Raw genomic sequence first — 144,179 nt, forward strand, 5'->3', positions numbered from 1 at the left:
TTGGTCCCCTACCCTGAAGCTACCAGCGCCACTGTAAGAGTTAGACATGCTGATGACCCACATAGACTATTCGAAATTAGTGTGAATCGTGCAATAGGAGGGAGAACGTTCAGTTATGCTGCACCGAGACTCTTTAACGACCTTCCACTCGATGTCAAGAATAGCAATAATGTGGCAGCTTTCAAGAAAAACCTGAAGACTTATCTTTTTAGAAAGTGTTATAATAGTGACCTGAAAACTATTAAGCCTGAATACAAATGCTAGCGAAATAACTGATAACGATACAGAGCAAAATATTAACTGGAAAGAAATTATTTTTTCACACACCAAGGCCCGCCTGAACAGACAGACCTTTGGTGTCTGATGGAGGGCGAGAAATAAACCCGTAAATTAAAGTAAGTAAACATGCACTAAGTAAAACCTATGTACACGATTCCGACAATTACAAATGAATAGCAGAGAGGAAAAATATCCAGAACATATTAGTGGTATTAAACTTCGATCTAGCGAGATTGCATCAATAATAATTCGGTCTCTATCGAGCAATGGGAAGAAACGGGACAGGGATAAAATTCTTCGGGACTTGGTAAAAGAAAGACCAACACGGGAAGACCGGAAAGACCAGTTTTGTAATTAAATGGACAACACTTTACAGGTGATTACAGTGTCCCCAATTGGAACTCAAACCACACAGCTACAGTTATACACCATCCTTTTGTCAATTGAAAACTTAAAAGCCACATCTGGAAACAATCTCATTGATTATGGGAATTACCACCACACGCTAAAATTGCTATTTTTGGGAAATTCCTTATTCTGGTCTTCCTTTTCCGAGGAAATGGAAGACCAGTTTGAACAGTGTAAATTATAAGTATTTTAGGTATTGTGGCCTGTTAGGGGGACTCGTGTTGTGTTTCTTGATGGTTTGAATCAATTTTTTTTAACTTTTATTTAAAATAACAAAATACAATATTTACATTAGTGTTGTTTTGAAGTAGATGTAGTGATATTTGCTAGTGAACTTGATATGATTTAGCACTACATTGCTAGTCATAGAGAAATTGACTCCTCTAAAGAAGTTACTGATTTATCTACCAGTAACCAATCATTTCCTTTGGACAATCATAAACAGATAGGTGGAGGACACCCTCCCGCCAGTGCATATCAAGTCACTGATCCAGAAAACGCTTTGAGTTTTGGGGAATATTTGCAAATTGTAAATAGCTGTTTACTCACTGAGAATTCAGATAAGATCTCTAAAAGTCGGGCTATAAAACCAAAAGGGGGTGAGATTTTTGTTTTTGATACAAGAGTAATTGGTGAAGATTGGAAATGTGATGATTATCACTGGATACAACATGGTGTAAAATTGATACCTAAAAAAGATCCTGTTTTCCAAAAAAAATATTTTGTTACAAGGACTGGGGCTGGTAAAAATGAATATTCATCCAAATTCAAAAAAGTTGTGTATTTACCCAAGATTTCAAATTTAATGCATTTCGTCATTGTTCACTATTTAGGCAATGAAAACACATCTGTCCCTTTGGCTCATGGAAATTCAAAAGACAAGTCTAATCATTTCATTCGAAGAGCTCCTTCTACTTTGAAGGAAATTAGAAAAAGAAGTTCAGATTAAAGCACCTGCTGAAGCTTATCGTGCCCAGGTCACTAAAAATGTTTCTGGTTTAGATCAAGGTGTACTGAATGCTCGAAATAAGGAGCAATGTAGAAATATAAAAGAGAAAAAATGAAGATAGGAGAAAAAGATTAAGTAGAGATGATATTGGCAATGTGATAGAGTTGGCTTATGGTATTCCAAACTTCACTCTATCAGTAACGGTTTATCCAGAATTGATCTTGATGTTGGGTGACACAGATATATTTAAAGAAGTTAATAAACTCTTACAGTGTAGAAGTGTTCGACCTAGAATTAACTTTCACTATGATACTACTTATGAGATTGGTGATTTTTGTGTTTGTTCTTTCATGTAAGCATGTTGCTTTTCAAGAGGAGCTTTCCATTCCGATAGCATTTTTGATCCATGGTCGTAGATATCAATCTTGTCATGAACTTTTTTTTTTTAAACTTTGAAGAAAAAGATTCCTGCACTCAGCAAGCCAAACAATAGATTTGCCTTTGTTACTGATTGTGAAATTGGTGTCACTAATGGAGTTGAAAAAGAATTACCTAATGCCAAAGTTTTGTATTGTTGGAACCACATTAAAAATTATATTTCATATCTGAAGAATAAATTCACAGGTGTTCCACCTGATAATATTGCATTTTATGTTCAAGAGGCTGAAGACTTGCTAAATGCTCAAACAAGGGAGGATTTTGATACAATGTATGAAGATAAATCCAAAAATTGGTCAAAAGATATCTATGAGTACTTTGAGAATTGTGTCAAAAATGCTATCACAGACTATGCAGGAAGGTGGATTGTTGAGGAATTTGATCTTCATGGCCTTTTTTCTGGTATAACAAACAACGTTGCTGAGTCTTTGAATAGATTGCTGAAGGATGTAATTAAAAATGTTAAAAGACCAGCAGATTGTACCATGCTTTCATTTTGGCACCTTCAAAAGTATTATCATTTGGAAATTTGTCGTGGTAAAGCAAATATTGGCAGTTATCGCCTGAAAAAAGAATTGTCATCTTCTGATTGATAGAGATGAAATTCCAAAGTATGATGTTTTATCTCCAGATGAGATTGTAAAACACCTTTATGATCCAAATTATTTTCCTGAAAAAGTTGATAGTATTATTAATTGTGATAAACAGGTTGATATTAATGATGATAAAGATAAATCTCCGGACCAGAATAGAGCAAATTTGGATTGCATAGTTAATGATGACGTTGGCCATTTAGAAGCAGATGGTAACAAAGAGAATGAACAGTGTTTGTCATAGACGTTTGCCTCAGAAGTCTTTGGCTAAAACAGTTATTCAAAATAAGGGTATATTTCATGTGCCTGATGCTGGTTGCTTTGTAGTTCAGGGTGTTAGAAGAGATAAATATACAGTAACTATTACTCCTAAGGAATCTTGCAACTGTCCTTCATCGTCTGAATGTTATCAAATCATAGCAGTAAAAATGAGTTTAGGTCTTCAAGCAAAATATGATAAAAAAAAAAAAAATCTGACTGCTCTGTCTAGAAAATCAAGAAAGCGAAATGACAAAAAAAATCTGGTTGCAAGGCTCCTAGAATTAATGAGTTTACACCTGCTCCTGATTCATTTATTATGAACGAAACTTTGAATGAAACTTTGAATGAAACTTTGCATAACAATTCTGTTTTGACATCTACTCCAAACCAAACTCCAAATTCACAATGAAGAAAATTAAATGGAATTCCTCAATTGTCCCAAACTCCAAAGAAATCTATTCTAAAAACTCCTTCAAAAAATGAACCCGTAGGAGATAATTCCATTTTGGCATCTACTCCAAAACAAACTCCCAAAAAAATAAGAAAGTTAGAAAAAAACCCATTCAAAAACTCCAGGTAAATCAGTTGAGTTTAAATCATTGACAGAAACACCAACAGAATCTCAAAATTCAACTGATATTTATGCCACTGTTCTAAATGGTGAAAAGTTAGATAGTGACTGCATGACACTAACAAATGCTGTTATGCAAACACAATATGAATACATTAATGGTTTTCAGTTAACAACTCTTACACCTGTGTTTAGAGATCCAAAGTCAGTAAATAATGTTGAAAATCCTTTGGACGTGGACACTATTGGCAAAATTGATAAAGAAAAGCTAAAATGGTTTTATTTAAATCCTTTTGAATCTCGCAGTGCACCTTGCACCAACCGTGTGTCACACGATCGTACATAGTTCATTTTGTGCTTGTATCTTCGCTCTCCCCTCGCACTAAAAAGAACCTGAAAAATCATGTCTGCTTTTTTCCTCTGTAACAGTGTCAGTGTTTGAACATGAAAATTCTTGTTTCTTTGAGATTTTGTATATAAAGGAGAGTGTTCTTTAATAAACTAACTCAGTTGCTTTCACACTGCCTTTGAGTTCACAACCTTCTCTCGGCACCGTCGCAACCTACTAGCCAAATTCATCATGATGGGGATAATCATTGGGTTGCATCATGTTCCCAGAAAATGGGTAAGAATGAGAAGATATTGTTATTGGATAGTTTGGCATCAAAAAATTCTCTAAATCATTCACTTTCTATGCAGCTTGGGAAACTCTATGGTTATGACAAGGACTCAATTTCAATTGCTATTCCAAATTTGCAAAAACAGAAGGGATCAGTTGATTGTGGGGTTTTTGCAGTTGCTTATTTGGTGGAATTTTGTGAGGGTGGTCTTGATTGTTTATTTAAAGGCAAGTCAATAAATTGGGAATTTGATCAAAATTCTTTAAGACAACATTTGGTGGAATGCTTACAAAAACAAAAATTTAGGCCTTTCCCAAAAATACATAAAAAGTTGTGTGAGGATTTGTGTATTTTCTCAGCCAAAATTGAACTATTTTGTTGCTCATTACCTGAATGTTTTGATATGTTAAGTTGTACAAGATGTTTGACATGGTTTCATTATAGATGCAAGAATATTGAAAACACTGATGATATTGATTTGGCTGGTTGGGTATGTAGTGATACATGTAACAAAAAGAGGAAAAGAAAAACTAAAAAGGTACTTGATTTCTAATTGCTAGTTTTGCATTTACTAAGATTAAAGTTCCACTTCTTATCTTAAACCTGTCGTGCGGTGTCAGACAGGTACTAAATGAAACAAAAATTGTAACTTCTTATCTATAACTTGTCATGCTGTGTCAGACAAGGGTCAAGATAAGAAGCTGATCTGTCATGATAATTTGTGTAAACATTGAAGTTCTTATCTTCATCCTGTCATGCGGTGTCAGACAGGAGCGAAGTTAAGAAGTGTTAACCACCATTATACATTGAGTAAACATTTTTAGGTAAAAAACAATTTCTTATCTTTTTCTTGTCATGCGGTGTCTGGCAGGAGTTGAGTTAAGATTTTGATTTTGCTATGTTATGTCTAGGACTATCCATGTTATTTTGCAATGCTATGGATGTCTAATGTAAATCTGTATGTATATATTATGTATATCATAATGTATATATTCTCTACATATTTATATGTACTAAATATGTTAACTTATTATTACATGAATAAACTGATATAATTATAAGTATATAGTTTAAATATATGATTGTTTGAAAAAAGATTTTAGAAATTTACAAAAGTGTTAGTTTTATAAATGTCATACTTACGTATATCATAATTATTATGAAGAATCCCAGCAACCATTTCCCTTCAAACTCATCTAATATGCCAATTGCCAATCGCCAATCTAAACCAACATAAAAGCACAAACACATAGTCCACATCAAGTAAAACCCATTTAACTACAAAACTGGTCTTCCCGAACACCAGGACCACAAGTATAGTAGGTAGTTCTACCTCCAGTACTTTTCTTGAATACCAGACTTATCTGTTTTACATTTTGAATCTGCTCCAGGCAAAAATTTCTTGGAATCAAAGCATTTAATATTTCGTCTTCATCATTGTGTACATTGCATTTCATTATTTTAGGTTTCAATTTTCATCGTTCCGATGTCGACAACCATGGTTTGAATCTTGTTTACTGCTTCATCGATTTCTGATCTTTTAGTGTTAAGAATTGGTATATCCTTAAATCCATTTTCAACCTCATTTTCCTGTCAATAATTGTAGTTGATGCCTTAGCTGATTTAATTACTAGTTTCCTTTTCCCTAACTTTGTCAGGGTGTGTCATTTTCGATTTTTGGAGCCCATCGCCCATTAGAGGGAAATGTTAACTTGATTGATTCCACATTCTTCTGCAGAGAAATGAGGTCTCTCTTCTTAAGTTCTCTCTCCATTTTTGGCACATTATTCGTAGCCATATTGGCTTCATCTACACACACACACAAACACTGATTTCGGCGATCCTTGTGCCGGACTCTGTCTCCAGATGTACTGTAGTCACCTGACCCCAAAACAAACGTTTGTTTATTGTATTTAACTCTGTAATTGTTGATTTTAAGTTGATATAGAAAGTTAATTTTACTAAATTAATACACTTGTAAATAGTAGATAACTTTGTCTATCGACTCGTGACCAACCGTTTATGCAGGCAGAAATCACTGATGTGTATATATATATATATATATATATATATATATATATATATATATATGATATATATATATATATATATATATATATATATATATGAATATATATATATATATATATATATATATATATATATATATATATATATATATATATATTCACACCTTTAAGAATAAAAGAAGTAAAATTTAAAGTCTTTACAGAGACTGAAGCTAAAATTAACACGTAATAATGTTAACTATAATCTTAAACTATAATTTGCAAGTAACTATATGAACCATTTTATATGCACTTATATAATAATGCAAACAATTTATATGTAGGAATAAAATTTAAGAAAACTTCATCACATTCCAAGCTATTTAACATCTACTTCAAGCAATATGTTAAATAACAAGTTTCTCATTAATTAAATAATGAAGGTTCTGTTGCAGTTTTATTATAATTGGTATATTTAATTTTTTTCTTTTCAGGGCAGTATGTTTTTGTCACAGGATACTGGATGTCCTTTAGCATTTGCCGCCCAGAACAAGATGGACCCTTGCTGGATGGACGAGTGTTATGATCTAGAAGATCACTGGGTAACTGGTCATGGTTAAAACCATTTCAAAGAGCCGTCCTCCAAGTGCGCAATTTACTTCGTGAAGGTAAAGTCCAAATAATAATCATCTAAAAACTACAGTTAGTGTTATCGGAAACCATGCAGTACTAGGTGCCATTTTTTTTAATTTTTTTAAATGCTCATTGGAGGTCACAATGAACTGTATTATCATTGTTTTATGAATTAACTGTAAATGCAGAAGAAATAGAAGTTTGTTTTGGGATCAGGTGATTGTATCTGCGCAGTCAGAGTCCGGCAAATACCAAGTAGGCTACCAGTTATTCTCCCTTAATGTTCGCTAAAGTGTTCACTTATTGACGGTTCAATTCTTTAGTTTTTCTCCATTTTTTAAATATTCATCATGAATATTTTTTTCTTAATTTCCCTCCGGAGATCCACACAAAAGGCAACTTTCCTTTATTTTTATTTTTGACTTCTGTCCCTCCACGAGATTTAAAAATTGCCATCAACAAAATTTTGCAAGAACAAAACATGCATGATGATACGTCTGCCCTCAACGAAGTAATAATAACAATTATATCTAGAGGGGCACTCAGTAGAGCGCAGACCTCCGCATCGGCAGCTTATTTCTTGACCTTTGACATTAACAAGTAATTGTAGTGCATTTTCATACACTTAAATATGAACCAAGTTTGAAGTCTGTGACAACAGTGTCCAAACTTAGGAAGTTTTGCTCGTCCGTGAACTTGGCCTTTTACCTTCCAAATTTGAATAATTTCCAGCTCTACATAAGTTTAAAATCCCTGCAAGTTTCATTACTTTACGATTAAATTTGTGGCTGGATGGTTGATACCGGAATTTGACCTTGGCCATGGACTCGACCTTGACCTTCGACCCTAACATGTATTAATTGGCATGGATTTTCATACACTCAAATATGAACCATGTTTGAAGTCTCTTGAGACGACGATGTCCAAACCTATGGCTGATTCCGTGAATTGGACATTTTGCTTGACTGTGACCTTGACATTGGACCTTTACCTTTCAAAATTTAATAATTTCCAGCTTTTTACATAATGGTTAATCCCTGCAAGTTTCATTACTTTACAATTAGAATTGTGGCCAGGAAGGTGGTAACTAACAAACACACAAACGGGGTACAACATAACCTTCCTCCAACTTCGTTGGCAGAGGTAATAAGGCTGACCATTATATAAGGATATGCAAAAAGGAATTTGCTATATGTACTGAATATGGTGTTGATGGGTATGTTGCATGTGTAAGCGTACGTAGAAGAATGGGTTAAGTAAGCCAGGATGTTCAGATAACTAAATATTAAGAGGTTTCAGCTAGTTGAATTCTCCTGCATGAATTCAATGCAAACAGTGTGGATAAAGTGTGTGAATTCCTTGCGCAAATAAGTGAGATTTTAAGTATTAGAATAACTAGATGATAGTAGTATGGATGGAAATCTTAATAATACAATGAATGGTAGTGACATGTTAGAGGTAAACAGAGTATGTGAAGATCCAGTCAATCGAAGACCTTGTTCACGACTATAAAACGTATTTTCAGCGAAGCAAAAAATCTATTTTTGGGTGAGATAGCCATGACGTCCTGATGGAAGGTTCCTTCAGCAGCTTCCTAGGGTATATTTAACTACAGTAGATATTCCCAGAGAATTAAACTAAAGGTTTCACAGAATTCTAACTTCTGGCGCGAGTACTCATAAGGTTTCCCTTTAGGATATCGTATACTAACTGGGGACGTATGCTTGACACGCCACATAGCTATCTGCACCCCACATAGCGTTTATGCTTCGAGGGGATAGAGTGGCAATTATGGGAGGAGCCATTCCAAAACTTCTCCTCCTACACTACTGTTATGGTACCTAGCGATGTAGACAAACGGCCGCCATATTGGCCGACGTCACATCCGTCCGCGCCAAATCCATTCCACCCGGCGTATCTGCCAGCCTCCAAGATACAATAAGAAAGGGAGAGGCTTGACAGGTCAGAATAGAGAGTTTCGGGCGGGTCCATCAGGACGTCATGGCTATCTCACCCAAAAATAGATTTTTCGCTTCGCTCAATATCCGTTTTTGGGGCTCAAGCCATGACGTGCTGATGGAAGTGTACCAGGGAATTAGTGTATCATGGATTTTTTCCCCAATTCAATAGTGCCTTTGACTTCCAAACAATATTCCTTTGGTCTAATGACCATAGAGACCGTGACATCTCCGTTACATGTCACTCCCAATGGCATAAGCTATTACATGGCTTCCTGCCCCCCTGGCAGGGAAGTCCTAATTGGACGTAGGAAGATTTTGAAGTCACCTTGGGAAGAAGACTCAGCCTTGGACGAGGGACTTGACGGTCTCATAGACATGTCCTGAGAGATAAGTACTTTTTGTAGGAACAAAAATATCACATTTCTTAGGTGAGTATCTCCACTAGGAGCAGTTTAATAAGATGAATTATAATGCTGATAAAATTAGGATAATTAAAACACTAAAACAATAGTATATTTGGTTATAGTAGGGCAAAATAAGATTCATTTGATAGCGAAATTTCAATTTATTTGGAAGAATTTCGCAATAAAATGAAATAAGATAACAACTTATTTAGCATAAAAATATTTGGATACAGACATAGGCTGGAGATTGTCGAAGACGAAGGTGTGAAATCTGAAAAGAAGATCTTGCCACAACACACGTAAGTTCCGGTGGAACTGGATAGTCTTTGAAATCTGAAATACACTTCATGTCCAATGAACATGTGGCACACGTGTACGAGTCTATGTCATTTCACCTTAATAAGGAAACAGTCTCTAGTGACACTGAGTGGCACTTAAAACACTATGTATCACACAAGGGTCAACACAGGCACCCGTTGAGTTAGTGTCCCGAATAACTCGCTGTCCTTCACAGTGTTAAGCAGCAGGTTTTAGTACACAACCTGCAGCTACCACAAAACGCATGAGTTCTTGCACCTGCTTCGCATAGTGTTTGAAGAACACTTTCGAGGATTTCCAGCCTGTGAAGGATCGGAGGCTCTCGAAATCCATACTTTGGAAAAAGTTAAGGGAAGAGGCGACTTTTCTAGGATCATGACCAGCGGGTGTACTGTCAGGATCCGCTCTGCAAATAAAATAGGTAATCTTCGCCCGTAATTGTTTGAGTGACAAATCACTTCCTGACGTTTCGCCTTTAAAGAGTTGTCCTCCGCCCAAGTCTGAAGTTCTATGAAGATAGACCTTAAGTGTCTCTACTGGGCATAGAGCGACATCTTCCTTCAGTGGGCAGATTCTCCAAGGGCCCCACCTCTTGGTTGGGAACTCATTCTTTGCCAGAAACGTTGGGTTAGGGAAGAGGGTAAGTTCCCCTGTCTCGGCGAACTGTATCTGGCCCTCCTCTCTAGATAAGGCCACTATTTCGCTGACCCGCGCTCCCGAAGCGAGAGCGAAAAGGAAAATAACTTTTTGGGTCAGGTCTTTCAGAGGGCAAGATTCATTGTCCAGGCTAGAGGCAAAATGAAGCACTTTGTCGAGAGACCAGGAGATAGGTCTCGGTGGAGGTGCAGGACGGAGTCTAGTAAATGCTTTTGGAATTTTGTTAAATATTTCATTGGACAGATCATCCTGGAAGGTATAGAGTAATGGTCTTGTCAAGGCCGATTTACAAGTGGAAATTGTTGGCTGCTAGGCCTTGTCCATGAAGGTGAATGAAGAAGGACATACAAAAATCCATAGAGATTTCCGAAGGATTCTTTTCCTTGACAAAGGACACCCACTTCTTCCAGGAAGACTCGTATTGCCTTCTGGTAGACTCTTTGTATTCCTCTAGGAAGTCTAAGCACCTCTTTGATATTCCAAATCTTTTCTTCACAGCTAGTGAGAGAAAATCATGAGATGAAGGTCTCGGGTTTTCCTTAATGAAGCGCAGACAGTCGACTTCTGGACCTGTTGGGAGAGAACTGGGTCCGGCAGGGGGATTAGCTTGGGCTTCAGTTCTAGGATGAGAGGGAACCAATTGCTCCTCGGCCATTTGGGAGTCACTAGGGTTGCCGTTCCCTTGAAGGTTCTCAGCTTGGTGAGGACTTTTAGCAGAAGGTTGGTTGGAGGGAACAGGTAAATCTTGGTCCACCTGTTCCAGTCCAGGGACATGGCGTCCACCGCTTCCGCCTTGGGGTCCTCGTATGGGGCCACATAAAGAGGAAGTTGGTTGTTGTCGCTCGTCGCGAAGAGGTCGATTTGCAGTTCCAGGACCTGATGGGAGATGAAGGAGAATGATCTTGCGTCTAGAGATCATTCAGACTGTATTGGGCTTGTCCGTGATAGAGCGTCCGCCGTCACGTTGCGGAATTCTTGTAAGTGAACTGCCGAGAGGTGCCATATTTTCCTGTCCGCAAGGCGGAAGATGGGTAATAGCACCCGGTTGAGATGGGGCGATCGTGAGCCCTGACGGTTGAGACATCTAACCACCACAGCACTGTCCAGGGTGAGGCGGATGTGGATCGAGGGACGAGGGGACAGTTTCTTCAAGGTGAGAAGAACCGCCATGGCCAAGAAGATGTTGATGTGAAACTTCTTGAATAGGGGAGACCATGTTCCTTGAACCTGTCGTTGGTGGGAGTGACCCCCCCACCCTTCCAGTAAGGCATCCGTGTGGATGGTGATCGACGGGGGTGGTGGTTGTAGAGGAACGGATCTTCTTAGGTTCTTTGTCTCCGACCAGGGTTTTAAGAGTAAACGAAGCCTGGTTGATAGGGGCCTCTTGAGATCTCTTCGAGCGATGGATGCATTTCGTCTCCAGACTCCCGATGCATCCTTTAGCTGTGCTTTTAGCACTGGGTCTGTCACTGAGGTGAACTGCAGGGAGCAGAGTACTCGTTCCTGTTGTTGTCTTGAGATCCATTTGGATTTTAGAAGTCTCTTGACAGATCCCGCTATTTCCTTCCTTTTCTTCAGAGCGGGGGAAAGATGGTGTGACTGAAGATTCCAGTGGATTCCCAACCACTGAAACTTCTGAGCTGGAGACAGTAGAGACTTTTTGGTGTTGATTTTGAAACCCAGATGTTCCAGGAGCTGGGTCACCTTTTTGGAGGCACGCAAACATTCTTCCGGCGATGTCGCCCAGATCAGCCAATCGTCCAGGTAGGCCATCACCTGGACGTCTTGAAGACGTAGTTGTTGGACCATCGTGTCTGCGAGCTTCGTGAAGATTCTTGGGGCCACGTTGAGGCCGAAGGGCACGGCCCTGAAGGCGTATTGTCTTCTTTGAAGCATGAATCCTAGGTAGGAGGAAGCTTGATGATTCATTGGAATGTGCCAGTAGGCACGTTTAAGCCTTGTGAGGCAGTAGGGCCCTTATATGTTGAAGGGTCAGCATCTTGAACTTGTTGTTCACAATGAACTTGTTGAGGGGGGATATGTCCAGAATGACACTGAGTTTGTCTGAGTCTTTCTTGGGAATGCAGAATAGCCTTCCCTGGAACCTGATGGACTTTACCCTCTTGATCACCTTCTTGTTCAAGAGTTCTCGAACATATTCTTCCAGAAAGGGGGTTGATTGTTGGAAGGAATGATGAGGACTGGTGGAGGTGATATCCAGCTCCAGTCCAGTCCTTTCTTGACGATGCTGTGGGCCCAAGGTTCAAAGATCCAGCGATCCAGAAAGTGGCGGAGTCTTCCTCCCACCGGAAGCACTTCATTGCTTCTGGTTTCCCGAGGGCTTACCACCTCGGCCGCCTGCTCCTCTTCCTCCTTTCCCTCTGGAAGGACGTCGAAAGGAGTCTCTGCCGGAGCCTCTACTCTTGGGGCGAAAGGTAGTGGTCTGCCTTTCGTAGGCTGGGGTGAAAACTAGTGATTGGGACACCACCGGCTGCGAGACCAATTGAAAGGTCTGTTGTGGCTGAGCCACTAATTGAGGAGTAGCGGGAGCCGGAAACTGGCGTTTAGCCTGACGATGTTGGGGGCGTGACTTGTCGGATTTCTTCTTAGGCTGGGGGCCCTCATCCTGAGAAGACTTCCTTTTGCGCAACAAGCCCCACTTATTGAGAAAGTTCCTATTCTCGGTGGAGGCTCTGTCCACAATCTCTTTCACCAGATCCATGGGAAAGAGATATTTGCCCCAAATGTTCGAGGAGATCAGTTTCCAGGGTTCGTGTCCAACGGTTGCGTCCGCAAACACGAACTCTCTACATGCCCTCCGAGCCTTGATGAAGCTATATAGGTCCTTCAACAAGTTGGCGAGGTGGGTTTTCGCGAGGACCATGTAGACGGTGGGGACCCGAGTATCGGAGGACATTGTCTCAAGGACCACCTGAAGAGACAGAAAGGCAGCCAGCCTCTCTTTGGTGTCCAATTCCCGACGGAGGAGGTAATCCGTGAGCTTGGGAAGGTCCTCTTTGAACTGACGTCCGGCGACGTCAGGTTCCAGCTTCCCAACCGAGAAAGTTAGCTGGATGTCCTTCCAGCTCTTACCGTCCGGGGGTAGGGCGAGGGAGAGAGGCCTACATTCCTCCAATGTAGGGCAGGATTTGTTCTCCTCCACCGCCTTTAACACAGCGGTCAAGGCCTTTTCAGCAAAGGGGAAGACCATGGTGGGGGAAGCAAAAAATGACGGGTGTTTCTTGCTTAGGGCTGGCACCTTTGAATTGGTGTAGCCCCTGCTCTTGAGGCAGTTGGCCAGCAGAGCCTGAGCCTTGGAGTGCTCTAGCATGATTACCTCCTTCGGCTCGGTCTCCTCCTTGGAGGATGGCTCAGACTTCAGACGGACGAAGCAGTCCGGATAGGCCTCAAAGCTAGGGTAGAATTCCACCTCTTCAAGGGGAACGGCACCTAGCTTAGCGTTAATCACGATACGTCCAGTGGTGATAGGCATATATTTTGCATGCCACCAGGGGTTTGTCACCGAGCACTCGGGGAGATCCTTGACGGAAATCTCCTTGGGCGCCTTTTTCAAGCCCAGTATCTCCTTCTTGATGACCGCCTGCCCCTGGCGGAGCTTTTCATCCAGGAATGCCATCAAGACCTGGAAGGTATCCTGGGAACTTGCTGGGGCGGGTACTGGAGTGGCCGATGTGGAAGGAATTGGCTCCGAGGTCGCAACGGAAGCCACAGAGGGTGTATGGGCAATCTCGCCCTCAGAATCCGGGGACTCCACAAGGTCCTCTTCTTACTCCTGACCCCCTTCCATGAGGGTCCTCTAGGTGTCGTCGGAGACCTCCAACATCCTCTAGGTGTCGTCGGAGACCTCCAACATCCTCTCCACCTCGTCGAGGTGGCACTGAGTAAGGGCGGCTGAGACATCTAGCTCGACCGTTAGTTGGACGCACAGGATCTCGTCCTTGTGGATGACGGCATCCGCAGATGCTTTGGGGAAGAGCATAGCTCTCATCCTCTCGCTTGGGAAATAGGGCCCTGTGGCGTTCTTTTGAAACCCACGCACCCACTTGCACAGGGTCTCTCGGGCCTTGTCCCTAACCTCCGTAGACGGAGGGTTGTCAAACGCCTCATCCAGCAGTTTCTTGCACACGGTGCAGACCTGCGGGTCCCAATAGCGAAGGTCCCCTTTCAAGGTGGAACAGCCGGCGTGGGATCGGCATGCCCGGTGACCATAAAAGTCTGGGCGACGAACGCTGCAGAAGGCGCTCTCACACTTCACATACTCCTCCTGTAAAAGAAAGAGGCTATGAGTACTTGAAAGTCAATACGAGAGTGACTTAATTTAATATTAGATTAGAACTGTTTAATTATTTATAATATAAGATTCCATGTATAAGCTTAGGATAGTTAAGCTAGAAAGGAAGGTAGGGAAGACACATACTCGTGCATCCCGCCCAGTCCATTGCCGTGACCTCTCAACGTAACTAATTCCAGAGGGCTGAGTATGCCCTGGGAGGAAGAGGAACACCCGTGGGGGATGAGCCAAGCTTAGTCTTCCTACAGAGAATCAGGGAAGATGGGAGGGAAAAACTGAGTTCATTCAATTAATTGAGAAGGAGGGGTATGCGAAACCCTCTCCTATAGGATAGGTCCCGGCAAAAGACTGCACATGGATGCACAGAATATGCTGGAAGATTATTTTCTGTACAACTATACACAATAGTTTTCAGTTTACGGTATCACAATACCATAAGAGTATTGGCTACTATCCATAGCTGCACAATAATCCCTGCCGGCACCAGGCCAGCAGGAGTAAGAAGTGACTGTCCACTATAATGTACCTGAGTGTCGCCGGCGGATCTCCATCAGGAAGTAACCCTTCTAAGCCAGCAGTCTAAGTGGCAAGGTAAAAGGGTGACGCTATAAGGTGATGGCAGATCGCCGGCATGCCGGCGGTTCCGACAGCCGGCAGCGGTATACCAACAGGATACTGACCTGACAATGGTACTGGTAGTGGATGGGCACCGGCGAGCCGGCGGCCCTCCCCCCCTCGGCGGCCAGTCGGCAGTGATATGCCGACACTGTCTGCATTCAATGAGACAGGTAGGAAGTCGGAGTTACCGCCGGCAGGCGCCGGGAGAGAGGGATGGCAGTGGATCAGCACTGACAGAGAGAGAAAAAGATTGGGAGGGGAAGGAGGGAAAGGGTAACTCAGTACCCAAACCCTTTCACCTCTGGAAGGAGTGTTCAAATGAAAGAAGGTGTGAAGCCTTTCATCCGGCGGCAAGGGGCTGCCGGTGGCGGCCCAAGAGAGGGCCGCGGAACACTCAAGAGGGGAAGGTCCTCCGCCGGCAGACCAACCAGCAATGGCAACCCCATAGATCAACTATAAGAGGGAAGCGTAGCAGAACGGACTAGCCGACGAGGGGACCGAGCCGGACCTACAGGTCGCCGGCACACGGCGGGAATGTAGGCCGGCGGAGAGGGGTGTGATGGCAGGCCAACACAAAGGGATAGAGTGGGGAGGGGGAGAGGGGCCCAAGAGGAAGGGGATCCAGGAGGGGGCGAAGTCCCCTACTGCATACCCCATAGAAGGGGATTCTGCTCAGGGCTAGCCTGTCTAGGCCGGAAGAGTACATTCTCCAGCCTAGGGTAGGATAGCCCAGAGTAGGTACAGCACTAGTGTCCTTTCCTGAACTATAATGAAGCAGAATCCCCATGGCTGCCTAACCTAGGCTAGGAGAACCAGTCTCCCAGGCTAGGTAAAGCATGGGAAGGACAAGTCGCTAGGCCACAGGGAGGAGGGCTCGTAACCCAACCAAGTGTGGACTAGGGGGCAGGGCTAAGCCCTCCCCCTTTGTTCTCCAAAGGACCAGAAGGGGAGTACATTCCCCTAAAGGAGGGATGGAGGCGAACGACTGATACTCTGAGGGTCTGTCCCAAACTCAAAGTGCACATCTATGGCCAGGAGAAGGGGCAGAAGGGTCCTAGCCTAATCTATACGACAGTATCGAGGATAGGGAGGCTAGGGTGTAGCCTAGGCTACCTCAGAGGGAGGAGATTGCCTAGATAGGTAACCTGGGGGGGGAATGAGGAAGCATATAAGAGCCCTAGCATAGGTTAGGTGCCAGGGAGACGACTACCAAAATCGAAACCCCTATAGACTTCCCCGAAGGCGAAAAATCATGTATGCAATCACTGAAACTTGTATGTATAATGCCTGAATCTTCATTTCACTCATAACACTAGGAACACTATCATATCATGCAAAAAGTAAACATGAACACTTAGGCATCTTGCCTAGGGGCTAGGCCAGCAGGCTAGCTTAGGGTTCGGCTAACATGATCGCCGAAGGCGAATACTAACAGCATAATATAACTAATTCCTAGCAATGAAGACTAACTAATATAATGATTAGTTAAGGGACCGGGAACGTTGCTCTGGCTAACTAAATAAAGCATGCTAGGCGAGCAACAGCGTCTCAACATGACGCCTCCGGTGAAGGCACAGCTACGCCACAAAACGCAAGATTTAAGGAAAAGTAATCGTTACTTTACAGCTGAAGATTATTTAAACAATACAAGAATATGGTACTCAACTTTCCAGAAGAAGGCGAGGCCGAAGATTGCGACATGATGCAGAAAATAAGCGAAAACTGGGAAAACACAACTCCTAGGATGGGCTACAGAAGTGGAATGGATTTGGCGCGGACGGATGTGATGTCGGCCAATATGGCGGCCGTTTTACATCGCTAGGTACTATAACAGTAGCGTAGGAGGAGAAGTTTTGGAATGGCTCCTCCCATAATTGCCACTCTACCCCCTCGAAGCGTAAACGCAATGTGGGGTGCAGATAGCTATGTGGCGTGTCAAGCATACGTCCCCTGTTAGTATACGATATCCTAAAAGGAAACCTTATGGGTACTCGTGCCAGAAGTTAGAATTCTGTGAAACCTTTAGTTTAATTCTCTGGGAATATCTACTGTAGTCAAATATACCCTAAGAAGCTGCTGAAGGAACCTTCCATCAGCACGTCATGGCTTGAGCCCAAAAACTTGGTCTATTGAATGATTGTGTAGGAGGATTTGGCTTAGTAAGGGGTAAGGAATGGGGAGATTTATTTTTAATCTTAATTGTAACATTTAAGTTTTGGTTTGGTTTACTAAATCTCTCAGAGAGGGAGTGCCAGCGAACGAAAGAGGAGGTTAATGTTTGTGTAGCGAATAAAAGTTGAAATAATTAAGTTTTTTTTCATACTTAAGGATGGTAGCGAGACTTGAGCGTTATGATTTTTTTATAGGGGAAGAATGTTATTTCTGAATGATTTGATTTATTACTTATTCTTGAAAGGGTTCTTATCAGTATTATTGGTTAATGATACATCAATTTCTAGCGAAACTGGAATTCGCTATAAGATGGAATAGTGCTGATGAATCGATTGTTTGACTGATGGAGGACGGGACATAACTTATTTTATCATCATCAGCCGTAACTAGTTCACTAAATTAAAGGATAAAGGCCTCGTACATGTCCTTACACTCCCGTCTGTTTATGGTATTATTACTTGCTAAGCTACAACCCTAGTTGGAAAAATAGGATGTTATAAGGCCAAGGGCTCCAACAGGGAAATAGCCCAGTGAGGAAAGTAAATAAACTACAAAAGAAGTTTAAGAACAATAACAACCTCAAAATAAATTTTATTTTATAAACTGAGGAAAAGAAATAGAATAGTGTGCCTGAATGTACCCCCTCAAGCAAGAGCATTGTACCCTAAGAAAATAGAAGACCAAGGTACAGAGGCTATGGCATTACCCAAGACTAGAGAACAATGGTTTGATTTTGGAGTGTCTCTCCTAAAAGAGTTGCTTCCCATAGCTAAAGAGTCTTCAACTCTTACCAAGAGGAAAGTAGCCGCTGAACAACTACAGAGGAGTAGTTAACCCCCTTGAACGGAGAATTGTTTGGTAATTTTAATGTTGTTAGGTGTATGAGGACAAAGGAGAAGGTGTAAAGAATAGGCCAGGCTATTCGGTGTATGTATAGTCAAAAGAAAAATGAGCCGTAACCAGGGAGAGGGATCCAGTGTAGTAGTGTCTGGCCAGTCAAAGGAACCAATAACACTCTAGTGGTAGTATCTCAATGGGTGGCTACAAATTTCTCAGGTCATTATCCATCGTCTTCTCTTCCTTCCCCTGCTGCTTTTGCAATCCCTAAGGGCCGCTTTTGTTATTCTCAATGTCCATTTATTATCTATCATATTCATTACGCTCATGTCCTTCCCCTGTCCATTTTTTTCTTAAATATTGTTAAAATATCCTTGTTACTCTTTTTCTGTCTTAGTATTATTCCCATCATTATTCTTTCCGTTGCTTTTTATGAGTTTTAACTAGCTTATGTTCAAAGGTTAAAGGAAGGTTCCAAGTTTCTAATGCGTAAATTTAATCTGATTGGACCATCACATTGAATACTTTTCGTTTTAGAGAAAGTTTTCGTTTGCCAAGAACGCTCCATCCAATGCCTAGCTTCTTTTAATTTCGGTCTCATGTCTTGGGGAAGCAGTTACTGCTGTCCCAAGTACGAATAACCATTAACAATCTAGAAGTTCGTTGATAACCTTTATTGTTTTCTCAGCATTTTCATTTAATATTGGTTTTACTCTTATTCATTTGCAGTCCTACATTTCTACTTCCTCTTTTCAAATCTTCTATCATCTTTTGCCATTCTTCCTATGATTCACAAAATTAAACTGTCATCTATGTGGAGAATCTATTTTTGTTGGGGCCGTTGGTCCAGATAAGTCTCCCTACAACAAGTAGCAAAGATCAACAGCGGAGGATAGGAGCACTAACACTAGAGGGCACAGAACCCTGGCAATAACTTTAGTGATGCATTTCATGAACCTTCACTCTTTATAGGAAAGAGTTCTCTGTCCAGAGACCTAAAAACTTGCTGCATGAATAAGTAATCAATTGACAGTCTACCTTGGCTTTGTCATTCTAAGGCCATCTGCACTCTTAGGCTCTATTTCGAACCCGTCCTAGTGACCCCAGCGACATGTTGGACAGGCATTTACACTACAGTAATATAGACAAAGGCAATGGATAGGAGCAGTGATGTATTGAAGTGAAATTAAATAGGGATCTTCACCCTCAAATCACTAAGTTAAAGAAGCAAACACTCGCTTTTACCAACATACCTATACCTACAATAGGTTACTCTCTTCAACATCTTGGGTACAACTAACCCATACTGAATTATTGGTTTGTTTAATGCAGAATCTTCAAATAAAGGGGTTTAAGATACCAATGTTTGCAATCTATTCTAATTTCTTTATTATAGTAGAGGAAAACCAAAGTAAATCAATAACTTAAAATGGCAAAATTAGTAAATTAAATGTTAAATACAATTTAAAAACATAAATGAACACTAAAAATAATAACCGTCAAACAGAATGAATGAAATTAAGATTTTATGGCAAATAATATTGTCTTAATCTAAGTAGTAGGCTACTGTGAGGAAGAGGCTCCGTCCTTCTTGTCCCTGTTATGGACTAAATAGCCTTACAGCACTGTATGAGACTAATTGATAAGAGTTGTGTATACAGTATGTAAATCCTACCATTTCTCTCGCCAGACAGTTGCCCAAGAGTCACAGTGACTTTTTAGAAGATGAAGAATAGACGACCCAGAGTGATAATGAGATAATGCGACTACACATTAGACCTGTTCGCATGCAAGGGCTCTCATCTGTTGGTGCTTATACTACTGATCACAAGTACTACTCTTATTGCACCCCATGTAACACACTCTTCGGATCTTGAGGTGACACCTGTCCATCTGCTGGGGTGAGATCTCTAGATTGTAAGTGGTTCCTCCCTATTTAGCTCAAATTCTTTTGTCAATAATCTCCCCATTGTTAGTGCTCATTCATCTGTTCCTGTGTATGTGTGCACACTCCTGTGGAATCTCTCTCATTTGATGTTTAATCATGAGTGATCTTTGGTATAAACGCATTCTGCTGTTCACCCTGCGTGCTCTCCTGTTCAAGCCAATTCTCAAATTAGTATGTGCTCACCAGCACGCTTGCACACTGTGCTTGTGCTCGACAGTTAAGAAATATTCATCAGTCCCTGGGACTCCATATGTTCCTGTGTACGTGCTATGGTGCACACGTGCCCTACACATGGGCCTTAGCACGCAAACGTAATAAAGTAGCAAACATTTGTCTGGTTGTGCAAAAACACACTTCCATCACCACGGTCGAACCTTTATAGAACTTCCTCACACAGTCATCCTTGAATGTCGATCAAACCAAGTTCTCTTCAGTCCATAGCCTTTCCCGACGTGAACATGCTAACCCTTCAGAGGTAACAATGTCTGCTTTGTCTCCTTGAGGCTGGCAAGAGAGCCCTCTTCCAGGAAGAATTTCTAGAGTACCACTCCCTCTCTACCGATGGGTGAGGAGTCATTAGGCACGATAGGAAGGTTAACAGTCTGGGGAAACCAACCGGAGGGCCAAATAAGGGAAGGAAAATTTCTATTGAAGTTTTTTAGTACTCCACAGTGATAAAAACCTGCTTTGGAATTTCCTTAAATCAGAATTGAGGTGTCAGGAGGTAACCAATATCCTGGTCAGCTGCTTTTGTGTCTTATGAAAACGCTATCTGAAACTTGACTAAAGAAGCTTGCCCCAGGACAAAACCTTTCGTTACAGCTTGGGGAAGGTCAAGAAATACCATCCACTCATGATATTGCCATGTCATTGACCAGGTTATCAACCCTCCTCTCCAACAGAGGGGTAAGACCCAGAGCTCATGTCAGAGGCATAAGCCTGTCCATGCCATTCAGAAAGAACTATTATGTGATGCAGGTGCTTCAAGTGGGCGTTTGGAAGTGTTGGAATATGTTAATATCCCACTAGCAAAACATAATGCACAGGTCCCTAGATATGTTTACTCTAGAACCTGTGGTAGCTGCTCAGCAAGTGAACTAGCTACCTAAGCTCCTCACAGAACTATTAGCCGACGTTCAAGGGCAGAGGTTAAGGTGTTAGTCTGTCATGAATGTAAAGGAATGACGGGCAGTTTCTTTCTTTCATTTTCCCCTCTCTTAGGGAACAGCATCCGAATACCCCGTTGGCTGGAAATCTTACTGCTGGTAAACTCCATGTTGCTCCTGGCTAGGATATATATGCAGTATTTTTCGTGTTACGATCCTAATCTCCTTCTGAAGGGGAGTTGGGATGTCTGTGTACTCTTGGTGCATATTTTTGGAAACCTATTGGTTATACATGGCCCATGAAATGTGAATTGCATTCTTACTTTTGATTCACTAATGCACAGGCCATCTACTCATTGGCATGATCGAGCCACAGTTTCACAAGGTGTTAGAATGCTCATCCCTTACGCCTTTTGTTTGGATGTAGTGATCCCAGGTCAAAATTTCAGCTAGTTGAAAGGACTTCCGCCAATCGCAGTGTGAGTTATTTACTTAAAGCGCTAAGATTTTTATTCGATTAGGAACAAATGACAAATTTGTAAGCAATTTGTATTTTTCCATACTTTACCCACCATCACCTACCCTTGGAAGTCCTGTCTGCAATCAAAGTGGTGTGAGTTAGGGGGAGCCATGGTTGATACTTCTCGTTATCACCGGTAACCATCGGTACAGTTGTTGACACCTTGTTAAAGTTTTTACAGCTGTGTGTCAGCTTGCACCGTTTTCTTCTATGTCAAGAACTTCAGGCTTGTATAGTTCGGAAAAATACATTTGTTCCGTAACTGGAAAACAAACCACGCTATTTATTAGGGGTTATACTTTCGGCGGAGCTGAAATGACGAGCCATTAAAATTTAGCGAGGGTTAACTACCCACACCGATAGTTAGCGTGGGTAGCTAGCTACCACTCCCGTTCACACACCTGTGATTTAGTCACTTTACTTTTGGCTCGGATGGAGAGCGGTTGTTTCCTCTCTCCCTCCTCGCCTATTCTGGACTGCCATTAATTTTTGTCTTTTAACTCACTTTTTCTTATACATGTATATATATGAAAACATTCTTGATGTTTATGTATATATATGTTTATAGAAATGTGATAAGTTTCCTTTTCAGTGTTTGTGCTGTGTGTGATATATATACGACAACGACACTTGTGTAGATTAGCAAGGCCAGCACAGTTCCACTTCATGGGGAACGACCTCTCCCTCTCTAGTCCATCGGTCTTCCCGTCGTCATATAACCATTAACTCGACCGCCGCAGGGGAATAGTTATTGCCTGGACCCTCTTCATTCAACTATTGTCTTTGCAATTTTCCCTTTTCCTATGGGAAACATGGATTTCTGAGCGAAGGGAATGTAGCCTCTCAGAGATTGACTATGGTCTTTCTCTTCTCGAGGTCGTTCACCTTTACAACAACAGTGTACTATTGGGGAAGCTCCTTTCCCGTGCGCGAGTTAGGTTGCTCTCCCGATTGTTTGTCTCAATTATTTTTAGTGAAATTATAATTGTAATTTTAACTTTTCAGCTTTTCTCCATGGGGAACACTTCCCTTCGGAGGATCAGTGGTTCTCACTATTAGTAATATTCTTAGCTGATTTAAATAATTGAATTCTGTTTTTATTACAGTTACTCCGCTCCCCCCTTCTCCCGTGGATGTCGACTGGGGAAGGAAGGGCACAATACTTATTTTAATATTGTTCCCTCGTGGTTCCTCTTCGGAGTTCCTCCCTAGGGAATTTCTGTTAAATAATTAGTTTAATTTTTTCCAGTTAACTTATGCAGTTTTTCTTCGTTCGATTAAGAGTGCCGACGAAGCAGAGCTGTTTTGTTCATGCCTGGGGAATCTGCTGTCACTGCCGTCCCTCAGAGGATGTCGTCATCGGTGTCATCTCTTCTCTTAGAAGTACTCCCGTGACAACATGACCAGAACGTCAGATCATCTTGAATGCTAAAGGAGGTTTGCCTCCAGGGATAGGACAACTTCTCTTCTGAGGGAAAGTTTCCTCCCCAGGTGTGAGGTTGTTTCTCCCTTACGAGGGAGAACTTCGCACATCTTGATAAATTCAACTCTCCAACTGCAAAGTAACCACGATACCCAACGATCCTGCACAAGTCTCCACTCGGGAACGGACGATCCAGATCATCCGTTACTGTACCCAGGGTAAGGTATGAGACTTTACCTAAAGAAAAGGGCAACAGCCCATCTGGGTCCCTTCTCTTGTCATCAGCACTGGGAGAGATTAGAGGAGGATCACCGAAACATCATCTCAACGTGACAACTCAGTGTCAGGGGCATAGCTATGCCCTGGTCCTTCTTAGCAGATTACTGTGATGCAGGTTTTACAAGAAAGGATGTGAATGCTCTAGGTGACTTTTACAACCTTTCTCCTGCAAGACGTGACCCACAGGAACTCTATACGATCTCTATCGGTCCGGTGTTGGCTACACAACAGCTGGTTGTATACCTCAAGCTCCTTATTGGACAAGTAGCAGAAGGTTGAGGGCACTGTTACCCGGTTTTATTCTGCGTGATTGAAAAGATTTGACTGGCTCTTATCCTTTTCTTCGTCCTACCCTCTCGTGGGGAAAGCAGCATCCTGGGTTCTCTGCATAAGCTGACCTCAAACCACTGCAGGTAAACCATGCTCCCTTGCGTACCTAGTATTAAGCTAATACTGTTGCGTCCCCATACCCTAGCTAGGTGGTATTGGGAAAGTCTTGGTTACATCAGGTTTTTCCTACATAGACTCGCAATAACTTTACCTAGACTGTCACACTTCTGCATGTCTCAACACACACCTTGCGTAGGCCACGTACCTTGCGTAGCGAGGTTTTAGCGAGGGCAGGGACAACTTATTTTTGAGTACTAACATACTCAGATAAGGAGCCCCCAGGCCAAGCCAAAAGCCAGATTGGCAGGGACGTCCACCCCTCCTAATGGGTGAGTCACCCCTAATAAATAGCGTGGTTTGAATTCCAGTTACGGAACAAATGACAAATTCGTAGATAATTTGTATTTTTCCTAACTATACAAACCTTAGCTATTTATACAAACTTGCCCGCCATCCCTATCCCCCTTGAAGTCCTACCTCTAAGCAAAGTGACTAAATCACAGGTGTGTGAATGGGAGTGGTAGCAAGCTACCCCCGCTAACTAGCGGTGTGGGTAGTTAACCCTCACTAAATTTTAATGGCTCATCATTTCAGCTCCGCCAAAAGTATAACCCCTAATAAATAGCTAAGGTTTGTATAGTTAAGAAAAATACAAATTATCTACGAATGTGTCATATTAATTCAAAATTTGACATTTTTCCTTACTACAAGCCTGAGTTCTTATACTGTATTAACAATCTCAGTCACCCTACAAGCCCTAGGTGAAGGTCAAAGTGGGTATGCAGTAACCCAACAGGGGAGGTGCGGGGGCTTCCCTGCTACCCGTTAGTAACTACAGATACTTCTTTATAAATTTTAACAGCCAAGTTCCAGCTTTGCTGAAATCATATTCCTATTAAAGGACTCAGATTTGTATAGCTAGGAAAAATACAAATTACTTATAAAATCTTTAATTTTCTTTTGAAATTAAGTATTACAAAGTAATGAAGCAAACATTACTTTGGTTGGGATAAAGTTACCCCCTAAAACCTGTATATTACTATATGCCTTAGAATCAAACACTTGTCAGACATAGCATTTTCCATCATACTTACATGGTAATTACATTTTTTGTTTGAATGTATACCACTAAAGTACAGTATTTTACAATTAATCTATGCATATTTACTAAATTCATAAATATACATAAAAAGATTTATTGTAATGGTTTGACATTGAGACCCATAGGATAGCATAAAACATCATAATGTATACAGTTTATTTCACTTTTACATTTAAGATGTGTAATGTTGGAACAGACGTATGACGAACCTATGTAAACGGGTAATACAGTACTATAGTTGTTAGTAATAGTAGTAGTATTAGTTATAACCATAGTCAGTAGTAGTACAAATAAAACAATAGTTGGCCAACCATATTATTAATAATGCAGACTTCTCAAATCCAATACTGTACTGTATTTAGTAATGTACCCTGTAGTATTGGTATCAGATGATGTAATAGTAGTATTGATAAAAGCTATTATTAAATTATTAGTACCGATAGTTGTAGTACAGTAATAATTGCTATAAAAAAGTTAGTAGTATAAAAATAATTGTTATGACATCTGATGAAGTTAGGGGCAAAGTAATTTCTGTTCATTTATATCTTGTTAATTACTTTTTCTAAATTTCATACATTTCAGGTTTCATTGAGGGCCTTTCCAACCAGACTGTTCTGCTCCCTTCCATTCAGACATAAAAAAGCTTGCCACTTCAGAGAGAGAGGGAAATTAATTAGATTACGGTTTTACTCTGCTGTATCTTCTCTTGAATCAAAATAGCCATGCTTTAGGATATTCAAATAAGTTGAGGTAAGTTTTGCATTTGTTCTAAGACTTCCTTAGATATTCACTAAGACTACTTATTTTCAGTTTCCATGTTTTTATAAACAATTACAGTACAGTACTAGTTGTTCCTACAAGTTTTATAAACCATCGTCCTTTAAGTATGGAATACGTCCTGCTCTAGCAGGATGGAAGTTGAATTGCATTACAAGCAGTTAAGAGAGGTGGGAGCAAAGGAGAGGATCCCTGTTCCTCCCCCTCCTGTCAAAATCTCTCCACTTAAGTTTTTGGCCACGAGTACGTACGTACTGTTGCGCCCTTAATCAAACTTTTCATTTACATTTTTCTTTCAGGATGTAAATACTGGCTGTTGATTGTTTTTGATGTGAAGCAAGGCACTCTTACATGTGAGAATGAACTTTACATCCAGTTTTTGTAAACTGACTGTACAGGTAGATCCTCTGTGGTTCTTGTTAGGGGCATGTTTGTTCGCAATCATTCCAATGTAACGAGTGTAGGTTGTGGCCTCCTAGGCAGTGTCGGATGTATGCTTTAAGGGGGAGGAAAAGCGCTTTGCTCCTTCCTAATTGGCTAGATATTGAAGGTTGGAGTGTGTATGCACCAGACAACCTTAACTGCAAATGGATTAAAATCCATTGTGCCTGGTAGCTGCTCAAGTAGTAAAGTAGCATGCCTAGATCCCTTTTGGGACAGTAAGCATCAAGTCTACGGTAAAGAATGGATGTAAGTCTGGAATGAAGGCTGCATGACTGGCTCTTCTTCTCCATTGTTTCTCCCCCTCTTAAGCCCAGTACACACGATTAAAGGTGCGCGGATTAAATGGATGCGTTGAAAAATTACTTTTTCAACACTAAGCTGCTCCACCAACGTGTTGATGGGCCATCCCAATTTTTGTGTGACTGTGTCTGCTCTGCTCAGTGTTGCCTCATCGTTCAAATGGGAGGACGTTTGCTCGGCTCTCCTGCGCTAATGGCTAACTCGCTATCTCCCATTGAGTGGACAAGGACCAACACTTCATCTTATTTTAATGTTAATTTCAGTCATAATAATAGTAATGCTTTTAATAATAATTTAATTTAGTTTGATATCAATTTTAATAACAATTTTATCAATTTTAATAATAATGGTAGAGTAAATCATCGGCATACATCCTCTCTCAATGAAAGGTGAACTGCAACTAAGCAGCTAGGGTGCAAAAACAAGTAAAGTGTTGCTGTACAGTTTGGTCGTTGGTAATTTTTTCCAACACCACAAATGCACTATGAGGCTGATAAATGAATCATAGTATGTACTGGGCTTTAGTGATGAAGTGCCCAAAGCATTGCATGCTGGTTCTAACTTGATGCTAGTAAACTACACTGATGAGCTTCATTCTTTACAATCTAGAGAAGTTCTCCCCCATCCTCCCTAGACAAGCAGGAGGATAGTGGAATATGTACCAACCCAATGATAATCATACACCAGGTACTGTATATTCCAGACCACTATTCCCTCCTTTGACCTTGTACCAATCTTCCTAGACATGTCAGGCTCAATCAGCTTCTTCATCCCAATGTTAGATAGATGGACTAGGTATATAGATTGACATTTCCTGGGAAGCAAAAGAACCAACCAGTTTGGTTATGGGGAGACTTTCGATCCACCAAGCAGATTCTACCTACTTAATTGATTTGTAGGCTAAACTTCCCTCTGCAAATACTACCCTCAGTCCTAAGCCAAAAGGTCATAAGTGATGATATTTTTACAGATTTGGAGGGAAGGCAGGGCTTCTCACTCTCACCTGTCACTTAACTACTCTCTAAAAGATTCAAAGGCTGTCAAGCTCACACTAAAAGCATATTCCTCTACTTAAGGGACTCTGTGGTCTGTATGGCTAGTTCTCGTTTAGTGTGAATACGTTTTTTCCCATTTGAAACTCCATCGAACAATCAATGGTTTAATCTTTCAAGAAAAGTTATTTTTTTTGCAATTAGCAAGTGTAAACAAAGAATATCTTTGAAAACAGGAAAATTGAAGAGGAATTTATCACCTGTCGAGTTTTTAGAAGAAAATTTACAGTCTTAATATTATGATATTATGAATTTTTTTAGATATTAATAATTCAACAGGCGGATTCTAAATCATACTGAAAAAAAATTACCAAATTTGTATCAATTTAGTCCAGTTTTGATCTAGTTACCATGATTGATTTTGTCATTCATTATGTAAGATGAAATTTTCTTTTATGGAATTTCCAGTTATTTTATTATTAGATTGACATCATTTTATTCAAAGAATATTTTGGCAGTCTAGTTACATGTGGCTTAGTACCAGGTTGTATGTCCCAAATCCCATATCACTCATAGTTAATAATGTACAGGTTAGACTATTTAAAATAGTTTGTTTGGTTGCCAGTTTGTTATTGGTTAGATTTTCATTGCCCTTTTATACTAATTAGCCTGGTTCTTGGCTAGCTGCCAACGCAAGAGATCGTGTCACAAGAAATGTGTAGCAATCTTTTTGAGCTCAGGCCATATCGTCCTGATGGAGGCTGACATTGCCGGACGTCAGTTCGGAGAAGACCTCCCTAAGTTGTCGGACTTCCACCTGCGCAGGGAGCAGGAAACGAAGGAAAGACTTGCCGACTCGATGTCTCTTCAGACTGGACTGGAGACAATGGCAAGCGTCGCTTCGCTCAGAATCCTTTTAATAGTACAGAACAGCCTAGGTAACTATAGAAAATAATTTCTAAATGTTGATGCAGCAAGCCTTTACTAGAAGGGGGTTTATTCTGATCTAACTAGCCCCGTTCTTAACCCTATCCTGACTCCTTTAATGGAAAAAGGTGTCTCCATTCGAGAATCAAATATTTTTTGTTTACGTAAGATACTAATACTGCTAAATCCTTGCATTCTCATATCCCTAGCCAGTCTTTTAGGCAAGTAGATTACGGGACAGAAGATAGTAGTTACTCTGAATCCTAATATCTTCCCCCACTCTCCAAATCAAACTTTCTCAAGCAGCCTAGTAAGTCACAGATGGCTTTGTTGCATATCGGACTATGTAGGTAAAAGAAATTAGACTATTCAATTAAAATACAAATAGATTGAAAGGATCAAGCATAAAAGAAACTTGCTCTCTGTTTAAGGGAAAGTCAGAGAGGTTTAGTCTGGTTTCTTAGATGGAATGATGAAATGCTACTCCAGCTTACGTCTTTGTTATAGGCTAAAAAGTTCCATTTCATTAGACATGAGCTTATAAAGAATTTAACACCTAGCTACTTAAGTTGAATATTTTCAATTTAGTGTAATATTTCAAGCATAACCAACCCCTTTCAAACCCTAGCCTAACTCCTTTAGTGATCACCAGTGATCATAGTGCACCATTCAGTAAGGGTTGTAATGATACACGGCACTTCCCAGGCTAGAGATCCTCTTGTGGAGCCTAGATTCTTTATACACTGCAGATACTCTTGCTCAGAAATCCTTGCATAGCTGCTTTTTTAGACACCCAGAAATTGTGAGGCAAAAAACCGAAATGGTAGTCCAGATCTTCATCTCCCTCCTCGATGTAGTTAGTGATGATAAAATATTATGGTGTTGGCATGGAAAATTAAGATTCCCAAGGGGAAATAAATTTTAAATTAATCTGTTAAAGGTTCAAGAAATTTTTCAATTATGTTGTGCGATGTTCACTTGCATGCTAGGGCTCCATCTCGGATTTTTTCTTTTAGTGATACAAAGTAAGTGTAGGATTAATTATCACACTTTCTCAAGTATTAATTGAATACACATTAGTTCCAGCATGTAAATGTAGACAATCGGAAAAGTTTAGCTGGTCTTTAACCCTTTTACCCCCAGGCTATTTGGAACTTTCCAACCCTTAACCCCCAGGTGTTTTTTTTTTTTAAACACATTTTGCAATATATATTTTTTAAATTGCTCTAACAGCGTTAATTTTTGTCATAGAGAGGTCAGGTTGGTCTCATTCTTTTGGAAAATGCATGAATTTTCTCGTAAAGTTATCAAAAATATGCAAAAAAAAATGTAAATAGCAGTTTTTTGCAAGGACATACCAGTACATCCATGGAGGTAAAGGGATGAGTTTTGTGAAACTTACCAGTACGTCCATTGGGGGTAAAAGGATTAAAATAGGTTATTTGAAATACGATAATGAAATTTAGATTTCAAGATTAACTAATTAATGATTATAGTTTATTATAAATACTTTGATGATTTCTTTAAAACTTTTGGATGTATGTAGTTTGTTATTTGTGATTAAATTAAAACATGACAAATTCCGAGATAATTTGTATTTTTCCTAACCATACAAACCTTAGCTTTTTACATTGGGTTTACTTTCGGCGTAGCTAAAATTGACGAGCCAATAGATTTTAACGAGGGTTAACTACCCCCGCGCTAGTTAGCGGGGGGGGGGGGGGGGGGGGGTAGCTTGCTACCCCTCCCCCCCACACACACTGGTGATTTGCTTCACTTCACTTAGAGGTAGGACTTGACTTGGGGGGACAGGGCTGGTGGGCAAATATGTGTAAATAGCTAAGGTTTGTATGGTTAGGAAAAATACAAATTATCTCCGAATTTGTCATTTGTTCCGTAACCGAAATACAAACCACGCTATTTACATTGGGTGACTTACCCCTTAGGAAGGGTGGAAAGTTCCCAGCCGTACTGACTTTGGCTTTACCCGGGGACTCCGACTCCAAGTGAGTAGCACTCGAGAAAAGGAGTCCCTGCACCTCACAAGTGACTCCAAGTGAGTAGCACTCGAGAAAAGGAGTCCCTGCACCTCACAAGTTCTTTGCTCCGCAAGGAGCGTGTGGCCTACATAAGTTGTGTGTGGAGGAAAGAGCGTGACTCGTCCTATGAAGTTGACCTCGAGTCCTTTAGATAGGAATCCAGGATAGGACGTTCCCAATACCACCTCGTCAGGGTATGGGGGACGCGACAGTATTAAGCTTAATACTAGGAGCACAAGGAAGCATGGTTTACCTGCAGAGGTTGAGGTCAGCTATGCGGAGACCAGGATGCTGCTTCCCCAAGAGAGGGGAGGATGAAGAAAGAAGTAAGGGCCAGACATACTCTTTCATTCACGCAGATTAAAACCGGGTAACAACGCCCTCAACCTACTACTACCTGTTCATAAAGGAGCCTGAGGTTAGACCAGCTGTTGTGCAGCCACCACAGGGCCGATAGAAAAAGTATCGAGGCTCCTGTGGGTCACGTCCTGCAGGTAGTGGGCTGTGAAGGTCGTCTGACGCTCCCAGACCCCAGCTTGAAGCACCTGCGTCACAGAGAAGTTTCTCTTGAAGGCCAGGGACGTAGCGATGCCCCTGACGTCGTGAGCCCTAGGGCGACGTAACGGAGGGGGGTCCGGATTCAAGGCGTGATGGATAACCCTTCGAATCCAAGCCGAGATAGTGTTCTTGGTGACCCTCCTCTTCGTCCTGCCTGTGCTAACAAACAATGCTTGCACCTGAGGACGAACTGCTGCTGTTCTCTTCAAGTAACACCTTAGACTCCTCACTGGGCATAATAGCAGCTGGTCTGGGTCGCTTGTTACAGAACGGAGACTCGCGACCCTGAAAGAGTCGAACCGTGGGTCCGGCGCTCCAGGGTTCTGAGTCTTGGCAACAAACTCAGGGACGAACCTGAACGTTACCTCCCCCCATCCCCTTGAATGGGCGACGTCGTACGAGAGACCATGAATTTCACTAATTCGTTTGGCAGAGGCCAACGCAAGCAGGAAAGCCGTCTTCCAAGACAGGTGGCGATCAAAGGCCTGGCGTAATGGTTCGAAGGGAGGTTTCTTAAGAGCCCTGAGAACCCGAACCACGTTCCATGGAGGAGGTCTCACTTCCGACTGAGGGCAGGTAAGCTCATAGCTACGTATGAGTAAAGAGAGTTCCAGCGTGGAAAAAATGTCCACTCCTTTCAGCCTAAAAGCCAAGCTCAAGGCTGAGCGATAGCCTTTCACCGCTGAGACCGAAAGGCGCATTTCCTCCCGCAAATAAACGAGAAACTCCGCTATTGCTGGAATAGTGGCATCGAGTGGAGAGATACCCCTCCCACGACACCAACCACAGAAGACTACCAACTTCGCCTGGTAGACTCCCTCAGAGGACTTTCGCAGGTGCCGAGACATTCTCTCTGCAACCTGTTGCGAAGAGCCTCTCTCCGTGAGGAGACGCTGGACAGTCTCCAGGTGTGAAGCCGAAGCGAGGCTACGGCTTTGTGGAAGATGTTGCAATGTGGCTGTCTGAGTAGCTCGTGTCGTGGAGGAAGTTCTCTCGGGAGCTCCGTCAGGAGCTGCAGAAGGTCCGGGAACCATTCCGCGTGATACCATAGCGGAGCTATCAGAGTCATCGACAGGTTGACCGATAGTCTGGTCCTGTTGAGCACCCTTCTCATCAGACAGAACGGTGGAAAGGCGTACACGTCGATGTTATCCCACCGTTGCTGGAAAGCATCTTGCCAGAGTGCCTTGGGGTCCGGGACTGGGGAGCAGTACAGGGGTAGCTTGAAATTCAAAGCTGTCGCGAACAGATCCACCGTCAGGGAACCCCACAAAGTCAGGACTTTATTGGCTATCTGAGGATCCAAAGACCACTCGGTACTCACTTATCTGCGAAGCCCTGCTCAGACTGTCGGCGAGCATATTCCTCTTGCCAGGAATGAAGCGAGCTGATAGTGTTATCGAGTGGACTTCGGTCCACCTCAGAATCTTTACTGCAAGATGGGATAGCTGAAGTAAAAAAGTACCTCCCTGCTTGTTGATATAAGCCATTACCGTGGTGTTGTCGCTCATCACCACCACAGAGTGACCCGCCAGGGTCCGTTGGAACTGTTGAAGAGCCAGGAATACGGCCTTCATTTCTAGCAGGTTGTTGTGCAGGTCCTTTTCTGATTCTGACCAAAGGCCTGAGGTCCTCTGGTTTAGAATGTGAGCCCCCCACCCTTCTTTTGACGCGTCCGAAAACAGTGTCAATTCCGGGGGGAGGACGAGAAGATCCACTCCCTTTCGCAGTTTCTTGTTGACCAGCCACCACCGCAGGTCCGCCTGTTCCGAGGGTCCTATCGGGACCAAAAAGTCCGGGAATCGGATCCTTGATTCCACCGGGACTTGAGCCGCCACTGCAGGGATCTCATCCTGAGACGGCCGTTTGGAACCAGACGAGCCAGGGAGGCCAGGTGACCTAAGAGACGCAACCACGATTGGGCAGGAAGCTCTTCCCGCCTGAGGAAGGGTTCCGCCACCCTCCTCAGCCTTGCTATCCTGTCGTCTGATGGAAAGGCTTTGTGGAGATTGGTGTCTAACAACATGCCTAGATAAACCAGTCGTTGGGACGGCTGCAGAGAGGACTTCTCGAGGTTTACCATGATTCCCAGATCTTGGCAAAGTCCCAGAAGCCTGTCTCGGTGTCGAAGAAGGGTCGACTCCAAGTGCTAGGATCAGCCAGTCGTCCTGATATCGGAGGAGACGGATGCCGTTCCTATGCGCCCAAGACGAAATCAGGGTGAACACTCTGGTGAACACCTGAGGTGCTGTGGAGAGACCGAAGCACAGCACCTTGAACTGGTAGGTCTTGCTGTGTAGGCTGAATCTCAAGTACCTCCTGGAAGACGGATGGATTGGGATCTGGAAGTACGCGTCCTTCAGATCCAGTGTGCACATGAAGTCTTGTGGTCTCACCGCAAGTCCAACCGTGTCCGCTGTCTCCATGCTGAACGGAGTTTGCTTGACAAACTTGTTCAGAGCTGAGAGGTCGATGACAGGTCTCCAGCCTCCAGACGCCTTCTTTACAAGAAAGAGTCGACTGAAGAAGCCTGGGGAGCCGTCGACGACCTCCTGGAGCGCATCGTTCTTGAGCATGGTCTCGACTTCTGCCCGAAGGGCTAGCCCCTTTGCCAATCCCATGGCATAGGAGCTCAGCGACACTGGATTCGCTGTCAGGGGAGGTTGAGATGTCGTGAATGGGACGCGATACCCTTGGCCGATCACGGAGACCGTCCAAGCATCGGCCCCATGTTGCTGCCACCTGTGCACGCAACTTTGAAGGCATCCCCCCACAGGTGGACACGCGGGGGGACTGCCACTCCTAGCGTTTGCGGCCGCCTCCTCTAGGAGTCTTGCCTCCCCTGGAGGACTTACCACCCCTCTTGTCCTAGCCAGGAAAGGGCTGGGGCTTAGACACCACTTTCTTAGCTGCCGGCGCCTGCTTTGGTGTCTTGCGAGGTTGCTGCTGGTGTTGCTGCGGAGCTGGAGGCTTTTAGGGCCGAGATACAAGGGCCCTTTGGAGGGGGGAGTCCTGGCTAGACTTCCTCCACCTCTGAGCTGTTCGTTCCATATCTTGGGGCTCAAACAAATTTCCCCCAAGGAGGGAGGCGTGTCTGAGCCTGCAGACATCCACGGCGGGGACCTTCGGATGGAACTTCTCGGTCACCGCATCACGGCGCTTCAGCACCGAGTTGGCCCACAGGTTGGTAACCTGATGTGCCAGGAACTCGATGGAGCGAGTGCCCGAGAGGAGAAAGGTCTCCAGGGCCTTCCTATTGCTCTCCTTAGACAGATCCTTGGAGCGCAATAGGATGCCCAGAGAGCCTAGCCAGACATCCAGCCACGAAGTGGCCTGCATGGCACACTTCGCGACCTTCTCGTGGCTCAGAATCTCCGACGCTGAGAACGTCACCTGCCGGGCGGAGAGCTTCTCAAGAGGAACTCCCCTAGTAAGCTCTTCCACCGAATGGTGGAGTGGAAGAGCGAGGCTAGACTCCCCCATGATCTCGAAATACCTCCTCTGCTGGAGACTAGGAGGTGGGAGGAGTTTGTTCCCGGCAGAGGAACGACTGGAGGAGGCGAGAACTGCGAGCTGAGCGTTGGCCCTGGCTCTGGCACTCTTCACCCCCTGGGACCAGGGCAGAGCCACGCTGGCCTTTGGGGGCTTCTGAGTTCCATAAACCTGGTCCAGGACCGTGTCCTTGCCTTCACGCGGGGCGATCACAGGGTCCATGAACCCGTTGAGCTGTCTCATCAGGCCCAAGACCTGCCAGAAGGCATGCTCAGACTCCTGCTGCTCTCCTCCCTGCAGACTGGCAGCTAAGTCTCCTGTCCCTGGAAGCTCTTCCTGGGGAGACGCGTGGACGTTCTCCCGGGGTGCGGCTGGTTCCTGACAAATTCGTGAAGACGACTTCAGAATCGTCTTGGAGTCCTTGGGTTCCCTCCTGGGCGGGATACACGACTCCAGCAAAGAGGTCTGGTAGGCACCTTCCACGCGAGACGATTCTCCTCCACGAGGAGATGACTCCCCCTTTTGGTGCCGAGGGGGAGACTGCCGCTCGGCAGTCTCCCCTTCGGCTGGACTCTCCTGGGGACGGAAAGGCCTCGTCCTCGGGAGAAGGAGAAAACGACTGCGAAGGGGACGAAGCCTTCCTGACGGACCTCTTAGGAACCAACTTCTCCCTGGGAGAAGACACCACGAAGTCCACTCCTCTCCTCTTCAGCGGGGGCGAGGCCGTCGTTGGCTTGATTCCTAGATCGGCGAGTGCCGGCTTCATAGCCTTCACTAACGCCCGCATCAGAGGACCAAACCAAGACTGCTGAGACACGGACACAGAGTCCGGAATTGGGATCGGGCGATCCTTCGGAGTGGACACTACTGGACCTGCCTGCAAAAAAGAATGGGAAGAAAGTTGCCTTGACCTCTCCGATGGTCCTTCCTTGTCCTGCAAAAGAGACCTGCGCTTAGGCGGAGGCTATCCCGACTGCGACCTGACGACACGCGTCCCTGCTGCTGCCGCGAGCTGCGGAACCCGACGCGAACGGGGGTCGTGGTTTCGCTCGCGCGTTGGCGATACTAAAGAGTCGCGCGCGAGGGGCTGTTGGAGCGCGGGCGCGCAATCGCACAAAGACAAACGAGCGCGGGCGAGCTGGCGAGTGAGCGCATTGGCGAGTGAACGCGCTGGCGCGTGGGCGAACAAGAGCGCTCGGGAGACCGCTGCGGGCCAGGGGATCTAGCAGGGGAACGATGGTGTCCTGGAGACCTGTGACGCGTGGGCGAGCGATGGCGAGTCGGCGATCAATGGCACGTTGGCGAACGCTGGCGCGCAGGCGAGCGATAGCGCGTTGGCACGCGTAGGCGAGCGATGGCGCGTACAACGCGTAGGCAAGCGATGGCGCGTAGAACGCGCAGGCGAGCGACCACGCGTAGGCGAGCTGATCGCAGGAGACCTATATCTCTCCAGATCCGCTGGGCGCTGACGCGTAGGAGAGCGCTTGCGCGCAGGCGATGGATCACGCGGGCGGTCTGGAGATCGCCGGTGCTCAGGGGATCGCTGACGCGCTGGAGACCCTGGCGAGCAGGAGAACGTTGACGCGTCTGAGATTGCTGGCGTGCTGGGGATCGCTGGCGAGCAGGAAGACGACGCGTCTGAGATTGCTGGCGTGCTGGGGATCGCTGGCGAGCAGGAAGACGACACGTGGAAGCCTGTGCAGGAGCTGTCGGCGCGACGTGCAAAGGCGAACGCTCATGAATGGGCTCAGGAATAGGAGGCGCGTGGGAGTACAGGAACTCTGGATGTACGCGCAGGAGACCGTGCGCGTTGCTGCGCTGGAGAAAGCTGACGAGCAGGATCGTGAGGGCGAGGAGAAGTAGAGTCCTTGCCCATGTCCCGAACCGGAGTTCTAGGGCGGGTGTCAGGAACTGGATGCGCAGGTGCGCGGTGACGGGCAGGAGATCTAGTGCGCTCAGGAGACCGTTGGCGCGCTGGGCGCGCAGCAGGAACAGGAGGATGTTCGTTGTCCACAGGAGAGTGCTGGCGAACAGTGGGGCGTTGATCATCAGGAGAGTGCTGGCGAACAGGAGAGCGCTGGCGATCAGGAGAGCGCTGGTGCGCTACTACGCGTGAACGCGCAGAAGGGCTCGCAGGGGAACCCTGACGCGCAAGGGAAGCACCCACACCGTGGGCGACATACCTTTGCCCCGAAGGGACCGGTGCCCGTCGGCTGACGAGGTCAGAAGACTGCTGGCCATCTGCACAGGTAGTGGAAGGTCTGGAAGGCGTGAGAGAACGTGAACGATCCCCGGAGAGGTCTAAGGACGTGGCTGCTCCCGGCGAGGAGAGTCCCCATCGGAGGACGGAGGTGGTGAAGACTCGAAAAGGCGCCTCTTAGCACCCTTATAGGGAGACGGGAGGCCCTTGCGGCGAAGCGGACGATGAGCCTTACGGCGAAGGCGGCCACGAGGGAGGTCGTCAGGATCATCAGTCCTCCGAAGAGGAGTCTCAGTCAGAGCACTCCCCCGAGGGGGAGGCTTAGCCGCAGGAGAGCCCGTGGGACCCCCTTCCCCCTTCGAAGGATGTACGGAAGGGGGAGGAGAGCCTTCAGCAACGTCTTCAACATCAGGAGCCGCAGAGGTTTGACCAGACCCGTCGGAAGCCTCTGCCACCACAACGTCGACGATAGACAGAGGGCCTCCCTCTGCTATCACCGGCGACTGCTTAACAGCGGCCCCCAACTGAATAAGGTCAAACAGGGCTTCCTTGGAGGGCAGGCCCTTGAGCCCCAAGGAAGCCCAAAGCTGAAAAAGATCATCATTAGACATAGGATCAACATTATCAAAATCCTCCCCCGGAGGAGGAGGGGGAGCCGCCGCGCTATGGGAGGCGACGCCCTCTCCTACACCCCAAGGTCGGGAAACAGAACTAGGGCCTGCGCTCCCACTCGGCGGCCTCTCACTAGGAGCCGGACGAGGGGGAGTTTCGGAGGAGGTTTGGGCGGCGGAAGAAGAGTCCCGAGAGCCTTCCTCCTTCAAGGCAACCCCAGAAGGAGAACGGTCTCTCTTGGACTTCTTACGCCAGCAGGCAAACCTCTCCCACTGGGAGGCAGACCACTCCCTACACTCACTACATGTATTTTCCCTATCACACCGTCGGCCTCGACACTGCGGGCAAAGGGTGTGAGGATCGGTATCCACCGCAGACATGAAGGTACCGCAAGGGCGACCGGCGATCCCAGGGCACTTGCGCATGATGAACACCAAAGGGCGAGGCCAACAGCAAAGAAAAGATTAAGGCTGTCAATAACGAGGACGATAGACAGACACGTCTGCACATCGTCCGAGCCAAAAGTGAAGTGAAGCAAATCACCGGTGTGTGTGGGGGGTTCCCCTACCCCCCGCTAACTAGCGCGGGGGTAGTTAAGCCTCGTTAAAATCTATTGGCTCGTCAATTTCAGCTACGCCGAAAGTAAACCCAATGTAAATAGCGTGGTTTGTATTTCGGTTACGGAACAATATAAATTTTGCGTAATTTTATGTATTCAACGGCTAATTTACAGCGACCGATTACTTAAGGTTAGGTCCAGATTATTAGTTCTAGAAATTTTTTATTCCCTGATATGAAAACAGGGAGTCTGATTAATATAAAATTCACTTCAGACTCACACTACATGGCATCTGAACATCTAGTGTAGGAAGGTATTATTTTTCTAACAAATGAAATTCAAGTTAAATGTTTATTTAAAGCTAACACTTGCCATGACTAAATATATAATTTGCAACTTGGTTTTTTGTTTTACTGTATATTTATTTTAATGGAATTTAATGATTTGCTAAAATTGTTGCTGTTGTCCATAGGAATTTTTTTTATCATAATCCACATTATTTTGGTCTCTTATTGGTGTGTTTTTTACTTTGTGAATCTTGTGAGGAGGCTTAAGATTTACAATCCTCCTCTGGAAGTGTTACATGATCAGCTTAAAAGTTGAAAACCTCAAACGTTTAGTTCTCGTTCAGACTGACAAGCCAGTGGCCGTTAGTCTTTAGTATTTCCACCTCTTAACGGGTTCATTTCATGATGGTCGGCGGCCATTAGGATTCTGCTCCAGAAGGCTTTATGCCAAAATGTCAATTAAATTAGTAGAACTTACAGGTCCATAATGGCATTTCTCAAATTCTATTGATATGGAAAGTTTTTTTCCTCTTTATTGACTTGGGGTAAGACTTACCAGTTCAGTATGTGTTCCTTGGTAAAGGGAGTTTGTCTTTGGCCTTCAATTAACAGGAATTAATGAGTTTGTTAGAGGAAATTATTGGTAGGCTGTATCTTGGTGTAACACGTTTTTTCAGGGTTGAGAATATATTCAGGCACTTTACTTTTAGAAGTTTGAAGTTTTCTTTTTAAAGATCTTGGATACAACTTTTCTTTTACCTTTAATATATTGATATCAGATTGAAGTGTTGATAGGCTACACGTTATTTCTTGTAATGAGATTTTGATTATGGAATTTTTATTTTCACGCTGCCTTATTTCAGAAACATAAATATAGACGGTTAGGTCATCTCCTAAAAAACATTTTGTTTCTAATTAAATTGTTCAGTGACAAGGTCACTCGGCAACTCGGCTTCAAGTTTGAAGGACAAAGGTTTCGATTCTTAAAGTGTTCAAAGGTAAAGGTGTCTAGTTTAAGTTCCAGTAAAATCATAATACATTCGCACCAGAAGCTGTATTAGTCCATCCTGTCTCTCAGGTGTTGGAATGCGTCTTCCATTGCTGCGGCTACCTATGGAACTGGAGAGCAATACCCCCGAAGTTTGACATTAAGATGAGTGTCAAAGATGGCCAGGGTAGGGGAACCCCACAAAGTCAAGAGACTGAGCCTCTTGAAGTAAAGACCATTCTGAATAGACTGTCGTCCCTAGTTGGCTCGGATTGTCAACTATCACATTCCTTTTTTCCTGGAATTATGTCTACAAATTTTTGGGCTCGGTAGTGTATTCACACTGCAAGATGGCATAACAAAAAGGGATACAGATCCTCCTCACTTAATGATGAAAGTCGCTAATGTACTGTGGAAGTTATCGTGCATGAACACCACAGAGTGACCTTTGGGTGTCTCTGAAGAGTGGAGTAACACTAGATACACCACTTCATCTCTAGGTAATTGATATGGCAGGTCTTGTCTTCCTGTAAACATATCCCTGAAATTTGATCAATTGCGCACAATGCCTACTGGTAACTTGGGTGCTTAGGCAATTTCCAAGACCATCAACTCATTGTATGAGACTTATGATCTTTAAAAAATGAGGTCAATAATACAGAGGCCAGAACCTTTAAAGGGGTTACACCAGGATTGCTGGTAGTAGCTTCAGGAGTGGGATCTGGGGAGTTGTCAATGATGATCAGTTGACGTAGAATGACACAGCCAAGTTCCTATTTAGGGAAAACTGCAGAAGTTTTCACTCTTTCTGCCTCATCTTTTTGCTCTTGTCTATAGTTAGGATGATGAAAACATAACAGAGACTGATTGGAGGGAGTTTTAGTCACTTCGTAAAGGATTCTCTTTTTTTCATAGAACTGAGACTGAACAACAGAGGACTCTGTCCAAGCTAGACACCTTTGAGGAAAAAAGATTTATTAGGTGAATCCCACCTAGAATGCCTTTATCTAGGGGCTGTATAATCAAGGTGGAGATTTAGGTCCCTTCCTTAGGGGAAGGTTGAAATCTTGGTCATGTTCATTGTCATCCAAGTTAAGGAAATTAATGGCATCGCTGCATTTCTAATGTTTTTGTTAACTAAAAAAAAAAAATTTTTGCTACTCCTTCAGTAGCTTGAGGTTTTGAGAGGTATTAGATAAGTTTGGATTATTAGCTGTCTGTACAAACCTAGGAAGAGTGTTTGTAGTTAATGTATTCAACCTAGACAAGGGGTTATTCAAGTCTAAAAGAGTTGAGGTTTATGAAATAGGGGGTTTGTGGCTTCCAACAGAAGTTGGAATTGTAGCACTTTTGGTAGATTCATCAGTGCGACTATGCACTTGGATGACAGTAATTTCAGGACGTGCATCAGTAGGAGTGCGCACAGAGATAGCGGCATGTTAAGGTTGCACTGCCAGCACAACTATGCGCAGGGTGTGCAGTGCATTCCCTGACGACAGTGAGCAGGCAAGTTTATATGTGGAGCAGAATTGTTGGTAGAAGTTGTATTTACTTTTTTCTTCTGAAAGGATTGCCAAGGAGGAGAATCCACGCTAACGTGAGTCGGCAAAAAGTTTGAAATGGAATCCATTATGGACATAACTGTGGATGTTTGGATACTGCCAGAAAAGTTAAGTGGTGTTTTCTTGGGTGAGCCAAGAGGATTTTGCCATGGAAAATATTGTATTGTGGACTTTCCACAATCTAAGGTGTTCTTGGTTGGGAACTTGAAGATGTTTTTATTACTTTGATTGGCGAATCCTTCAAATGAGAGAAGTCCCAATGGTTAGCAAAATCTGAAATAAAGGTGTGATGCTCACCCCTGAGCAAGCTTCATGAGATTGTGATCTATTAAGGTGAGCATAGTCTAGGACTAGGATACCTAGTCTCGGGTTAAGGTTGTACTAAGGCCAAAGCCAAAGGATCAGTATCATTAGAAATTATTTCTAGTTCATTATGCCCCATGGTTAAGACATAAATAAAGGTTTCAATAATCTGAAAATTATGGCATTCATTCTCTTACAAAGTTACAAGGAGCACCAGTAAAGGATGATTGGAGTGGGAGAGATCGTGCATCACATAAAGAGGCTTCCGCTTCTTGCCCTTGTGAGAGAAAGTAGAGGGGGATCTATCCCTCTTGGCTATCTTCCTGCGACAAGTACCATACATCTCTCACTGGAAGAGCAGCCACTCTCTACAAAAATCACATGGTGAAGAAAAATATTACCCCTTACCACATTTTGGGTACAGTATTACCAATGTAGATCTACCTCTACCTGGCTCATGAAAGATCCACCAGAGTGCCCTTCAAGGCCAGGACAGGATAGCATGCTACCTGAAAAACCACTTGTACCACAATATGCACACTGCAAAAGAAAAGGGCGTTCTGCAGCAGAGTTTGGAGTTATGATCGTAGTGTGGGAGAACAGTCCAAGACGACGACCACAAGATCGGCAGCTTGTGCTTGCCCAGTTCGAAGATACACCTGGTAACAATATTTAGTTGCCAGTTTGACTTTTTTTTTTTTCTCCAGGTCATCGAAAAGCAATTTTGAAGTAAACCCATTTAAATGACAGAGTTCATATCTGCGTGTGAAAGAACAACTTAAAATTTGAATGTAAAAAAAAATATTTTTTTAGGAATTTTTTTTTTTTTTTAGGAAAATATTTATGAACCTGTTGCATTATTACCAGCTTAATTTATTTTGCATTCATGTTTGTTCTCATGAGAACAAAGGTAAGTTTATTTACATACAGTATATTATAAACAGTTATTGTGTCTTTATGAGAAACACCAAAAATTAGCTTGTGAAAGTAAAGATAAAGAAAAACTGGTTTTTGCCAGCTGATAAAATAAATTAGTGAAAAAGAAAGCTTTACCAATAACATTTCAAAGAAATTATGGTAAAATGCATACTTGTTCTTGGCGAGAAACCAGGGTTAATTTACTAGGAAAGGTAAAAGAGAAATTAACCATGTCCTGTATTCATGTAGAATATGATAAGTATAAGGGAGACTTTGATCAAATTTTCTCATTATATCCTGGAAAAAATGGCATCAACCCATTTGGCATTTCATAGTTGAAGCAACATTTAGTTGACTATGAAGGTCAAGATCATTCCAGGTACAAAAATTTTTAACACGCTTGTTAGGAAGGTCAAGAAGAGGGAGATTCAAAGGGGTAGATATTCCTATCTTATGGAATCTAATATTCCAGCACTCTGTTGATAAATGCTACAAATTCCATTGATTACTAGGTATGTGCTCTGTCTCTTGCCAAAGCATTTCTTGGAAGAAAGATTAAAGAGAATATACGAAAAGGCAAACTACTTATTTTGTGATTGTATTAAAAAGCCACATCTTCAAACCATTGTGTTCAAAAGCCACATCCTTGAAACATTCCTTGTTTTGACGTCATACCAATGAAGTATAAAAAGAAAATGACTATTGTGAAAATGGTAAAGGTTTAGGAATTAATGTTGCCTATGAAAAGGACTGAGATTTTTATTATCTAATTACATCAAGTAAAAAATATTGATAATTTAATATAAAAGCAACAATGTTACATTGAAAATTTATTAATTCTAGAACAAAAAAGTTACGGTTAATTTTGAATTTTTTAGGAAAAATTTTCACACTACTGTGAAACATACATCTGCAAATCTACAGTGATCTGGAGATACAAATGGAGATTTCACACACTAGGGTTTTAAGATTTAATTAATTAAGTTATTAAAGAGAAAACCACTGAATATTTCACAATTTCTATAAAAAAATTAAATGAAACATTTTATGAACTAAAAGAGTTGTCCACAAAATCTTAATACCTGCCAACAAAATTAATTTCATCAAAGTGCTGTATAAAAAAAAAACGGATTTTGAGCGAAGCAAAAAATTTATTTTTGGGTGAGATCACTATGTCGTCCTGATGGGAGTTCCCTAAGGTAGCTTCCAAAGGGATATATTATACTACAGTGATATTCCCAGAGAATTAACCTTCAGGTTCCAGAATTCTAACTCCTGGAGTGAATATCCTTAAAACTCAAGGATATCGCATAATATCAGAGTACGCATTCTTGACACGCCACATAGCAATCCGCACCCCTAATAGCGTTTACGCTTTGAGGGGGACGTGGCAAAAGAATAGAAGAAGGGCCGTAACAAGGTTAATCCCATTCCTGTACTACTATTGACCATCACCCTAGTGCCATTCCCAAGATAGCGGACATTCCTTGTTGCATTGAGCATGGTGCTACAGATACAGTACGTCAGGGAGGGAACTGTGAAGATTTTTTTCTTTTAAGAAAGAAGGGTGGATCCATCAGGACGACATGGCGATCTCACCCAAAAATAGATTTTTCGCTTCGCTCAAAATCCATTTTTTGAGCTCAAGCCATTTCGTCCTGATGGAAGTATACCAGAGGATTAATGTATCTGGATTTTCATCCGTGCCTTAACCTTGGGACAACATTTCTATGATCATTTGGATCAATCGAGACAAATGACGTTATCATTATCCGTCATTATCACTAATCATCTCCGATGTTAATGCTTCCTGCCCCCTACAGGGAAGAGTCATTCTAGACAGTAGAAAAAGGCGATCTCAAGGTAAGCATATATTGTATGGACTAACATAAGAATACACCAGATAAACAAACCGTCTCGTAGTTTGTGAAAATTACCAAATACTTAACAGTGTTTCTTAAATCCATTGTTTGTGAACATACAAATATATAAAAGTACATACTCTGGACTTTTAATCATACAGTTGTCGGGCAAATTAGGACGCCATTACATTCTAATAGACGTTTATTAGTAAATAAAACGAATGTAGCATGATAACGGAACTATACATATAACCTGTACAGAGATTATCTTACTTTCTTGGAAAGCAAGAAATGATAAGTGCCACTCTCAGATTGAAGAAAATTCATAAAACAAATTCTCTTCATAATTCCTGTACTGGTTACTTTTATCGGCACTGTGTACTACGTACACCGGCACTAGTGCTATCTGTATAATTCCACACCTGGGATTTTGAAAACAGAGCTAGTGTCACCATGGTAACACTTAATCAAAGGAGGTCACATCCTAAGAGGGATGACCCCTTCTCCCGTTAACTGACAGTCCCAGTCAATTAGCTGTTCATCGTAGAATTAGACGGCGTGTTAAATACTCTACTCGACGTCACCACATACTGCTTCAGATCATGGACTTGCTTAGCATAGTGTTTGTAGAACACTGGATGATTCTCACCCAGTATATGTGCGAGGACATTTGAAGTCCCAAACCATTGACTGTTTATAACAGTAATTAGGGGGAAGGTTTTAATACACTACCTGCCGCCACTACATAGTGTTTCAGTTCATGTACCTGTTTCGCATAGTGTTTGTAAAACACTCTGGATGATTTCCATCAAGTGTATGAACGAAGACGCTCAAAGTCCATATACTGAAAGAAGTTTAGTGATGAAGCAATCTTTCTCGGATCATGACCTGCGGGAGTACTGTCAGGATCCACTCTACTAATAAAGTAGGTGAGCTTCGCCCTCAGTTGTTTTAGGGATAAGTTTGATCCAGAGGTTTCTCCTTTAAAGAGCTGTCCTCCCCTGAAGTCTGAAGTTCTACGAAGATAGACCTTTAGAAACTCTACCGGACATAGAGAGACATCTTCCTTCAGAGGGCAGATTCTCCAGGGACCCCACCTTTTAGTGGGTAGCTCATTCTTAGCGAGAAAGGATGGATCAGGGAAGAGATTCAGTTCTCCTGTTTCTGAGAACTGAATGTGGCCCTCATCCCTAGAAAGGGCCACTATTTCACTAACTCTAGCCCCTGAGGCTATAGCAAACAGAAATATAACCTTTTGAGTTAGATCCTTCAGCGAACAATCTTCATTGTTCAAGGATGAGGCATAATGTAGGACCTTGTGCAAAGACCAAGAGATGGACTTTGGTGGTGCAGCAGGCCTAAGCCTCGCACATGCCTTCGGGATCTTATTAAAAATCTCATTCGCCAAGTCTACTTGAAAGGCATATAGAAGAGGTCTAGTCAAGGCTGAATTGCACGTAGTTATCGTGTTGGCCGCCAAACCCTGGTTATGAAGATGGATAAAGAAGGACATGCAGAAGTTCATTGAAATCTCTCTCGGTCCTTTTGCTTTTACGAAAGCAATCCACTTTTTTCCAAGATGACTCGTATTGTCTTCTAGTTGACTTAGACTTGTATTCTTCTAAGAATTCTATATTGCCTTTTGAAATCCCAAATCTTTTCTTAACCGCTAGGGTAAGAAAATCATCTTTTCTTAACCGCTAGGGTAAGAAAATCATGCAATGAAGGGTTTGGGTTCTCTGTAATAAATTGAAGGCAATTAATCTCTGAACCTTCCGGAGTTGTCCCGGGTTCAGAATTAAGGACAGCCTCAGCCTCTGTTCCTTCCTCAAGGAGGATAGATTGCTCTTGGGCTACCTGGGAGCCAACAGAGCTACTCCCACCTGGAAGGATCACGGTATGTTGAGGACTCTCAGCAGGTGATTGGACGGGATGAACTGGAAATCCTAAGTCTATCCCTTCCATTTCAGAGACATGATGTCTATCATTTAAATTAGAGGATCCTCATATGGGGCTACATATCAAGGTAGTTCCTTGACGGCGCTCGTAATGAAGAGGTCGGATTGCAGTTCGGGGACTTGTTCCCATCTGGTAGAGAATAGGTCTGCGTCCGTGGACCATTCTAACTCTATCGGCCTGAGTAGAGCATCTACTGTCACATTGCGGATCGGTTGCATGTGAACTGCTGACAGGTGACATCCCTTTAAGTAAGGGATGGCTAACTACACCTAGAATGTATGAGACGTTCCTTAGCATCGTCAATTGCAGCGTCTCGTTATCGCTTCGGAGTCCCAGATCAGCCATAGACAATCTGATCTGCTTGGAGAGAGTTTCCCTACTCATGACTGGACCAACATGGTCTTGGGATTTTCGGGCTTTGACCTTTGTTAGGGGAAGCAATTAAGGAAGGACCGCTATCGGTCTTTTTAGGCGTCTTCGAGCGTTTGATGCTTGTTTTCTCCAGGCTCCCAGCGCATCTTGCAGCAGTGCTCTTAGCACAGGGCCTGCCTCTATTGCAAACTGGAGAGAGATCAGGGTCAGGGTTCCTCCCTGTTCTCGGTTTGGGAATCTGACTGATTACCGGTCTCTCTTGACAGACCTTGCCATCTCCTTTTACCTTCTCAAAGGAAAGGAGACTTGGAGTGACAACAGGCTTCAATGGCTTTTCAGTCATTGAAACCTTTGAGCCGGAGAGAATCGAGACTAGTTGAAGTTTATCTTTCATCCACGATGTTCCGGGGACCGGATCATTTCTTCAGATGTTCATAGATCAGCCACCTTGGGCGCTGCCCACCCCAGCCTCTTGTCCAGGAACATTGTTGCCTGAACATTACTTAGGCTTACATATTGCATGACTGTGTCTGCCAATTTTATGAAGGCAGCTAGGACTCTGTCTAGTCTGACGAGTATCTTTCCTAGGAAGTGCGTTACTTTGTGTAACTTGAATTCTAGATAGGAGGGGAAAGGGTGATTGACTGGAAGTTGCCGATAGACGACTTTCAGGTCTGCCGAACACCCTTTTTTGCAGCGGGATCCTTATGTTCAGGAGGATAAACATCCTGAACTCTGTTTTATTTGGACTTGTTGAGTGGCGATAAGTCCTGAATGACTCTGAATTTTCTTGAGTCCTTCTCGTAAACACACAACGGCCTTCCCTGGAATTCGGTGGGCTAAAGTTTTCTTACCACCTGTATGCTCTAGAGCTCTCAGGTAAACTCCTCCAGGAGGGTTTTGGATTATCGGAGGAGTTGAGGAAATGGTGGTAGAGACATCACCTCTCATCTTAGTCCCATCTTGATTAGGCCATGGACCCAAGGATCGAAGGTCCAGTGATCCTAAAGGAATCTCCCTCCTACTAGAAGCATTTCTATGCTTCGACTGATCAGTAGGAATATCTTTTCAACCATCTGTCTGTGACAGCTCGGTCACTACAACTGTGGATTGTTGTTGAACCGCTCGAAATGGATTTCCAGACCTCTCCATCTTCCTTTTAGGTTGGGGACCCACAACCTTAGAAGATTCTCTTTTTGAAAGGATGCCCCACTTTTGGAGAAGTCCTACTTTCTCCGTGGAGGCGTTCTTAATCACTTTCTTGACTACCTCGTCTGGAAAGAGGTCTTTACCCCAGATGTTGGAAGATATTAGCTTTCTTGTATCGTGTTTCGCTGTTGCGTTAGATAACACAAACTCCCTACATGTTCTTCTAGCCTTTATAAAGGCATAAAGGTATTTTACCAAAGTAGCCATATGTATTTTGGCTAAGACCTTGAGCATGTCTGGGGTATCTTGATGAGCCGAACAGAACTCTATGTAGATTTGTAGAGATAAGGAGGCTGCAAGTCTCTCCTTTGTTTCTTGTTCATCCTGTAAGAGAAACTCAGATAATTTTGGAAGATTTTCCTTAAATTTTCGACTGGCGACATCCGCCTCAAGTCTTCCTACTGAAAAGGTGAAATGGGCCTCCTTCCAGTTCTTCTCCAGTCTAGGAAATCCTAGTGACAGAGGCTCGCACTTCTTGAGTGTAGGACACGGTTTACCTGTCTCTACTGCCTCAGTGACATATTTGAAAGCCTTCTCTGTAAAGGGGAATGAAATTGAAACAGGAGCAAGAAAGGAAGAGTGCTTGTTACCTGGTGTGGATACCTTCGACACCAAGTAACCCGCCTTTTCTATGCTGCTTGATAGGATAGCCTGTGCTTTATCATTGTCGAGACTCATAACCTCCTTTGATTCCGTTCCTTTTCCTGATGTTGGTTCATCCTTCAGTCTAATGAAACAGTTCGGGAAAGCGTCAAAGCTTGGCCAGAACTGGATTTTGTCCAAAGGAACAGCACCCATCTTCTCCGAGATGTAGAGTTTGCCATTTAAAATCGGCATTAGCTACGCAAACCTCCAGGGATTGGTTTTGGAGCATGTCGGAAGGTCTTGATCTACGAGTCGTTTGTACGACCCTTTAGGAGCGACAAGTGGAGCTTTACCAAGCTCTACCTTGCATTTCGCTTCCTGCTTTGTGCTCTGTTTGCACAAATTTTCTACTAGATTCTTGACTTGGGCCCATAACTGGTTCATTCCATCTAAAACAGGGATAGAAGGCGGAGATATTGATGTCGTTTGCTCATGAGCCTGTTGGGACGGAGACAATTCCAACCCGACATTCTCCCCTTCTTCCCGTGGGCGCTTTATGCCCTCCTTCCCGAAGGTTATCTGGCCATCGGGAAATGTACCTCGTGTCTGGGGTACCACTATTTCCTTACTCGCTGTTGGAAATAGTAACCTACACATCTTGTCATTAGGCAGGTAAGGTCCTGGAGAGATTTTCTGAAAGCCTCTCACCCAGTTGCGTAGTTTGAAACGAGCTGCATCCCTAGTCTCTACCGACTTGGGATTCTTGAAACCTTCGGACAATAGGGCCCAACATACTTTGCAGGCCTGCGGGTTCCAATACTGCAGGTGTTCGAAAATAATATTGCAGGGGGCATGAAACCTGCATGCATTATGTCCGTAAAAACACTTACTCTTAGTTTTGCAGAAGACTGCAACACATGACATCTGATGTTCCTCCTGTAAAGAAAGGAAAACAAAATGAGTATACGATTGATTATCTCACTGATAACCAATATATCAAAGGTCATATCTTAACAGAATAGCTTAGGATAGCAAGCTATAAAGGTATAGTAGGAGACACATACTTGTGTATCCCTTGCAAGCAAATGCTGGTAACTCCCCTCAGTATTAAATGATAGCAATTTCCTTTTTGAAGGAATTCCAACTGAAAAAGGGGGTTTTCTAACCCCTAGGGGTAGGGAAGTGTATACTTCACTGTCCCTTTCATACTAAATACTGTGGGGTACGGAAGACTGATTTCTCAATCAGCTTAACGAAGAAACACTATTCCTTCAATGTAAGAGCGGCTGCAGCATAGGCTCGCATGAGGATACCCAAGATATGCTAGAAATAGTTGCTGTATAATCATACTGTAGTTTTCTATTTGCAGTATGCACTACAGTGATGCCTCAGGATACGAAATTAATCCGTTCAGGATGCGGTTTCGTATCCTGATATTTTCGTATCCTGAGTCGCGTTTTACATGTAAATAGCCTAATCCGTTCCAAGCCTTATAAAAAGTCACCTTTTCTTTCATAAACACGCTAAACTGTAGTAATAAACATGCATTGCAGCCATTTCTATCATTCAATAATTAACACAACCGTTAAAAACAGCCTAATCCATTCCAGAAACCACTATGAGATTATTCAATAATGTACAGTACGTAGTTATAGCCAAGTTATCCCCCCCAAGCCCAAAGAAAACGGTCCGTTTTCTTTACTACGGTACGATACTGTATAAAAGTTACGGTACTGTATGTACGTAAAGCATTTAGATCAGTGAAGGTGTATTGTTACTGTACCTGTACGTACACCTAAATTAATGATTGATACTGTACCTGTACACTCTGAAAAAAAGGTTACAGTTAATTAGTGTAACAAAAAAGTTGAAACTTACCTTTTGATTGAGACGATGTCCGATAGCGAAGTCGCGGCAGAGGAGGATGGCATAAGGCAGAAAACGTAACAAGTGACAGACTACGTACAGTAATTTACACACTTAACACATTAACACTTAAACTTTACAAAATAAAAAAAATGGCAGAAATAATTAACACTTAACATTACGTATGGAAAACTATAAAATGAAAGAAAAAATTACTTTAACACTTAACGGTAACATAAAACTTAAAATTGAATTTTTTTTTTTTTGCCTTTTTATAACTTTACGTTTTTCTTATTTTCTAAATCTCTTCTACTTCTTCATCACTTTCTTTTTTCTGTTTCTTTTCTTTACTTTCACCTTCTACTTCTTCATCTCTTTCTTTTTTCTGTTTCTTTTCTTTACTTTCACCTTCGTCTTGGCCTACCAATACCGCTGGCCTCTTTAATAAGAAACTATCCATTGAAGCTTGTTTCTGCCTACTTTTCAACACATTTCTAAAATGCGTTAGGCAAACGTCATTGCAGTGTTGAAGCGCACGGTTGGTATAAACTTTTTCTGGATGTTCCTTTTCGACGTAGTCTGCCATTTTATGGAAACATGCAAGAATTTCCTTAATGTCTGCCGTTTTCAAAGGTGCAACATCCTCCTCATCACCGCTAGAGAACTGCTCTTGAACATCACTCACTTGCATCGTCTCCAACTCCTTCAAGTCGTCCGTCGTCAACTCCTCGTGGTGCTCCTCGATAAGTTCATCGATATCTTCCGCGCTAACTTCCAGCCCCATGGACGTACCAAGATGTACGATGTCAGCCACCTCAGACTGTTGAATTGGTTTAGGATCGTCAACGATCTCGGCTTCTCCTCCAGGCTTCCCGAACCCCTCGAAGTCTCGTGCAGAGACAGCATCGGGCCACAGCTTCCTCCAAGATGAGTTTAGGGTACGCCTCGAAACTTCCTGCCAAGCGAGATCGATGAGTTTGAGGCATATCATGATGTTGAAGTGATCTTTCCAAAATTCACGCAGAGTGAGGTTTGTACTCTCTGTGACTTGGAAACATCTCTTGAAGAGATGCTTCGTGTACAATTTTTTAAAATTAGAAATAACTTGCTGGTCCATGGGCTGGAGGAGAGGGGTGGTGTTAGGCGGTAGATACAGGACCTTTATGAAGGAATACTCGGCCAGAAGATATTCCTCGAGGCCAGGAGGGTGAGCTGGAGCATTGTCCAACACCAGCAGACATTTCATAGGGAGGCGGTTTTCTTCCAAATATTTTCGGACAGTCGGACCGAAGCAGACATTCACCCAATCAATGAACAGTTGCCTCGTTACCCAGGCTTTTGCATTCGCCTTCCACATCACGGGAAGGTTCTCCTTAATAACTTTGTGGGCTTTGAAGGCTCGGGGATTTTCTGAATGGTACACCAGCAGGGGCTTTATCTTGCAGTCCCCACTGGCGTTTGCACAAAAAGCAAGGGTAAGCCTGTCCTTCATAGGCTTATGTCCGGGTAGCCTCTTCTCCTCCGCCGTGATGAATGTCCGACGAGGCATTTTCTTCCAGAAAAGCCCAGTTTCGTCGCAATTGAAAACTTGCTGCGAAGTGTAGCCTTCCTGCAGAGTCAACTCCTCGAACGTTTTAACAAAGGCTTCGGCAGCCTTCGTGTCCGAGCTGGCTGCCTCCCCATGCCGTACCACTGAATGGATGCCAGTCCTTTTCTTGAACTTCTCAAACCACCCACGAGAAGCCTTAAACTCTGGGGGTTCCTGCTGGGATGTTCCTTCTCCTGCTCCTTCTTCGGCCTGAGCACGCACGAGATCACCGAAAATGGCGGAGGCCTTCTGGCAAATTGTAGTCTCAGTGATGGTGTCTCCTGAGATCTCTTTGTCCTTGATCCACACAAGAAGCAGCCTCTCCATCTCGTCATGCACGTGCGTTCTCTTGTTGGAGAAAATAGTGACGCCCTTAGAAGGTGTTGCTGCTTTGATGGCCGCCTTCTGCTTCAGGATGGTGCCTATCGTAGACGGATTCCGGCCATATTCCTTGGCGATCGCACTTAAACGCATGCCAGACTCGTACTTTTTAACAATTTCAAGTTTCGTCTCCATCGAGAGCATCGTCGTCTTCTTCTTTCCTTCGGCAACATTCTTGGGACCCATGGCTTCAGTAATACGTAATATAATACACTACGTAACGTTATATACAGTCTATGTATAGTAAACACTAATACAGTACAGTGCACAGTAACGAAAGTTTATTAACGATAACACGTGGCGTACGAATGTACTGTATATTAACACAAAGTCAAACAAGCGAAAGCACACAACACAATGTCTGTTAACGATACCGCGGTCGGAACAAAAAGAGAGAGAGAGATGAACGCCCGTGCGTAGGCAAGCTGGGATGGTTGCCGACCAATAGGAAAGCAGGATCTTATGGCGTCAGCTAGCGTCTGAGTAGGGAGATAACCAATGGGTGAGCGGGAGGCTGTAAGTGAGTCTACCCAAGTTCAAAGTCTGGCGGCGCGCGCTTTTTAAAATTACTCTCGGCGAAGAGTTGGGATCTCGTAAGGTTTTCGTATCCTGAAATTTTATCCGTATCCTGGGGCATAAAAATCTTCGAATCACTTCGCATCCTGAATTTTTCGTAAGCAGAAACTTTCGTATCCAGAGGTATCACTGTATATTGCAATATACTGGCTACTGTATAATTATATATAGCATGATCCAGCCAATGTGTTGCCTTTCTGGTAAGCAACTGACTGTACGGTCCAGCTGGCATGATGCCAACTGGACTGGGGCAAGGAAAGACATATATTTGTATATATCCCACCCAACTTATTTGCTGTGACCCCCCTTACAAAATTAAAACATAGTTTCCTAATCATGGAGACTCGAGGATAAGGGCTCTGCCCTTTAAGGGTTAGGAGTGTAACCTCCAGTCCTTAAAATTTTAATATTGCAGGGTAATCTGAAGATTGATTTCTAATCAGAATATTGAAGAATTGAATTCTTTCAATATGAGATTGGGTTCCACAAATATTTGGGTAGGATTTTCAAATATATTGGAAAACACTACTAGTATAAAATATACAGAAGCTTTCTATTTGCAGTATATCCTATACTGCAAAAATACTAACTACCTGTCTGAACATATACTGTAGTTCAGCCAGCATGTCGTCGGCATAGCTTGCTAATGCTAGCACATCTAACCTGCTAGCTAAAAGAAAGAGATAGCATGGAGAACAGGCTACCTAATACTGTATAAATATACAGTAAAAGGGATTTAAAAGTACCTTCTCCAGAAGGAAGGGTCAAATGGAAGGGGAGAATATAAAATTCAAGCTTCCATCCAGCTACAGTACTGTCGCCGGCAAGGATCTGTCTAAACCTTGCCGGCCGGCAACGCTAGCCAGTACTGCTGGCCGGCCGTATCAGTACAGTCGGCGTGCTGCCGGTTGAGTAGGCACCATTCTGTGCCGGCCTGGTAGGCAGCACTCCGGCAGTAGCCACTGTTACTAGCAGTTCAAGAAAGAACTGAAGAACCTTTGTAAACAGAAGGGACTTCCTACTTACCGCCAACATGGGCCGGCAGTGCCCTGGTTGCCTGCCAGCAGTCACCATGATTGCCGGTCGGCAGCAGCCATGACTGCCGGCCGGCAACTAATATGGCCAGCAGCTCACAGCTGTCATTACTGCCGGCCGACAGATGTTAAGACCGCCAGCCGGCAGCTGTCAACTGTAAGAGGGGGAGTCTGGTCGATTACGGTTGCCGGGATTCGCAAACATAAAGGGATAGAAGGGAAGGGAAAAGAGGGTCCTGTGAAAGGTGCAGCAGGAGCCGGCTGTAGCCTGTCCTGCCCCACCTAACAAACTCCGTTCCTGTATTAGAACTATCCCATGTGGCTAAAGAATTCTATTCCTTAGCCTAGGGTTAGATTAATACGATTAAGAGGTTGGTAGCACCCTTGCCACCACCTCTAATGGTAAGGAAACGGGATTGTAGTGCTAGTGTCCCCTAAGCATTAGAAGAATTCTATTCCTCAGCCTAGGGTCCACTAACACGACTAGTCTGCTAGGTCACAGGAAGAAGGGTCATATTGTACAGACCCTTCAGGAGTGGCCTAGGGAGGTCTAGCCTCCTATGTCGGTAGCCTAACATAGCAAAAGAATTCTATTCATCTTGCCAGGTAGCTACCGACCACAGACTAAATACTCTGAGATTCTGGCCAAAACCCCAAAAACCTGCATCTGCGGTTACAATGGAAGGGCAGAAAAAATCGTAGGATAGTCATGCCTGAATTAAGAATTCGAGGCCGACCCACTAAGGTTGTAGCCTGAGGCTATACTCAGAGGGAAGAGGGATTACCCTTAAATCTCCCTTTTTTGAGAGGTGTAAAGTTTCATTCAATTTAAAGAGATACCCATCTCTGCATAATTGAAATCACCATACACAAGGGTAACCGGGGAATGTCTAAACGTATAATAACACGCCTAGGTTAGGTCACCTAGGCGAGACGAGATCTCGGTTACCTCACTCTCCGAGACTCTAACTATACGATCGACATGGAAAGGAAAAATATGCACAATGTAAATATCTTTACAAGAATATATTGCCTAAATAGCTAACATAATTAAATAATTAATTAATGATATATGATGCTATTAAAAAAACCGGGAAGTCGCTCTGCTGACTAAATAACATGCCCAACGAACGACAGCGCTCATAGCGCCTCCAGTACAGGCTAGCTCTAAACACAATAAATTACTCAAATTTCACTGTGAAAAGGGAGCTAAAAGTTATTCATTGTAACAACCCAATACTCAACTTTCCAAAGGCGAAAGAAGTTGGAGAATGCATAATAAAATCCTTGAAAATCAATCCAAAAGTTAGATCAACAGGGAAAACCACCACTGAGCGAAATCGCTACAAAATTAGGAATGTCCGCCATCTTGGGAATGGCACTGGGGTGGTGGTCAATAGTAGTACGGGAACGAGGGTAACCTTGTTACGGTCCCCCTTCTATTTTTTTGCCACGTCCCCTTTGAAGCGTAAACGCTATTAGGGGGGCAGATTGCTATGTGACGTGTCAAGAATGCGTCCTCTGATATTATGCGATATCCTTGAGAAAATTTTAAGGATATTCGCTCCAGGAGTTAGAATTCTGGAACCTGAAGGTTAATTCTCTGGGAATATCACTGTAGTATAATATATCCCTTTGGAAGATACCTTAGGAACTTCCATCAGGACGACATGGCTTGAGCCCCAAAAAATATATATATATACAATACCATTTTTTAAACTTTAAATTTCTATAAAAAAAATATAGATAATTCTACGACCATATTCTTCTGCATTTTTAGGAGCTTATTTCCACACCTTTCTGTAAAATATATACAATAAAATAATGCTACATTCATTTATAAAAAAATATAATTTCAATAACCAGAGTGGGGTTATACAGTATATATATATAATAAAACAAAGGTATCCAACCCTCAAACAGTAATCACATTATATAATATTTCAAGTCTGCCAAAGGAAACTATGATTAAAGTCTGCTGCCAGGCTATACCTAAATCAATATTTATAGTGGATGCGTATAATTACTGTATAACAAGGGTTACCAAAAGACACTTGTACATTGGAAGTAACATTAGCCTACATAAAATTTCCAACAATGAAGGGAAAACTATGATTGAAATTCTGTGCAATCAATAAATAGCATGGCCTTTGATACCATACCTTACTTTGCAACAATGAACGGACTGTCGGTTCAGGCATCCTCCCCTCCCATTGACCGACGACGAAGCAAAACATTGCATTTGTCTGCGGTACATGATGTTTGCTTTTGCTTTATACCTCGCTTAGTTTGCAATGACAGTTTGCAGTACAAAGCCAAATATTTTACCATTATTTTCCTTCCTTACGTTATTTTTTTAGGTTCATGATATTCAAGAGGGTTTTTTTCTTTAAAAAATTCATCTATTTTTATTTGTTTGCATAACATTTGTAGGTAAAAAACAGCATATAAAAAAGTTCTATAAAGTTTTTTCAACGCTCGTTTCACTTCAACTCTTATTTCGTATAATTTTTCAAGATAGGGGATATTTTTTTCAAGGTAATACTAATCATCTACCTTTAATCTGTGTGACCAAAGAACCAGGTAGATATTACGCAAACTAAGAGAAGTATAAAGCCAAAATGAACATCATGTACCGGGGATAAATGCAATGTTTTGCTTTGTCGTCAGTCAATGGGAGGGGAGGATGACTGATCCAACAGCCAATCAGCGACGAGCTTTCAAACGGTGGTTCAGCTCCAGTTGCCAGCTAGGATGAAATAGATTTTAATAGTAGGACCTACAAGCGTGGCATGAATGATGCTTTCAAAGATTACTACTGGCAGGACCAAGACCAAAGTAAGGAATATAGAAAAGAAAGAGATGTGTTCATACTGTAGCAAAATGGGACATGGACACTCTCCAGGTAATGTGAGGAAAAGAGAGAGTGCTGGCTATGGGCACACATGAAAACAATATAGCAAGAAGCATCACTTTTGAAAATGTGTGCAGAGGTAAAAACCAAGCAAAATTGGGTACAGGATCGATAGTCTGACAAGTATTAGGGTGCTATGTTTGATTCCCTCTCCACAGTTGCTGCCTTTAGTCATAACCCTTGAACATAAAGTCTACAACCAGCTCTCAGGTAGGTAGGTGAAACTTGGCTCCGCGCCTCAACCATTTGTCCACCTTGGAATGACTGCCCTCCACAAAACCTATAAAAGCCTAAGCTTTAATCTCGCTTCAGAACCAAGCAAAGTCGTCATACCCTGTAAAGCTGACACTGGCTGCTAAAGTTGCTTAGCGAGCATCAGTCGTCCATCGACTCTGCTTGATGAAGAATTACCTCATCCCTGTCACAGGAACACTTAGACAAGCTGCTCCAAGAATCTGAATGCGTAATCATGAGCGAAATTGAAAATGGGCGTATGGATCTTTGATGAAGTTGGGATAGGATTATAGCTCTTACAAAAAACACTTGCTCAAAGACAGAAGTCTTCTGCCGTCTATTAGGTTGGAAAATAATGGTAGATATCAGTCACTTCAAACACAGTGCTGAATCCATTCTGCTTTGCCTCGGTGGAGGGAGTTGTGGCCAATGCCTTTGACAAGGGTTGATACAGTACTTATGTCTTAGGATGTAAAAACCTTATCTCTGTATACCATAAAACACTTCGTTGTTTAGGAATCAGCCTGTTGATGATATATATCCAACACTTGGCTCGGAAACTTGAAGGAGAAAACCTTGCAATACAAATTTCACATGACCCATGTACCTGGTGAGAAACATCGTGCTGCTGGCATTATCTCCCATCACCCAACTGGCAAGGGTCGTAATCCCAAGATGCACCTACGGGATGATAGACATGCCATTTCACAGAAAGATACCTCGGAAACCAACCTTCCCTTACATATGGCATGCCTTTCTTTTCAACTTTCGCTGCATTGAGGCACAGCAAGTTTATGTCTAAGACACTGCTCACCTGGCTGCAGCCTCTTCCCTGATTTCTCTGCATATGGTAAACAGGAACAGGGTTCATATAGCAACAAGCAGTGATGCGAACATGTCCAGTTTAGTAAATATTACCATTAAAGTGGGCATGCCAGAATTGTGGCATGAACTACCTGAACCTCTACAAGAATATCATTAATTCCACGACCACCTACACAGTACTCAGTGGACAGAGTAACAATCTTCAAAGACCATGTGGTGATATCACCTTCACTCAGCCAAGACTGTTTGACTGCTTTACATGCTGCCCACACATGCCTGCCCACAAAGACGTATCATCGATGACCACAAAAACCATGTCTATTTTTTGTCCTAGAATTGCCCCTGCAGTCACTGCTTTTAGGATCAGCTGCAACCATTGCAATCGTATGGCAACATCTCTGCCCCGTGCACCACTTGACCCCCATTGACCCCATATGTCCATTCCAGTCTCTATTCTCAGATTTTTTCCATTACAAAAGGAGTGAACTACCAAGTCATCGACAGATACTCCAACTGACCCATTATTGAATGCACATTGGGAGGTTCCACTGGGCTCATTGATAGCCTACGCAAATCAATCGTTCCATAGGGCGTAGTTGATGAATTTTCATTTGATTCACGTAACTTCTTGAAAAATTGGGGTGTGCACTCTCATCTCTTAGCTGATGCCTCCCCCCCCCCCACACATCAATTGCATGCCGAGATTGGAGTAAAGATAAAAAGGCTCATTACTATACAAACACATGACTATATGGCGACCGAGACTCAACTCCTACCAGCAATCGATATTACAATAAAGAAACTGTCCATACAAAGATACCAAACTCTCTCCAGCTCTGTGTTTTTGGGAGGTCTGTCAAGGATTTCATTCCAAACCCCCCACATCAATTAAGAGCACCGGTCTGAACATACAAGATGACTACCACCTCTCTTAGTTGCCAACAAAACCTAAAATGGAACCAACGTGCACAAATAATAGAAATCAGTCAATATGACCAGTATGTGTTGCGAATTTGATGGCTCGGGTAAAGTAACATTTCGAAACAGGAATCTACCCGTGTAACTACAGAGACCATGGCTTATTCATTGATGATGACATTCGGAATTGGGTCTAGCCCACCTGTTCGCCTCTGATGTCCCCCAAGACAACCTCACATCTAACTCGAAGTCCTCTTTCATCACAAAAGACGCCTGCAATACTTACGATTCCTCAGTCGCCAAGTATTGACCCTTTACAGTTCAATGAGGCCCTGCCGCCAAACAGTCTCCCTGCTGCAATCGCCAGTATCTGATGAGTTTGTCAATTTGCCCATTCGTCCTGCCCGGGCCACAAATGGGAATGCGCAAGTCTTGGTGTATTCTCAACCTCCTCTTCCACCAGATGACGGATTTGTTCAGCCTCCTCAGACGCAACTGGACAACAGGACTTCTGACAGCACCACCAGGCATGGTGCGCAAACAAAACAGTGACCTGTGGGACAAAATAAACCTCTTTTGTTTGCCCCTGAAGCCTAATGGGATAATCCCCCCCCCCCACAAGACAGCATACATAGTGTTATTTTCAGAAACATTTTTTACTATCTAGTGCTCAGTGACTATTTTACCAAAAACTGAAAAACATATGTGAACACATTATCCTTCTATAAGTCAGTTATTGTTATTCCTATGTGCATGGCTACTTAGAAATCTAGCAAAAAGACTTGAGGTAGAGAATAATTTTCACGTACTGTAGTATTATATGATAATGAATTTTGTTTCAGATAGCCTCATCATTTGTGACTTACAAATAAATGTGATCATAGTTAAGTGCAATTAAAAAAGTGTTATTAAAAACTCACAACCTGCTATATTTTTGGACTTTTTTTTTTAATAAATGAAAAGGAGTAAAGTAGCAATCTTCTCTGGCATATCTATCACTGCGACAATTTGTACACAAAATTATTAAACAAAATTTTTTTTAATTGTTTGTCTATCTATCATTTATGATTTTTCATGCACCTGACAGCCAGGTAGGTGAAATGCACACCAGGAAATTCATCTACTCATCTATTCATATTGAGCAGGCCTTCACCTGTCGGTAAACTTGAAAGCATAGACATGAAATGTCAGTTTGCACTCCATACCCAACTCTTTTCAAAACTCTAAATAGAATTCAAATATTACTGTGATACATATATAGTTATGGAAATGCCAAAATATGTTATTTTCCTTAGTAAAATAAATTTTTGAATATACTTACCCGATGATCATATAGCTGCATCCCTGCTGCCCGACAGAAAAAACCTACGGGCGGAATACGCCAGCGATCGCTATACAGGTGGGGGTGTACATCAACAGCGCCATCTGTCAAGTAGGTACTCAAGTACTCGATGTCAACAAAGAACCAATTTTCTCCTCTGTCCCACTGGTTCTCTATTGGGGAGGAAGGGTGGGTCCTTTAATTTATGATCATCAGGTAAGTATATTCAAAAATTTATTTTACTAAGGAAAATAAAATTTTTCAATATCAAACTTACCCGATGATCATATAGCTGATTCACACCCAGGGGGGTGGGTAGAGACCAGCATTACAAGTTGACATTATGAGCTAAGTATTCCGTATTTCATTTTAGCAGTTATTCAAAATAACAAGCATAAAATAAATAAGTACCTGGTAAGGAAGACGACTTGAACAATTACTCTGCCTTTTTAAGTACGTCTTCCTTACTGAGCCTCGCGATCCTCATAGAATGCTGAGCGACTCCTAGGAGCTGAAGTATGAAGGGTTGCAACCCATACTAAAGGTCCTCATCAAAACCTCTAATCTAGGCGCTTCTCAAGAAATGATTTTGACCACCCGCCAAATCAAGTAGGAGGCGAAAGGCTTCTTAGCCTTCCGGACAACCCAAAAATATTTCAAGAGAAAGATTAAAAAGGTTCTGGAATTAGGGAATTGTAGTGGTGGAGCCCCCACCACTACTGCACTCGTTGCTACGAATGGTCCCAGAGTGTAGCAGTTCTCGTAAAGAGACTGGACATTCTTAAGATAAAAGACGCGAACACTGATTTGCTTTTCCAATAGGTTGCGTCGAATATATTTTGCAGAGGTCTATTTTGTTTAAAGGCCACGGAAGTTGTGACAGCTCTAACTTCGTGTGTCCTTACCTTCAGCCAAGCTTGGTCTTCCTCATTCAGAAGGGAATGAGCTTCTCGTATTAACAGTCTGATAAAATAGGATAAAGAATTCTCTGACATAGGCAAAGATGGATTCTTAACTGAACACCATAAAGCTTCAGACGGGCCTCGTAAAGGTTTTAAAATAGAACTTAAGAGCTCTTACAGGACATAATACTCTTTCTAGTTCATTTCCAACCATACGATAAGTTTGGAATATCGAACGATATTGGTCAAGGCCGAGAAGGCAGCTCGTGTTTGGCTAGAAAACCAAGATGTAGAACATGTAGCCGTTTCGGATGAGAATCCGATGTTCTTGCTGAAGGCATGAATCTCACTGACTCTTTTAGCTGTGGTTAAGCATATCAGAAAAAGAGTCTTAAAGGTGAGATCTTTCAGGGAGGCTGATTGAAGTGGTTCGAACCTGTCTGACATAAGGAATCTTAGAACCACGTCTAAATTCCAACCAGGTGTAACCAAGCGACGCTCCTTCGTGGTCTCAAAAGACTTAAGGAGGTCCTGTAGATCTTTATTGTTGGAAAGATCTAAGCCTCTGTGACGGAAGACTGATGCCAACATGCTTCTGTAACCCTTGATAGTGGGAGCTGAAAGAGATCGCTCTTTCCTCAGATATAAGAGGAAGTCAGCTATTTGAGTTACAGAGGTACTGGTCGAGGATACGGATACTGACTTGCACCAGTTTCGGAAGATTTCCCACTTCGATTGGTAGACTCTAAGGGTGGATGTTCTCCTTGCTCTAGCAATCGCTCTGGTTGCCTCCTTCGAAAAACCTCTAGTTCTCGAGAGTCTTTCGATATTCTGAAGGCAGTCAGACGAAGAGCGTGGAGGCCTTGGAGTACCTTCTTTACGCGTGGCAGACGTAGCAGGTCCACCCTTAGGGGAAGTGTTCTGGGAACGTCTACTAGCCATCGAAGTACCTCGGTAAGTTATTCTCTCGCGGGCCAGAGGGAAGCAACTAGCGTCAACTTTGTCCCTTCGTGAGAGGCGAACTTCTGCAGTACCTTGTTGACAATCTAGAACGGAGGGAATGCATATAGATCTAGATGAGACCAATCTAGTAGAAAGGCATCTATAAGAACTACTGCTGGGTCCGGGATAGGTGAGCAAAGTATTGAGAGCCTCTTGGACATCGAGGTTGCGAAGAGATCTATGGTTGGCTGGCCCCAGGTGACCCAAAGTCTCTTGCATACATCCTTGTGGAGGGTCCAATATGTTGGAATTATTGTCCCTTCCTACTGAGACAATCTGCTAAGACATTCAAGTTGCCTTGGATGAAACTCGTTACTAGTGAAAAGTCTAGACCTGTTGAACAGGAGAGGAGGTCACTTGCGAACTCGTACCATGTCAGAGAGTAGGTCCCTCCTTGCTAGGAGATGTACATCAAAGCAGGGAGTTGACCGTGTTCACCTCCACCACTTTGCCTTGAAGGAGAGACCTGAAGCTTTTCCAGGTCAGACGTACTGCCAGAAGCTTCTTGCAGTTGAAATGCATTGTCCTTTGACTCGAGTTCCATAATCCCGAGCATTCCCTACCGCCTAAGGTCGCACCCCAGCCTACGTCCGATGCGTCTGAGAAGAGAACATGGTTGGGAGTCTGAACAGTCAGGGGAAGACCCTTTCAAAGGTTGATAAAGTCCTTTCATCAAGTCAGACCAGACTTATCTTTCCGGAAACCGGGATCGAGACCGCTTCTAGTGTCTTGTCCTTTTCCAGTGAAGAGCTAGATGATACCGAAGAGGACGGAGGTGTAGTCTTCCAAGTGACACCAATTGAACCACGGATGACAGTGTCCTAACCAGACTCATCCACAGCCTGACAGGGCCGTGTTCCTTCTTCAGCATCTTCTGGATGGATAGCAGGGCTGGGGGTTGATCGTCTTGTTCAGCCATGTCCTCCTCAGAGGGTTCCTCATCCGAAACTGATGAGGAAACGGCAACGGAGTGGGCAACGTCTGACTCGCTGAATCCGGTCGCACTGGTGGATGCGTGACGGAGCCGGACACAAGATCATGGTACTGCTGCACAGTCTGTGAACTGTCAACCATGGGGACGCGAGGAAGTACAGCGACAACCCGAAACTGTCTAGACTGTCTGGGTTGTGCAGACAACCCCCTACCGGGTGCTGAGGTTGCCGCACTGCGTCACAACAAGTCACCTCTGCTGGTTGTTGAACGTCTTCCTAGTGACACACTGAACGTCCACAACCACCTCCGAGAGTCGCTTAACGTCAACGTGCGACTGGCAACCCACACTGGGTCGCACCGGTGGAGGAACCATCTCAACTGGCGGACGTGAGTAGGATACCTCAGCGTCAACAGGGCGTACAACCAACCGGTAGGAAGGTTGTTGGCTAGAAGGTTCTTCTCCGTAAAAAATCCTCTATCAAGGACTAAGCTTGGACTGCATGTCTTGCAACAAAGCCCATTAGGGTCTATGGGAGCAGGTGTGGCAACAGACGGGGTTAGCGACTGAAGCGGAACCATTTACCATCCCTGGAACATGTCCGAGAAAAGCTAGGTTATCTCAGTGAGGGTTTCACTGGTGCATAAGCAGCAGACCAGAAGGCAACATTATGTAACTGCTTGACAGTCTGTGAACTGTCAAAAACTGAACTGTCAACCACAACAGGTGCGTGAGGACATACAGCACTGGTGCATTAGTAGCAGACCAGAAGGCAACGTCATGTAACTGCTTGACAGTCTGTGAGCTGGCAACAACCAAAGCTGTGTGGGGAAGCCTCAACTCCTGACTGACTAGTCTGCTGCGGGCGAGTGGCGGTAACCACAGTGGGTTGCGGAGGCTGACACACCGTGTCAAAACACGGCAGCTTGTGGTAGCTCACGCACGGCAACGGAGTGCTCCGTGTGTCTGTGGGAGTCAGCATGCGTCTGGCAGGGTCGACTGCGCATGGGTGGAGGAGCTCTCACAACAAGAGTGTGGGAGCAGGCAGCCATGCTGGGCGCACAACCGTGGCAGGCTGTAGGCCAACGGGTGCATCGTCAACCTTCTCCGCAGTCGGAGTGTGGGAGCAGGCAACAACCAAAGCGGAGTGGTGGTGCGTGGTGGGGACTGCCGTGGGTTGCGGAAACTAACGCATCGCGTCAAAACACGGCAGCTTGACTCCACCTTCCCACTGCTGATGCGGTAGCTCACGCATGTTAACGGAGGGAGCCGCACGTCGGCTAACGTTAACATGCGTCTGGCAGGGTCGATCCCGCATCGGAGGTGGAGCTCTCCGCAGCCGGAGTGTGGGAGCAGGCAGCCTCAGCGTGAGCTGGGCGCACAACCGTGGCAGGTTGTAGGCTAACGAGAGCAGTGTAAACCTTCTCCGCACGAAACTCCTGCATAACCGCAGCTAACTGAGTCTGCATAGACTGCAGTAAAGACCACTAGGGTCTACAAAAGAAGGCAACAAACGGAGCTACTGTCCGTTGTGACTGAGGGTCTAAAACAGCTGGTGCGGCAACAGACGGAGTTACTGCCTGTTGCGGTACCACCTTGCCTCTCTTGGGAGGTGTGCAGTCCTCGGATGACTGCAGCGAGTCCGAACTGACCCAGTGGCTACACCTAGGCCGTTGGACCTGCGCGGAAGGGACCGACTTGCACTTAAAAAGCTGCAAGATTTGGTCCATGGTTTCTACGAGAAACCTCTTCCGCAGACGAGGAATAAATGGGCTCTCTCGTCTTTGTGTGGGTGGGGTGATCACGTCGGCAACGTGTGTAGATACACCCGAAACCACGGAGGGAAACGTCTGTTCGTCGATCAAGGCCTGTGGAACCCATAAGTCGTTCGACATTACTTCTCCCCTGGGCTTGGGAGCTTGTAAGAGGTCCCGGACTAGGTGAACAACTGGCACGAACAGACGAACCCTCGAACGCAACACTGTAACACTTTGCGCATATCACTTTATCACTTTTGATTTTCTGTTTGCACTTATTTCACTGAAATCGAAACTTTAACTGATTTCTACCTGAAACACGCAATCCTATCATTCATTAAAAGGTAGTAATTGCGAAAACAGTTTTACAATGCAACAGAAAAACATAATTAAAGATAAAGAATTCAGTGGCTGGAAAAGAGACTAAACACTAGATCAAATAAACTACGTTTAAAATCTCTCACCGCATAAAGCCTGGGAACAAGAATAAAACTCTAGAAACGTTTTACCTTCTTCCCCTACAGCGACTAGGGAGAAGAGTAAAAAACGAGAACAACGTTACCCGCTTGAACGAAACGTTTATTCTCCTCTCTCTCCCTCCGTCTCTATCTCTCTCTCTCTTCTCTCTTGACTTAGAACCTGAGAGAAGAGCCCAATGATATATCGTTAAAACATATTATTTGCTAAAGGAAAAAACTGAAAGGTTTCCCAAATAAAAAGTTCCTTTATTTAGAATTTAAACCATATAAGCTAAGAAAGAATGAACGAAACGCTAGAATCGGTTTACTCTTACTGCAACGTGAAACCGTGAAATACTCTCTCTCTATCGTAACGATAGAGCGCATGTTGAACGTTCTGAACGTCAACAACTGCGGAGACTAAACTAAACGTTAGTTCACCTTTGAAAACAGTACGAGACTATCAAAGAAATTCTTTCATAAAACATTAAAATTAAAAAAGTATTAAATTCTTAAAAGGTAAATACGATATGACGGGCTCAATGTTAATTAACTTCGGTTCCAAGTAAGGACCGCCTACTATTAGGAAAGGTCGCATATAAACAAACATAAAAATTAATTTTTATAAGTTTATAATAAATGGAAAGTTAATCGAAGAGGCCTATAAAGGCGGAGAGATATAAAATAAATAGATCTATAACTTGTTAAGCAAAATTACCAAAAACCTAAACACACTTCCGTCTAAGGGAAGGGTCGGCCATTTAAAAGTGAAAGAGATTCCATACTCTCTTCGTCACCAACACTTCCGTCTAAGGGAAGGGTCGGCCATTTAAAAGTGAAAGAGAGTCCATACTCTCTTCGTCACCATAATTAAATCTATCCAAAACGAGTTCAAGTTTTGAAATGAAGATAAAACCCCTGCATAGCGAAAGCTCAAAACTGGAATAATGTACTTCACCAAATCGTTGTGAAAACAAATCCAGTTAGGGACGGCGTATTTAGTAGGTCTTGCCTGTGGCACGACAGAGGGAAAATTGGTTCTTTGTTGACATCGAGTACTTGAGTACCTACTTGACAGATGGCGCTGTTGATGTACACCCCCACCTGTATAGCGATCGCTGGCGTATTCCGCCCGTAGGTTTTTTCTGTCGGGCAGCAGGGATGCAGCTATATGATCATCGGGTAAGTTTGATATTGAAAAGTAAGTCTTTCTTACAAGTCTCTGACTGATAATTTAACCAAAGGACAGGCAACAAAGAGAGCATGTTTAGAAGCAGCATCAGACATGGAATTTGTAACAACTTGTTTTGTACTAGTTACAACCGTTGAGCATAATTTTGTTTATGAAAAGGATGACCTAACCAAGAGGTATGGCATCAGTGACAGGATTAAAAAAAAACTTTGAGTTCCCAAGAAATACAAAGAGTACGACAATAATCTTCAAAGAATAAGAAACTGAAGCCAAAGAGATGACAAATGAACTATGAAAATACTGTATCAGCCTGGTCACTTTAATTTAAAAAATAAGCCATATTATAGAGTACATTGGAACCTTTCTCTTGAGCGAGTAAAACTTGGTACAATGAAAATTGCAAGAAACATTAACGAAATAAATATCCAGGAGTTGGTTAAAACTTGATTTTTATATATATTTTTTTGCTCAGGTTTTTTTCACAAGTACAAAAATAAAACATTCACCATTACAGCTGTTTTTGTTTCACTTTTCTTCAAACATGCACAACGTTTTTGTTTTAAGGCCAGTTTTAAAGTACTGTATGTAAGTATATATAATTGGAAAGAGGGCCCATTTTTTCATGGCCTAAAAATACAAACCATTCCAAAAATTTTATAATACTTAGGGTAAGAAAAAAAGTTTAGAAATACAGCTGAGTCAGCTATTTTATATATAATTAATAATAAAAAAAAAGTGACATGCCCAGAAAATGCAACTGGGCCAACAATAAAAATGACACGCCCCCAAAAAAGGGATTTTGACGTAGGAAAAATCTATTTCTGGGCGGGAGACCCGTGCCGCCCAGTGAAATGCTCCTTAAGCACCATTTCTAAGGTATATAACTGCTATATATTACCAGAGAAAAAATTGCATGGGAATGCCAGGTTGAACCCCGCTCGCTCACCTGTATAAGGTGTGGATATAATACTGGGGCATGATAAATCACAACCAGAGGCCTCGCACCATTTAGATATCTCCTGTCAAAATCCCCGAACAGCGAGGTGCCGTTCAACATCGTACTACTACTAGCCAACCCACGCCAGTGACGTCACTCCTTATAGCACCCCAGATTAGGGCCCAATTAGGGAGGGACGGGTGGGTTCACTGGGCGGCACGGGTCTCCCGCCCAGAAATAGATTTTTCCTACGTCAAAATCCCTTTTCTGGGCTCCGACCCGTGCCGCCCAGTGAAATCGTACCAGAGAATGGGGACCCAATATGGCTAACTACCTGAAGGGAATAACACAAAATTAATATAGCTGATGAATTTTAATATAAAAAAAAGAGGGATATGGAAACCCGCAAAATAGATCAACACGTAAATGACAGAGACAATTAGACATGAAACATAATCAAAAGGACACCCGAAGGGAAAGTCAACAGGTATGAATAATGTTAATACAGCTTGGTAAGCAAAATGCAGTAAAGCATACAATCATAGATATAAATAATTAACATAACAAGGAAGATCAGCTCGGGGGTTTCAAAAACAATTGAAATCAAAATAATTCGTGGAATCGATCAATTGAATAATAAATAATACATCATGGTAAACAAAACAGGTAGGAACAACAGGTAAGCCAGGCAGGAGGGAGGGAAAGAGGACAGAGCAAGACGACGTGATTAGGACTCAGTACCCTCGGGAGGAACTACATTCCCCGCAGCTACTGTGGCAAATCTAAGAGCTTCTAAAGTTTTTAGGTAGTGGCGCTTGAAAACTTTAGGGGACTTCCAACCCGTATATTTTGAGAGCTCATCAAATTTCATATGGTGGAAAAAATTAATTGAGGTAGCCACAGCTCGAATATCATGGACATGAGGGAATGATTCAGGATTAGCTTGTTTAATAAAATAAAGAATTTGTTGCCTGATTCCCTTAAGGGTAATAGTCTCCTCCGTGCTCTCTAATAAATAAGGGCCCTGCGGTTGTAGTGGAAGTTCTACTTAAGTAGGATTTCAGGGTGGTAACTGGACACAGGGACGGATCCCTAGGAAGTGGAACAATCTTCCAGGGGGACCACCTGTTCTGGGGATACTCATTTTTAGCCAGGAACACTTTGTTAGGGGAGAGAAGGACCTCACCTGAAGAGAGAAACTCTATATGACCTGGGTCATTAGATAAAGCTGACAATTCCGAGATTCTGGAGCCAGAGGCGAGGCTCAAAAGGAAAAGCGACTTTCTTAATAATGCCATATAGTTACAGGATTCATTTGGAGTGTCAGAGGCCAGCTTAAGAACATCGTTTAAAAACCAGGAAACTGCGCTAGGGCGAGTGGAAGGTTTTAGTCTGGCACAAGCTCTCGGAATGGATGAGAAATATGAATCCGTTAAATCAATGTCAAAACCAATATGGAAGATCTTTTTCAAGGCTGACTTAATTTTAGTAATGGTACTGGCTGCCAGACCTGATTCGAAGAGTCCGGAAGAATGTCACAGTTAGGTTCATTGTCATTTTCTCAACTTGGGAATCTTTCAAGAACTTAGCTAATTTCTTGACAGCTGAGTCATATTGTCGGAGAGTAGATTCCCTTTTGTCAGATTCTAGGAAAATGGTATTCGAAGGATCGATGCTCGCACCTCGTTGGGCTGCGAACTTCATGAAGTCCATAAAGTTAGGGCATTCAGAATCCTTGAGGAAACGAACACATTGCGAGTTTGTACTGTCTGTGTGAGCACCGGATTGGGAATCCGCCGGGGTCTGAGACCTAGCTCTAGCAACAAGGGGAACCAATTGCTCTTGGGCCAGTTGGGGACTACGAGAGCCTGAGGGTCCAGGTTGGGGGCTACGTAACAATCCAGTTTGTGATTGGATTCCGTCGCAAACAGATCCACCTGGAGACCCGGGACTTGAGATGGTATCCACTGGAAAGATCGATTGTCCAGTGACCATTCCGACTCTAGCGGAGTCGTCCGGGAAAGGGAGTCCGCTACCACATTCCGGACTCCTTCTAGATGGACTGCTGACAGGTGCCACTTGTGCATTGCCGCCATGGAGAAAATCTGCAACATGACGTGGTTTATTTGGGCTGATCTGGAGACTCCTCTGTTGAGGCAGTGAACTAAGACTGCACTGTCGAGAACCAGTCTGATATGGAGATTCCTGGTTGGATTGAGACGTTTTAAAGTGAGGAAGACTGCCATGGCCTCGAGGACGTTGATGTGCATGTATCGGAAGACTGATGACCATAACCCTTGGACTTTCTTGTGTTTGGAGTAACCTCCCCACCCTGTTAAGGAGGCATCTGTGTGGACGACGAGTCCTGGGACCGGATGTTGTAAGGGAACCGACTTGGAGAGATTCTTGACCTTCGTCCAAGGCTGTAGACTTTTCTTCAGGATTGGAGGAAGGCGGGCACGTCTGTCGCGGCGTTTTGCGGTTGCTCTGGATCTCCACACTCTGTTTATGTCCTTGAGTTTGGACCACAGGACGATGTCTGTCACGGAGGCGAACTGCAAGGAACCTAGGATCCTCTCTTGGTTCCTTCTGGAGGTCAACTTCTCCCTGAGAAATTGTCTCGTCTTCCTCGCAATCTCCTTCCTTTTGGCTTTGGGGAGGCACAGCGTATAGGAGCATAGGTCCCATTGTAGACCCAGCCATTGAAACTTGGTCTCCGGGACCAGGCGGGATTTTCCGAAGTTGACTTGGAATCCCAGTTGTTGAAGGAAGGTGAGGACTTTGGTCGTTGCTACACGGCAATTCTGGGCATTGTCTGACCAGATTAGCCAATCGTCTAGATAGGCCACTACCTGTATCCCCTGAGTGCGAAGCTCTTGAATGACTGCCTCTGCTAGCTTGGTGAAGATTCTGGGTGCCACGTTGAGCCCGAACGGCATCACTTTGAATGCACAGGCTTGTTTGCCTTGCTTGAAGCCCAGAAAAGGACGAAAATGCCTTGCTATTGGAACGTGATAGTAGGCATCGGTAAGATCGATGGAGGTGGTGACGGCCCCACAGGGAAGTAAGGTTCGCACCTGCGAGACGGTAAGCATACGGAATTTGTCGCAACGAATGAAGGAATTTAAACGAGACAGGTCCAGGATTACCCTTCGTTTGTCTGAGCCTTTCTTTGGCACGCTGAACAAGCGTCCTTGAAATCTTAAGCGACGTATGCTTTGGATCGCGTTCTTTTGTAGCAGATCTGTCATGAAGGAACATAGATTTTCTGTTGGCAGTTGGTAAAAGCTGTTCGGTGGAGGAGGTCCCTGTATCCAGCTCCACCCTAGGCCTTTGGAGATAATGCTGGAAGCCCAGTCGCTGAACTTCCAACGGTCTCGAAAAAGGTACAGTCTCCCTCCTACCTGCGTTGTCTCACTGGGTGGAGGATGATTTGCCTCCTCTGCTTCCACGGGAAGACTTGCCCCGGTGGTAATCCCTTCCGGTACCTTGGGCACAAAAGGCACCCCTGGCACCCCTGTGACGCTGGTAGCCACGGAAGGAGCTCTGAGCCTCATAAATGGGGTTAAAGGCGGGGGAGAGGGAAGTCGAGGTGATTTGAGACTGAGGAACCAGGATGTATTGCTCTTGCTGCTGGCCCTTTGATGTAGCAGGCTGGGGGCCTTGGGGAGCCGGTTGAACTGAGACCGGTTGAACCCTGAATTGGGAAGAGTGGAAAGGCCTCAATCTCTTCCTACCTCGGATTGGGGTACCAGTAGGCTCATATCTCCTCTTTGGAACGAGGCCTCATCTAACTTTGAGGCTTTGGTTGGCCCTAGCTGCCTCACTAAGGACCGAGTTAACCAAATCCTCAGGGAAAAGAGCCGGGCCCCAGACTGGAGCTTTGATGAGCCTATTAGGCTCGTGCCTAATGGTGGCTTCGGAGAGGACGTGTCGTCGACAACGGGTCCTGGCGCTTGCAAAATCATAGGCGTCAGCCATGAAGTTTTGCAGTAACGACTTAGTGAGGGCCTTAAGGAGGTCCTCCTCGTTGTAAGTAGCAACGGCCAATTCGGAAAGGGTGACCGAATTGAGAGACCTGCCGAATCTGCACCTAGAATCAAATTCCAATTTAAGAAGAGACTCTGGAAGTTTGGGAAGCCGTTCGCTGAACTGCGTCGAGGCACAGTCTGGGCTCAACTTACCTACTGAAAAGGTAGCTTGGGCATTCCGCCAACATTCACTGTCCCCCGGAAAGAGGAGGGAGGTTAAGTCGGTCTCCCTGAGTTGTGGTAAAGGCTTCTCGTCTTTGATAGCCTGGAAGACCGACTCCAGGATCTTGGTTGCACATGGTGTAGGGGTTTGGTCGTTGGCCACAAACATAGTGTACGAACTTTTGTGGGCCGTAAGCATGGTGTTCAAACAGTCCCACTCATGGAACAGCCGAACCAAGACAGACTGTGCCTGTTCCCTAGGAAAAATGAGTTTCCTTTGGAACCTTATCTAAACGGATCAGAGCTTCTTCTGTGAGGCGAGCGTAGCCGGGGAAGGGGAATTCAAGACCCGGCGGGTAGAATTCGTAGTCCGTAAGAGGCTGTGTACCGAAACCCTCGATTGACAACATACCCTCCGAAAAGGGGGCATGCAATGCTAACCTTTAAGGGTTATTCTTATTGAAAGGAGGAAGCTTGGAGGCGTCGGGAATGGGGTGCGGTTGTTGTGGTGGTGGTAGCCCCGAACTCAGGAGGCCTTGGACTAGGCTCTCCATAGAAGCTATCCTCTCATGTGATTGCCTCGTATGAGACGATAGCATCGACTCAAAACGAGCAAACAGTTTGTCAGAAAATTCCTCCATGTTGAATGATCCCGCCTGGGGGGGAACAGGTGCTGGAACGGAGACTACTTCTTGAGAGGTTGAGGGCACAGCAATTGGGTCTTGAGAGACTCTGGTGGAGGAGGATTTAGCCTCCGAGGGTGACGATCTCGAAGGGTTGTGGTCTTGGGAAGATTTGTGAGTTTTATATAAAGGCTTGTGATGAGCCTTCACTTTGGGGGAAACAGGTCGGGAGCTGAGATCAGTCCCGGTTGTCCCTGGAAAACCTCGAAAAGAAGATTGGTCGGAAGTAGAAGAGAAAGCCGGGCTAGGGAGAGGAATCCCAGCCCGGGAACCACCTGACTCACCTACGTCCCTACCTGCGTCGGGATCATCCAGAGCCATGGGTTCCACATCAAGGTCGAGGGAAGCGGCGTCCTCAGTTAGGGTGGCGCCCGTCTCCCCTTGGTGCGGGGCCAGAAGAAGAGATGCAATGCTCTCGATGACTGAGTCCGCCAGCGCTTTGGGGACCTCAGCCGATGTTTCAGCATTGGGGTAGAGGAGGGAACACCATTCCTCAGAAAGGATATAAGGCCATCTGGCCTTCACGTTGCGGGCGAACCCGCCAATCCAGATCTTGAGGGTAGCTCGGGCTGTGTCCTTTTCAAGCTGGGTGCTCTGAAAGAGAACAGACTATTAGTGAGGGAGAAAAGTGCCAAAGAAAAAACTAAGAAGCCCAAGGACTTCGTAGGCACATATAAGGCATGCAGGAAGTCCAGAGGACCGTGGCCTTAAAGTAATAAAATATTAAAAGAGGACATAAAATGTAACTCCCCACAAGTCTGTATTACAGTAAATGCACTCACCGAGTCAGATGTTAGAGTGGAAGCCAATTTGTAGCAGACAGGACAGTTGTCCGGATGCCAAACAGCTAGGTCATCCACTTGAAGAGAGCAGTGAGCGTGCGAACGACACACATTATGGCCGCAGGGTTGGTGGAGAACAGCGGCAAATGCCGTCATCGCACAGCGGACAGTCTGTAAGATAAAAGATACACGAGTATCTTAAAGGAAAGCAAATAGGGGCCGGAGGTCCCAGTGCTTAAATATTATAAAAGTTAAGAACATGGAGATAAAGTTGAATATATACAGTATAGCTATAAATATCCTGAATGGGAGCAAATGAAGGGCACGGGGCCTGAATGCTGTAACTCTCTATATATACATCCAATCCATGATAAAACTATTCATATAAATGCCTTAAATATATTGAATGAAGGCAAATAGGGGACCCCGGGGGTTCAGGGGGTTATACGTCATATATCAAATAAATGATAAAAACTATTCATATATAAATGCCTTAATAATTGAATGAAGGCAAAGAGGGGACCCCCCGGGGCCCCGGTGTTTAAAAAATCAAATAACAGCTTTACTTGATTGTAAAATTGTTAAATTAAATTAATAAATTAAATTAAGTCAGACCGTAGTCATGATCATATCATGGAAGGCAAGGTCGAGAACTAGGATCGTATATAATAGATAAACGTGACTAAAATATAAAGGGAATCCAAGTAATAATGCATAACGTTGGCTCCGGAGCTCAACTAAAAACTCGACCGAATGGTAATGAATAAAAGCTACTCCCGGGGATCCCGTAATGAAAGTCTTTAAACATATATATATATATATGTATATGAGGTGCGTGACAGAGGGGGGAAAGGGATCTTAAAAGGGTCCGTGAAATACGGGACCAAGAGGGAGAAGCCCGTACACAACTTAATAAATAAATAAATAACATAGCAAGGTACCACGGAACGAGCCGAAAACTTCCCGCTGATCATCGGCCAAACGAGCGACGGAAAGAAAACTACTACGACCGGGTAGAGTAGTGGGGAAAAGTAATGTACATTAATGCATAATAATAGAATGCCTCACAGAACAACGGGAACCGCTCGTGCAAAGCGGATGGCCCCGGGAGGAGTACATAGCGCTATAAGATAACGGCGGGAGGAGGCTAGGAGTAGGTTGGCTCCGAGACAATATCAGGTACTGTATACCAACCTGCCAGACCCACGAGTGATATGATCTTGTGGAAAGATTAAAACACTATAAAAAACATAACACATGGTAAATAAGAGAGGAAGGCATGCTGGATGATAATAATAATAAAATTAGCTATAAATCAATCGTAAAACAAACGAGGGCGCGAACAAGAGACAGGAGAAAACAAGCCTGACGGCGCTAGCAGTAGGCAGGACTACCAACAGAACACAGGGTCAGTGAAGTGCTAACAAAATGAAAACTAAATTGTAATAACTGACTCATGTAAGCCCCTCGAACTAATGCAAGCATACGAATGACGTTAAAATGATAAGCGAGTCCGTGGCGTGCGAACGTAAATAAGCCAAGATATGATATGTGGAAAAGAACGCCGATGGCGATCAAGCATGCCAACCTCCAAAAATACGCACATGAATATGAAATAACTGTTATCATAAAACAGGACAAAATAAAATGATACGGTGTGTGAACCGTGGCAATCCATAAAGTTCATAACGAGAAACAATCAGTATGGAGGACTTATTGAAAATCGTTAAGAACGAACGAGAGAGAGAGAGGAAGGAGCCGCCCGAGAGAGACCCAGCAAGGTCGTGAATAATAAGCTGAATAATATAAACAAAAAAGGGCAAGGCCCCCTCCAAAATTCAAAACTCATGGATCTGGTACTTAACTTAGATGTAGTGACAGTGGAGTCGGACATCTTGAGGTAAATCCAGAGAAAAACCAGCGAAATACACACACCAGACAAAATACGGTTATCAAACTGCGTGCTAATAAAGGAGTGACGTCACTGGCGTGGGTTGGCTAGTAGTAGTACGATGTTGAACGGCACCTCGCTGTTCGGGGATTTTGACAGGAGATATCTTAATGGTGCGAGGCCTCTGGTTGTGATTTATCACGCCCCAGTATTATATCGACACCTTATACAGGTGAGCGAGCTGGGTTCAACCTGGCATTCCCATGCAATTTTTTCTCTGGTAATATATAGCAGTTATATACCTTAGAAATGGTGCTTAAGGAGCATTTCACTGGGCGGCACGGGTCGGAGCCCAGAAATACCGCTAGGCAATCTATTCTATAAAAAAAATAAACAACAAAAAAGAGGAATGCCCGGAAAAGGCAGCTGGTCAAGCTAAATTTTAGGGCATTCCACAAAGTTTTAATTTCTATCATTACAAGCTAAGCTATAACCCTAGTTGCAAAAGCAAGACCCTATAAGCCCAAGTGCTCCAACGGAAAAATAGCCCAGTGAGGAAAGGAAACATGGAAGTAAATAAACTATAAGAGAAGTAGTAAATAATCAAAATAAATATACTAAGAAGAGTAACATTACATTAGATCTTTCATATTAAACTAAAAAAACTTGAGAGAATCTTCTACCCTTACCAAGAGGAAAGTAGCCACTGAACAATTACAGGGCAGTAGTTAACCCCCTTGGGTGAAGAAGAATTTTTTGGTAATCTTAAGTGTTGTCAGGTGTATGAGGACAGAGGAGAATCTGTAAAGAATAGGCTAGACTATTCGGTGTATGTGTAGGGAAAGAGAAAGAACCATAACCAAAGAGTAGGATCCAATGTAGTAATGTCTGGCCAGTCAAAGGACCCCATAAGTCTCTAGGGGTAGTATCTCAACTGGCAGCTGGTGCCCTGGCCAACCTACTACACCAATGTCCATAATGACCAATACCTAGTCTAACCTAACACCATCAATTTAGGGTAAAAACAAATGGACTATCCTTGTGCTTGGATACAAAACATAATAATGAATAATAACGTTATATCTCGCACTGCTGTGTAAGGAAAACTAATTTTAAGCCAATTAATTACAAGTTTTATAACGTTAACAATCCTTAGTCTCCATTCATGTTGATGAAAATTATTCAAAAAACAAAAGACCCCCCCCCAAAAAAATTAAATAAATCCTTAATTAAATATAAAATGCTAAAGAAAAACAAATTTAAATGAATAAAATCAGCCCTCTCAACAATTAAAAGTTTCATACAGATCAAATTAAATAACTCAATAACTAGATGGGTAATGCTAATGCCAGTTTGAATATTCCATATTATAGTTTGTTTTAGAATAAAATTATGCAACAAACAACTTTAAATATTATGATATCAATCAGTAATTCAAAAAATCTCAAAAGGTAATGAAACTATGCTTGAGATAGGCATAAATATACAGTACTAGTCATTCCAACTTCACTAATACTAACCACGTACAATAGACTCTCAAACCTCACCTTGATTTGTCGTCCAAGTCAGCCAACAAAGGAGCGTCACTGCTATTCTTTAGGAAGAATCTTGTAAGTTAATCAACCAAGAAGCCTGAAGTCCCGCCACCAAGAGATTTTAGGTTCCCATATAAGATGGGTGACTGCTACAGTATATGAATCTGTAATTTACAGATATTGACTCAAAACATTTCCTTTAAACTAAAATAACAAACTTCTCTTTTTTGTCCAATGCAAAACATTCAGCAGGAAAACAAATGCAGGATGTACAATGAGTTCAATAGTAAAGGGAACTCACCCTGGTAAAAAGACGAGACTCTCTCAACATGACAATTTAGTATCTAGTGTAAAGTTAGAATATGTGACAATCTAACTTTGGAATGCTGAAAAATTTTAACAAAATATTGAGTCAAATGTAATTGGACCAAAATTTAAAAGGCAATATCCTAATAGAATACTGAACTCCCTAATAACAGTAATAACATATAAAATACATTTTCATACAATTACAGTGCTTGCTCCAAAACACATAAAAGGGATTTTGACGAAGGAAAAATCTATTAATATAATACTCAATTTTGGAGCATGGATCTCCAAAACGCCTGACATCATCACAAAAAAAAAGCAACACATCCGAACGTTCACGGGTGCTAACAAGGAATGATGGGAGAAGGATAGGTAGTGGGGGGGGGGGGGGCGGCAGTAGCAGTAGTGAACGACACCTCGTAGTAACGGGGGATTCTGAGGAGGAAGAAGTCTAATTGGAAAGGGATCTCTGGTAGTGGTATCACTCGCCCCAGTTTTATTACCGACACCCTTTAGGGGTGAGCGAGCTGGATATATTCCTAGCATTCCATGCAACTTTTTTCTCTGGTATATTTAGCAGTATTTATACCTTTGAAATGGTGCTATAAGGAGCATTTCACAGAGCGACACAAGTTGAGCCCAGAAATATGATTTTGATACTGGTATAAAGCTAAAAAACAAAGTACTGTACTAACTATGCTTGCTGCTTTTGCCAAGATCTTCCAATAAAAATAGGAAAAACGGTAAAAGAAAAAAAAAAGAAAAAAAATTCATTAACTATATTTCAGGTAATAAAAAATTTCCTTATACAGTACTCTCCCAACAAATAAAAAGCTAATCTGCAAAATTTACGATAAAATATATTTTCCTAAAACCTAAATTATATCAATCAGAATTTATCCAACCTAATCTTGGTTACCTCGAAGTAAAATAAAAAAAATGTTATTTTCATTAGTAAAATAAATTTTTGAATATACTTACCCGATAATCATGTAGCTGTCAACTCCGTTGCCCGACAGAATTCTACGGGAGGGATACGCCAGCTATCACTATACTAGAGGGGGGTGTACTCACCAGCGCCACCTGTGGCCAGGTACTGCAGTACTTCTTGTTGACACCAGCGCCACCTGTGGCCAGGTACTGCAGTACTTCTTGTTGACACCACCTCAATTTTTCCTCGGTCCACTGGTTCTCTATGGGGAGGAAGGGTGGGTCAATTCAATCATGATTATCGGGTAAGTATATTCAAAAATTTATTTTACTAATGAAAATAACATTTTCCAATATTAAACTTACCCGATAATCATGTAGCCGATTCACACCCAGGGGGGTGGGTGAAAACCAGTGTACATGACTAAAGGATAGCTAAGTATCCCGTATTTCATATAATCAGTTATTCAGAATAACAATGAAATAATAAGTACCTGGTAAGGAAGTCGACTTGAACCGTTACTCTGCCTTTAATAAGTTCGTCTTCCTTACTGAGCGCAGCGTTCCTCTTAGGAGGCTGAATCAACTCTAAGGTGCTAAAGTATACAGGGCTGCAACCCATACTAAAGGACCTCTACACAACCTCTAACCCAGGCGCTTCTCAAGAATGAATTGACCACCCGCCAAATCAAAATAGGATGCGGAAGGCTTCTTAGCCTACCGCAACAACCCAAAAAACAACAATAAAAGCATTCAAGAGAAAGGTTAAAAAAAGGTTATGGGATTAAGGGAATGTAGTGGCTGAGCCCTCACCTACTACTGCACTCGCTGCTACGAATGGTCCCAGGGTGTAGCAGTTCTCGTAAAGAGACTGGACATCTTTAAGATAAAATGATGCAAACACTGACTTGCTCCTCCAATAAGTTGCATCCATAATGCTCTGCAGAGAACGGTTCTTATTAAAGGCCATCGAAGTGGCTACGGCTCTCACTTCGTGGGTCCTTACCTTCAGCAAAGCAAGGTCTTCATCCTTCATGTGAGAATGGGCTTCTCTAATCAGAAGCCTTATATAATACGAAACTCCGTTTTTGGACATGGGCATCGAAGGTTTCTTGATTGCACACCATAAGGCTTCTGACTGTCCTCGTATAGGTTTTGACCTATTAAGATAATATTTCAGAGCTCTGACAGGGCAAAGAACTCTTTCTAGCTCGTTACCCACCATGTTGGAAAGGCTAGGAATTTCAAACGATCTAGGCCAAGGACGTGAAGGACGTTCATTCTTAGCTAAAAATCCGAGCTGTAAAGAACATGTTGCAGATTCGGATGTGAACCCAATGTTCTTGCTGAAGGCGTGAACCTCACTAACTCTCTTAGCTGTTGCAAGGCAGACGAGGAAAAGAGTCTTGAGGGTAAGGTCCTTGAAGGAAGCTGACTGGAGAGGTTCGAACCTAGGAGACATAAGGAACCTTAAGACTACGTCTAGATTCCAGCCTGGAGTGGATAAACGACGTTCTTTAGAAGTCTCGAAAGATTTAAGGATGTCTTGAAGGTCCTTGTTGGAAGAAAGGTCCAAACCTCTGTGGCGGAGAACTGAAGCCAACATACTTCTGTACCCTTTAATCGTAGGAGCCGAAAGGGATCTCTCATTCCTTAGATGTAATAGGAAGTCAGCTATTTGGGTTACAGAGGTATTGGTAGAGGAAACTGCATTGGCTCTACACCAGCTTCGGAAGACTTCCCACTTAGATTGGTAGACTCTACGAGTGGATACCCTCCTTGCTCTGGCAATCGCTCTGGCTGCCTCCTTCGAAAAGCCTCTAGCTCTAGCGAATCTTTCGACAGTCTGAAGGCAGTCAGACGAAGAGCGTGGAGGTTTGGGTGTACCTTGTCTACGTGAGGTTGACGTAGAAGGTCCACTCTTAGAGGGAGAGTCCTGGGAACGTCGACCAGCCATTGTAGTACCTCTGTGAACCATTCTCTTGCAGGCCAAAGGGGAGCAACCAGCGTCAGCCGTGTCCCTTCGTGCGAGACGAACTTCTGAATGACTCTGTTGATGATCTTGAACGGTGGGAATGCGTAAAGGTCGAGATGGGACCAATTCAGCAGAAAAGCATCCACATGAACTGCTGCTGGGTCTGGAACTGGGGAACAGTACAACGGAAGCCTCTTGGTCATGGAGGTGGCAAACAGATCTATCGTAGGTTGACCCCACAAGGTCCAAAGTCTGTTGCACACGCTCTTGTGAAGGGTCCATTCCGTGGGGATGACTTGATCTTTTCTGCTTAGGCGATCTGCTGAGACGTTCATGTTGCCCTGAATGAACCTCGTTACTAGAGTGAGGTTTAGACTTCTTGACCAAATGAGGAGGTCCCTTGCTATCTCGTACAGGTTCCTCGAATGGGTCCCTCCCTGCTTGGAGATGTAAGCCAAGGCTGTGGTGTTGTCGGAGTTCACCTCCACCACCTTGCCTAGCAGGAGGGACTTGAAGTTCATAAGGGCCATATGAACTGGCAGCAGCTCCTTGCAGTTGATGTGGAGCGTTTCCTGTTCCCTGTTCCATGTTCCCGAGCATTCCTGTCCGTTCAAGGTCGCGCCCCAGCCCGAGTCTGATGCATCCGAGAAGAGATGAAGATTGGGGGTCTGAATCGCTAACGATAGGCCCTCCTTGAGAAGGAGGTTGGTCTTCCACCACAAGAGAGTGGTCTTCATCTCTTTGGTGACAGGAATAGAGACTGCTTCTAGCGTCAAATCCTTGTCCCAATGAGCTGCTAGATGGAATTGGAGAGGGCGGAGGTGGAGTCTCCCTAACTCGACGAACAGGGCTAACGATGACAGGGTCCCTGTTAGACTCATCCACTGTCTCACCGAGCAACTGTTCCTCTTCAGCATGCTCAGGATGCATTCTAGGGCTTGGCTTATCCTTGGGGCCGATGGAAAAGCCCGAAAATCCTGACTCCGAATCTCCATTCCCAGGTAAACTATGGATTGGGAGGGAATGAGCTGGGACTTTTCTAAGTTGACTAATAGACCCAGTTCCTTGATCAAGTCCAAAGTCCAGTTGAGACTCTCCAGACAGCGACGACTCGTGGAGGCTCTCAACAGCCAGTCGTCTAAATAAAGGGAGGCTCTGATGTCCGATAAGTGGAGGAATTTTGCAATATTCCTCATCAGATGCGTAAACACCATAGGAGCTGTGCTTAGGCCAAAACACAGGGCTTGGAATTGGTACACAACCTTTCCAAAAACGAATCTCAGGAAAGGTTGGGAGTCTGGATGAATAGGAACGTGAAAGTAAGCGTCTTTCAGATCCAACGAGACCATCCAGTCCTCCTGCCTGACCGCTGCTAGGACCGACTTCGTCGTCTCCATAGTGAACGTCTGCTTGGTGACATAAGCATTGAGCGCGCTGACGTCCAGCACCGGTCTCCAACCTCCTGTCTTCTTGGCCACCAGAAAGAGACGGTTGTAGAAGCCCGGGGATTGATGGTCCCGGACTGTAACCACTGCCTTCTTCTGTAACAGGAGCGACACCTCCTGGTGCAACGCTAGCCTCTTGTCCTTTTCCTTGTAGTTGGGAGAGAGGTTGATGGGAGAAGTGGTCAGAGGGGGTTTGCGGCAGAATGGTATCCTGTAACCCTCCCTTAGCCACCTGACAGACTGGGCGTCTGCACCTCTCCTTTCCCAAGCTTGCCAGAAGGTCTTGAGTCTGGCTCCTACTGCTGTCTGGAGAGGAGGAGAGTCAGTGTTTGCCTTTTGAAGTCTTGGGACCTTTCCTAGACCTTCTCCTGGAAGAGTCTGGACGGGAGCTTCCTCGGCTGGGGGCTCTGCCACGAAAGGGCGGAATAAACCTTGTAGCAGGAGTATCAGCCACTGGGGTGCGGTAAGTCCTGGGAACTGAGGGAGCAACCTTAGTCTTACGAGCTGAAGAGGCCACAAGATCATGAGTGTCCTTCTGAATCAGGGCCGCAGACAAATCCTTGATAAGCTCTTCGGGGAACAAGAACTTAGAAAGCGGAGCAAAAAGGAGTTGAGACCTTTGACAAGGTGTGATGCTGGAAGAAAGAAAAGTGCAAAGTTGCTCCCTTTTCTTAAGAACTCCTGAAACAAACATTGAAGCAAGCTCACCGGACCCATCCCGAATTGCTTTATCCATGCAGGACATTATAAGCATGGCTGAGTCCTTGTCCGCAGGGGAGGTCTTCTTGCTCAGGGCCCCCAGGCACCAGTCGAGAAAATTGAAAATCTCAAAGGCACGAAATACACCCTTTAAGAAGTGGTCTAAGTCGGAAAAGGTCCAGCAGACCTTAGAGCGCCTCATCGCTGATCTACGAGGAGAGTCGACCAAACTTGAGAAATCAGCCTGGGCAGAGGCAGGGACTCCCAAGCCTGGTTCCTCTCCTGTGGCATACCATACGCCCGCCTTAGAAGTGAGCTTAGTAGGTGGGAACATAAAGGAAGTCTTCCCTAGTTGCTGTTTGGACTGCAACCAATCCCCTAATATTCTTAAAGCTCTCTTAGAGGATCTAGCAAAGACGAGCTTAGTATAGGCTGACTTAACCGGTTGCATGCCCAGCGAAAACTCAGATGGAGGAGAGCGGGGGGTAGCAGAAACAAAATGGTCCGGGTATACCTCTCTGAAAAGAGCCAGGACCTTACGAAAGTCAATGGGTAGAGGAGAAGACTTGGGTTCCTCCACGTCCGAAGAGGGATCTAGGTGCGCAGCTTCCTCCTCAGAAACCTCATCACCAGAGTGTAGCGAAGTGAGAGGTAAAGTAACAGCGGTATGCTGAACAGCAGAATCTGAACAAGCAGGTGCATAAACACTTGTGGTTTCATCCTCAAGTCTCTGTTGCTGAGTTAAAACCTGAGGTTCAGGCTGCAAAGACTGGTCAAGAAGAGTGGAGGAAGGTAGGCGCATGGGTTGAGGTGGCCGACTCCTAGCATGAGCTTCCTGTCTCAAGAGTTGCGCTTGCTGCAAGGGTTGCGGATGCGCAGTAGCAGGTTCCTGAGGAACGAGTTGAGGTTCCTGAGGTGTGAGCTGCGAGAGTTGAGGTAGCGGCTGCGCAGAACGCAGTTCCTGTCTCGCGAGTTGAGGTTCCTGAGGTGCTAGCCTTAAGAGTTGAGGCTCTCGCCTTGAGGAGAGTTGAGGTCGCTGCAGCGAGAGCTGAGGTGGCTGCCTCATGGATGGAAGAGGTTGTCGTACCTCAAGAGGTTGCTGCCTCGATGGTCTAACCGCAAGAGGAAGAGGAGGAAGTAAAGCATAAGACTCCTGCTCCCATTGTTGAGGTTGCCTTAAGGAAGGCTGAGGTTGCTGCACACCGCTGGTAACTGGCAACTCAGAACGCGGTAAGGTGGCCTGAGGAACCTCAACTTCGTACGCCTGGCAGACTGGACTGCGGTGAGGCGGAGCGCTCGCAGGAGGAGGTGCAACCTTCTCAGCCTGAAACTCACGCATTAAGACCGCAAGCTGCGACTGCATGGACTGCAGCAAAGTCATCTTGGGATCAGCAGACGCTAAGGTCTGCTGAGGCAAAGCCTTAACAGAAGATGAGGTCTGTTGAGGTATCGCCTTACCTCTCTTAGGAGGTGTACAGTCACCTGATGACAGCGGAGAGTCAGAGCTAATCCAATGACTGCATCTGGGTTGTTGAACTCTTGAGGTCTGGACTTTACGTTTAAGAGGTCTTGAGACCTGAGTCCAGCGTTTCCTCCCCGATATTTCTTCTGCAGACGAGTAAAAGACGGGCTCAATCGTCTGCGGGTGGGAGTGACGGTCTCTGTAAGACACGCCCGCAACCACCGAGGATACTTCTGTGCGCCGATCAAGGCCTGCCGAACCCTTTTGCCCTTCGACATTGCTTCTCCCCTGGGCTTGGGAGCTTGCAAGAGGTCCCGGACTGGGAGGACGACTGGCACGCACAGAAGTACCCTCACGCACAACACTGACACTGACACTAGCACTCGGCACCGCACTGACACTAGCACTTGGCACAGCACTGGCACTATCACCTCCCACTGCACTTTTGACCTTAAGTTCTTTGACGTCTGCCAAAAGAGACTTATGGTCACTAACCACCGATTCCACTTTGTCACCTAAAGCCTGAATGGCACGCAAAACAACTGACATATCAGGCTGAGCACAAATAGTAGGTTCGGGGGTAGCCACTACAGGGGGAGGAAAAGGTTGAGGATCATGAGGTGAGGAAAAAAGCGAAGAGCGAGAAGAACTCCTCCTAACTCTCTCTCTCTCTAACTTGGTTGAATATTTAAGGAATCGAACAAATTCAAGTTCCGAAAGTCCGGCGCATTCCTCACATCGATCTTCCAACTGACAGGGTCTTTCCCTACAGTCAGAACAAGCGGTGTGAGGATCAACCGAGGCCTTCGGAATACGCCTAATACAAGACCTACATCGTCTATGGGGAGGGGCTTGTGAAAGGTCAGACATCTTGAATCAAAGAGCAAGTCAAGGGGGATTCCAAATCAAGCAAAAGATCGTTAACCATTAATCAAAACCAAATAAAAGCTATCTAAGCTAATTAGAAAAGTTTCCAGTATAGCGAAAGCTGAAATCTTAGAGAAATACTTCACCAAAAACCGTGAACAATACTCCAAAATCATAAGCGTATCCAAGAACGTCTTGCCGGAAGCACGACAGAGGAAAAATTGAGGTGGTGTCAACAAGAAGTACTGCAGTACCTGGCCACAGGTGGCGCTGGTGAGTACACCCCCCTCTAGTATAGTGATAGCTGGCGTATCCCTCCCGTAGAATTCTGTCGGGCAACGGAGTTGACAGCTACATGATTATCGGGTAAGTTTAATATTGGAAAAAAACTGGTTCAGAGACAAGTTTTTGGGAAACCATTGTTTAAAATACACCATCAGTATAGTTAAAATAAAATTAAAATTCATTATCTTATGCACTATCAAATGAGTTCATGAAAATGGCATTCTTGCATATAGGACCATGATAATGAAAAAGCTCTTTGCCACATGCAACCCTGTTCCCTATTAACCCTTTTACCCCCAAAGGATGTACTGGTACGTTTCACAAAACACATCCCTTTACCCCCATGGACGTACCGGTACGTCCTTGCAAAAAATTGCTATAAAATTTTTTTTTCATATTTTTGATAAATTTTTGAGAAAATTCAGGCATTTTCCAAGAGAATGAGACCAACCTGACCTCTCTATGACAAAAATTAAGGCTGCTAGAGCAATTTAAAAAAAATATACTGCAAATTGTGCTGGGAAAAAAATAATCCCCTGGGGGTTAAGGGTTGGAAATTTCCAAATAGCCTGGGGGTTAAAGTGTTAAATCCTCTTACTTGGGTACTTCAAAGTACAGACCAGATTGGATTTTATACCACAGCCTTTATGCTGTCAGTGAGATAAAAAAAATCTGCAAGTTGGCCAAAAATAACAAATTTGGAAATAATATGACAAATTCGAAGATAATTTGTATTTTTCCTAACCATACAAACCTTAGCTATTTACAAAGGGTTATTACTTTTAGCGTAGCTGAAATGGCGAGCCATTAGAATTTAACGAGGGTGTATTACCCCCGCGCTAGTTAGCGGGGGGGTAGGGGAGTGGTAGCTAGCTACCCCTCCTCCCCCTCACACACAGGTGAATACTCACTTTCACTTAGAGGTAGGACTTGTCTTGGGGGACAGGGCTGGCGGGCAAATATGTGTAAATAGCTAAGGTTTGTATGGTTAGGAAAAATACAAATTATCTTCGAATTTGTCATTTGTTCCGTAACCGAAATACAAACCACGCTATTTACAAAGGGTGACTTATCCCTTAGGAAGGGTGGAAAGTCCCCAGCCATACTGGCTTTGGCTTTACCCGGGGACTCAGAATCCGAGTGAGTCGCACTCGAGAAAAGGAGTCCCTGCACCTCACAAGTTCCTTGCACCGCAAGGAACCATGTGGCCTACGTAAGCTTGTGTGTGAAGGAAGAAGTGTGACCCGTCTTAGGCAGTTGACCTGGAGTTCCAGAAGGAACTCTGGGTTAGGACGTTCCCAATACCACCTCGTCAGGGTATGGGGGACGCGACAGTATTGACTCAATACTCGGAACACAAGGAAGCATGGTTTACCTGCAGAGGTTCGAGGTCAGCTATGCAGAGACCAGGATGCTGCTTCCCCGTAGAGGGGATGATGAAGAAAGAAGTAAGGGCCAGACATACTTCTTTCGTTCATGCAGACTAAAACCTGATAACAATGCCCTCAACCTTCTGCTACCTGTCCAAAAAGGAGCCTGAGGTTAGACCAGCTGTTGTGTAGCCACCACAGAGCGATAGAAAACGTATCGAGACTCCTGTGGGTCACGCCCTGCAGGAAGCGGGCTGCGAAGGTCATCAGACGCTTCCAGACTCCAGCTTGTAGCACCTGCGTCACAGAGTAGTATTACTCGAAGGCGAGGGACGTTGCGATGTATCCAACATCGTGCTGTAGGGCGACGTGACGGGGGAGGGTCTGAAGACAGGTCGAGATGAATGTCCTTGAGTCCGGGCTGAAGAGGTATACTGGTGACTCTCCCCCCATGTCCTCCTTGTGTTCCCAAATCGGCTGCAACTGAGGCCAAACTGCAGCTGTTCCCAGCGCTAACCTCTCGATTCCTGTACTGGCAAGAAAGAGAAGGTCTTGGGACATCAGACACAGAATGGAGACTCAAAATCTTGAATGAATCGGACCGAAGGGTCGGGACCCTCAGATTCTGAGTCTAGCCAACAACTCAGGAGCGAGCCTGAATGTTGCCTTCCCCTCTTCCTTAGAAAGGGGGGGAGTAGTAAGAGACCAAGAAGATTGCTTACACACTGGCCGTGGCCAGAGTGAGCAGAAGACCCAAGGCGGAATACAATCCGAGGCCTGTCGTAAAAGGGTCTTGAGAAGATCTCTTAAAGGACTAAAAGTCCGAGCCATGCTCCAAGTTGGAGGTCTTCCTCCGACTAGGGCAGGGACGATCGTAGCTTCGCATGAGCGAGGATAGATCCAGCGGGCAGGAAAAAGTTATTCCTTTAAGCCTGAAGGTCAGGGAAAGGCTGAGCGACAGGCTTCATTGCCAAGAGCGGAAAGGAGTTTCCTCCCGCCGAAGGGCAATAAGACCGTTATTGCTGGAGAAGAGGCCTCACGGGAAGAGGTATATCTCCCACGGCACCAACCACCTTAGACTCTTCACTTTGCCTGGGAGACCCCTGTGGATGACTATCGCAGATGACGCGACCTCCGTACCGCGACTGTAGCGGGTTGTCTCTTCTAGAGGAGGAAGCGTAGTGTCTCCAGGCATGAAGCCGAAGCGACGCCCCGGTTCGGGAGAGATGTCGCAGTGTGGTTGCTCGAGTAGTCTGCGCCGTGGGAGAAGCTCTCCCGGGAGTTCCGTCAGGGGAAGCAGAGTGTCCAGAAACCGTTCTGCGCATAATCCCAGTGGAGCTCTCCCATTGAAAGGTTGACAGACAACCTGGTTTTGTTGAGACCCATTGTCCGCAGACAAAAAGGAGGGAAGACGCAGGCGTCGAAGTTGTCCCACCATCACCGGAATGCATCTTGCCAGAGTCTCGGGGTCTGAGACTGGGGGGAAAACTAGCGGAAGCTTGAGGTTCCAAGCTGTCGCGATCAGGTCCCCCAGACCAGCACTTGCTGGTTACCCAAGGTCAAAGACCCCTAGGTACACTCTCTCTATGAGGCTCTGCTCGGATAGTCTGAGAGAAACATTCCCCTGCCTGGAATGAGAGAGCCGATGGTGGAATTGAGAGAATCTCAATCATCCCGGTATCTCTACTGCAAGATGTGAAGGTGTGAAAATGCGTCCCCTGCTGGTTAGCATGAAGTCGACACGCAACGGGGCGACTTGGCAGGAGCGGTAGGATCTGAAGAGGGGCCAGACTAAGGCCCTTAAGCCTGCCTGAATGATGGAGAGGTATCCTTCAGGTCTTGACCATAGGCCTGGACCGGAACATGCCCCCCCCCCCCCCCCCTTTCCTTTGACGAGTCCGAGAACCGCATCAAGAATGTGGGGAAAGGACGAGAATATCCACTACCATCAAGAGGCTCCATAGGTCAACACCCATTGCAGGTTTAATAGTTCCGCTGGTCCCATAGGGCCAGGGAGTCCGGTTAAACATTGCCTGAAGCCACCGGAACTTGGATCGCCCCACATGGAACTTATCCTGAGGCGACCGTTCGGACTATAAACGGGTCAATGAGGAAAGAAGAACTAGGAAACGTTCCAAGGTAGGGCTGAAAACTCTGCTTGACTGAGAACAGGTACTGCGACTCTCCTCAGTCTTGCCACAGTCAACCGAAAGGAAGGCTCGGAGGATGTGGTAACAGAATCTGGCGTCCCCAGGTGGTCACCCATCCAAGTACCGACGTTGCTTAACCTCGCTGGACGGACGAGAAGCGGGGTTTCCAACGTGGTAAGGCGGTTGACTCAATATCATGGCCAGATACTCCAGATGTTGAGGCAGAGGAAGAGAAGGCTCCAAGCAAAATACCATGAGCCCACACTCATGGTCAGCATTCGGAAGCTTTTCCCGGCGCTGAAGAAGGTCGAAACCCGAGCCTACCGGAGTTGACCAGCCCTCCAAACAGCAGAGGAGGCGGAAGTCTGCACCTGAGCGGCCAAGAGGAAGGCAGGGAGAGTTCTCTGGGGAAACAAACCTGCTATGCCACGGCGGGATAGCCACACTGCATCATAAGCAGGAATACTTGCAGTTTAGGCTGAATTCGACGAGCACCCTGGAAGATGGATGGAATGGAAACTGAAAGTACCCGTCCTTCCGATCCAGGGTTAAAGGAGTCCTGTCGCCTCGTTACCAGTCTGATCGATTCTGCTGGTCTACGCTGGCCGAAGTTTGTTCGACAAACTTGATCAGGGCTGAGAGGTCGACTATGGACATCCCCTCTCAGATCCTTCCTTACAAGAAAGGATCGACTGAGGGGGCCGGGGGTGAAGCCGTCGATGATCCTAAGGAAGACCTTCGCCTAAGGTATGGATCATTCTGCCCAACCGGGCAACTCTGCTGATGCTATGGCATAGAGGTTCAGAGACACTGAATTCGCTGACAGAGACGGCAGGCGCGATATCCTTGGCTACTCACAGAGATTGTGCGGGAATGGGCATCGGGAAGCTGTCATTCGGATGAGTAACCTTAAGCATCCTCCCAGCGAAAAAACCTGCAATCCTAGAGTTCGTGAACTCCTTTTAGGACAATGCCCCCCCGGGGGAGTCTCCCGTGCCATCTGTTCCTGACAGGAGGAAACTGCAATTGGACACCTTGTCCCAGTTGTCGTAGCCGATAACTTAGGCCGACGTGGTTGAAAGAAAAGGGAGCTGGAGCCCTGCAGAGTCTGGAAGAAAGCGCCTTGGAGGAGTGAAACCGGAAGTCGATTTACTCCGCACAGCAGATGTTTAAGTCTCTGTCCTTGGGCAAAGACAAAACTCTTCTCAAGGATGGAAGGGTGTCTGAGGTCGTTGACCTCCACAGATGAGACACCCGAAGGAAGCCTTCAGTCAGTGCGTCCAGATGGTACAACATCGAGCTTGTCCGCAAGTAGATACTTAACGACGAAAGGCCAAGGTGCCTGAGCTCGAGAGGAGGAAAGTACCCTTGATCTTCCTGTAGCTTCCTTGAACCAAACCTCGGGCCGTAAACGAGGAGGGAAAGAACCTGGTAAGCTCCCAGAGGAAGAGGTAAGCAGTCACCCCTTGTCCGATGGAGAAATCTTCAACGGAAAGCCCCCCCGCCAAAAATCCTTCCAGGGCGGGAGAAGGAGAGAGTACTCGTGCAGGAGAGGGGACCCTCGAGACCGACCTCTTGGGAACCAACTTCGCCCTGGGGGAAGTCACCACGAAGTCCACTCCTCTCTTTCTCTTCAGCGTAGGAGAGACAGCCGCTGGTTTGTTACCCTGGCCGGTGAGTGCTGGTTTCATAACCCTCATTAACGCCCGTGCCAGCGGATCAAACCATGTCTGCTGCTCCAAGGACACAGAGTCCGAAATCCTCGCTAAGGTGAAAGGGATCGGGCGATCCTTTGGAGAGGACACGACGGTTCCTGCCTGAAAAGAAGGTGGGAAGAATGCTGTACTGACCTGTCTTCGTCCTGCACTACCAACCTGTGCTTGGATGGAGGTGATCCCGAGTGCCGCCTAGGAGCACGCGTCCCTGCTGCTACCACCGGCTGTGGAATTCGCCGCGAACTATGGTCGCGCGAGGGCGAACGGTCGCGCAAAGGCGAATGGTCGCGCGGGCACACAGGCGAGTGGTCGCGCGGGCGCGCAGGCGAGTGGTCGCGCGGGCGCGCAGGCGAGCGATCGCGCAGGCGAGCGATCGCGCGGGCGCGCAGGCGAGCGATCGCGCGGGCGCGCAGGCGAGCGATCGCGCGGGCGCGCAGGCGAGCGATCGCGCGGGCGCGCAGGCGAGCGATCGCGCGGGCGCGCAGGCGAATGGGCGTGACGGCGAGGGATCGTGCTGCCGCGTAGGTGAAGAAGATCGCTGGCGGTAAGCGATGGCGAGCAGCATGTGTAGGTGAATGATCGCGTGATAGGGTGCGATGGTGATCAGCATCCGCAAGAGGGCGAGCGTTCAGGGTTGTGCGATGAGGAGCAGCATGCGTAAGCGGGCAATCGTGCAGGGTTGTGCGATGGCGAGCAGCATGCGCAGGTGAATGATCGCGTGAAAGGGTGCGATGGTGATCAGCATCTGCAGGAGGGCGATCGTTCAGGGTGGTGCGATGAGGAGCAGCATGCGTAAGCGGGCAATCGTTCAGGGTTGTGCGATGGCGAGCAGCATGCGCAGGTGAATGATCGCGTGAAAGGGTGCGATGGTGATCAGCATCCGCAAGAGGGCGATCGTTCAGGGTTGTGCGATGAGGAGCAGCATGCGTAAGCGGGCAATCGTTCAGGGTTGTGCGATGGCGAGCAGCATGCGCAGGTGAATGATCGCGTGAAAGGGTGCGATGGTGATCAGCATCTGCAGGAGGGCGATCGTTCAGGGTGGTGCGATGAGGAGCAGCATGCGTAAGCGGGCAATCGTTCAGGGTTGTGCGATGGCGAGCAGCATGCGCAGGTGAATGATCGCGTGAAAGGGTGCGATGGCGATCAGCATCCGCAGTTGAGGGTCGCGCGATGGCGATCAGCATCCGCAGTTGAGGGTCGCGCGATGGCGATCAGCATCCGCAGTTGAGGGTCGCGCGATGGCGATCAGCATCCGCAGTTGAGGGTCGCGCGATGGCGATCAGCATCCGCAGTTGAGGGTCGCGCGATGGCGATCAGCATCCGCAGTTGAGGGTCGCGCGATGGCGATCAGCATCCGCAGTTGAGGGTCGCGCGATGGCGATCAGCATCCGCAGTTGAGGGTCGCGCGATGGCGATCAGCATCCGCAGTTGAGCTAGTAGCTGGCGAACCATGTTCCTTCAGAAGTGTTGGAGAACGTTGGCGTGCCAGCTGTAACACACGTGGGCGATCCGGAGATCGCTGGCGAGCTGATGATCGCTGACGAGCTGACGATCGCTGGCGAGCTGATGATCGCTGACGAGCTGATGATCGCTGACGAGCAGAAGGCTACGCGTGGAAGCCTGCGCAAAGAAGAAGAGTCCTTGACCCCGACCTGAACCGAAGTTCTAGATCGCGAGGGCGAACGTGGGCGCACAGGGCACGTAACAGGAACCGCAGGGAAGATCATCTTGAAAGCGCTGACGAACAGGAGAGCGCTGACGAACAGAAGGGCGCGCAGGGAAACCCTGACACGCAAGGGAAGAACCCCCGTGGGGGCAACCCTTTGCCCCGAAGGGATCGTTGTCCGCCGGGAGACTGATGTCCGTCGGAAGACCGCTGTCCGTCGGGAAGACCGTTGTCCGTCGGGAAGACCGTTGCCCGTCGGAAGACGAGATTAGACTGCTGTCCATCTGCACCAAGACGGAAGATCGAGAAAAAGAAGTTGTAGGCTGCAAACGGAGATTCAAAAAGGCGCCTCAAGCACCCTTATAGGGAGATGAGAGGCCCTTACGACGAGGCGGACGGAGGGCCTTACGGCGAGGGAGGCCAACAGCAACAGCAACAGAAGAAACCTCCGAAGAGGAGTCTCTATGAGTGTACTCTCTCGCGAACGAAAGAGAAACACTTCGTGGAAGAGACTGGTCAGCCAGTGACCTAAAAGGGGCAATCCTCCGAAGAGGAGCTCCTGCAGTTGCCCAGCCCCTTGAGCGAAACTGCAGGTGCGACCGCTTAGCACCAAGAGCATAGTCGCACGAAAAAAAGGCAAGAGAAGAACCCCCCAAAAGAGGAAAAGCTCAAGCCTGGACAGGAAAAAACTTCCCTCGGAAGGAAAGTTATCCGCCCAAGGAGGCAAGCCTCCTGACTGTTCTAAAATGAACTGGAGAGCTGTCCGTCGACACGGGAGTACTACCAGTAGAAGGAGACACGCCCCTGACGACAATACAAGGGGGGAGGCAGCAACAGCCGAATCCCCAGGACTCAACCAGACAGCTCACACCGTTGCTATATTACAGAAACGAACTAGATCGGTAACTGTAAAAAAATAAAACAAATAATATTAGTACACATTCATTCCCCCGGGAAGGCTCCGAAGAGGAATCCCGAGGAAAAGGAACAAGAATTACACAACAGGCACGTGCCCTCACAACCACTTACACTCGCGGAAGGAGAGCTGTAACCAAAACAGAATTATAACAATTATAATTATGTAACTATGTAATTATGTAATTTAAAAATGAATGAACACTAAAGAAAAAACGAAAACCCCGAAAGGAATCGTTCTACAAGCTGAAAAATTAACAACTACAATTAGATTCATAAACTAATTGAGACAAAATGTACGGCGTAGCAACCCCACCCACACGGGAAGGAAGCTACAAGGGCGTAGTAAAACATAGTAAAAGGGTGAACGACCTCAAGAGAGAGAGAGAGAGAAAGACCGAAGTCAAACTCGATCGCAACCCATAAAATTAGGCCGTGGTGGCCTAACTGCCGAGGCCTCCACGTAGATATCGTACACTACACACACACATCTGAAAAGGAAACTTACTTATTTCTATACTCAAATATATATACAAACATGAAAACATGTTTACATATATATTGAGTAAAAGAAAAGTAAGCGATTAAGTAAAGACAAAACAGACAATGGCTGCCAAGCGAGGACCAAGACAGAGACGTCTGTCACAGTCCGAGCCAAAAGTGAAAGTGAGTATTCACCTGTGTGTGAGGGGGAGGAGGGGTAGCTAGCTACCACTCCCCTACCCCCCCGCTAACTAGCGCGGGGGTAATACACCCTCGTTAAATTCTAATGGCTCGCCATTTCAGCTACGCTAAAAGTAATAACCCTTTGTAAATAGCGTGGTTTGTATTTCGGTTACGGAACAACTGAATTTTTCCTAACATACAAACCAGCCAAGACAATTTTAGTGAGGGATAATTACCCCATCCGCTAGTTAGCGGGAGGGGATTGGGGTAGACTGGCTACCCCGCTCATTCACACCTGTCGGTTGAGTAACCAGTTTTGCTTTCTGGCAGAACTTCTAGGGGGACAGGGTGGCGGGCCAATTTGTATAAATAGCTCCAGGTTTGTATGTTAGGAAAAATACAAATTATTTCCAAATTTGTTATTTGTTCCGACACAGATACAAAACATATCCAACACCCTCCCTCACGAGGTATTAGTGACGCAACAAAGTATGTATTCATAATAAGGATGCACAAGGGAAATGACTCTTACCTGCAGAGGGGTGAGGTCAGCTATGCTTTGGTTTTGCGGAGCAGTTTCCCCAGGGGGGGAGAAGGTAACAGAAAGAAGGGAGCCAGACATTCTTTTCATTCACCCCAGACTAACCCGGGTAACCTCAGCCCTCAACCCTCTGCTACTTGTCCATCTATGAGCCTGAACATTAGATCACTTGTTGTGCGGCCACCACAGGACCGATGGAAAAGGTTTCCATTCTCCTGTGGGTTACGTCTTTCAGGTAGTGGGCTGTGAAGGTCGTCTGACGCTTCCACACGCCCGCTTGCAATACCTTTGCCACAGAAAAATTCTTAACGCCAGAGACGTTGCAATGCCTCTGACGTCATGAGCTCTGGGTCGGTTGGACAGAGGAGGGTCTGGATATAGGGCGTATTCGATTACTTTCCTTATCCAGGAGGAAATAGTATTCCTTGTGACCCTCCTCTTGACCTTCCTCGTGCTGACAAAAAGTGCTTGTACATGGGAGCAAGCTTTTGCTGTTCTTCTTAAGTAACAACTCAGACTCCTTACTGGACATAGTAACAGTTGGTCTGGAACTTCGGTTACAGAATGAAGAGACTATCCGAAATGGGCCGAACTTGGAATCCGGCACACCTGGATTTTGAGTCTTGGCTACAAACCCAGGGACGTAGTTGAGGATTACTTCCCCCGATCTCCTAGAGTGGGAGACATCAGCAGATAGACCATGAAGTTCGCCGACTCTATTGGCCGAAGCCAGAGCGAGTAGGAACACTTGTCTTCCACGTGAGGTGGCAATCGGAGGCCAGGCGTAGTGGTTCATAGGGGAAGCCCTTCAGAGACCTGAAGACCCAAACCACGTTCCAGGGGGAGGTCTTAGCTCTGCCTGGGGACAAGTAAGCTCGTAATTACGTATGAGCAAAGAAAGTTCCGAGGAGGAAATGTCGACTCCTTTCAGTCTAAAGGTGAGACTCAAGGCTAAGTGGTAGCCTTTGATTGCCGAGACCGAGAAGCATTTCTTCCCGAAGGTATACAAGAAACTCCGCTATAGTTGGAACAGAGGCATCGAGGGGAGAGATACCCCTTCCACGACACCAACCACAGAAAAAAACTGACCACTTCGCCTGGTAGACTGCCTCTGTAGATCTCCTGAGGTGTCCAGCCATTCTTTGTGTGAGGAGGTGCTGGATAGTGAAGTCAAAGCAAAGCTACGGCTTTGTGGAAGATGTTGGCATGTGGTTGTTTGAGGAGGTCGTGCTGTGGAGGGAGCTCCCTTGGGTTCTCCGTGAGGAGATGTAGAGGGTCCGGGAAACATTTTGCGTGATGCCATAGCGGAGCTATGAGGGCCATTTGCAAGTTGTTGCTTGCTCGTACCTGGTTGAGGACTTTTCTCATCATACACAACGGGGGTTAACGCGTAAGCGTCCAGGTTTATCCACCGTTGTTGGAAAGCATCTTGCCAAAGAGCTTGGGGATCCGGTACTGGGGAGCAGTACAACGGGAGCCTGAAATTCAGGGCCGTTGCAAACAGATCCACAGTCGGGGAACCCCACAAAGTCAGGACTTTGTTGGCTATCAAGAGGATTCAAAGACCACACATTGCCAACTATCTGAGTCGCTCTGCTAATCCGCTTGTCCGGAATGTAGCGAGCTGATAGTTACCGAGTTGTCCTCTGCCCATCTGAGTATCTCTATTGCAAAATGGCACAGCTGCTGCGAAAAGGTACCGCCCTGTTTGCTTGGATAAGCTATTACTGTGGTGTTGTCGCTCATCAACACTACGGAGTGCCCCGCCAAAACTTGGTGGAACTTTTTGAGGGCCAGAAAGGCTGCCCTCATCTCTAAGAGATTTATGTGCTGGTACCTTTTTGATTCGGACCATTGGCCGGAGATGTAATGGTGCAGCACGTGAGGCCCATACCCTTCTTTTGATGCATCCGAAAAAAGCATCAATTCTGGGGGAGAGACGAGAAGATCGACCCCTTTGCAGAGGTTCGGCTCCGCCAGCCACCACCTGAGGTCCGACCGTTCCTCTAGCCCTATGCAGACTAGGTGATCTCGGGAATCGGAGTATTGGTTCCACTGGGATTTTAGTCACCACTGGAGGGATCTCATCCTGAGGCGACTGTTGGGGACCAGTCGGGTCAGGGAAGAGCGGTGACCGAGAAGGTGAAGCCACTACTGCGCCGGGAGCTCTTCCCAACTGAGGAAGACCTGTGCTATCTCCCTCAGTCTCTGGATCCTTTCGTCTGATGGAAACGCTTTGTGCCTTATGGTTTCTTATCACATGGCTAGGTATACCAGTTCTTGAGAGGGGAGTAGTTGAGACTTCTCAAGGTTTACCACAATCCCCAGATCCTTGCAAAACCTTAGAAGCTCGTCTTGGTGGCAGAGAAGGGCCGCCTCCGAGTCTGCCTGAATCAGCCAGTCGTCCAAGTATCTTAGGAGAAGGATGCCGACTCTGTGAACCCAAGATGATACTAGGGTGAATACTCTCGTGAATACCTGGGGTGCTGTGGAAAGACCGAAACACAGTACCCTGAACTGTTAATGCTTCCGATTGAACATGAATCTCAGATACTGCCTGGAAGACAGGCGAATTGGGATCTGGAAGTATGCATCCTTTAAATCTAGAGTGCACATGAAGTCCTGGGGTCTTATCGCTTGTCTGACTGTATCGGCCGTCTCCATCCTGAAAGGTGTCTGATCGACAAACCTGTTCAGGGCCGAGAGGTCGATGACTGGTCTCCAGTCTCCATTCACCTTTTTCACAAGAAAGAGTCGACTGTAAAAGCCTGGGGACCCGTCGAGGACCTCCTGGAGAGTGTCCTTCTCCAACATGGACTGGACTTCTGCCCTAAGGGCAAACTCCCGTGTGGATCCCTTCCCAGAGGAGTTCATTGGAATCGGCACTCGAGTCAGTGAAAGGAGAGAAGAGCGTGAACGGGATACGATACCCTGAACGAATCACCTCGACCGTCCAGGGCTCGGCCCCGTGGTGAAGCCACCTCTGCCAGCAGCTTTTCAGGCATCCCCCCACAGGTGGGCAAATGGGAGGATTGCCTGTCCTATTGGGACTGGCCTCGGCCGGATCCCTTCTTACCCTTTCCTCCACAAAAGGAATTTTTTGCTGTGAGAGGCCTGCTTCGCATCCTTTTACCCTGCTGTTTTGGGTCTCTAGCCCTTTTCGGTTGCGGGTTTTGCTGTTCTTTCCGCTGTGGCTAAGAGGAGTAAGGTCTAGCTGTTAGACCTTTTGGATGAGGGAGTCCTGACTGGACTTCCTCTACCTCTCTGCTACCCGCTCGACATCCTCAGGATGGAACAAAGAATTGCCCTCGCTACTTCGGCCTGAGGGATCTGTCTATGGAACTTGCCTATGACGGCATCTCTCCTCTTCAGGATAGCGTTGGCCCAAAGGTTCACTACCTGATGGGAGAGGAACTCTATGGCCCGAGTGCCAGACAATACGAAAGTCTCCAAAGACTTCCTGGAGGACTCCCGAGACAGGTCCTTAGACCACATCAGTTGACGTAAGGATCCTAACCAGAAATCCAGCCACGAAGTAGCCTGCATGGCGTACTTCGCCACCTTCTCCTGGTTCAGGATTTCAGAGGCCGAAAAGAGACGAAGTCCCGTAAGTTTCTCGAAGGGTGTGGCCTTCGAGAGTGCCTCTATAGAGTGGTCGAGAGGCAGCGTTGGAAGAGATTCTCCGGGGACCTCATAGTACCTCCTCTGAAACACATACAGAGGAGGTAGGAGTTTGGAGGACGAGCTGGAGCGGAGAGAGGAGGTGGACCCAGTTGCCTGGGACACTGCCTTCTGTTTGGCACTCTTCAACCCCTTTGACAGGGCAAAGCTGCACTGGTCCTTTGAGGTTTCTGTGTGCTGGAGAAATGGTCAAGGACAGTTTCTTTTCCATCTAGAGGGGCTGCCAATGGATCTGGTAGTCCATTGATGGAACGGATACAGGCTAGGACCTGCCAGAATGCATGTTCCGACTCCTTCCTCTCATCCTCCGTAAGCTTAGGGCTAGTGGCTGCAGGCAGAGCATCGTCCTCGAGATCGCTCTGCCTTTCCACGTCCAAGCTCTCATTCATAGGAGCCCGGAGTGGGTCAAAGTCGTCAATTGGATAGACTGGGTATAGGGAGACTGCCGAGGAGGTGCTCGCTTCCGGCTGCCTGGGGGACAATGAGGAAGGAAGCCTGGCCAAGGATTTGGGGATGGTGAACAAATCCTTCGGTTCCCTCCCACGAGGCCGGGGGTCTTCTGTCCCAAAAGGGCCCAGAGTGCTCCATCGGCTTACAGGTGGAATTTAAGTCTGTTGTCGTATGGGGTGAACCCGTCCGGTCGCAGGTCGTGCCTCCTTAGGCACTATCTCGACCGGTGAGGGCTGGAAGGAGTCTCCATAGGAAGTAACCCTATCCTCCTTGGGGAGCGAACGACAATTCCTTTTCCTTTTCCCCTTTGGTCTGGCCTGTGGCATCTTGAAATGCAGGGGGCTACCCTGAGGTTCATGCCTAATCTCCTCCAGAGGTCTTTTGCGAGGGGATGACCATCTCCCCTTGCAAAAAGGACCCGCCTGTGCGGAATCTTCCGAACTCCTCTTAGGATCGGAGAGAAGAGAGGAGGCGATAAAGGGATCCTAGGTGTGTCACCTAAGGACTGGGAGCAGGGAATGACTCCTTTCATGGCTTGGCGCATTACATTGAATAAGGCGCTAAGCCACGGGGGGTCACGGGCTCCCGAGGAACTAAGGGGGAGGTCCTTAGGAAGGCACTGCTCCATAGGTTTAGGAACCTGGGAAGTTTTCCTAACCCTCTTGTCTGAGGGAGACTTCCCTACAGGCAAGATCGGCCTAAGAGGCTTGCGAGACTGATTGTGAGCGCCAAGATGGTTGCGCGCTCGTGAGCCGAACTGTTGGTAGGCAGAAGGGTGCTCATGCGTGCGCCCTTCCCAATTGTGCGCACCTTTTTCACGCTCGTGGCGTGCATAAGGTTGTTCGCGCGCATGGCACGCAACAGGTTGTTCGAGCGCATGGTGAGCAACAGAATTTTCACGCATATGGCGCGCCATGTTCGCCAGTTTGTTTACGTGCGACAAGTTGGTCGCGCGCGTGAGAGCTCTCAGGTTGGTGAGAGAACTCACTGCTACATTCGCCCGAAAGTTCACGATAGCTTGTGTTGTGTGAGCGCGAATGATCAACACAACGAGTTTGAAAACTCTGTCATAAAAAGAATGACTATGGTCACGAGAACCCGAAAGTTCAGCGTTAACTGTGTTGCGCGAACTCGAAGGATCAACACAACGAGAAACCAAAGTTTCTCTGTCACGAGACCCCTGAGGGTCAACGTGACTAAGGGTACGAGGAACCGAAGGCCCAACGTAGCCTGTATTGCGAGACCCCGAAGAGTCAGCGCAACGCGAAACCGAAGTTTCCCAGTAACGAAGTGCTAGCGTGACTAAAGTTACGAGAGCTCAAGGGTTCAGCGTAACTCAGGTTACGAGACCCCGAAGGGTCAGCGTGACTGACAGTACGAGAACCGAGAACCCGGAGGTTCAACGTTACCATCGTTGTGAGAGCCCGAGGGTTCAGCGTAACAGAAACCAGAAGGTTTCAAGTCGCGAGAGCCCGAAGGTTTCAAGTCGCGAGAGCCCGAAGGTTTCAAGTCGCGAGAGCCCGAAGGTTCAGCACGACAGAGATCCGAAGGACTCCTGTTGTCATGAGAACCCAAAGGATCAACATGACGAGTGCCCCAAGGCTCACGATCATGCCAGCCCAAAAGGGTGATCGTCACGAGAACCCGAAGTGTCAACGTGAGGAGAACCAACAGGTTCAAAAAGACGTCTTCTCACAGCCCGAGGAGAACGTCCGGGGTGGAGAGGGGTTACCCACCCCTCCACTCTATGAACCTCCGGAGAGGAACGTTCAACAGACTCCGCCTGAGGGGGAGACTGATCAATGTCTGCAGATAATTCCTCTGCAGGGGAGGAGAGTTCACCCGAAGGAGAACTACGCTTATAACAAGGTTCTCTTTCCGCCCTTGGAGGAGAACCTAAAGCGTAAGGAGATTGCTGATGTAAAGAGGCAATCTTCTCGCGCGAAAGAGATACGTTCCCCCGAAGGGGAAGCTTGCTTTGGAGTGAGCCCTGCCACCGACCCTGGTGGGTTAGCTATTTCCTCGGCGTCGGAACCAGACTCTCGGCCTGACTGACCGGCAACACCGCTTGCGCCCAAGAGAGGAGGATCGACCTCCGCACAGGAAAGAGATGACCACCTTCTCTCTGCTCCCCTTCGGAGGAGTTCGAGGAGAACTTCTTTCGAAGGGGGACCATCGACGCCCAGCGATGACCACAAAGACACAAGGTCTGGAAAGGAACAGGCGCTCCCTGGGGGAAGAGAAGGAGCCGACTCACTAGGGGAGACGCCACCTCTGCCTATCCCACAGGGTTGACCTGGAGTCACAAGCCCTGAGCTACTGCTCGACCGTGCCCCGGAGGGGCCTGGTCGAAGATTAGCTTCGGGCAGACTTTGGCATAGAGAAAACAGAAGCCCAAGATTTCTTTGATTTCGAGGAAGACCCCGAAAGCAAAGATTCGTGTTTAGACTTCTTTTTCTTATGCGCAAACCTCTCCCACTGGGAGGCAGGCCACTACCTACACTCGGAACAGGTGTTGTCCTGCGAACACTGACTTCCCCGGCAAGCCGGGCATAAAGGGTGTTGGTCCGTCTCCACGGACGACATGAAGGAACCGCAGCGGCAGCTTTCAATACCTGGACATGACCACATAGCGGGACAATAACCAAACACACACCGATACACACAAAAGAAAAAGGAATAGTAATAAAGTCAAGCAAGTTTGTTTAACGGGAAAGAGAGATGGTACGTCCGCAATCTATCGAGCCAAAAGTAAAAGTGGTTACTCAACCGACAGGTGTGAATGAGCGGGGTAGCCAGTCTACCCCAACCCCCTCCTGCTAACTAGCGGATGGGGTACTTATCCCTCACTAAAATTGTCTTGGCTGGTTTTCAGCGTTGCCGAAAGTAATACCCTATAAATAGCAAAGATCTGTATCTGTCGGAACAAACAAATTTTCTGGCTTCTGAGATTACTCTCAAAATTACAAACTTTGCAGAAAATTGGAGGTGGTGAGACGAGTACTGTACCTTGGAACAAGAAAGTTTAACAAATATAAAATCAGTTATTTTTATATTTTTTGCTGATATTTAGAACAAAACATGACCTTATTACAGAAAACATTCAACAGAAAATGAATGAATGAATGAATGAATGATTTAAAGTTTTCAGGCATCCTGACATCTTAGGTCATTGACGCCGGTAACATTTAATTTATGTATACAAAAGTAAAAAATGAAATAAAATAAAAAATTAAAGAGTATTCAATTAAAATCATAAAAATTGAATGTCATAAAAGTTAAATATTTTTCAGACGACCTGCTTCTGAAAGAAATCTAAAAATGCCACTTGCATGGTAGGACACATCATTTCCAAGAATCTTGGCAAGGATGAACCTGCCACCCTCACCTCGAGCCTCAAACAAATATCTATTCCGCAAGATGTTATAATTGGGGCATTCGGTCAACAAATGCCTTACTGTTAGAGGTACTAAACAGTTGTCACAATACGGTTGGTGTTGGCCCTTCAGCAGAAACTCATGTGTCAACCGAGTGTGACCAATACGCAGACGACAAAGAGACGTCTCCCATTTTCGGGGCATCATATCATACCTCCAAGGAGATATGTCATTTGTTACTTCCCTCATTTTATTGCCATCTTGACTATCCCATTGCTGTTGCCATTTATTGCAAACCAATTTCTTGATGTCAGGTAAGAAATCATTACAGGGAATGGGATACCTTCTTGGCAGCAACTCGGATGCAGCCTCCTTAGCCAGTGAATCTGCCTTCTCATTCCCAGACACACCTACATGTGCTGGAACCCAACAAAATTGAACTGTTATACCTCTCCGTCCAATAAGGAAAAGCCATTCTAAAATCTTTAAAAGTAGAGGGTTATTAGAATTAAAAACTTCCATAGCTTGAAGGACACTCCTTGCATCACTAAAAATTGTAAAATTACCCTCCTTCTCCAACGCTTTTTTCTCAATAGCGGTTAATATGCCATACAGTTCGGCAGTAAATATGGAAGCGGTCAGAGGAAGTGCACCTCTACAATTAAAACCATTACTATGTACTCCAAATCCAACGCCAGCATCAGATTTGGAGCCATCAGTATAGATAAAAGTTGATCCTCTATGTTCTTTAACATGTTCATTAAAGAGAGACCTGGCTTCTATGTCTGACAAAAAGATATCTCTGGTAACTTCCATGGAGGCATTGATGATACCTTGAATGGAAGTACCTTATTTCTAATTATATCCAGACTATTTAATAATCGTTTCACCCGAAAGCCATAAGGTTGAGGAGATTTTGGGTGCAACTCAAAGTATGATGCATGTCTTACAAGGCTTGCAGTCTGAAAGGCTAGAGAGTTAGGGAGTCTTTGCAATCTAAACCAATACCGAAGAATGGAAGACATTCGGTCAAGGTCTAGAGGTAACTCTCCAGCATCAACAAGGAGACTTAGGATAGGCGAGGTTTTAAAAGCTCCAGTAGACAATCTAATACCTGCATGATGTATCGAATCTAATATTTTTAACCGGCTTGGGGTGGCTGAAGAATATACCTCACAACCATAACTAATTTTGGAAAAAATCAAGGCCTTGTATAATTTTAAAATAGTATTGCGGTCTGCCCCCCATGATGTATGGGACAATAATTTTAAAATAGTATTGCGGTCTGCCCCCCATGATGTATGGGACAATACTTTTAAGATATTCAGAGCTTCAACACATTTAGCTTTTAGCGCTTTTAGGTGAGAAACCCACGTAAGTCTACAGTCAAATATCAAACCTAAAAATTTGGTTTCCGATACACATGGTATCCGTTGACCTTTAATGTATATATCCGGGTCTGGATGTACTCCCCGGATACGACAAAAATGGACAATGGTAGTTTTACTTGTCGAGAACTTAAATCCATTCATGTCAGCCCACTGGATAATTTTATCAATAGAGAGTTGGATTTTTCTCTCAACCATTGCCATTCTAGTGCCAGCAAATGATATTGAGAGATCATCCACAAATAATGTTGAGAGAACATCCTGGGGAATGGCTGAGGATATCCCATTAATTGCTAGTGCAAAAAGGGTTACACTCAGCACACTACCCTGAGGAACTCCTTCTTCCTGGCACTTACTCTCTGATAGAGTTTCCCCCACTCTCACTTGAAAAACTCTACGTGAAAGAAATGCCTGAATAAATAGTGGCAGCTCTCCTCTCAATCCCAATTCATGAATGGTTTTAAGAATACCATATCTCCATGTGGTATCATATGCCTTTTCAAGGTCAAAAAATACTGTAACATGGTGCTGTTTGGAAGCAAAGGCTTCACAAATAGAAGACTCAAGTCGTATCAACACATCAGTCATTGAGTGCATTTTTCGGAATCCACATTGAATCGGTGATAAAATACCTTTCTTTTCAAGGTACCATATCAGCCTTGCATTGACCATCTTCTCCATGATTTTACATAAACAAGATGTCAATGCAATAGGACGATAGTTTGCTGCTAAAAACTTGTCTTTACCGGGTTTTAAAAAGGCTAAAATAATGGCTAGTTCCCAAACACTTGGGTAACTATGATCATGCCATATTCTATTAATAATGCTTAAAATAAATAGCTTTGTATTAAAATGTACATGTTTAATCATTGCATATGGAATTCCATCAGGTCCAGGGGCTGTATCGTTGCAATGAGCAAGTGCGGAATCAAATTCTCTTTCAGTGAAAGGAGAATTATACGACTCTTCCCTTCTTGTTGCAAAATTTAAAATTTTCTTTTCTTCAGTGCTCCTATACTGGTGACCAGGGGCTCCTTCACACTTGCTGGATACATTTGAAAAATGATTAGCCAGGGCATTGCTAACTTCATTTGCTTCAGTTACATACTGGCCATTCACCTTCAACACTGGTGGTGGTTTGGGGGTGAATTTGCCAGCTATCTTTTTTACTTTCCTCCACATAGAAGATGGTGGTGTTCTACTGTTAATGGAGGAAACAAAAGACATCCATGACTGGCGCCTTGCTTCTTTCATGGCACGACGGAACTGTGCTCTACATTTCTTGTACATAGTTAAATTCTCATCAGTTCTGCGTCTACGCAATCGTGTTAGAGATCTTCTTGTGGCTCTGTGGAGTGCAGTTAGTTCTGAAGACCACCACGGGACTGGTCGTCGTTTGAATAACCCTGTTGTTTTGGGAATTGAATTGACTCCGGCTGTATGAAGAGTTCCATTCAGTAGGTCTATGGCATCATCAACACTTTCAAACTGTTCTGCTCTCCCTTCGATTTCACTTAGCTCGGAAAATTTAACCCAGTCTGCCTTGTCTAGATTCCAACGTGGCGATCTTTGCAAAGGCGGACCCTTGTTGGTGTTTATAATGATTGGTGCATGATCACTAGTATGCCAATCATCTAGTATCCTCCAATCAAAATCAAGAAGGCAGTTAGAGCTTGCAATTGAAAGGTCAATGCATGACTAAGTACCTGTCTGAACATGGAAGTGTGTGGGCTCTCCTGTATTAAGGAGTCCCACATCCTCATTCTCCACAATTGATGAGATAATATTGCCCCTTGTGTTTGCTAAAATATCACCCCATAAAGGATGTCTACCATTCATATCTCCCAGTAAGAGAAAAGGTTGAGGGAGTTGTTGAATGACCTCTGCTAAATCATCATATAAAATATTATCATTTGGAGGTAAGTACAGAGAGCATATTGTATATTTTCTCCCTATATCAATTTGTACAACAACTGCCTGCAGGGTTGTACGTATAGACATGGGTATTTGGGGAACATCTCGACGAATGTACATGAGACTTCCGCCATGGCTCCCTGCTTGATGATTATATGGTGTTCTATAGCTAACATACTCTCGAGGACTAGGAGTGTTAGAATCAAGCATACTTTCCTGTAGACATACAATTATGGGGGAATGCTCATGAATTAGGAGCTTAAGTTCTTCATATTTCGCCCTCAAACCCTGACAGTTCCATTGCAAAATGGAGGAGAAAACTATGGATTATTTCTGGAAGACATCTTGGATGAGGTCTTCCCATTAGTAGTTTTTAATCTAACATTATTACCTGTAGGTTTCTTCAGAGGTGGTCTTGTTATGTTGGGTTTTACGTTGGTGTTTTTCTTTGTATCTTTTTTATCTATTTGTTGAGGGGGATGGTGGACCTCAATTTGAATTTCTGATTTATTTAAATTATCTTCTGGTTGATCGGCAACATCAACAGACAAAACATCATATTTATTTGATGTCATAATTCTAGTATTTCTTATGGAAGGGGGTGAGAGAGATGGAGGTCTCTCTCTTTTACGATTAGTAGGTTGTGAGTTACCAGGTTTTTGTACCTTCCCCACTACAGGTACACCTGATAACTTGGTGTCAGGTGGAATCTCCATTAAATCAGGCAAGGATATGGCCTGGGAGAGGTTAGTACTATCCTTTGTAATGGGGGACAAAGGTTTGATAGTGGTGGGCAATGTCTTTTGGTTGATACTCAATGATAAATCTTTAGGAGGAGATGTTCTTGTCTTATGCAGCACTTTATCAATAGATGGTGAATTCCTTTTTCGAGAACTACCTACAGTAGTAGGTGGGTGAGATGATTCCCGAGGAACTTTTTCTCCTGTTTTTAATGTCTTTGCATAAGTATTAGATTTATTTAATAATCTCTTGGCATGCCCCACGCTTACATGTTCAATAATTGATTTATTGAGGGCAGCCTCTTCTAACTTATAAAACTGGCAGCTCCTATCATTAGATTTATGATTAGAGTTGCAGTTTAAGCACCTTGCCTCAAATGTACATTCCCCATGGTAAATATTGGAGCAAGTATTACAAATTCTTTCACTATTGCAAACTTTGGAAGGATGTCCAAATTTAAAGCAATTATAACATTGCAGTGGCTTTTGCTTGAAAGGTTGAACTCTGATTCTTTCGTTTTCTATGTCTATGTGGGAAGGTACATCGGCATCCTGGAAAGTAAGAACAATCATTGATGTTCCAGGTACTTTATGTACTTTCCACACTGATAGAGGACACATAGTCAATATCTCTTCTTCAGTAAATTCATACAGATCCCTATTAAAAACCACTCCCCTTCCATAGCTAAAGTTTAGATGGGGTTTGATGTCCAATTTTATATCATCATTTACTGTCTTCAAATTGGACAGTATAACAGACTGTGTGTATGACTTGGCCTTTATCAAGTAACTTTTCTTACCGAATCGAGATATATCTCCAGGTGCGATCGTACCTACCTTCCTCTGAAGAAATTTGCAGACCTTGAAATAATTTTCCGTACCTCCTACAGATTGAGCAAGAATCCACATTGGTGGTTTTGGCTTTCTTTGGGATGGCATATCCGCCTCTATATCTTTATCAGCCCAGTCTGCTGGTCTGTAGACATCCAGATCTTTAGGTGCCCCATCACACAGAGCACCCTTAACACTCATATTACCTACTTTAATATCAACAATATTACAGCTTGCATTAAATGCTTCCTCATGACAATTAAATGATAACCAAGATTCCCAATCATCATCTTGAAGTTTCATTCTTATTTCTTTTATTAATCCATAACACTCAAATATTTTATGTAGCATATCATAATTAGTTTCTAATGGGATTTGGGTAATGTGCAGGACATTCAATTATCCTGTGTTGCCCAAATTACCCTTTTTCCGAGTGTTTAAAGAATAGTCCTTTTTAGTTCCTACGTCGTCAACGGAGTTTTCTTTAAATGAATTGCCAGAGGTCGTCAACAGTGCCGGGGGCGAGTCAGCATATCCAGGGGAGGTGGGGTCATTTTCACAAGATTCCATCATAAAAAAAGAAGAGAGAAGAGTGATTTTTTGAAGTTTGATTTACCTGCTTGAGAACATTAAGGCATCACATGTTGGGAAGGAAATTTACACTCTCCACTACCGGCACAGTGAGAGTATACTTCCCAGATGGTTCACTCCATACCCTACCCGAAGGATAGCATCAAAACAGATATAGAGGCACAGGTGTAAGCTGAACCCGCCTGTTAGGACTGAGACCAAGAAACTATGGAATCATCCTCCCCATATCTGTAATGACGGGCTTCCGGCCAAAAGCCGAGAGTCCTACCCCAAGCGTTGGATCCCCCTGGATTCCGAAGACCCAACACTTAAGAATAGTTCCGCCAAAAAGGTCCAAACCATCTTCGGGATGGCTGAGATCATCCAATACTCTCACATATAGCTTTGAGCACAAACACCTCCCAACCGTGACACCTTTCCCATTCATCAAAGCAGGCAGCAATACCGAATGTAGAAACATCCGCCCAAGTGGCAATAACAGATGTAGAAACATCCATGCCATAAAAAGAGAGAAAAAAAATAATAAACACATATATATGTAAATATATACACATACATATGGGAAATTTTACTCATAGGGTTGGGACAGCAACATGAAGGAAAGTTTATAATATTAGGAGAAGGTTGAAGCCATATAAAGAGGAAGAAAAAGATGAAAGAGAGAAATTTAGATTCGAACTGGGGGAGCAATTTCCCCAAGTTCGAGAGCCCTCTTGCCCGTCACCAAGATTCACCACGGGAATGAAATGCCGTGCTGAAGCTCAATGACTTCATCAAGGCATTCTCTCATTAAGAGGGCAACAGAAAATGAACAGTAAGTCAACTAGTCCTGAATAAACCAGGTAGGAAAAGCACAATTTGTGGTACGCTTTATTAACCCACACAATTATCACATTACAAGAGATGGTCTATATGTTAAAGCATCACTAACTAGCTTTGGAAATGTCCATACTGGAATCAAGCTGGGTGGGCAAAAGTTGTCTAACTGAGAAAGTAGGGTGACAATAATATATACGTAATTGGTCAGGGTGAAAAGATTTCAGAATAGTCATGTGCTTCCTGACTAAATTGCCTGTAAATGGCACAGAACATTATAAGGATCTTCAAAGTAGCCTCCCAAAACATTACTTCAATAAACTACAACCCTTAAACATCATGCTTACCTTATTCTCCCTTAATTTATCAATGAGTTGTCTAGCCGCTGGAAAATGTGAAGAAGCTGATTTCCTCAAGAAAGTAGCCTGGCTAGCCTTCTACAACTTTTTAGCAGCTGCAACAACTTCCACAGGTGAGAACAATGTCAGATATTGAGTAATGATTGTGTTGCATATAGCTAACAAGTCTTTTTGTCATCTGGCACAAGAACTTACTCAGGACTGTACCTCTATGTTTACGGACGCAGTTGTCCCAGACAAAGGCACACACAAGGTGACCCACCTCTTCGTCCTTCCTGTGCTTACGAATAACGCTTGCACATGAGGACGGACTGCAGCTGTTCTTTTCAAGTAATGCCTCAGACTCCTCACTGGGCAAAGTAACAGATGGTCTGGGTCACTTGTTACAGAACGAAGACTCGTTACCCCAAAGGAGTCGAGCCTAGGGTCCGACACCCCAGGGTTCTGAGTCTTAGCAACAAACTCAGGGACGAACCTGAATGTTACCTCCCCCCATCCCCTTGAATGGGCGACGTCGTAAGAAAGACCATGAAGTTCACTGACCCGCTTGGCCGAGGCCAAAGCGAGCAGGAAAGCCGTGTTCCAAGACAGGTGGCGATCAGACGCCTGGCGTAATGGTCCAAACGGAGCTCTCTTCAGAGACCCGAGGACCTGAACCACGTTCCAAGGAGGAGGTCTTACATCTGACTGAGGGCAGGTAAGCTCATAGCTGCGTATGAGTAGGGAAAGTTCTAACGAAGAGGAAATGTCCACTCCTTTCAGCCTAAAAGCCAGGCTTAAGACTGAGCGATAGCCTTTCACCGCCGGAACTGAAAGGCTTATTTCCTCCCGTAAATACACAAGGAACTCCGCTATTGCTGGAATAGTGGCATCGAGTGGAGAGATACCCCTCCCACGACACCAACCACAGAAGACTTTCCACTTCGCCTGGTAGACTTCGATAGAGGACTTGCGCAGGTGGTGAGACATCCTGTCCGCAACCTGTTGCGAAAATCCTCTCTCCGTGAGGAGACGCTGGATAGTCTCCAGGCGTGAAGCCGAAGCGACGCTACGGCTTTGTGGAAGATGTTGCAGTGTGGTTGTCTGAGTAGCTCGTGTCGTGGGGGGAGTTCCCTCGGAAGCTCCGGGAACCATTCCGCGTGATGCCATAGCGGAGATACTAGAGTCATGGAGAGATTGACCGATAGTCTGGTCTTGTTGAGCACCCTTCTCATCAGACAGAATGGTGGGAAGGCGTAAACGTCGATGTTGTCCCACCTCTGCTGAAAAGCATCTTGCCAGAGAGCCTTGGGGTCCGGGACTGGAGAGCAGTACAGGGGCAGCTTGAAATTCAAGGCTGTCGCGAACAGATCTACTGTTTGGGGAACCCCACAAAGTCAGGACTTTGTTGGCTATCTGAGGATCCAAAGACCACTCAGTACTCACTATCTGCGTCGCTCTGCTCAGACTGTCGGCGAGTACATTCCTCTTGCCAGGAATGAAGCGAGCCGAAAGTGTTATCGAGTGGATTTCGGACCATCTCAGAATCTCTACTGCAAGATGGGATAGCTGTTGAGAAAAGGTACCTCCCTGCTTGTTGATGTAAGCCACTACCGTGGTGTTGTCGCTCATCACCACTATGGAGTGACCCGCCAGGGTCCGTTGGAACTGTTGAAGGGCCAGGAAAACGGCCTTCATTTCTAGCAGGTTGATGTGGAGGTACTTTTCTGATTCTGACCAGAGGCCTGAGATCCTTTGGTTCAGAATGTGGGCCCCCCACCCTTCTTTTGACGTGTCCGAAAACAGAGTCAAATCCAGGGGGAGGACGAGAAGATCCACTCCCTTTTGAAGGTTCACGTCGTTCAGCCACCACCGAAGGTCTGTCAGTTCCGTGGATCCTATAGGAACCAGAAAGTCCGAAGAATAAGCCTTGATTCCACCGGGACTTTAGCCGCCATTGCAGGGATCTTATCCTGAGGCGGCCGTTCGGAACTAGACGTGCCAAGGAGGAAAGGTGGCCTAGTAGACGTAACCATGATTGGGCTGGAAGCTCTTCCCGCCTGAGGAAAGGTTCTGCAACCCTCCTCAGCCTTGCTATCCAGTCGTCTGATGGAAAGGCTTTGTGGAGATCGGTGTCTAATATCATGCCTAGATATAACAGTCGTTGCGTCGGAAGCAGAGAGGACTTCTCGAGATTTACCATGATCCCCAGATCTTGGCAAACCTCCAGAAGCCTATCCCGGTATCGAAGAACGGTCGACTCCGAGTCTGCCAGGATCAGCCAGTCATCCAGATAACGGAGGAGACGTATGCCGTTCCTGTGCTCCCAAGACGAAATCAGTGTGAACACTCTGGTGAACACCTGAGGTGCTGTGGAGACACCAAAACACAGCACCTTGAACTGGTAGATCTTGCTGTCTAGGCTGAATCTCAAGTACTTCCTGGAACACGGATGGATTGGGATCTGGAAGTACGCGTCCTTCAGATCCAATGTGCACATGAAGTCTTGCAGTCTCACTGCAAGTCTGACCGTGTCCGCTGTCTCCATGCTGAACGAAGTTTGTTTAACAAACTTGTTCAGGGCTGAGAGATCGATGACCGGTCTCCAGCCTCCAGACGCCTTCTTTACAAGAAAGAGTCGACTGAAGAAGCCTGGGGAGCCGTCGTCGACCTCCTGGAGAGCATCCTTCTTGAGCATGGTCTGGACTTCTGCCCAAAGGGCTAACCCCTTTGCCGATCCCATAGCATAGGAGTTCAGCGACACTGGATTCGCTGTCAGGGGAGGTGGAGATGTCGTGAATGGGACGCGATAACCTTGGCCGATCACAGAGACCGTCCAAGAATCGGCCCCAAGTTCCTGCCACCTGTGCACGCAACTTTTCAGGCATCCCCCCACAGGTGGACACGCGGGGGGATTGCCGATCCTAGCGCTTGCGGCCTCGGCCGCTGCCCCTAGGATTCTTTCCTCCCCTAGAGGACTTGCCGCGCCTTCTGCCCTTAGTTTGAAAGGGCTGCGGCTTAGACACCCCTGTCTTAGCTGCCGGAGCCTGCTTCGGTGTCTTGCGAGGCTGCTGTTGAGGTGCTGGAGGCTTGTAGGGCCAAGATGTCAGGGCCCTCTGGAGGAGAGAATCTTGATTCGATCTCCTCCACCTCTCAGCTATTCGTTCTATCTCCTTGGGCTCAAACAGATCTCTCCCAGTGATAGAGGAGTGCCTGAGCCTGTAGACGTCCACGGCGGGGACAGATCCTCAGAGTGCAATAGGATGCCCAGAGATCCCAGCCAAACATCCAGCCACGAAGTTGCCTGCATGGCACTCTTCGCGACCTTCTCAAGGTTCAGGATCTCCGACGCTGAGAACGTCACCTGCCGGGCGGAAAGCTTCTCGAGAGGAGTTCCCCTGGTCAGCTCTTCCACAGAATGGTGGAGTGGAAGGGCCATACTGGACTCCCCCATGATCTCGAAGTACCTCCTCTGATGTACTCGAGGAGGCGGGAGGAGTTTGAACCCGGCAGAAGAACGACCGGAGGAGGCGAGCTCGGAGAGCTGGGCTTCGACCCTGTCCCTGGCCCCTTTCACCCCTTTGGACCAAGGCAAAGCTGCGCTGGACTTACAGTATGGGGTTTCTGGGTGCCGTAGACTTGGTCTAGCACCGTGTCCTTGCCCTCACGAGGGGGCAGTCTCTGGGTCCTTAAACTTGTTGAGTTGCGTCATCAAGCCTAGGACCTGCCAGAAAGCGTGTTCTGACTCGAACTGGTCTCCTCCTTGCGGACTGGCAGCTAAGTCTAAGGTCCCCAAAGGCTCATCTTGGGGAGACACGTGGACGTCCTCCCGGGGTCTGGTTGGCTCTGGACGGATCCTTGATGACGATTTAGGAATCGTCTAGGAGTCCTTGGGCTCCCTCCTAGGAGGAATACAGGACTCTAGCAAAGATGTCCGGAAGGGAGCTTCCACGCGAGAAGTTTCTCTCCTAAGAGGAGGGGTTCCTCCCATTGGTGCCGTGGGGGACAACCCTGCCTCGCTGGACTCTCCTGAGGACGGAAAAACCTCGTCCACGGGAGAAGGAGAAACCGCACACGAAGGAGAAGGAACCTTCCTGACCGACCTCTTGGGAGCCAACTTCTCCCGAGGAGAAGTCACCACGAAGTCCACTCCTCTCCTTCTCTTCAGCGGGGATGAGTCTGCCGTTGGTTTAAGTCCCAAATCAACGAGGGCAAGCTTCACAGCCTGAACCACTGCGTTCATTATGTGACGGAACCAAGGCTGACGGGTAACTGACGCCGTGTCAGTTATCCCTGCTGGAAGGAAGGGGATCTCCTGACCCTACGGAGTGGACACCACGGGGCCTGCCTGAAAAGAAGAAGAAAAAGAATGTTGCATGGACCTCTCCGTAGATCCTTCCTGGTCCTGATCCTGGTAGGTAATCCTACGCTTGCGCGGTGGCGATCCAGAGGCCGATCTGGAAGTCCGCGTCCCTATCAGTTGGCCGCGTTGATGATCCCTGTGAGAATGGGGATCGCGGCAGCGCTCGCGCGAAAAAGCATTCGAGGGATTGCGCGCGGGCAATTTCCGAAGCATTGCCGCGTGGGCGCGTTCGCACGCGGGTGAGAGGGCGTGTGGGCGCGCAGGCGAAGGGACGCGATGGCGCATTGGCGAGGGAACGCGTTGGCGCGCACGTGAAGGTGCGCGTGGTCGCTTAGGTGAAGGGGTGCGCTGAACACTAGGCGACCACTGGCGGCGCGTTGGAGAACGACGATGTTCGGGCGAGAAACGTCGCGAGTGACTTGGCGAGCTTTTGCCCGGCAGAGAGCGCTGGCACGTTGGCGAATGCTGGCAAGTGATTTCGCGCGTACTCCGGAGAACGACGGCGCGTACTCCGGAGAACGACGGCGCGTACTCCGGAGAAAGACGGCGCGTACTCCGGAGAACGACGGCGCGTACTCCGGAGAACGACGGCGCGTACTCCGGAGAACGACGGCGCGTACCCCGGACAGGCGAACGACTGCGCACAGGCGATTTATCGCGGGGGTGAGTTGAAGACCTGGGGCGATCAGTCTTAAGAGGGCGTTGGCGCTCAGGAGAGCGTTTGCACACGGGCGGGGGATCGCGTGGGCGCGCAGGAGATTGTTGGCGCGTAGTAAGGTTACTGCGCATATCTGAAGAGATGGAGGGAGACGAACGCGCAGGCAAACGCTCGCAAACAGGAGCTCTAGATGAGCTCTCTGGAGAGCGCGTGCGCTGTTGCGCCGGAGCAGAAGGGCGCGAGGGCGAGGCGACGGGATGGAACCCTTGCCTAAGTCCAGATCTGGCGATCGTGGACGCGGTGGTGATCGTTGGCGCGCTGGGCGCGCATCAGGAACAGGCCGAGAAGTAGCGCGGCTGCGCACAGGAGAATGAGGGGACTCAGGAGAACGTAGGTGCGCCTTGCGCACATCAGGAACATGAGGGCGCTGTTTCACAGGAGACCTGCGAGAAGGAGAGCGCTGGCGAGCAGGTGATCGCTGCCGAGCAGGAGAGCGCTGGCGAGTTATGTCCGAACACCGTAACTCTGGAGAGTGCTTGTGCGCTACTGCACGCAAACGCGCAGGTGGGAGCGCAGGGGAACCCTGACGCGCAAGGGACTTACCCACACCGTGAGTAGAGTCCCTTTTCCCCGAAGGAATCGGTGCCTGTTGGATAACAGGGTGAGAAGGCGCCCAAAGCTCATCTGCAGCCAGGAACGGAGAAGGCAGGTCGGAAGGTCTGGCAGGCGTAGGAGATCGCGAACGATCTGCGGAGAGGTCAAGGGACGCTATTGCGACGGTCTGCTTCTGACGGGGGGGGCTCCTCCTCAGGGGGAGGATCAGGAGAGGACGACCCAAAGAGGCGCCTCCTAACTCCCTTATAGGGAGAAGGAAGTCCTCTGCTGCGGAGAGGCCGACGGGCCTTACGTCGAATACGACCTCGAGGAAGGGCTTCCGGGTCATCAGTCCTCCGAAGAGGAGTCTCTGTCAGCGTGCTCCCCAGAGGGGGAGACCCGCCCGCAGGAGAGACCGTGGGACTCCCCTCCCCCCTTGAAGGATGTTCGGAGGGGGGCGGAGAGCCTTCAGCAACGTCCGCAACAGGCGCAGCATCAAGGGTTTGACCAGACCCGTCGGAGGGCTCTGCTAAGACAGTGTCGACAATATCCGAAGGGAATACCTCCGGAATTACCGGCGACTGTTTGACCGCAGCCCCCAACTGGATCAGGTCAAACAGGGCTTCCCTGGAGGGCGAGCCCTTAAGCCCCAAGGAAGCCCAAAGCTGGAACAAATCATCATTAGACACAGTTTGCTCATATTCATTAAAATCCAAAATATCCTCCCCCGGAGGAGAAGAAGGAGCTGCCACACTAAGGGAGGCAACGCCCTCTCCCGCACCCTGAGGTCGGGAAACACCACTAGGGCCTGCGCTACCACTCGGCAGTCTCTCATGAGAGACCGATCGAGTGGGAGCTTCGGAGGAGGTTCGGGCGGCGGAAGAGGAGTCCTTAGAGCCTTCCTTCTTCAAGGTTGCCCCTGAAGGAGAACGGTCTCTCTTGGACTTCTTCTTACGCCGACGGCTGAACTTCTCCCACTCCCACTGGGAGGCAGACCACTCCCTACACTCACTGCAAGTATTCTCCCTCTCACACCGTTGACCTCGGCACTGCGGGCAAAGGGTGTGAGGATCGGTGTCCTCCGCTGACATGAAGGTCCCACAAGGGCGGCCAGCGAGTCCAGGGCACTTGCGCATAGCGATGATAACGGTCGAGGCCAACTTCCAAACACACAGAACTAGAAAAAGCAAAAAAAAACAAATTAAGGCTGTCATTAACGAGGACGAAAACAGAAACGTCTGTACTTCATCCGAGCCAAAAGTGAAAAGAGACAACTCACCAGTGTGTGGGGGGGAGGGGTAGCAAGCTACCCCTTCCCTACCCCCTGTTAACTAGCGGGGGGTAGTTAACCCTCGTTAAAAATCTAATGACTCATCATTTCAGCTACGCCGAAAGTAATACCCTATGTAAATAGCGTGGTTTGTATTTCGGTTACGGAACAAATAAGAGATTCATTAGATAATAAAAATAACGTCAAAATACAAGCTCACATGACTGGTGTGCACAGCAAATCCATGTACTGTACCGCTTACCAAAACAGAGGAACAGTGAAGTACTGAAATGTTAAACTGCGAGTAAAGCGGCCCATAGCCAAGCAAAAACCAGTTCAACTTAGTGATTATTATAACAATAAACTCGCCTGCTCAGCTTACAGGCATAACGCAATGCTGTATGTATGTCTTGCTAGAACAGAGGAGCAGGGAAATCATATTAGATTGTGAGCAGAGCAAACCACACCTGAGCAAAACCCAGCAAGTGATTAAAGTTTTAATTCAGCAGATCACTATACTGTACCTGTAAATACACTTAATTAGGTTAAGGGTTTTGCAATCGACGGCTACAGTTACAAAAGGCTTGAAAATGAGAAGAAAATTTCTATTCAGTTAAATTTTGGTAGTCTCCCACCCACCTCCTATGTTCAAATTTATATTTTTCTACAGTAAAACACGTGAAAATAAAACCCTTTTCTTACAAAGAAAAAAATAGGTTAAGTAGTTAATTTTTCTAGAAATTTATATTATATGAAAGAAAAGCACTATTCCTCTTCATATGCTATATTTTAACTATTTTTGTTGGAAAGTACTAAGACCGAAGATATTTTGTTAATAGCCTTCCAAACTGATGACTGTACGATATACAGTATGCGCAATAAATGTGCTTTTTATTTTTACACCTCATTTATAGGCTTTTTTATTATGCCCCATGAATACTCCCTTAAATTTCCTTTAGGATGTTCATACTGTTGACAATCTTATTGTGGACTTTAAATAAAAATTTAAATGAAATACAGCCAATTTTCATTTACATTCTTCATAATTGTTGAAATGTACGATTCATTAACGTAAATATATAAAAAGACCACCCAACTTGCTAAAAGTATGAAGATAACTTGCATACAAAAAGTAAATTGCATACTCAACTGGTGCAGTTCCTTAGAAGTCAGCAGGTAGACAGCATACGTAGTCAACTCCAAATTCCATGTCATGTCTTCTGAAATGAAATAAAATAGTTGGCTTATTTTGTGTAAGCATATTAAAAGTGTCTATCAATGGGATACATCCTTATCGAGAAATGCATGTAACATCAATATCAAACATCCACTAAGAGATTTTTAAATTTGCTTTCAAAGGTTACTTAGTAAAAGATAGAACTACAGCAATGATATTAATCGTAGATTATATAAATGTTATTAGGTTCAGATATGAATTGACAGAAAAAAAAGAAGATAATTATGGGTAGTATTATGAAGCATGAAGTAGATGATGAATGGGAAAGTATTGAATTAAAAGCTCAAGCTAGAGACCGAGGCCCTTTACATCAATAGGTGAAGGAGATGATGATGATGATTATTATAGAAAAACACTGAAATCATTTTACTTATAAAGGAATGCTGTTTTATATCAAAATATTCCCATTTTCTTATAAAAAATTACCTTTATTTCTATCGCATATAAATAGTTAATAAGACATACCCTAACATATCCAACGGTAATGAGGGCCACCTAGTGGGATCGGGTTTTTTGGGTGGGGAAAATTTACTAGCGAATCGATAAATAAAGCTAAAAGTAATATTTTTCTAACCACATGTATCTGCTCCTGGTCATACGTTTGTACTACTGTACCTAGTTGCGTATTAACAACTTAATACTTCCAGCGCATTAGCCCTCTCTTACTTTCTTTCCACCAACGGAATCCCTCTCGCTCACTCGTTTGTTACCTGGGAAGGGAGTTTAGGGGGGTTAGCCCCTTCTAGTCTATAACCTTGTACCCAGGCTAGATCTGTGACCTGGGTAATCTAGGTTTGGGACCTGGAAAGGGGAGTCGGGGAGGGGGGGGGGGTCTGACCTCAGAACAACTAGGTTAGGTTAGGTGGTTTGTTAGGTTTTGTGGCCTTTTACCAATCACGTCATTTCCTGTTTTCACCCACACAAAGCCCCACATTCCTAGCTGTGTCCATCTAGAAGGGCTTGGAATAATGGGAGAACGGTTTATTTGCAGTGGAAATAAGGTCAAATTCCTTGAAAGCACATGATTTCCTATAGTGAAAGTTTTTTTTTCCTATTGGAAATGGAGTTCTGTGTTGTTCTCTAATTTTACCAAATTATAGACTATATATACAACAATTGCACTCGTTTCTACTCAACTGCTAGACAAAATCCTGACATGTCAATTTATATCTGGGGTTAGGCCAGTTTTCATCCCCACGCTGAAGTGGCCACTGGGGGTTGGTGATGATGGGAGATTTGTCTAATTACTCACAGCAAACCAACTTAGTATGGGTTTAACCGCTATAAACTTTTAAAAAGACAAAAAATTTTACATATGAATCTACTCACAATAACCAATGATTTAATCCTTGATAAAATGCGATCCTAGTCTTGTCATTGTTATACATTTCAGCCTAAGCTGTAAAACTGTTAATACCGATGTTGATATTCCTGGCTCGACGATAATCTTGAAAACCCGATGGGAATATTAATTCCCCGAAGAGATAGTCTCTTAGTCGGCGATTCAAGGTCAACTGCGTTAAAGTATTTAAATTATAAATGAAACGGAAGAAAGTTTCGATACGGCAATGTCCACTGTAGAAATAGAAAACCCACTCTCGAGAGAATTTTGACATTTCCCCGCCACAGTTCTCAAGTAGTAGTTATAAAAAGTATCCTAACCACGTTGTGTACTATAAGATTTAGAAAAAATTATGAACAGGAAAACTCGGTCGAATTTTGGGTCAAATTTTTTAGTATGCATCTTTTCACTATTTCTATCTAAACGTGAAAACAAAAATACAAGGATTCCCAACCACACGTACTTCTACCATTAAGAAGCATACCATTCAGTCTTTTGACTAACAACTGACTTTTTTGAATGGACAATTAGTCGTCATTTCTTTTTCTATGCTAAACAGACATCATCTGTTATTACCCTAAATTGTTTCCTTGCATCGACCACCCCACCATATGTGAAACAAATTTCAGTTCAACATGACATCCAAATAAGATTCTAGCCACCTTCAGAGGCCCGGTTCTGCCGTGCATGGCTCTACATATGAATTGGAGAGTCACCTTCCTCGCTGAATTTTATACACGGTATACCGTATACACCTCAGCATTTGAGGTGCTACCATTGTCAACTACCTGCAATATAAAGCCTAGCAAGAAACGACACCAAAGTGTGCCTGGAAGAGCCTTAACCGTTCAGCACCACATAATGTCTGATTTAAGTGATTGAAATTAAAATACAAGCCATCAATATACATTGCATTACCTTCAACACCGCTGAAAACTACTCGGAAAGAGCTCTTGAAACAAAACCCCTTATCCAATAACTTGTCTAAGCTTCAGTAACCAATTTTCTTTTCTTTTTCTGCAGGCCTACCCTCTCCCATTTCAAGTCCCTGGACGTCCCAACCAGATCCTCCAAGTCACCGAAACTACTCAAAGATAAAAGCTGAACGACTCTACCAAATCAATGTTGAAACTTTATGTAATCTCCAACGTGGATTCCTTGATTACTTAGACCAAAGATACAGGTTAAAACTGAGAACACCATATCAACCTGAGGAGAAAGTTTTAATTAAAGATTCACTTGAATGTCAAAACTACCAGCGTCGAGCGTCGCTCTGTTATCATTCGATTTGAACGATAATGACTGTTTTCTAACAAGCTACTTTTTTCCATTTTCTTTTCGAACTACTCTCAGACTATTATCGATTAAACCATTAAGAAAACCAGATTAGCGAGGGGGGCGACTAAAATTTCGTGGTTTAAAATGTCTTTATTATTATTATTATTATTATTATTATTATTATTATTATTACTAGCTAAGCTACACCCTAATTAGAAAAAGCAGGATGCTATATATTTGACCTGGGGCTTCAACGGCAACAGGGGAAACCAGACCAAAGAGGAAAGGAAATAAGGAAACAAACTACTAAAGAAACAACGGATAACTAATGTAAAACACCTTATGATCGGTAAACAAGGTTAGAATAAATTTGTTATATATAAACTGAGATCCATAGCCTCTCCAACATGAAACATTCTCTGCAAGTCTGAACTCCCATAAGTTCGAGACGTGTCAACATTTCCACAAGTCCATACCAGGATTCAGGGAAACCAGTTTATCACCATTTGTTCTGCCTATTTAACCGTGAAGACAAGCCGGGTTCCCCATTATCCCGCCCGCGACAGCCATTAAGTGACAGATCTAAGTAGAAATTTTTTATGTGCATCAGTACTTAAAGTGAGAAAGAAAGTTGTAAAATGCACATATGCTGCAACGAACCACTGGACAATCATCATGTATTTTAAGAAGGGGAAACATCATGAATGTATTGGAAGGGTCAACATTATGCTTATCTCTCTCTCTCTCTCTCTCTCTCTCTCTCTCTCTCTCTCTCTCTCTCTCTCTCTCTCTCTCTCTCTCTCTCTCTCTCATATATATATATATATATATAATATATATATATATATATATATATATATATATATATATATATATATATATATATATATATATATATATATATATATATATATATATATATATATATATATATATATATATATGAGAGAGAGAGAGAGAGAGAGAGAGAGAGAGAGAGAGAGAGAGAGAGAGAGAGAGGGGGGGTAAAACTTCAATCTACTTGATGCTATATAAATAAAAACATTGTAAATTCAAAAAATATAGTCTTTCCTATAAAGCGAAAAAAAGAAGAAAAAAGTTACAGGCTCCTGACAGAATTAAATCAAGAGAACTGGTCAGCTTGTGGGTGGAGTAGGCCTACAAGTAGGATATAACGACCCGATTTAATAAACGTGTTCAGGAACACAGATTGTCCTGGAGTAGAAGTTCAGAAGAAATTTCGAGTGCCGCAAATGACATCCATACCTCTACTCATTTTGATTTGATTAATGCCTTTACGAAAACAATGTTTTACATAGAATGCAATTTTAAACCTGCCGGTACACGGAGTAGCTTATAATAGGGATCTTAAACCGAAGATCAAGGTCTGCAATATTGATGAAAATGAAGATGATATAATTGCCAGTATAATGGAGAAGAATGAATGGTTGAATGATATATGTGAAAATGAAGAAGACTTTAAATTGATCAGGAAGTTTAAATCAAGACAAAGCGGTAAATTACACGTCATTATAAAGTGTAGTCCAACTATCAGGAAAGTCTTCCGTAAAAGAGATGATAGAGTATATACCACGCTTGGAGGATGCTGTAAAATCTATGATTCCTACAATGTATTTCAGTGTTATAAATGCCAAGAATTTGGTCATACTGCTGAAAATTGTAGCAAGACTCAGGTAGGCTATGTGCCAAGTGTAGCCAGGATCATCGAACCACGGATTGTACTGTAAATACGTTAAAGTGTCATAACTGCACAATGAGGAATTACAATGATACGAATCATAAGACATATGATGATAACTGTAAAGTATACAAGGAGGAGCTTACCAGGATAAAAAATAGAACCGATCATGGAGTCTAGCCCATTGGTTAAGTGTGGTCTGATAAATATTCAATCGGTGGGGAATAAAACCTTAGAGATTAGAAATCTTATTAACGAAATGGAATTAGATTTATGCTTATTAACGGAAACTTGGTTGCAGGGAAATATTAGTGATAACTCAAAGATTCAGGAGATGACGCGTGTACTCATGATTTCTATCACATACCAAGAAAGGACAAAACTGGAGGAGGAGTGGGTGTCTTTGTGTCGAAAACTTTCTCTAGGGTTTCTATCATGAATGAAATGGTATTTGAAACGTTTGAATATATCTGTTTAAAACTGACAAGAAACAATAAGGTATTGAATATAATATCATTATATAGACCACCAGCGAGTAATATGACTAAATTCATTGAAGAATTTAGTATTCTTGTGGGTGTGGTGGACGATATTAAAAATACATTAATTGGTGGAGACTTCAACTGTTGGGTAGATGATGAAAATGATAATAAGGCTAAAGAACTCAAGGAAGTATTTGAGATGTTTAATTTAATAAACAGTGTTTTGGTATCAACGTCAGTAGGTGGTCATACACTCGACTTGGTCATATGTGGAAAAGACTCAGACCTAATAAAAAACCTTGAAGTGGAACCAGACTTTGAGATCTCAAAAACACATAAACTCATCACCTTTAATGTTAATATAAATTGCACCAGAGTATTGAAAAAATGGATCACATATAGGGAACGGGAAAATTTTGATGCTGAGAATTTTATTGAAGCTAGTGTAGCGCAAATGTCTTGTGTGAACACACAATGTGAACATATGGTAGACATAGAATGTGTTGGGTGCTATACCAAGAAATACAACGACAATTTTGGAAAAATGTACGATACCATGTGTCCCATAAAGAACAAACAAATAGTGGTACGCGAAAATGTTAGATGGTATAATAGTGAGCTATTAAAGGCAAAAAGACACAGACGTAAGATGGAAGGTAGATGGAAAAGAGCCAAATCCTTACAAGCCAGAAATCTATATAATAAGGCCAGAAATGACTATAACATCCTGTTAGAAAAAACAAAAAGAAAATTCTACAACGGCGAATGTAAAAAAACTAATAACATGAAGGACTTTCATAAAAACCTTGATGATTTGATGGGATTAAAGAAAAAATATGTCTTGCCTGACAATGTTTGTGCAGAGAGTTTTTTGCTATATTCTTTAGTGAAAAAATTGATAAAATCTATAGAGGCTTCCCCCAAAATCACTTGGAAGGACAGTCAGCTATGCCAGTGAAGGAGGGAAAGAAGTTAATAAAATTTAGGGAGATAAATATGTGCGACTTGTTAAAGGTTATGAGAGAGATGAAGAATACATATTGTGGAAACGACCCTTTCCCAAACAGTTCAATAAGTGAAGCTCCAAACAAACAAGTCGTATATAATATTTACCTGAACATAATTAACTTAAGTATATCGCAATCCTGTTTTCCTAGCTGTGAAAAAACTGCGTTGATCAAACCAATTTACAAAGGGAAAGGTGATGTAAACGAGCTAAATTCATATAGGCCCATTTCAAATTTATCCTACATGTCAAAGCTTATTGAAAAAGTCATAAGTGAGCAATTGTGGGCGCATATTGACGAGTTAGAGGTATTCCCGGAAAATCAATCGGCCTACAGAGCTAATCATTCTACAGAAACTACTTTGTGCTCAATAATGAATGATATGATAGGTCTTCATGATGTGGGAAAGTGTGGAATTTTAATTATGTTAGATCTTAGTGCTGCTTTTGACACTGTTGTGCACGAATACTTACTTGACGACTTAAAGTCTATTGGAGTGACTCAGGAAGCACTGAAATTTTTGCGAAGTTACTTAGTGAACAGGAAGACTATTGTAGAAGTTTCTGGAAACCGATCCAATGAGAGAATACTTATGAAGGGTGTACCACAGGGTAATGTCCTGGGCCCTATCTTGTTTAACATATATACTATCGAGCTATCACACATCTTGAAAAAACAAAAAGTGGGTTTTAAACTATATGCAGATGATACTCAGTTTTACCTCTCAATTTCAACAACACAAGATACAGGGAAGAAAATTGATGAGATAATGACTGAAATAAAAACATGGATGCAGAGGAAAAAGCTCAAATTAAATGATGATAAAACAGAATGTATGTTTTTTGGCACAAGGGTGGCTTTGAAGAATTACCAGTTAATTCAAAGTATAAAAATTGGTGATGCTGATGTTGGGATTGTGCCTGTTGTGAAAAATTTGGGTGTACTGATAGACTGTAATTTGTCAATGAAGGACCAAATTGTGAACACAGTGAAAGTGTGTAACTATCACCTGAGAAACATAGCATTTATTAGAAAATATTTAACAGAGGGCAGTACAAACATTTTAGTGGTGAGTCATGTAATATCAAGGCTTGATTATTGCAATTCTCTGTACTACAAATTGCCCAATACAGTACACTACTAAGGAAGCTTCAAAATGTGCAAAACCGGGCGGCTAGACTGATAAAAGGCATTAAATTTCGGGAGAGAATAACTCCTGCACTGATCGATCTACATTGGTTACCTGTTAAGGCTAGGATTGAATTTAAAATTTGCTTGTTGACTCACAAAGCACTTACAGGTGATAAGCCTAAATATCTTCGTGATTGCTTGATCCCCTACCCTGAAGCTACCAGCGCCACTGTAAGAGTTAGACATGCAGATGACCCACATAGACTATTCGAAATTAGTGTGAATCATGCAATAGGAGGAAGAACGTTCAGTTATGCTGCACCGAGACTCTTTAACGACCTTCCACTCGATGTCAAGAATAGCACAAATGTGGCTGCCTTCAAGAAAAACCTGAAGACTTATCTTTTTAGAAAGTGTTATAATAGTGACCTGAAAACTATTAAGCCTGAATACAAATGCTAGCGAAATAACTGATAACGATACAGAGCAAAATATTAACTGGAAAGGAATTATTTTTTTCATACACCAAGGCCCGCCTGAACAGACCTTTAGTGTTTGATGGAGGGCGAGAAATAAACCTCTAAAAGTAAAAAGTAAAAGTAAGGTCTAAATATTTATGAATTGAGTAGGCCTATCCAACTTTTCCTCTGCTTCTTTTACCATTCCGATACTATACAGTAGGTCAAAATGTAGTTGATCTATCCAAGATTAATCTATTTTCCAGCCAAGAATATTAACATCAATACACTTATGTTGCTATAACAATCACAGATTGGTTTTGCTTGTGTGTCATTTGATCAGTGTTGCCTATGAGTGGATTTAAGACGAAAAAGCTTTAGACTCCCATGAGCGCAATGACAAAACGCATTGTCAAGTACTATATAGAAAATGGAGTCTGTTAGATTTCATGTTGTTGCGGTTGTTAGCCATCTAGAAAAAAGTAATGTCACGTTGCATAAAGACCTGAGCAGAGGTCCAGCTAGTTACGAAAGGTTAATTGATGTTTCTGCATACGCTTCACATCCTATTAAACTGAGGAGTCATATTTTCCTTGATAAGTGATATCAAAGGAGTTCCTGGTTTAACAATCACATCCCATCAAACTGAAATTTCGTTAAATGTTCGAGTGCAAAGAGAATGAACGTAAGATTATTATTAATAGAAAATTTTATGAAGCCTACTTGAGGATTTGTTAAGAGAAATGGAAATAATTTGGAAGTTCTTTATATCATGGGGGAAAACCCTTTAGAAAATTGCATAAAATCATTAGCAGACTAAATCGCAAAACTTATAATGTTATATACCATCGCATGTGACATGTTTTCGTGGAATCTTAATTACAATCAGCATTCTAATTAAAATATGAAAGCTGCAATTATTAAAAACGAAAATTGAGTAATATGATAAACCGATATTTACATTAAAGGATGTAGATTTTTCTAAAATAATTTGTGCATGTCATTGTAATGTCTAAATACTCATCATTTGGAGTTAATGTTGAAATGTTTCTTTTCATAGTATATATATATATATATATATATATATATATATATATATATATATATATATATATATATATATATATATATATATATATATATATATATATATATATATATATATATATATATCATTGCTTGCTAAGCTATAACCCTAGTTTGTAAAGCAGAATGCTATAAGCCCAGGGGCTCCAACAGGGAAAATTGCCTAGTGAGGAAAGGAAACGAGGAAAATTAAAATATTTTTAAGAGTAACAACATTGAAATAAACATTTCCCATATAAACTATAAAAAAGCTAACAAAACAAGAGGAAGAGAAATGGTAGAATAATGTGCCCGAGTGCTTGGTAATTATAGCAGCAACCTTGGTTGGAAAAGAAGAATACAAGTCCAGGCCTCTATCACATCAGTGAAAGGAGCCCAGTGAGGAATGGACATGAGTGAATAGCAAATCAACTATATATAAGTAATAAATAAAAGTTTACATTTGAAAAAAAATGACTTCTGTGGCCTTTTCTTATTCCCCAGTTTGTGCTAGTCCTGTTCTTAACAAGCTAAAGTTTAACAGAGCAAAAAAAAAAGCAATGGTACAATTGCCACTTGAGGAAATAAGCACAGGTTTAACGATTAAATGTCAAAATCACTAACTATAATTCAGGTAATAAAGACAATAACTTCTTACTGTATATTCCTTATATTTAGTACCCTAAAGACAAGCAAATAAGAAATTGCAACAGTTATGGTGCCCTATTCATTTTCCCATTAAAAACCTCGTAAATGCTTTTCCAAAAATTTAAAACCTATCCATATTATATCTAATCATGACAATCTACCTCGGGATTCTTATAAATTACCGTTAGTTTGACTAAGTTTCCCAAAAGGAAGTCTTGGGGTGCTGTGGAGTTCCACTCACGGTCTGGGTATATTGCAATTAATCAGGACAGACACAAACGGTTCAACTTTAGCTCCACCCACCAATTATAAGACCTCTTCTTTTTTGGTTTGTTTCTCTTCCTCGCCTAAATTTCTTGGCGGTTCCGTCTCGTTTACTATGATATTGTAATTAAACGTTTACACGAATCATATATTTTCCCAACTGGTTATCATATGTTTATTATGAATTGCTGACCATTATTATGACTGCAAATAACTTTTTTTCTGGCTTTCCCCATCCAAAATCCCACTGGGACCCCCCACCATGGCAGTTACATGGGGGGGGGGGGGGCTATGAATACTCATGAACAGTTGGTTCTCCAAATATCCATTATTATTATTATTATTATTATTATTATTATTATTAGGTAAGCTACAACCCTAATTGGAAAATCATGATGCTATAAGCTCAAGGGTTTCAACAAGGAAAAATAGCCCAGTGACGCAAGGAAACAAGGAAATAAATAAACTACAAGAGGAGTACTGACTATCAAAACAAAATATTTCAAGATCATAAACAACATTAAATTAGATCTATCATATATAAACTATAAAAACATCATAAAACAAGAGGATGAGAAACAATGTAGAACAGCGTGCTCAACTGTACCCTCAAGCAAGAGAACTCTAACTCAAGATAGTGAAAGACCATGGTACTGAGGCTATGGCACTACCAAGGACTTGAGAACAATGGTTTGATTTTGGAGAGTCATTTTCCGAGAAGAGCTGCTTGCCATAGCTAGTCTCTTCTAGCTTACCAAGAGGAAAGTAACCACTGATTAATTAAATTGCAGTAATTAACCCCTTGAGCAAAGAATCAGCAACTCAGTGTTTTCAGGTGTATGAGGACAGAGGAGAATGTGAAAAAAGAATAAGGCAGACTAAACTATTCAGTGTGTGTAGGCACAGAAAAAAATAACCGTGACCAGGGAGACGGATCTAATGTAGTATTGTCTGGCCAGTCAAAGGATTCAATAACTCTAGAGATAGTATCTCAACGGGTGGCTGATGCCCATGGTCAGAAATAGATAAGAGCTTAAGATAACGAATGGGAAATTATATGATGCGTGCATTTGTTTGTAAAGAAAGTATTTATTTACTACACAAGCGCGCCACACGCAAAAGGGCGTATTTATTTTATATATATATATATATATATATATATATATATATATATATATATATATATATATATATATATATGCATAAATATAATCTCTTGCTCTATATATATATATATATATATATATATATATATATATATATATATATATATATATATATATATATACACATATATATATATATAGCCGTAGATTATATTCATGCATACGGGATGCAGAAACGGATAGGATAGAGATTACCAAATAGTAGTGTATACATTCGTTTTCCAATAACAAGGTCCATCTATTCCACTAAGGAATCCATGTAGCCTACTCATGATAGAAGTCCTTCTCATAACCAGATTCAAAATAGTGGTTGGTCCTTCTCTACACGCCTCCCTTGCACGGGCGTCATCTGGTCTAATGTTATAATCATTTGAATTATAATGAAAGAAACATCTTGCCATAAAATCAAAATCTAGCACAAACTAGTTTGTCAGGGGTCCCAAGGCGTATAAGTCACTCAAAAACGTTTTTCTAGAAAACATTGCTTATAAATTTTGACATCACTATACTTATTTAACATAATATAAAATAAAATTATGTCCCTATCTAATATGGATGCCATCTTGGTGTTTTGAGCTTTTGGGCATACGGTTCCTGCTTGTCATGCACCTATCAATTCAAGATTGCCCAATCTCACACACCAAAGTAGGCCTACTCACCAGTTCAGCAAACCAATGTTTCACTTGCGCCTACACAAAATTATTTAGCAAACTAAGGGGAGTGCCATACCAGTTAATGGAAGACAGCAAATAGAGTAACGGGGAAGACCGGAAAGCCTAAATATAAAAATCTTGTGGGATTGATCACCACCACCTATTGCCACGGCGCCTGATCAATTTGCTAAAATTACTCTTCGGTACAAGATACAGTTCAGTACTGAATACTGAGAAATGGTATATACAGGAAGTAAACAATAATTATGATAGTTAACAGCAAAAGCAGTTAAGAACTATTACAGCAATAATTAGCTTAAGTTATATGAATATTACTTCGGAGAATAACAATCGTTAGACAGTTAAGTATACAAACTATCTCAGGTATTTCGTTGTGTTCAATGTTACTGTAACAGTTGATCAATTATTGGTCTGTTATTATTCATCGTGCAACTTTCCATTTAAATTTAATACATAATGTAATATTTATTATTGTCATTAAACACCCGGCTGCATATATCATCTGTGGATTATGACTAATCTAAAGACTTTACACATAGGCCTATAAAATTGGAGGTTATGGTTAGGCTCTCCATTTAATGTGTATATACATATATATATATATATATATATATATATATATATATATATATATATATATATATATATATATATATATATAATACTGCTAATATAACTTCTAGAAAAGGTTAATGTCGCGCATTTGAAATAGAACCTATGCTTAAAACTTAAGATAGGATGTTAGATTCAAAGTGGTGGGTGATCAGTATTGTCTTAGGTTTATTAAGTCATATATAATTTTACCCATACCATACAAGGATATAATCAGAAAAAATGCTCTACTCATATTCTCTAAGAAATATCCTTTTTTTCTTCTTCTTCTTCTTCGAGAGGTGCGTGTTTGGGCCAACATTAGTAAAATCATGGCCTCTCGAAGGAGTGGTAGCCTTTGACAAGGTCCTGTCTAGATGTATAATCTCGGACTTTCATAAATTACACATGTTCTGCAATTATAAAACACTCAATCTACAACCTAACCTTAACTTTGCATCAATGAAAGCAAATAAAAAAAAAGTGTCATTTGATGAAATTTTATTCTAAAGCAGTGTTTCCCAACCTTTTATAAATGATTACCCCAAAATTTTATTTCCAACTAATCTAATCAATTACCCCATTGAACATAAACCCGGTAACACAGGATGTTTTTTTGCAGCCACCTGATGAACTGTATGGATCATGTAGCCCGCAATTGGCTGCTTATAGTTAAGGATCCAAAACAAATGCAAACTTTTCCATTTTAATGGACATCAAAATGAACCATCATCAGTGCAGAATATTCAATGTAACAATATTAATAGATATTATTTAGTAATCACTTTATATTTGCTCAATAATTTTAACACAACCCTCACACTAAAGTGTGAGGGTTGTGTTCAAATTATTGAGTTTTCCTATAGAAAAATTATTGCAGATTTTGTGTATAAATTATGGCAATAATTATGGGAATGTGAATAACTCAATTTCAGAACATCTTGATTACCTCAAAAATACGGGTCCATTACCCCACTGGGGTCATTTACCCCAGGGTTGGGAAACACTGTTCTACAGGGATACTGTATACTACACCTGCTACACGGACTTAGTATATTACATAATCAGCAACTATAGGCCTGCAATGAACTATGGATGCGTCTACATTAAAGAAAAAAAAAGAGAGAGAAAGAACGTCACACGACGCCGATAATCAACCTATGTCAGACGCCTTCTGCAACATGTCATAAATCTGTATATGCGTTGACATATATTGCTTATTGTTTTTAAGTACGATAGTTGTAGATTAAGGTTAACCTGTGGCTATTACTTTCCTTCTAGCTAGCCTATGAAATAAAGTATGGCCTCCTTTAAAACATTTTCTATATTACAGCCTACGAGACTTGATAATGTGGCCCGTTAGATTTGTCTCACCAAGTAACTAAGTATATCGTGGCCGACTTGAAAACTTCAATCCTAGTATATTAGAGCAGTTTTTAAGCTTGTGTATGATTTACTCGCTGCAATGCATGTATATTTATTCACAATGAGTGTTTACAGGATGTAGGTGAGTGTAGGTTTGTAAATACTGAAAATACGACTTAGTAGTTATAAGCCGACATTTTTTACACGACTGGTAACATGTCAATTCGTCAGGGGGCAGTCTTAAATTAACATGATTCATTGATATTTAGTATTTCAGGATACTTATCAACTATAATATTAACAAACTACTAGAATCTAAACCTCAGATACTCACAACTGTAGGGAAGATGAAAATGAACGTCTGTTGTTGTTTTGTTAACTGGTAAGGAAACTCGTAACACTGCGCCTCGCTTTTCCGCAAGACTCATCGGGAGGAAAAGTAGTCTTCCGCGTAGTAAAGTAGTCCAGAAGTATTTCTTAATATTCTACAAAATATTCAGCATTTCAGAGGTGGCCTCCAACCGATTTTTAGTAAGCAATGCTTAATTGGGGTTTAACACAATAAATATTTTAAAACATCATCCCTGCAACATTAGACCAAGTGATAGGCCTATCAAGCATCATGCATTCCTTACTATGAGAGAGAGAGAGAGAGAGAGAGAGAGAGAGAGAGAGAGAGAGAGAGAGAGAGAGAAAGAGAGAGCCAGTTAATAGGAGATAGATAAACAGCAAAGAAAATAAGATATGAGCGAGAGAATAACTTAGCATGGAGATGAAAAAGATACAACTATTTTCAGAGGAAAATCCTATGGGTGGAAGGGGCTACATCAATAATGCGGAGAAAAACTTGGAAATGATCTTCACATTCTAAACTCAACAAATATTCGGGACTTTCTGCTTGAAATTCCGTAAATGAATACACAGGAAAATATCTAAAAAGAAATATTAATATACATGAGACTTCAATCGCTAAATCCAAGACCTGGATGCACATATCCATTCCTCAACTGACACCACTGAATGCTATATTTCGAACATCGAGTGCACTTCAATTGAGTTTGCTAATTGCTTACTTACGGTGAATGGCCCCGACTTGGGCTAACAAGTCATGAAACCCGTTCTATATTTCACGTTTGTTGTCATTTTGAGCGCAAATAAGCCTATAAGTTGCCTTATGTCGTTTTGAGCGAAGGTATGCTTATAGGTTACCTTGTGTCATTTTGAGCGCAAGTAGACCTATAAATTATCTTATGCAGTTTTGGACATAATTAGGACTATGTTACCTTATGTCATTTTTTAGTATAAGTAGTTCTATAAGTTACCTTATATTCCATAAGGTAACTTTTATAATTATATCACTGGTTTATACTATGGGGTTCCGGGTCACGTCTTACTTCCTGAGAAATGTATTACTTTACCCTCGATATATAATATTCATTTACTTACTTTAATTTACTTTGATTGCTGCTTTTCCGTGTCCCATACAGCAGGGGAACTCCACTCTCTACAGAACATCCATTGTCGTTTTACCTTATTCGTTTAGAGTATTTAAAGTTTCATGTCTCGTATTCTTTATTTACTGTTAAATCGTCACCGTCAAAAGACTCATGAAATAAGAAACGCTTCAGTTTCCTCTTGAAAGCCTTAATCTCTTCAATCATTCGAATGTTTCGTGAGAGCTTATTATATAGTCTCGGGACCGCATGTATGATATTGGCACCACAACCCCACCCAACAAAAAGACCATACCATTATCCCTGCAACATTAGGCGAAGTGATAGGCCTTTCAAGCATCATGCATTCCTTACTGAGAGAGAGAGAGAGAGAGAGAGAGAGAGAGAGAGAGAGAGAGAGAGAGAGAGAGAGAGAGAGAGAGAGAGAGATATTTACACGCTCCTCTGCATAATTCCTGGAGCTAATTCGGCTCTTCCAACCTTTTTAAATTAATTTTTAATGAGTTTAGTATCGTGCACAGAATTTTAAGATTTAAAGGCCGCTCGTGAATGGCTGAGGTAAGGGACAGTGACACTGCCCTAGCAAGCAGGACAATGTCCTAGAGATTGCCCATATATGCATATGATCAGCGCCCAAACCCTCTCTCCACCCGAGCTAGGACCGTGGAGGGCCAGGCAATGGCTCCTGGTGATTCAGCAGGTAGACATATAGGCTCCCTTAATCCCCATTCCAGTTATTATGGGCACTGTCTCAACTAACATACCCATATCCTCCTTAATTCACTATTATTATTATTATTATTATTATTATTATTATTATCTGCTAAGCTACAACGCTAGTTGGAAAAGCAGGATGCTATAACCCCAGGGGCTTCAACAGGGAAAATAGCTCAGTGAGGAAAGGAAACGAAGAAAAATAAAATATTTTAAGAAGACCAACAACATTAAAATAGATATCTCCTATATAAACTATAAAAACTTTAACAAAACAAGAGGAAGAGTGCACCCTCCAGCCAGAGAACTCTAACCCAAGACAGTGGAAGACCATGGTACAGATGTTATGGCACTACCCAAGATTAGAGAACAATGGTTTGATTTTGGAGTGTCCTTCTCCTACAAGAGCTGCTTACCATAGCTGAAGTCTCTTCTACCCTTACAAAGAGGAAAGTGGCCACTGAACAATTACAGTGCAGTAAGAAGAATTGTTTGGTAATCTCAGTGTTGTCAGGTATATGAGGCAGAGGAGAATATGTGAATAGGCCAGACTATTCGGTGTGTGTGTGTGTATGTGTGTAGGCAAAAGGAAAATGAACCGTAACCAGAGAGAAGGATCCAATGTACTACTATCTGGTCAGTCAAAAGACCCCATAACTCTCTATTATTATTATTATTATTAGTAGTAGTAGTAGTAGTAGTAGTAGTAGTAGTAGTAGGCATTAATTGAATAAGGTATTTCATTAGTTATCTATTAACCTGTGTATTGATTAATTTATTGATATGTTCATATACATCAGATTATTACATATGTACTATTTGTTGTTTGTTAATGATCCAGTTTGAGCAACAAAATAGGCAATAATGGAAGATTTACATAAGTTAAAACGATAGTTCGTCGTCCATTTCTGTTCTCATCACTATTGTTAAGAGACACCACTGATTAGTCCCTTTGCCTTCTTGAATAGATACGACTCACGTCAGATGAGAGAGAGAGAGAGAGAGAGAGAGAGAGAGAGAGAGAGAGAGAGAGAGAGAGAGAGAGAGAGAGAGAGAGAGAGAGACCCTTAGTATTTTTAATGGTTAATCATATAGCATGTTATTTCCGTAAATCTATGCGTATTTAAACTTAAATACACATATACAATATATAAGTGTACATTGTCTACATATATGTTCATGTATGTATGCGTACGTGTTTTAATACATACATACATACATACACACACACACACACACATATATATATATATATATATATATATATATATATATATATAAATATATATATACACTTTATTTATCCACACCTAATTATATACACATTGTAGATTTATTCATATCTATCCATCTATTTGTATATATGAATATACATAAAGACACACACACACACACACACACACACATATATATATATATATATATATATATATATATATATATATATATATATATATATAATTACAGGTAGGTAGGTAGATACAATGGAAAATAAATAGATAGATATTTAGATAGATTGATAGGTTGATTGATTGTTCGTATTCATCATATAAACAACAACGGATTTTCAAATTTCCCTACAGTCTCATGAGTTGAGGTGGATATAGAGGTGATTTCCACATGATATTTCGAGATTGAAACAATGAAACGAAGATTCGCTTCTAAAACCTTTATTTTTTCAACATTCAAGTAAAAGAGTTTCGGCGAAAACTCACCATCGTCTAAACTCAGAGAAAATAAGTACTGATTTATGTTTAAATACTTTATACAATTTAAGATATACATCGACTTTTCATTTAGATAATCTTTTCACTTTGATAAGTGATTTTTTTTTTTTTTTATAATTTCAAAATACAGTCCAGACTGGTTTAAGCAATTGAATCCAAAAATCCTCTATGAACTTCCTATTCAAAATTTTATACTTGAACTTCCTATTCAAAATTTTATACAAAATGAAAAGACGTTCTGAAATAGTACGTAAACGACCAACTTTGTATTCTAAACATATATCGTAGTTATAATCCATTTCCGTATAGTATTATTATTAATTAAGTTTATTATCTTCTATAGAACTTACCTTCCAAAGGTTCGACAAGGGATCCTTTGGATTTGCAAGAATAGTGGACGCTTTTACTTCTAAATAGTGAAAGAGCCTGCAACCTTACCATTCTTTTGAGCTAATGATGGGAGATCCTATAGGTCTACCTGCTGTGTCATCAGCAGCCACTGCCTGTCCCTCCATGGTCCTAGCTTGAGTGGAGAGGGGGCTTCGACGCTGATCCTATGGCTATATGGTCAGTCTCTAGGGCATTATCGTGCTAGTTTGGGCAATGTCACTGTTCCTTGCCTATGGCATTCATGAGCGGCCTTTAAACCTTTAAGAGATGATACAATAGCGTAACTGGAGTAATAAGTCGCTTAATGAACAAACCATCCTTTTGCTGGTAACTTTTAGCTTTGTTTTATGGAAATTAAGTCAAGTCATAATGACGTCATCGCGATTGCCGAAATACTTAAGCGAGAAGAATAACTATTTAAAGGTTTAAAGGCCACTCATGAATGGCAGATGCAAGGGACAGTGACATTGCCCTAGCTAGCAGGACAATGCCCTGGAGACTGACCATATATAGCTTACATATGATCAGCGCCCAAGCAAGGCCGTGTATTCGAGACGGCCTTGGCCCAAGACTCCTCTCCACCCAAGCTAGGACCAGGGAGAGTCAGGCAATAGCTGCTGATGACTCAACAAGTAGATTAATAAGCTCCCACACTTCACCCCCCCCCCTTCCTTAGATCACAAAGACAGTGAGGTTGCAGACACTGCAAGAAACTATCGATCATGAGGGGGACTCGAACCCCAGTCCGGAAGAACGCCATGCAGGGATGTTTCCAATAGGCCACCATTAATCTTAACTAAGTTCTAGGATATGCAACAATCATTACTTATTTTAGAGAAAAAATAACAAATAAACACAATGTAGACATATTATTATTATTATTATTATTATTATTACTAGCTAAGCTACAAGTTAATATAACTGAAAACTATACATCCGTTCATTAGTCATGAGTTTGTTCAAAGTCAAAATCAATATTCGGTTAAGGTCATCATGAAGGAAAACTTTGTCACGTGATCTTTCTAATGCCTTTCCCATGCCTATGCGTGTTCAAACACTGGTTATTGCAAAGCTGGAGGAAGATAGGATTAATCCAGACGTACATTAACAATGTGCTATTTTCTAAATGCTTAATTGACGGTGCGTGACTTTTCTAGAAGCTATTAAGTAAACACAGGTGCAAAGTTATTTCTAAAGGATTAATATTTGCAACATCAACACAATTCACTCGGTACTTTTTAACCAATAATGATAACTTTACATTCTGCATTTGATAGTCTATTAAAAACTGATTTTATGTATTGGGTTAGATAATAATATTCTCAAAATGTTACATATATATATATATATATATATATATATATATATATATATATATATATATATATATATATATATAAATATATATATAAATATATATATATATATATATATATATATATATATATGTATGTATATATATACATATATATACATACACACACACACACACACACACATATATATATATATATATATATATATATATATATATATATATACATAACAACATCAACAACAACAACAAATGTTGCCATTTCTAGTCCAAAAGAATGATTCCAAAAGCTTCTATCTATCTTCTAATGGTCTCTTTTAAATCTCGCAATAACAACGTGAATGAAACAAGTTTCATTCCTGCAAGATTCAACCGGAATCTTTCTTTATCACATCTGTTTTCTTTCAACCCGCATTTTCTCTTATTTCCAAAAGCACTCATTTTCCATTCCAACCCCTTTACCTACAACTCCTTCAAGCAAATCACAATCCAGAAGAGCACGTAATCCTCCTCTCCTAGAAGTCCGAAGCCTTTTCCAGACTGAAAACCTTGACCTCACTGAAGACGTAAAAAACGCCGTTCACAAATCCTGTTTTCTGGATGCTAACGTATCGTCCACACAGGGGATATGAGTCGTTAGGTGAGAACTCCAGGTAGGCGTTGGCCATAGGGGCAGGTCCTGGGTAGTAGGCGAGTAACGGCCACATGGAAAAGTCTCCTGCCATTGAAGGTAATTCCTGGCCAACCCGAATCTAAAATGGGAAGATGTAGTCGGTGTCAGACAGACCAAAGATTAGAAGTTAATTGGTTTCACTTAATGTCATATCATGTAGGCCTATGCAACCGTTTGCTGGTCTTTCCTCTAACCCCACCTTCTATCTCACGGCTGTCATGTCATACAATTTTGCTGCATTTCATTATTATAGAACTATTATTGTAACATCATACCCAGTAGACTTAACAACACAGTAAGGGAAAACATATGGAAAAGTGAAGATTATCTATTCAGGGCAAATACACTTCCAAGTCTAAGTCTTGACACAACTATGTGATTTCACAGCTCGTAATATTTGTTACTCTGAATCTTTTCTTCTTAGTCTGAAATAAACTGAAGAAACAGGTGTGGTCAGTGTCAAACAGAACAAAACATTGATAAGTTAAACGGTTCCGCCTCTATCCAAAGCTACCAACAGTCTGTTGGTCTTTCCGAGCTCACTTCCCATTTCCTGATACGTGAGATCTCAACCCTTTCACCCCCAATGGACGTACCGGTACGTTCTTGCAAAACACTATTTACATGTGTTTGCATATTTTTGATAACTTTATGAGAAACTTCAGGCATTTTCCAAAAGAATGAGATCAACCTGACCTCTCTATGACAAAAATTAAGGCTGTTAGAGCAATTTAAAAAAAAAAAAAAAAAAGATATAGCAAAATGTGCTTGAAAGTTCAACATACCTTGGGGGTAAAAGGGTCAATTGTACAATCTTAACTACAATTGGTTATTGAACAATCACTTCTAATAATGGAATAACTATATTGGGTCAAAAGCTAAACCGAAATACCATAACAAAATGTTTCTGAAATGAAATCAGGGTCTTACACGATACGGAAAGCTAGCTCTGAGATCAATGATACCTGGAACTTCCTTGGGCCAGTCTTTAAGAAACCAATATAGGAAAAAGAATTTAATTCATACTTCATTAGTTTCACCTAATCCAATAATTTCTTTAAAAAAAAAAGGTTCAATACATCGGATTACCTTGATTCATCTTTTGTATTTGCAAACATACCTCAATTGTGGCGAAATACTTGGTATGTGCTCCATTATTTCCATATGGCAAAACGTGAACTTCATACACCACTCGATTTTCTCCAAGGTCCACATACCACCAAGGTTTACTAACCATGGGATGGGAGTGGTAATAGTTTGTACTGCTTTCAATGCCATCCACTGCCATGTCTTTCACCATATCTGCTGGACTGTGAAATAAACTGCGGTCACAAATCTTTCCTTTTACGGTTCACACTCATAGTTATTATTTATTATTTTTACTTCTTTTTTTTTTGCCATTAAACTTCTTTCCCTAAATGGGGAGGTCTACAAGGGAAATCAAGGAACAAGTCACTGACTGACTCCTTTAACTGCTGAATCAAGGCTGAAACGACGCTGAAAACACTTTAGACACATGGCAGCACTCACCGTCACGTTGTCTCTACCCCTACACCTGGCCAAGACTTTCTTGTTCATCTGACTCCCTGGCCATCATCTTCCTAACACCTTTCCCTTAACTTGAGGTCATTCAACATTTTTTACTTGGAATCAAACCAGTTCAAAACTTAGTTTTCCATAGCTAAGCTCCTTTCTACTTCTTTGTATCTCTTCACTTTTGACTTTGTCCATTTCTTACCAGTCAAATGACTCCCGCCAGAAGCTTCCAGATCTGTTCTTTCTTGAATATTGTATATTGCACTTAATTTCCTTAAAGTGAAGTTCGCCTCAACTATTATGTTTGACCTTATGGCCATTGCCCTTCAGAACTTTCTCAGAGGGCCTATTACCTTCCTTGCTCCACCTCCATAACTTCCATTTACCCTCATGTCAATAGGTCTGTACCAACCGTGTTTCACACAATTGTACATAATTCCTTTTGTATATATTAGGCTTGTATCTTCGCTCTTCCCTCGCACTAAAACGAACATGAAAATTCATGTCTAGTTTTTCCTCTGTAACATTGTCTGTCTTGTGAACTTGTTATGTCCTGTTGCCTTGAGGTTTTGTATATAAGGAGAGTGTTCTATAACAATATAACTCAGTTGATTGCATCCTGCCTTTGAGTTCACAACCCTTCTCTCGGCTCCGTTACAACTCAGTTGATTGCATCCTGCCTTTGAGTTCACAACCCTTCTCTCGGCTCCGTCACATTGGTGACCCCGGAGTGACTCGCTCCCACTGCCTTCCACACCAATGTGACGGAGCCGAGAGAAGGGTTGTGAACTCAAAGGCAAGATGCAATCAACTGAGTTATATTGTTATAGAACACTCTCCTTATATACAAAACCTCAAGGCAACAGGACATAACAAGTTCACAAGACAGACAATGTTACAGAGGAAAAACCAGACATGAATTTTCATGTTCGTTTTAGTGCGAGGGAAGAGCGAAGATACAAGCCTAATATATACAAAAGGAATTATGTACAATTGTGTGAAACACGGTTGGTACAGGTCTGTTCTTGGTAACATATACTTTCAACTCTGTTCTTTAAAGGATTCTACCAGACACAGCAATTTCTTCCCCGTCATCTGTTTTCCACATCTCTTTTTAATAAAGATTCTACCAGACACGACAATTTCTTCCCCGTCATCTGTTCTCTACAACTCTAAATACTCACCCCATTGGCAATTGTCGGCATTTTTCTCTTCAGACTGCATCCCTCTAATTTTGTCTTTAACCCTAAAATCTATTTGCTAATTACCTATTAGGTCAATCTTCTTTATCTTTTTTCACTGCTCTTCACTAAACATTATTTTCCTTTTTAAAGTGCCTTTTAGGATTTTCCTCCAAATCTTCATAGTTGACTTGGCCCTGTTTTATCCTTTGAGCTTCACTTCCGGCAAGTTCCACCAACTTAATCTTAATTCTACTTGGATATTGTGGTTCATATTTATATTTATCATTATTTTGGACACTACTTTCCACTGGGAAATGCTTCCAAACACTCCATGTTCCAGTGTTCACCTTAACGTAGTTATTATTACTACTCAAACATCTTTAACACATAGCCTACTTAGACCTGAAAGGCCTCCTCATATATGGTGCATTCAAGTTTTGTCTTTATACCATACTTCACTGTAATTAAGCAAAGCATATACTTATATTTGTTAGAGCCAGAGTACATTCATCCTCACTCCTGAAGCAATTCAAACACTTACTCTGTCCAAAAGCCCACACTCTCAGTGGGTTTAAGTAGGGCGATGTTTTCCATGTTCGTCAAGTAACTGACCCGCTGATACGTAATCTCCTTTTCGCCAACAGATGGCTCTGTCATGTCTCCCATTATGGTACATTCACCATCTGAAAATAATGACATCCGATGTAATAACATGAAGAAGAACAATGTTTGTCAATTGTTCTTGGCTGAAAGAGATAACAAGATAGCAAGCATTCAAGTTAACTTAGCATTATATATATTCTTTTTTTCAGCAGTTCCTACTGATGATCCTATGGATATTCCCTAAATAAAAACAAGCAACTAACCTTGCGTTGCATACCCTTGACACTGACGTTGCAGGCAGATGGAGGCGCAACCGATGGTCGACGCTACGTTTGTGATCTTGTGCTGGACCGGAGGGCAGAAAGACTCCCGGTTTTGGGCGTAATAGTAAAATGCAACTTCAGAGGCGACAACATCACTCAGTCTGCTGATCGTCAGCATCCAGGCGATGATCTGCAGCATCTGAATACGATGCGGCATCTTTCTAGGAATAAATAGGTGGATCAAAAGTTATTTATACATGTATAGTTTCCCTATACAGGAATGAAGTAGATTAAGTGTTTTGAAGTATCTTTTACGGAAGAGAATGCAGATTGAGAAAAGAAATCTTGTCTACTTTTCATTTACAGATTAGATGTGATATCAGTAATAGATAGGGAAAAACACATACACACATACACACACACGCACACACAAACACACACACATATATACACACACACACATATATATATATATATATATATATATATATATATATATATATATATACATATGTATAAAACAATAAATGCAGCCGTTTATAGTCCACTGCAAGACAAAGTGCTCCAACATGTTCTTATTAATGTCTGGGGTTTGGCCACTTCCATCACCACGATGGCCACTGTAGATTGGTGATGGTAGGAGACTGTAGTCTGATCGCTCACAGAAAACCACCCTACTATATGTGGCCCTGACTAATACAGCTTTGATGATCATGGCGATACGCAAACTCTTTCACCACGTTAGGGTATTCCCACTCAGAAGGGGAATATACTGTATATATATATATAAATATATATATATATATATATATATATATATATATATAAATATATATATATATATATATATATATATATATATATATATATATTTATAAATATATGTATATATATGTATATATATGTGTGTGTGCGTGTGTGTGTGTTTATACATACAAACACCTATTAGTTTCAAATCCATTCCCCCAGCCGGGGAAATTCTTCTATGCATAAAATAGCTTAGTTGAATCAATGTGTTTCCTTCAATTATTTAGAATATTGACTCTAAATTTATCATATTTTAGTATCGGTATAATCTATCTAATAAACGAATACATATTCTTCTGTACTCAAATAGTAATGATAGAGATTTTAATATCATACGGTAGTTTTTATGTTAATGTATTGTGCAGATTTTTGTATCTACACACACACAAACACACACACACACACACACACACACATATATATATATATATATATGTGTGTGTGTGTGTGTGTGTGTGTGTGTGTGTGTGTTCGTGTGTGTTTCTATGTATTTACCATATATATTTTACATATACTGTATATATATATATATATATATATATATATATATATATATATACTGTATATATATATATATATATATATATATATATACATATAAATAATACCGAATTGTACTTATTTATCATGTAACCATTATAACTATATAAAAAGATAAAATGTAGTGATTAGTGATTATTATCATTACTAACTAAGCTAATGTTATTATTATTATTATTATTATTATTATTATTGCTTGCTAAGCTACAACACTAGCTGGAAAAGCAAGATGCTATAAGCCCAAGGGCTCCAACAGGGAAAAATAACCTGCTGAGGAAAGGAAATAAGGGAATAAATAAACGATATGAGAAATAACGATCAATTGAAATAAAATATTTTAAAAGAATAATTAATTAATTAACAAAGAGAACTTTAACCCCTGCAACTAGTCTCTCTATTTAGTTAAAAAAAAAAAAGAATAATTGAGAACTAACGTTAGTTTATATCTATCTCCTTCATGTACATCTAATAGGGATTATTTCTTATATTAAATAGCAGATGGTACCAAGACCAGGTTAGCTCCAAAATATTCAAAATGGATATAGTTTATAGTAATTCCTAATAGTTCATTGTAAAATTTCTGTTTTAGAAAATTAGTTGTCATTTAAAAACTCTCTTTCCTTAATGGAATCTCGGTCTCCTCCTGTCATAGTTTTTTTGTTTTTTCCAAATGTTAGAAAGTTCATTTGGACTTTGGCATACAATGAAAAACTATTTCTGTACAAAGTGAACTCGGTTGAATTTTACATAATGTTTTTTTTTCGGGCGTATTACGCACATTATTAATAACACTAGCTAATCTACAACCCTAGTTGGAAAAGCAAGATGCTATAAGCCCAAGGGCCTCAACAGGGAAAAATAGCCCAGTGAGGAAAAGAATTAAGGAAATAAATAAACTATATGAGAAGTAATGAGCAATTAGAATAAAATATTTTAAGAACAGTAACAACATTAAAACAGATCTTTCATATATAAACTATAAAAAAGATTTATGTCAGCCTATTCAACATGAAAACATTTGCTGCAAGTTTAAAGTTTTGATGTTCCAACGATTCAACTACGCGATTAGGAAGATCATTCCACAACTTGGTCACAGCTGGAATAAAACTTCTAGAATACTGTCTAGTACAAAGACACTGCTTGCGTTCTTGCAGAGCAACGAATGCTCGAAATAAATACCATATTGGTTTTAAAGGTTTAAAGGCCGATCATGAATGGCAGAGGCCAGGGACAGTGACTTTGCACTATCAAGAAGGGCAATGCCCTAGAGACTGACCAATACATATTACATATGATCCGCGCCCAAGCTCCCTCTCTACCCAAGCTGGGACTCAGAAGGGCCAGGCAATGGCTGCTGATGACTCAGCAGATAGAATTACAGCCTCCCCCAAACTCCTCCTCCTTAGCTCACAAGGATGGTGAGGTTGCAGCGACCAAAGGATCTCAAGGAGTTTGAGCGGGACTCGAACCTCAGTCTGGCAATCACCAGGCAATGATGCTACCACCAGGCCACCGCAATTAGCGATTGTCAGTTACGAGTAGTTACTGTCACCACGGTACATAATAAAATCAATTTAGGCTGATAAGGTTCTTCGAAAACATTAAACAGATTGCGTATAGCTGGCTAGCACAGTGGTGACGTGTTCACCTCGTAATTTCATGGCAGCAGATCGATCCCAGCCTGGGACCGTGAGTTTAAACTGTTTACTGGGGAGGATACTTCTATGGTTGGGCACCACAGTGGGGGTTTGGGCTTGCCTGGCTGACGTTCTGGTGAGTATCTATTCCGATGAAACTGAAACCAGACACCTTTACCTTTATCTTAAAACAGCTGCACAGTGGTTTCATACTTCGAGTCTCAAGGACAGGAATTCAAGTTGTTCCGATGTAACTTATTCCAGTTCCAGGGAATTAACTTGAAGTTCCATGGATCTACCTTCGAGTACCAAAGACTCAACTTACAGAGTCACGGAGCTGAATTCCAGTTCCACCAAAAAATTCACAGATTTATTTTGTTTTTCTTTTGAGTTTACAATTCCGAAACTGGGCTAATAGCCTATTGTGAATAAGATTTTAAATAGCTCATGAGTTTTCTTATGTGCACTGTATATATATATATATATATATATATATATATATATATATATATATATATACAGTATATATATATATATATATATACAGTATATATATATATATATATATATATATACACACACACACATATATATATATATATATATATATATATATAGATAGATATATATGTGTGTGTGTGTGTTCATTAAAGATAATTTCTTAGTTGCGCCAACGTATTTCCTGCCAGAATCTAGTATTTACATACATTAGTTTTTCAAATATTGTATTGATTTATAAATATAAATACACACACAAATACCGATAATTAGCCTAATATATTAATTATGTTAAGTATACTATATACACACACACACACACACACACACACACACATATATATATATATATATATATATATATATATACACACACATAAACTAAATTTTCTTGGATGGTGTCACTTCAAGCTATCACACGCGACTAGCTCTTATTTTTCTGTTAAAATATTGACCAAGGTTTTCCAGCACAGACGATGATCCATTTACTATATGCCATAAACTTCGGCATGAATAATATATCTGTATGCATGTTAAAAACGCGAAACTATAAAGAACCCCATTATTTCTTAGTTTCGGAGAGAACTTTAAAAAGAAACTGGATTATCTGGGTTTAATGGCGTTAACTCTACTCTTTTCACAAGACACTGTATTTACCATATCTATATTTGATATACATAGTAAATAAAAGCAATTAGAATGATTAAAGCTTCCAAATTATGGATTGATATTCTGCGCGCTAAGAGAATTTCTTACGTTATGACTCCTGACGAAGTAAAACCTCCGGGTATTGAGAGCTTTTTTGGCTACAGATACACCTGCACCGCCTCTAACTCTGGAGTGAGCACCCCTGCAGATTTAGGGCTGCTTAAATGCCTAATAATATGTCTAATTAAAAGCGTGCCCGTGCTTGCTTCGGTGTTGAGTACCTGAATAATGTATTTTATTGATGTATTGAACAAATGTCTAACGCTAAGTGACAGCACATTCGTACATGTCAGGGGAAAAATCATTTAGAGGTTTTGAGAGCTTTACTGGTTTGCGGCGTTGAATGGAATGATGGTGAAGTAAGCGATATTAGGAATACGAGCATGACATAAACGTACCCTTAAATTTTATTAGGTGATGCATTAAGGCGTCAAGGAACATCTTATTTGTAATAACAATGGAGTAACCTAGGATACAAGAAAAAATAACACTTATTTGCATTGCCATACAGTAATGATTTATAAGATATTACCCAATTGTTAAAAACAACGTTAAGGTAAAAAAAATTTTAAGAATAACATAATTAAAACAGCTCTCATATAGAATTCTCCTGACAGTAAAAATGATACTTATATTATTTAACCTATAATTTATATGAAAAGTCTTACATTGGTCAGACAGGTTAAGCTCTTGTAAAGAGAATTGAGCAGCATAAGATAAGTCTAAGATATATTAGATATCAAAATCCTGCCATTAACATGTTATATGTAAAGAAATTGGTTAATTCTAACAATTCATTAGAATGAATATCATAGAATTCAGCTTTATATAAGAAAGCTTTAATAATAATTCAAATATAGGGAATGTACACACTCGATGCATTTATACACATTTATAAACTTAATAAATCTTAATTTCTTTAAGCAGGTCTGTCCGTAGTGACACCTGGTTTCTATCTTAGGATATATGTGTCCTCATATTGTATATGTATGTGATAATATTTCTTATCTGTATTATTATGCATATCTATGTATAATTTATATGGATATGTACTTATGTTTTACTGTTATTTATACGAGGGTATTTATGTATATGGATTGGTAAGTAAAATGTTTGCATATGTATATATATATATATATATATATATATATATATATATATATATACATATATATATATATATATATATATATATGTATGTATGTATAATTTATATATGTACTTTTGTATTACTGTTATTTATATGAGGGTTTTTATGTATATGGATGTGTAAGTAAAATGTGTGTGTATTATATATATATATATATATATATATATATATATACACTCACACACACACACATATATATATATATATAAATATACATATATATATATTCATATGTTTGCAGACATACATATGTGTATGTTCATATATTCATATGTGCACATGTATGTAAACAGGTGTATATGCACCTATCCATATTTTTGTATGTATATGTCACCAGGTATATACAGAATGCATGTATATATATTCTTTTAATAAAGATATGTTCTTTTATACAAGTTATACATACAAATTGAAGTTTTTATAGTGTATATATAAAAGATCTAAATTAATGTTGTTACTGTTCTTAAAATATTCTATTTCGATTGTTCACTGCTTCTCTTGTAGTCGATTTATTTCATTGTTTCCTTTCTTCACTGGGCTATTTTTCCCTTTGCCCTTGGGCTTATAGCGTCTTACTTTTCCAATTAGGGTTGCAGCTTAGCAAGTAATAATAATAATAATAATAATAATAATAATAATAATAATAATAATATGAGATAAAATCTTGTTACCATAATTACAGGTAAATGGCTGAGGGCCTAGAATCTTGCTTTTCCAACTAGGGTTGTAGCTTAGCAAGTGATGATAATAATAATAATAATAATAATAATAATAATAATAATAATAATAATAATAATATGAGATAAAATCTTGTTACCATAATTACAGGTAAATGGCTGAGGGCCTAGAATCTTGCTTTTCCAACTAGGGTTGTAGCTTAGCAAGTGATGATAA

The 144,179-nt window shown here is 43.2% G+C and overlaps 1 protein-coding gene and 2 long non-coding RNA genes across 6 annotated transcripts in view; 1 reads left to right on the forward strand and 2 right to left on the reverse strand.

Annotated features, from left to right (window-relative positions):
• LOC137637946 (uncharacterized) overlaps nt 1–28,269 on the forward strand; it is a 183,981-nt gene extending 155,712 nt beyond the window's left edge. The window contains exons 2-4 of one of the 3 annotated variants that reach the window (XR_011043828.1): nt 6,623–6,796; nt 25,391–25,558; nt 27,990–28,269. This is a non-coding gene — a long non-coding RNA (uncharacterized lncRNA). Of the gene's footprint in view, nt 1–6,622; nt 6,797–25,390; nt 25,699–27,989 lie in introns of those variants that run through there. The other 2 variants (XR_011043827.1, XR_011043829.1) reach the window with 2 other exon arrangements.
• Nucleotides 28,270–56,579: 28,310 nt separating this feature from the next.
• On the reverse strand, nt 56,580–117,273 carry LOC137638634 (uncharacterized). Of its 2 annotated transcripts, none has more exons than XR_011044161.1 (4): nt 117,177–117,273; nt 114,830–114,899; nt 75,686–75,837; nt 56,580–58,642 (listed from the first exon to the last, which is right to left on the reverse strand). It is a non-coding gene; the product is annotated as an uncharacterized lncRNA (long non-coding RNA). The 2 variants fall into 2 exon arrangements; XR_011044160.1 differs by having other exon boundaries at nt 114,825–114,899; nt 117,177–117,272.
• Nucleotides 117,274–133,932: 16,659 nt separating this feature from the next.
• Nucleotides 133,933–142,257, reverse strand: LOC137637947 (uncharacterized). Its single transcript, XM_068370051.1, has 5 exons — nt 142,184–142,257; nt 137,946–138,166; nt 137,621–137,762; nt 135,480–135,669; nt 133,933–134,438 (listed from the first exon to the last, which is right to left on the reverse strand). Exons 2-5 carry the CDS (start codon nt 138,160–138,162, stop codon nt 134,202–134,204), a joined length of 786 nt encoding a protein of 261 aa, XP_068226152.1. The 5' UTR covers nt 138,163–138,166; nt 142,184–142,257; the 3' UTR covers nt 133,933–134,201.
• Nucleotides 142,258–144,179: the final 1,922 nt, after the last annotated feature.

The sequence above is a fragment of the Palaemon carinicauda genome, chromosome 3, assembly GCF_036898095.1.
Source record: "Palaemon carinicauda isolate YSFRI2023 chromosome 3, ASM3689809v2, whole genome shotgun sequence".
In the NCBI taxonomy this organism is placed as follows: domain Eukaryota; kingdom Metazoa; phylum Arthropoda; class Malacostraca; order Decapoda; family Palaemonidae; genus Palaemon; species Palaemon carinicauda.

Coding starts and splice junctions, on each gene's coding strand:
- LOC137637947 (XM_068370051.1), bottom strand. CDS start 138,162: ATGCCGCATCGTATTCAGATGCTGCAGATCATCGCCTGGATGCTGACG. Junction 135,670..137,620: donor AGTGTGGGCTTTTGGACAGA/GTAAGTGTTTGA, acceptor TTTATTTCACAG/TCCAGCAGATATGGTGAAAG. Junction 134,439..135,479: donor AGTATTTCGCCACAATTGAG/GTATGTTTGCAA, acceptor TTCCCATTTTAG/ATTCGGGTTGGCCAGGAATT.